The sequence below is a fragment of the Gobio gobio genome, assembly GCF_949357685.1.
Source record: "Gobio gobio genome assembly, chromosome: 9".
Lineage (NCBI taxonomy): Eukaryota > Metazoa > Chordata > Actinopteri > Cypriniformes > Gobionidae > Gobio > Gobio gobio.
In genome coordinates, this window is record NC_137115.1 from 26,234,979 (window position 1) to 26,379,157 (window position 144,179).

Below are 144,179 nucleotides of genomic sequence, written 5' to 3' on the forward strand. Positions count from 1 at the left end.
ATTAACCATACAGGTTTTTTCATATGGGCTACTCAGTTAGTATGGCTCAAATTATTGTAGTAACAACATCCATACATAGATTAATGCATGCAATGATTTCTACTGTTTAGGGCTGTCAATTGATTACAATAATAAATAATTTGCCGTTAATGTGAATGATCTGTATTTTGCCGAAATTGGGCTCAAAATGTATTACCATTCCAAATGTTCAATCAGCTCCTAAAAATATTACATAAAATATCTACAGTACTGTGCAAAAGCCTTAGGCATGTTAGTATTTTCACCAAAAAAAAAAAGGTTTTAAGACAGTTATTTTTATATTTTGCTGTAGTGAGTAAACTGAAATATTCCAAACATTCCTTTCGCCATTAATTGTAACAATCAAGTGAGATTTTTGTATGCACAAGGAGTCTGACTGCAGCCGGTATGCTCCACATGGAGATCTGATCTCACCATCATCGAGTCCAACTGGGATTACATGAAGAAACGGGAAAAAAAACTGAGACAGACTAATGCTGCCTTCACGTGCTATCAGAATTATCATAAATACTAGTTTCCTAGGTAAACAATTGGACATGAACGCCCTCTCAAGTCAAAATTTGAATGCGATGAGTTCATAATCACGACTTCAGAAGTGGGAAGTAGGACATTTCGATAGCACGCAAAGGCAGCATTAATCCAGAAGAACTGTGGCAACGTCTCCAAGACGCTTGAAAAGACCTACATATATAACTCCAGCCTTCCACTGGTGGCCTTCTTATTAACAGTTTTTCGTTCATGTATTACATTTCATTTGTCATATTTAATGAGATTCAGTGATAATTCTATCATACAACAAATGCAATTAATTTAACTTCTGTAAAATTTACTGGTGAGTTGTATAAAGCAAGCAATAATAAATATTTTTTTATACAAATAGAGTGAGTGATTTATATAAAATTTGTAGATTATTTGAGGACTATCTGAGGACTGGCATATAACAATGACAGACTTCAAATGATCTTTAATCATTGATCAGAAATTGTGTATGCAATATTTGAGGGTTTGTTTTGGGACCATTGATAATGTCCTGTATTTGGTGGATTTGTTAGATAACATAAGTAACCACTGCAATATTAATATGTTAATATTAGCTTATTTTTTTATTAAGACTAATGTGGAATCTTTCCCATCACATGTTGCTTTGTATTTTGTTCAGGCTTGAACAGAATGATATAACATTTTGGAGCAAATATACATAATAGTAAACCAAAGCTTGAGGCTGAAATGGCAAATATCTCCACAGCTACAGTAAATTTTCCTGGAGAACTGACATAAGCTGGAATAAATGTGATCCATACAGCACAGAATATGATCATACTGAATGTGATGAACTTGGCTTCATTGAAGTTATCTGGCAGCTTGCGTGCCAGAAATGCCAGAATGAAGCACAAGCCAGCCAGAAGGCCAATATAACCCAGTACAGCAGAGAAACCAATAGTAGAACCAAGACTGCACTCAAGAATGATCTTTTCCTTATAATATTTCATATTTTTGTAGGGAAATGGAGGAGATAATGTTAGCCAAAGTACACAGATAAGAACCTGTATAAGTGTAAAGGCAAGAACACTGAGTCGTTGTTGTAAAGGCCCAAACCATTTCATGATATTACTTCCTGGAAGTGTAGCCTTGAAGGCCATTAACACCACTATTGTTTTCCCCAGAACACATGAGATACAGAGGACAAAAGTGATCCCAAATGCTGTGTGACGCAACATACAGGACCACTCAGTGGGCCGACCAATGAAAGTAAGTGAACAGAGGAAACACAGAGTCAATGAGAAGAGTAGTAGGAAGCTCAGCTCTGAGTTATTGGCTTTTACTATGGGGGTGTCCTTCTTGCTGTAAAACAGGATGGCCATCAGCACAGTTAATCCTACTCCAAACAGTGAGAAAAAGACTAGCACTATACCCATAACTTCTGTGAATGACAGAAACTCTACAGTCTTTAACACACATTTATTTTTCTCAGCATTAGACCAGTATTCCCCTGGACACTGCTTGCAGTTATTTGAATCTGGAAAGGAAGTTGTGTTTACTATAGTTAGAGATAAGAAGAAAGTTGTTTTATTTATGAACTCCTTTGATAATAAACTGCATCCTGAAGAGTAGAAGAAGAACACAAAAATAGCAACTAACTAATTTTCTTTGAAAGTGTGATATGGGCTGAAGATTACCTCTCTCATTACTGATTTCTCCTTCTGCACATGGAATACAGTCATAACAGCAGATAGGTCTTCCTTTCTGTGCAGCCTTCCTTGTGCCTGGAGGACAGCTCTCACTGCACACAGATCTTGGCTTCTGCATTGAAAAGTACAATATTTTTTGTTTTTGTTTTTTTTACCATGCCACATTAGTTTCTTTCAATCCAACATATTACAATTTACCACCAGCTGTCCTCCAGCCCAGATTATGTTTTTAGTGTTAACCACAAAGCGCTGGTCAGGGGGCAATGACGCATCATAGTATCCCACTGGTTTAAATTGGATTGATCCATCGGAGTCCTGCTGCCAGTTCACAACTTCATATTGGGCTACTGTGGCACCAGTGCTGTCAAACCACACATTATCTCCAAACTTTACGGTAAAATTTACCTTTTTCAGAGCCTCAACTACCTAATAAAAATACATGAACAGTTAGGTATTTTAACACATTGTTAAAGATATATAGGATTACCCTCTTTCACACCAAATCGCTCTTCGTTTTTTTTTTTTTTTTTTTTTACCTGCTGTGGTTGTATTGTCAGACTTTTCTTACAACCTTCTTGTTCTTTGCACTTGAGTAGATTGTGTAGTGAATGTGCAACAGCATAAACTGCTTTGTAGACATTGCTTGCATATCTTTGCTCAGGCACATCTTCATTGTAATTTTTTAGCACAAGTAGATCCTTATATATGCTGCAATTTAAATTATCTTGAGGAGAATCCCCCCCAGTCTGTGAGCATGGAAAAGCTGTGTCCCAGAATGCTTTTATAACATAATCTGAAAACCCTTCCGTATTGATTTTCCTCACTGCAAACCCTAGTGACCCTCCCAGAACACGAAAACTGTTTGGAGTGATCAAACTCTTTGCAGTTGTCCATGCTTCCACACCAATTACTTGGAGGCCGGTAATGTTCTGAATGCTTAGTTGCTCAAGTAGATTAACCATCTCAACACGGGAAAGAAATGCAACAACCACTTTTGTGGTGCTTCTTTTCATAGTGTCTACAACTTTCTGGAGTTTTTCAGACTCTGTTCGGTAGAATTTCACAGAGTACTCCACACAAATCCCCACTTCCTGGGCTGTTTTAAGAAATATGGCCATTCCATTGTTTCCATAATCGTTGTCACTGTTCACAGCTCCCACCCAAGACCAACCAAAGTATTTGATTATGTATGCAAGAGCTCTGCTCTGGTGGTAATCACTAGCAATTGTCCTGAAGAATGAGGGGTAATCTTTTCTATTGCTAAGACATTCACATGTGGCTGAGTGACTTATCTGAAAAAAGCAGAGGAAACTTTGAAACAGTCATCAGTATGGCAATGATGTCAAGAATGTAATGTTTTTGCTCCTTACCACTGGAATTTTAAAAGGTCCTGTAGTTCTGGACAGAATCACTGTGGCAGAAGACTCAGTTTCTCCTATAATAGCATGTATAGGAGACTGTCCATGGCATCTGTCCCCTCCTGCAAACTCCTGACTATTCATCAGTGCCATAGTTGCACTCATAGAAGACAGTCTTGAACCACAGCTATCATATATTTTGTAACCAATAGAAACATTTGGGAGCAAACTTTTACTTCTGTTTATCTCCTCAATGGCAAATATCATGATTTGAGCCATCCGGAAATCTCTCAAATTCACACTGCCATAATGTTCCAGATTTGGTGGTTTGTGGTTATAAATTCAAAATACATGATTTTATATTCTACAATATATTTACATTAAAATTCTACTGATATTGAAAACTTATCTGCCATACTGAATTAATCTGCTATAATATTTCTCAAATAGTTGACAATGTTACAAACCTGGAGCATGATAGAAGCTGAGGTTTTTCTATAAAGTCAAATGAAGGTAATATTTCTATACTGCGGATTGAAAAAAGTCCTCCAATAGTTACGTCTCCATCCTTGAAAAGCAGTGCATACTTGGAGTCTCCCATATTTTGACAAAGAGTGTTTTCTGCCTTTGTATAAGGTTTATGACAAAGCAGGAGTGCGAAAAGAAAGACAAGCATCCTAGAGATGAACTCCACTGTGACTGCCAAATGCAAATGACTTGATACAGTATATGCACTTTTATAAACATAATTAATATGGATGAATGATTTAGAGAGTAACCAGGTCATTGGACAGAACAGGAGTCAGGCAAAGTAGGAGTGGAATACAGTGGAATAAGCTAATTTCATGGTCTGATGCAACTTTTTTTTTTCAATATTAAGATCATAGGTTAAATTTATTTATACAATATGTTTAAGAGACTATTAATAGATGCTTGACATTCTCTGCATCTCACCGTTTTAACGTTTTAACTTGTTGCTGCCTGTTACCTGTGTTTTGACAAAATGTTTAGTCAAACTTTATATTAGGTGACCATAAAGGGTCATTAATTGAGAAAAAAAAATGTCCTTGATCTTTTGACATATAAGAGGTCATTGTACTATAAAACATATTCTGTACTTTTCAGAACTCAAAAGTCCCGCGTTAGACCAAAAACAGCTTTTATTGCAACCAAGCTCAGAAAACCTTGAATCAGGGTCTCCGGCATGGAAGGCATGCACACTAACAAGTAAGCTAAAGACAGCAGCCCCTAGCACACCTCTTGAGGCCAGGGGAGTGAATTTACACGCACTGCTCTTACTGGCCTATTTTTTCATAACATATATTTTGTATTTTTAAATAAAACAGAAAAGTGGCAAATTAATAACACTGATTACAGCAGGTTTCATTTAATTTAAAACACAAAACTGCAAATGACAATGTATAGGCCTGTTATTCACATTATTGAATAGATTGAATTTTGAAAAGCCTATAAGAAAGACAGTGTGACAAACAAAGGCATATTCGTTCATAATTCTGTCATCCTTTGTCAACTATAACTGTGGTAACTGCTAGTACTTAAAATTGATTTGCCACAACCTAGACTTATAAAACATGTAATAAGCATAAATGTTTCACATTGTTGGCAAATGATTAACCCCATTCGGATCGCAGACAGAACCAGATTACTGTTGTTCAACATTCACTGCTCGTTAAAACATCACAGTCTTACTTTATCTGGACAAACTCAGTATCATTAGACAGATTAAAGACTCCAGCTTCGATATTTAACCACAGTTTATGATAAAACTGGGTTGCAGTGACATTCATTTCTTAATTTATGTCAGAAGTGCAAAATAATCGATCTGTAATGTAAGATATTTTGAATCGAATATCACATGAAAATAAATTCTCTCTCGTCTGCTGCGGTTCAGTTGTGTCCACACAGCTGCACTAAACAGCGTTCGCTATGGCTCTTAGTTCAAAAGTGTGCATATTTGGAGAAATATCACGTTTGCAAAATATTTCGTCATACATAATACCATTTCTATTCATTTCTAACTGAATTATCCAATCTGAAAACCTGAAACAGTGTTCAAAGCGAGCTCTGTCTCTCCTCTTCCTGATTTGATCAGATATGAGTCATCACACACTCATTCGTCATCTGGAACTGTCAATCATCTTACGTGACTCAATCCTGCCCTCTGCACGCTGTTCTGTCTCTGTGAAGAACAAACCAATTCTACATTTCTACGCGTGAACTAAGAAGCTAATAAACATGATAACTATGGCATAAAAGTCAGAGTCACAGCCAACGCCCACACAGACATTGTCACCAGATCTCCACGCCCCGCCCACTCGTTCACTCTCCCCAGAGTACTGATCACTTGCACCTGCATTTCATCATCACAGACACTACAAGTAGCACACTCTCCCTGCACATCACTGTCTTACCTAGACTCCTTACCTGTTACTCACCTGAGATTCCCGTCGACTCCTTCCAACGCCTTCCTTGTCTCCAGTTCCTTGTCTCCTCATGTTCTCCTTCATCCAACCAACCTTCAAGATATTCACAGAGCTAAGTGACTGTGCAGTGCTATTCCTCATCCTTTACCTGCCTCCCTCATTTTGCCTGTGTTCGTGTCTCTGTTTAAATAAATACCATTCACCTTACCTGTCTCTTTGCCTCCGTCTGTGTCCTGACAGAAGACCAGACCTCATGCAGAGCGCCATGGACACAGGTGGAGATTGCCCGCCGGATCCCTTCACCACCCTGGTCACGGCGATGCGATCTTCCCTGCCACCGTCCTCCACCAGCACTTATGGCACAGTCACTCCGGAGCTTGTGCACGCCATACGCACAGCACTCCAACTCCCAGCACCCACTGCTTCTTCTCCAGCTGCCTCTGTCAGTCCCATGGCCTGACCAGCGACATTCACTGGCGCGGCGGAGGATTGCGGTGGGTTTCTCCTACAGTGCTTGTTATATCTGGAAGCCCAATCACAGCTTTTCCACAACGAACATTCATTCTCATGTTTGCATTCCAGCTGAGGCCCTCATCGATTCCGGCTTGGCAGGGAATTTCATCAGCCCCCAAATTCTCCAACATACCATCCATGGAAAACCGCTGGGTTGTGGTCACATCCGGTATTGCTCCCCCACACTGACACTCTGCATTGGAAATTTACATTCCGAGGACATCTCGTTCATGGTGCTGGAAGGTTCCACCACAGACATCATCCTGGGACACCCCTGGCTCTCTCAGCACCAACCTACCATCCAGTGGAGCACTGGTGAGATTCTCAAATGGAGTGATAACTGATTGCTGACCTGTATATCTCCTATCAAGAAATCCTCTGTGAGTCTCCGTTCCTCCTCTCCCGACTCCGAGGTAATTCCTCTCCTCTCTACTTCCATAGAAAGTCCTGATACGAACCATCACATTGAGATTCCTCCAGAGTACTGGGCGTTCCAGGATGTGTTCAGCAAGCGGTTGGCAATGCAGCTACCACCACACCGGCCATGGGACTGCGCCATCGACCTGCTGCCTGGGGCTACCCTACCAAAGGGTAGGATCTACCCACTGTCCCTCCCAGAACAGAAGGCCATGGAGGAGTACGTACAAGAGGCACTCTCACAACGCTTAATTTGTCCATCGACATCCCCTGCCGCTTCGAGCTTCTTCTTCGTGGCCAAGAAGGATGGAGGCTTGAGACCGTGCATTGATTATCGTCATCTCAACTCCCAGATGGTGAAGTTCAGTTATCCCTTTCCTCTGGTCCCAGCAGCTCTGGAACAGCTGTGAGGAGCTCGTATCTTCTCCAAGCTGGACCTGCGGAGCTCGTACAACCTCATTCATATTCGCTGAGTGGAAGACTGCCTTTATCACACCATCAGGCCACTATGAATACCGCGCCATGCCATATGGCCTGTCCAACTCCCCCTCGATGTTCCAGAATTATATAAATGAGGTGTTCCGGGAGTACTTCCATCGATTCGTGGTCGTTTACATCGATGACATCCTCATCTTCTCCTGGAACCAGGCCGAACATCGCCAACATGTCTCCCAGGTCCTAGAGAAACTTTGACAACACCACCTGTACCTCAAGCTGGAGAAGTGTGAGTTTCATATCCGGGCAGCTCTTAGGATATGTCATCGACCAACACAGTATCCAGATGGACCAGAGGAGGGTGGAAGCCATCCAAGACTGGCCCTTACCCACGACGGTGAAGGAGCTCCAGTGTTTCCTGGGATTCGCTAACTTCTATCATCGCTTCGTGCTCAACAACAGTCTGCTCAGTGCACCCCTCACTTTACTCCTCAGAGGCAGGCCCAAGTCTCTGTTCGGACACCATCTGCCCGAGAAGCATTTCATCAGCTCCGAGAAGACTTCCAAACTGCCCCGATCCTCGTGCATCCTAACCCTGAGCTCCGATTCATCATCGAAGTGGACGCCTCGTCTACAGGAGTCGGGGCGGTATTATCTCAGCGGCAGGGTGATCCTCCACGACTCCATCCATGTGCCTTCTTCTCCAAAAAGCTGTCGCCGGCTGAGCAGAATTACGACATCGGGAACAGAGAATTGCTAGCCATCAAGTTTGCATTGGAGGAGTGGCGACACTGGCTGGAGGGAGCAAATCACCAGTTCGAGGTCATCACGGATCATCGCAACCTCGAATATCTCCGGAAGGCCAAGAGACTGAATCCCCGTAAAGCCCATTGGGCCCTGTTCTTCACCCGATTCCATTTCACGGTATCCTACTGACCCGGAACTAAGAACTGCAAGGCGGACGCCTTATCCTGGCTCCACCAGCCTAATCCTTAAAGCTCTGATCTGGAACCTGTCCTCCCTCCAGCCATGATTGTGAGTTCCATCCAGTGGTCCTTGAACCATCGCATCTCTCAAGACAACCACTCTGAACCTGCTCCACCTGGAGGTCCTGAGGGGCTCCTCTATGTTCCACCGACCCACCGTCAGCCCCTAATGGACTTAGCTCATACATCACCGGGCTCTGGACACCCAGGCAGTATACGAACCCTCTCGCTCCTGCAACAATGGTATTGGTGGCCCTCCATGCCTCAGGATGTCTCCCGGTATGTCAAGGGATGCTCAGTTTGTGCAGTTGCCAACACTCTTAGGAAGCTCCCCGAAGGTAAACTGGTCCCTCTATCCATTCCTCACCGTCTGTGGACCCACCTCTGGATCGACTTTATGACTGACTGAGGCGTAGCAAGCTTTTCAAAAGTGTGGGGGATGGATGTGGTTTGTTTGTTAACAATACAAACGATGAATACAATTACAGAAGGGTACAAAAGGTATAACATACAAGATATATAATATATATATTATACATACCTCTGATGGCTAGTCACATCAGTTTTTTGCTATTCTATTCTTAGGCGACGGGAACAGAAAGAGGTTAAGGAGAAAAAAAAATTCAATTTTTTTATTCTACTTAAAAGACTTGAAAAACCTTACTTAAACTTAAATCTTTACTTAAAAAAACCCCTTGTACACATTCCTAGTGTATAGTATAATATACAATAAATATATATCAAGATTTACACTGGCAGCTCAGAGCTGTACAGCAGCATTTAAGTATGAAATTGAATGAATAAATGTAAAAATAAAACACTACATAGACTTCACTATAAAATAAATTGATTCTTATTAAAGCTACTGTATTAATGTTTTTCAGTCAAGAACAGAGAGTGCTTTTCTATGTCTTTTGTAGTTTTATTAACATTAAAGTCCCCATAGTAAGAAATAATATGGAAGTCAACGGCTACCATCAGCTGTCTGTGTTCAACAGAAGAAATGAATACAGGTTTGGAACAATATTAGAGTGCAGGACTGGATGTGCTCGATGGCAGGTAGTGGAGTCCCTGTGATGCGCTGGGCAGTTTTCACCACCCGCTGCAGTGCCTTGCGCTCCGCAACAGAGCAGCTCCCATACCACACTGCCACACAGTTGGTCAGGATGCTTTCTATTGCACAGCGATAGAAGTTCACCAGGATAGCCGAGGAGAGCTGATTCTTCCTCAGTATCCTCAGGAAGAAGAGGCGCTGGTGAGCCTTCTTGACCAGGCTGGAGGTGTTGGTCGTCCACGACATGTCCGCCGAGATGTGGATCCCCAGGAACTTGAAACTGGAGACACGTTCAACAGCCATTCCATTGATGTGATGGTGTCGTGTGTGCCTCTTGACTCCTTCCTGAAGTCCACGATGAGCTCCTTCGTTTTGGTGGTGTTGAGGAGCAGGTTATTTTCGGTGCACCATGTGGCCAGGTGCTGGATCTCCTCCCTATAGGCAGTCTCATCAGTTGTTGCTGATGAGACCAATCACCATTGTGTCGTCCGCAAACTTGACGATAGAATTAGATCCATACACAGGCTTGCAGTCGGCGGTGAAGAGGGAGTAGAGAAACAGGCTTAGCACACAGCCCTGTGGTACACCAGTGTTAAGAGTGATGGATGTGGAGCAGGTGAATCCTGAACGAACATTCTGGGGTCTGTCAGTTAGGAAGTCCAAAATCCAGTTACACATTGAAGTGTTGATGCCCAGGTCTCCAAGTTTGGCTATTAACTTGGTTGGGATGACAGTGTTGAATGCTGAGCTGAAGTCAACAAACAGCATGCGTGCGTAAGTGTTTTTATTGTCCAGGTGAGGGAGCACAGAGTGCAGTGCCATGGAAACTGCATCCTCTGTGCTCCTATTGCTGCGGTAGGCAAACTGGTGTGAGTCCAATGTGGATGGTAGAGAGTCTTTTAGGTGTTTCAGGACCAGCCGCTCAAAGCACTTCATGACGATGGGTGTGAGTGCTACAGGGCGGTAGTCATTAGGGCACCTCGGGTTAGAGTGTTTTGGCACTGGCACAATGGAAGTGCGTTTAAAGCATGAAGGTACAGCTGCTTGGGCAAGAGACAGGTTGAAAATGTCTGTAAAAACCTCAGCGAGCTGCTCCGCACATGCCCTGAGAACACGACCAGGGATGTTGTCTGGTCCAGCAGCCTTGTGCGCGCTGATCCGGCTCAGTGACTTGCAGACATCTGTGGTGGAGAGTGTGATTGGTGGGTCAGCTGAGGGTTTGAGCTTGGTGGCAGTTTCTCTGTTGTCTCTTTCAAAGCGAGCATAAAAGTGATTTAGCTCGTTCAGGAAGTTGACATCAGTGGCTGCGGGGGTGGAGTGGGGGGGGGTTTGTAGTCGCATGCATAATTACCGCCCAAGCATAATTATATCTGTTATGAAGAAATTGTAAATGTAGCTGTGTATTAGATGTTCTGGATCTTTGATGTGGAATTTATTTTGAAATTCACTAAATGAATGTTCTGGGGCCTCATTTATAAAACTTTGCGTAGGATTTGCGTCAGAAGTGGCGTACGGATGAAACATAGGACGTGCGTACGCACAGAAATATTCGGATTTATAAAACCGTGCGCACGCACATCCTACGCAGTTTTCCCTTAATAAATCATAATCAATTCGAAATGTAGCGCAGCTTTTGCGGCTTCATGTCACGCCCATAGTTGCCCATAAATAGTCAGTGAAACGCCCACAAATTAATATTCATCGATTGCGAAATCATGGCAAACACAGAGAGGAAATCAAAGAAACGTAACTTCACTCAATGTGAGGTAGAAGTTATCGTTGGCGAGGTGGAAAAGAGGAGGAAAATGTTGTTTGGAGGGCACAGTGTGGTCATTACTAATGCCAAAAAGGCACTTGAGTGGCAAAAGGTTGTAAACGCTGTAAATGCTGTAGCCTCACAACCTCGGACCGTGGCCGAAATAAAAAAGAAATGGTCGGACATCAAAGTCGAGGGAAAAAAGCGTCTAGCGCTCCATCGCCAGAGTGTGTCTGCCACGGGTGGGGGAAAGGGGACACCGGAGCTGACCCCTCTTGATGAGAGACTGGCTGCAATTATTGGGGAATCCCTATTAAGTGGAGTGGTGACTGAAGTGGAGGGGGACACTGACGCGCCAGATGACACAGGTAAGTGAAATAAGTAAAATGAATGCAGTCAAGTCACATGTATGTAGGCTACACAATTACAGTTTATTCATATAGAACAATCTTTATTTCAGTCGTTGGGTGTTCCAGCGGGGCCGGTTACGATGCTGCAGCGGAGCAGCCGTCTGGACCCAGCGTCTCCACGGCACGCGGCTCTCAACCCTCCAGCAGCGGACGTGTCCTCACAGATGCGGTCCTAGAAATGCAGAGGGAAGTCATTGATTCAATTAGAGATGTGGCCAAGGAGTTGGGCGAAATCAAGACTGTCCTTAATGAAATAAACTCCACAATGAGGGAATTCTTGAATAAATAGTATATTTTTCCACACCTTTTGTTGTTCTTTACAAGCGACGCATCACTTCCAAACGCTGGCGCACAGCAGCAGCATTTGGCTCAAATGCCTGGGGATGGGGGTCAGGGTCGGGGCCAACACAGCAATCGCCGTCAGGGGGTAGAGGCACGTTTTTAAGCTGTGCCACATTGTGTAGCACAGCACATGCCAGTATGATTTGGCACACCTTTTCAGGAGTGTACAATAACCTCCATCCAGTGCAGTCGAGGCAGCACCATCTGCCCTTAAACAGGCCGATGGTGCGGTCCACTATAGCGCGAGCTCGGCTGTGGCACATGTTGTAGTGCCTTTCCTCTGCACTATGTGGGTTGAGGAAAGGCGTCAACAGCCACTGTTTGAGGGGATATCCACTGTCCCCTGCAAGGATAGTGAAAGGGTTAAGACATTGAAGTACAGTAAAATGTGAAATGTCTATAAATTAAACGTACCTATAAGCCAGCCATCACGCACAGCACCAGCCTCGAGTCTGCGTCCAACACTGCTGTGTCTTAAAATGAATGAGTCATGGGTCGACCCAGGCCACCGAGCAACTACATTAGTGAGCAACATGTCTGCATCACAAATAATTTGGACATTGATTGAATGGAAATGCTTTCGATTAATGAAAGCATTTTCATTTACATTCGGTGCCCTTATGGCAACATGAGTGCAGTCAATAGCACCGATTACGTTTGGGAAACCATACATAGCTGCAAATTAAGCTTTCTTGTTTTCCTGTTCACCCGCCGTGTATGGAAACTTTATGGAATCACGGGACAAAGCTATTATGCCTTTTAACACGTCTGGCATTAACCGGCTAAGGGTCGGCTGAGATATACCTGACCTGTCAGCCAATTCCCTCTGAACAGTGGCAGTCGCCAGGAATCCTAGTGTTGTTAGGACTTGAAGTGGGACTGGCACGGCGTGGTTCCTCCGAGTGCTCCTCTCTAACGCTGGGCCCAAAAGACCGCAGAGGTCCAACAGGACGGCTCGAGGAAGTCGGAACCGGCTCATAAGCCACTCGTCCTCGTTTGCCAGCAAGTCTTCTTGCTGTCTGAAGATGCGTTCACTCCGAATCCTTCCATTTGCCACATCTTCTAAGAGCGCAAGATCAGCCATTGTGCGTCATTACGCATTGTGATGGAGCATTTTATTTCCATCCATTTAATTGTATCTGACAAGCTACAGATGTCGGTTATCATCTACGTGGAAATGGGAAATAGTTCAGTGCAAATCGTCCCCTTGGAATTATAAGGTTCTATCTGACGTTTTTGTCAAAATTGAGTTATTCACATATTCTTATTCTGTGACAACTTATTTACATTATGTGATGTTTTTTTTTAAGTTGTGTACATTTTGGGACATTTTATTGAAAAAACAAAAAGGTTCTATCTACAAAGTCGAACTCTGACTTGGCTCTATAAGGTTCTACCTGCGTGAGCCAATCAGCACTTCGAATGCACAGAAGAGGACCAATCAGAATCAACTTTATAAGTCGTGTCGCCGGCTTTTTCCTTGACAGGATCGCAGACACAATATCTGTGAGGATTATGGCACGCAACGCGAAGTTTTTAAGAAACCTCAAGATCGACAATTTTATTGACGATCTTGTCAAGGACAGCAGCCCGAATTCCAGGCAAGTTCAGTGTTTTTTTTCGTTGTTGGTCTCGCTGAGGAGATTGTTTTCATAGTTAAGTTAGACACCACACTAGCCAGCAGCGCTAGCTTCATAGTTCCTGATATTAAGAGGCAAGCACTAAGAACCGGTAACACTTTAAAATATGGTTGTATTAGTTAATGCATTAGTTAACATGAACTAAGTTAACCATGAACAACACCTCTATTCAGCATTAGTTAATCTTCGTTAACGTTAGTTAAGAAAAATCCAGCTGTTCATGGTTTGTTTATGTTAGTTCATAGTGCATTAACTAATGTTAACAAGATTTTAATAATGTATTAGTAAATGTTGAAATTAACATTAACAAAGATAAATAAAAGTGCAGTTCATTATTAGTTCATGTTAACTAATGTAGTTAACTAATGTTAGCTAATGAACCTTATTGTAAAGTGTTACCAACGAACCTATTGTACTCAAAATAGTGTGGTTACAGTAAGTTATGATCGTTATGTGAAAATGTGAACATGTGACAGATTGTTAAAGCAGTTACCTCAGTATTAAAATGATTTCAGAATGATTGTAGCCTGTAGCTACTCAATGGTATACCATATATTTTTTTTGTCTATTTTTTGTAATGAACCTGACATATCCAGGAGGGGGGAAAGTAATGCTAAAAACAACAGCAGGAGAACGAGAAAGAGAGCACCAGGCAAAGAAAATATGAAAAAAGCATCATCAGAGAATGAGAGAGAAACTGAGGCAGAAGAGGGAAGGAGCAATGTTGTAAAGGAGCAATGTAAAATCAGACTTGTAGAGAGAGAGGGAGAAACAAGCAGTCCAGTAATACCAACACAGAGAACAACAGAGAGAGGAAAGGCAAGAATCAGTCAGTCAGTCAGTCAGTCAGAATTGGTTAGTTTAGAGCTACAGAGGTAGTGAGCTAATAATAAGAACATTTTCTGAATTTATTGCATTCCTATTTTTTACATTGTGTATTTAAATATTATGTTTAAATATGTATTTTTTCAAATATATTTTTTCTCCAGGCAGGTGACACGGTAGATGCAGCAGGGCCTAGGGTCCTACCAGACAATCCAGTGGAGCCAGTGACTGAGCCAGTGACTGCATCAGTGGAGCCAGTGACCGAGCCAGTGACTGAGCCAGTGACTGCACCTACCAGTTTACAAATTGAAGAGCTGGGGGTTACTCAGAAAAGAAGAAACAGGAGACGTGTTTCAAATCCTTCAACATGGAAAGCATGTACCCGCAAGAAACATTATCAGGAGGGCAAGGAACATGTCAACTCTGCAAATAAAAAGGCTTCTGCCAAACAAGTGAGAACTTTGAAGAACTGTATGTCATGTGAATACAAATGTGCAAAGAAAGTAACCCCAGATGAAAGGGAGAAATGCTTTACACAGTTCTACCAGTTGAGTCAAAACAGGAAATATGACTTTATAGCCATGACTACAGACTGCACAGAAAAAGAAAGACAAACCTGTGATGAACCACTCAGAAAGTGTAACTACTCATTTAAGGACTATCTAAACGTAGAGGGTGAAAAGGTGAGAGTCTGTAAGCAGTTTTATCTGGGCACACTTGCCATCAGCCAGAAACCTGTGTATAATACACACATGAAAAAAAATCAGACAACTAGCATGCCAAAATCAGATGCAAGGGGAAAGCATGCAAAAAAATGCATTGACGAAAATCAGAAAGAGAATGTAAAGGCACACATCAGTTCCTTTCCTGTTGTTGAGTCACATTACTGTCGTGCCAGCACAGAAAGACAGTACCTTGAACCAGTACTCAATGTTTCAAGGATGTATGATCTCTACAGACTTAAATGCAACGAGAATGGAAATACACCTGTGAAAGAATCTTATTACCGATTCATATTCAACACAGAGTTCAACCTTAGCTTTCACACCCGTAAAAAGGATCGTTGCGATCAGTGTGAAGCATATGAGACTGCCGTAAAGCAAAACATGGTAGGCCAAAGTGATGAATACCATCAAACAAAGCATATAGCTGACAAGACGGCAATGCGCCAAGAGCGCCAAAAAGACAGAGAGGATAAAGATACTCTAACAGTCTGTTTTGACCTACAGAATGTTATTTCGTGTCCACGTGCTGCAATTAGCTCTTTTTTCTACAAGCGGAAACTTAACTTGTATAATCTTACTGCTCACTGTTCGCAGACTAAAAAAGGCTACTGTGCTTTGTGGACAGAGGCAATGTCAGGTAGGGGAGGAAATGATGTTGCAAGTGCACTAATGAAAATATTAGAACGCGTTGTACGTGATCATCCACATGCCACTGAGTTGACTACATGGAGTGATAGTTGTGTGCCTCAGAACATAAATTCCATAATAGCCTTTGCTATAGGAGATTTCCTGACAAGGCATCCTCAAATTAAAAAGATAACAATGAAATACTCTACTCCAGGCCACTCCGCAGTGCAGGAGGTAGACAATATGCACATCCATATTGAAAAGGCAATGGCAGTGTCTGAATTCTATTCACCACTGTCTTTCTTGCGCATTTTACTGAAGGTGAACAGGAACAACCCATATGAAATCATACAGATGAAGAGTATAGATTTCTATGACTTTCAGGCATGTTCCAAGCTGTTTCAGTACAAACTGGTTCCATTTTTTGAAGTGTCACAGCTTGTGTTTGATCAGTGTCCATATACTCTTCATTATACAAAATCACAAGAGTTAAAGTAGACATAAGAGGACCAAGCAAACACACGAGAAGCCTGGCACCTACATCCATCTTACCCAAACCAAGGGTACTCTCCAAACAGAGCATCATCTCAGAGGCGAAGATGAGTGACATTAAGTCCATGTTTAAATTCATGCCACTAGCAGATAGAGAGTATTATAAGTCTGTTTTTAAAAAAATGAGTCACAGAGAGTATTATAGTTCTGTGTTTTAAAAAATGAGTCATAGAGAGTACAAGTCTGCTTTAAAAAATGAGTCATAGAGTATAAGTCTGTGTTTTAAAAAATGAGTCAGAGAGTATAAGTCTGTTTTTAAAAATGAGTCAGAGAGTATAAGTCTGTTTTAAAAAATGAGTCAGAGAGTATAAGTCTGTTTTAAAAAATGAGTCAGAGAGTATAAGTCTGTTTTAAAAAATGAGTCAGAGAGTATAAGTCTGTTTTAAAAAATGAGTCAGAGAGTATACGTCTGTGTTTTAAAAAATGAGTCATAGAGAGAGTATACGTCTGTGTTTTAAAAAATGAGTCAGAGAGTATAAGTCTGTTTTAAAAAATGAGTCAGAGAGTATAAGTCTGTTTTAAAAAATGAGTCAGAGAGTATAAGTCTGTTTTAAAAAATGAGTAAGAGAGTATAAGTCTTTTTTTAAAAATGAGTCATGGAGAGTATTATAGTTCTGCTTTAAAAAACGAGTCTGACATTTTTTGTGATAAGTCTGTGTTTTAAAAAATGAGTCACAGAGAGTATAGTTCTGTGTTTTAGAAAATGAGTCTGACATTTTTTGTGATTATATATAGTCAGTGAATCATTTTTCAATGATTATTAAACTTTATGAATTAATTTGCTGAAGCATGTCTGTTTTCTTGCAGTTTTTAAAGTCTTAAAATGTCTTAATTTTTACAATATTAAGCCTTAAAGGTCAAATAGTCAACAGTTTAATTGATGGGGTCTTAATTAAAACAATAAACGTTAGCATGTTATTTCAGCAATTTTACCTGGCCCACTTTAGGTGGAATAAAGTCCTGCTCAGATGTATTACTGTAGCTGCTTTCTGTCTAAACAAAAGAAAGATTAACAATTTCTGCAATAATGTGTTTAATTACCCACCAAATTGGTACCAAAAATTAACATCTGCACTGGACAAAATATTTAGACCTACCTTGCTTAATTTGAAATGTCCTAAATACTTGGAAGTGCTAAAAATATGAAATAAATGTCATAGAAAGGATACAATTTTACTTTCTAACACATGTTGAGACATTGTTACAACATTAATTTTATATTTAATGTTCAAATAATGTTTTGGCAGATAGAACCTTATAATTCTAAGCGAAAAATGTTTTTTTAGAATTAGAAGGTTGTATCTGCATTTGACCCATTCCAAAAATTCCCATTTACAATTTTAAGAAGATTTTGATATTGTATATTAAGAATGCATTTAGGGTCCCTGTTATTTTAATGTTTGAAAGAAACTTGCTCCCGATATAAATTTTCCTATATGTAATGCAAAAACTTTGAAGCTCAATATCTCAAAACTGCTCAGAATGCAGATAGAACCTTATAATTCCAAGGAGACGAAATGTAATTTCTTGCAGCTTTCTGAATGGTTGAGACATACGTCATATGTTATTTTATGGAAAATAAAACAAATTAAAGCTGCTAGCAGCGATGAAAGGGCCCTCGCACATGCACCGCCACCCGGTGGCCTCAGGAAAACAGTGAATAGTGGGCGACATGCATTCAAGCGGGTCAATATAGGAGAAATATGGCAAACTCACTTCAATGTGCCACACCTCCTTCTGCCAGCAGGTGGCGCTTCGACTATAATTGAATATTGCCATGTAGTCTTCAGGTCAGGACTATTATCAAACATGTGAAGTTTGAGGCAGATCAGACATTGTATAGCTGAGTTACAACAACTTCCTGTTTAATGCCGTGTATCACATACAGTAGCACGTATCCATGTGTTGCAAGATTTATTGTGTTTCTAGCATGTTTGGGATTTCATGGCATATTTAAAAGTGTTTCTGGGAGTGAATTATAGTATAAAGCATGCCATTTCCTGTTGCCAGCAGGTGGCGCTATGACTAACTGAATATTGGCATGTAGATGGGATTAGGTCAGGACTCTTATCAAACATGTGAAGTTTGGGGCAGATCGGACATTTGTATGTCCCAGTTAAAACAACTTCCTGTTTCATGGCAAAACATCAGATTTTGCGAGGCCGCCACGGACACGCCCTTCAGTGAAAACTCAAGATCTTCGCAATTTAACGTTGCAAAGGCCTTTAGATTAGACTGACCAAATATGATGTTGATCTGATTAAATCTCTATGCGGAGTTGATTAAAGTACAACATCTGGAAATGGGAAAATTTGCAACAATTTAGTAAAGAAAAATCAAAATATCTCACTTCCTGTTGGTTTTCAGATTTCGTACCAGGGAACTTTTTTGTAGGTATTGGGCTGTTACATGTGTCTACCAAATTTCATACCTGTACGTGAAACATAGCGGGAGGGGCACTTAGTTGAAATGTTGTAGGTGGCGCTATGGAGCCATTTTGCCATGCCTAATTCTGAAACTCATATGTAGATGTCTTCAGGCCAGGACTCTTATCAAACATATGAAGTTTGTGGCAGGTTGGACATTGTATGCCTGACTTACAACAACTTCCTGTTTCATGGCAAAACATCCGATTTTGTAAGGCCGCCACGGACACACCCTTCAGGGAAAACTCAAGATCTTCGCAATTTAACGTTGCAAAGGCCTTTAGATTAGTCTGACCAAATATGATGTTGATTTGATTAAATCTCTAGGCGGAGTTGATTAAAGTACAACATCTGGAAATGGGAAAATTTGCAACAATTTAGTAAAGAAAAATCAAAATATCTCACTTCCTGTTGGTTTTCAGATTTCGTACCAGGAGACTTTTTTGTAGGTATTGGGCTGTTACATATGTCTACCGACTTTCATACCTGTACGTGAATCGTAGCGGGAGGGGCACTTAGTTGAAATGTTGTAGGTGGCGCTATGGAGCCATTTTGCCACGCCTAATTCTGAAACTCATATGTAGATGTCTTCAGGCCAGGACTCTTATCAAACATGTGAAGTTTGTGGCAGGTTGGACATTGTATGCCTGACTTACAACAGCTTCCTGTGTCATGGCGAAACATCAGACTTTGTCAGGCCGCCACGGACACGCCCTTCAGTGAAAACTCAAGATCTTCACAATATAACATTACCAAGGCCTTTAGATTAGACTGACCAAATATGATTTTGATCTGGTTACATCTCAATGAGGAGTTAATCACAGTGTAAAACATGCCATTTCCTGTTGCCCACAGGTGGCGCTATGACTGTCACTGAATATTGGCATATTGATGTCTTCAGGCAAGGACTCTAATAAAACATGTGAAGTTTGGGGCAGATCAGACATTGTATGTCCGAGTTACAACAACTTCCTGTTTCATGGCGAAACATCAGATTTTGCAAGGCCGCCACGGACACACCCTTCAGGGAAAACTCAAGATCTTCACAATATAACATCACCAAGGCCTTTAGATTAGACTGACCAAATATGATGTTGATCTGATTAAATCTCAATGAGGAGTTAATCACAGCTTAAAACATGCCATTTCCTGTTGCCCACAGGTGGCGCTATGACTGTCACTGAATATTGGCATGTTGATGTCTTAGGCAAGGACTCTAATAAAACATGTGAAGTTTGGGGCAGATCAGACATTGTATGTCCGAGTTACAACAATGTCCTGTTTCATGGCGAAACAACTACATTTCTGAGGCCGCCACGGACACGCCCTTCAGTGAAAACTCAAGATCTTCGCAATTTAACGTTGCAAAGGCCTTTAGATTAGACTGACCAAATATGATGTTGATCTGATAAAATCTCTATGCGGAGTTGATTAAAGTACAACATCTGGAAATGGGAAAATTTGCAACAATTTAGTAAAGAAAAATAAAAATATCTCACTTCCTGTTGGTTTTCAGATTTCGTACCAGGAGACTTTTTTGTAGGTATTGGGCTGTTACATGTGTCTACCAAATTTCATACCTGTATGTGAAACATAGCGGGAGGGGCACTTAGTTGAAATGTTGTAGGTGGCGCTATGGAGCCATTTTGCCATGCCTAATTCTGAAACTTATATGTAGATGTCTTCAGGCCAGGACTCTTATCAAAAATATGAAGTTTGTGGCAGGTTGGACATTGTATGCCTGACTTACAACAACTTCCTGTTTCATGGCAAAACATCAGATTTTGCAAGGCCGCCACGGACACGCCCTTCAGTGAAAACTCAAGATCTTCGCAATTTAACGTTGCAAAGGCCTTAAGATTAGACTGACCAAATATGATGTTGATCTAATTAAATCTCTATGCGGAGTTGATTAAAGTACAACATCTGGAAATGGGAAAATTTGCAACAATTTAGTAAAGAAAAATCAAAATATCTCACTTCCTGTTGGTTTTCAGATTTTGTACCAAGAGACTTTTTTGTAGGTATTGGGCTGTTACATGTGTCTACCGAATTTCATACCTGTACGTGAAACGTAGCGGGAGGGGCACTTAGTTGAAATGTTGTAGGTGGCGCTATGGAGCCATTTTGCCACGCCTAATTCTGAAACTTATATGTAGATGTCTTCAGGCCAGGACTCTTATCAAACATGTGAAGTTTGGGGCAGATAGGACATTGTATGCCTGACTTACAACAGCTTCCTGTGTCATGACGAAACATCAGACTTTGTCAGGCCACCACGGACACGCCCTTCAGGGAAAACTCAAGATCTTCACAATATAACATCACCAAGGCCTTTAGATTAGACTGACCAAATATGATGTTGATCTGGTTACATCTCAATGAGGAGTTAATCACAGCGTAAAACATGCCATTTCCTGTTGCCCACAGGTGGCGCTATGACTGTCACTGAATATTGGCATATTGATGTCTTCAGGCAAGGACTCTAATAAAACATGTGAAGTTTGTGGCAGATCAGACATTGTATGTCCGAGTTACAACAACTTCCTTTTTCATGGCGAAACATCAGATTTGGCGAGACCGCCACGGACACGCCCTTCAGGGAAAACTCAAGATCTTCGCAATTTAATGTCGCAAAGGCCTTTAAATTAGACTGACCAAATATGATGTTGATCTGATTAAATCTCTAGAAGGAGTTCGTTAAAGTACAACGTCTGGAAATGGCACATTTTGCAACAAAAAATTAAAAATATCTGACTTCCTGTTGGTTTTCAGATTTTGCACGTAGAGACTTTTTAGTAGGTATTGGGCTGTTACATGTGTGTACCGAATTTCATAGCTCTACGTGAAATGTAGCGGGAGGGGCACTACGTTAGGTGGCGCTGTCGAGCCATTTTGCCACGCCTAATTCTGAATACCATAACAGACGTAAATTTTCGCCAATTTGGACGAGTTTTGAAAGTTTAATAATAATAATAATAATAATAATAATAATAATAATAATAATTAAAGCTGCGAGCAGCGATGACGGGCCCAAGCCGGTGGCACCGCCACGCCGGTGGCATCAGCTTAACTGTGCACGGCAGGCAATATGCATTTAAACAGGAGAATATTTTAGAATCGCTCGAATATGCCACATTTACCGCAGCAACTGGTGCCACTATCACCACAAGCCACACCCATGATGTAATTTAAATCTAGATAAATTTTAATGTCATAGGATAAAATAGATAAAAGTTATCTTTTCCTGCTCAAAATTTTGTAAGTCCAGAAGGCCAGTATTTAATTCAAGGTGTTTGTAGTTCTTTTTTACTAATTCACACTAAAGTGATAGTTTTTTGTGATAGTCTATGATACGAAAGGGTTAAATTATCATTCCCAGAGAGAAAGGCACACACACAAACTCACAGGGTGAGAGAGACACCCCCCCTCCCCCCCACACACACACGTGCGCGCACACACACTCAAACACATACACAGGGTGAGCCTGAGAGTGAGGGGGGAGGGGAAGGACTGAGAGAGAGGCAATCTGCACATTGAACAAGATTCACAAGATTTTAACAACAAAAAGAAATAAAATCTAAATGGTGGGAGAAAGTTTTTTTTATTTCACTCTCTGAAAAAATTATTTTGAATATATTTGAAATCAATATGTGTGGTCCAATATAAAAAATAAATGACAAAATTAATAAATGGAACCAAATCACAGAAACAGCAAAGATGATTTTAATATCAGTGTTAGGTAAGAGTAAGATGCGTGTCTACATTTTATGGAAGTTTATTTAAATAGCCACTTTTATAAAATCATGTGAAATTTATGTTTTAATACATTTATATTATATCAGTAAATAATTAATTTAAAGACATATGCATCATCCGTGATCTTGGCAAACACATCACATGACGTTTTTATTTCAAGTGAAAGTTATTTGTGATAGCCTATTTAAAAAGGGTTAAATTATCATCATCAAGAGAGAAAGTCACACACACACACACACACACACACACACCACACACACACACACACACACACACACACACACACACACACACACACACACACACACACACACACAGTGATAGAGTGAGGGAGAGGGGGAGGGGAAGGACTGAGAGAAAGGCACACACACAAACTCACAGGGTGAGAGTGAGGGGGAAGGGGAAAGACAGGCAGAGGGCATTCCATAGACTTAATGGTTTTTATTAGGGGTGTAACGATTCGTTTTAACAACGATACGATTCGTATCACGATTTGAGGTTGTCGATACGATTCAAGAACGATATTGGTTAATTTAGAACGATACGATCCGAAACGATTCAGTGACTTGAAATCGATTCAGTAACTTTTTAGCCAAAAATTGTGTGACTGAAATAAATATCTGGATACTGGTCAGTGCAGGTGAAATTTCCAAGATTCCTGTTGTTTCTTGTAAGGGAATCCGGTATATCAATTAATTATGGATATAAACAAACAAGTAAACAACAATTAATGGCAAATGCATTAAAATTTTATTTGAATAAAGTGCAACCAACAGTTTAGGATGAATTAACAGGAAGTTATCCTTTTCTGCTCTTATTTTCAATATTCAATACATATTCAATAAAAGCACAGTAAGTGCAACCAACATTTCAACAGTAGGTTAACCTGCTACTTCTGCTTTTGTTTTCCAACATAAAAATATTACAATATTAATATCAAAAATAAAGTGCAACTAACTTCTCTTCAGGTTTAATTAATAGTAAGTTTACCTGCTACTTTTGCTGTTGTTTTTCAACATTAAAATAATACAAATACAATATTAATATCAAAAATAAAGTGCAACCAACATTTCTTCAGGTTGAATAAACTGGCTGAACCTGCTACTACTCTCAGTTTAATAAACAAACAATATTTAACAAAAGATAAAATGTAACCAACTACTCTTCAATGACTCTACAGATTTCTTTTTCAAAAATATCACCATGATCTGACCTCAGAATACTTCTCTGTGCGTTCACTATGTCGCCAGCAGTATTAAAAACTCGCTCTGCTGGCACACTGGTGTCAGGAATGCACAGGTAACAAGCAAGGGTTGAAAGTACAGGTAGCGCTTTCTCCTGGTGGCTTGATAATTTCTCGCTCGTTGGCTTCTCCTCTGCCATGCGCCATGCTATGTTTTGTTTTCTCAAGCCCCGTTCACACCGCCAGCGACACGCAGCGACAAAGCGACACAATCCCATTCATTTCAATGAGCGCTGCTGCTGGTGCGTTGCGATGATGTCACAGATAGGCAGACTGAATCGAGTAACGTTTAACGCCTTTATCATTAAAAGTGCTAAGAAAAAACATCCATATAAAGTCTGACGTGCTTAAATCCAATGCGTTATTTCCTATGATCGATACAATCGATTGATTACCTTTTAAAGCGATGTTAGATCGATATATGTCGTCCGGAAGGCCAACTTGCCGAGCACAGATCGATGTAGTTAGATCATAGGAAAATAAATCGATACATCGATGTAGTAGATGAATCGTTACACCCCGTTTTTATACTGTACAAACTGTACATTCTATCCCCCTACACTACCCCTAAACCTACATATCACACACACACACACACACACACACACACACACACACACACACACACACACACACACACACACACACACACACACACACACACACACACACACAGGGCCGTTTGAAGAAATTTGGGGGCCCCAAGCAAAATGGACATAGAGACAGTGCAAATACTGTTGTTGCATATACTGTCCATAAAATTTGAAAACATTTGCAAAAAACACCACTGTATCATTAAAAAAAAATTTGTAAACCTTTAACCATTTTTAAAACATCTATAAACATTACATAGATAGACGGACCAGATATTCCTAACACTTTGGGAATACTTAAGGGTTACTAGTTGGTTTGTAAACTGTCTATAAACATTATCTAGATGGTTATTATAAAGTTGCAACAGATGACTATAATACCTTGATAAATAGTTAATAAACAGTACCAGTAAAACATGTGGGTTGTCCTGATACTGTACTTCAAAATGTAACAGTGTAAAAATTGCCACAGAATAAAGTATTTGTTCAAGATCCATTGGTAACTTATAAAAATAATGTCATATTTGCAAACTGTCACTACCGTATATATCCCGACACTAGCACACTAAGATAAGCTATGAAAAAAATAATGTTCCTCTGCCTCTTTCTGGTTAAATAATGTTTATAATAATTGTTAATATAGCATGCTATATTAACTATTCCAGTTATGCATAGCATAAATAATAGTTAGTATAGCATGCTATGCCACTTTCATCAAAACATATTACAAAGCTATAGCAATCTCATGTAATTTCGTCTGTTCGAAAAAAAAAGTTGCTCTAACTGTTCGTTACAAGCAGCATTTGCCGTCAGGCAGGTAACGATAGCTAACATAAACATATTTTTGCTAGCCTACCTGCTGCAAACTTACACCATTTTTGTACAAGACAAGTAGAGCTATTTTATCCAGTGTAATTTATCACATACCACTATCTTGTTTTTTTTCTTATCCTCCTCTTCCTTTCTCTATTTTCTTTTCTGGCTTCCTGAAGCATAAAATTCCGCTTCAAATCCGAGGATGTTTTGTATTTTGCCGCAGCAGAGATCGCGTGGTTGGCTGGCTGCTGTCAGCGACTACTGAGAGGGGGCCTTTTAAGGGGGATCCCGATAACAGTGTCATTGCACTTTACTGCATTGACTATCAATGGGGCGCTCACACAGTTTGTCGTTTCATTTTATTCTTAACCTGTCGCTGTCTTGGGGCCCCAGGCCAGCTCGGGGCCCCAAGCAATTGCTTGGTTTGCCTGCCTTGTCGCGACGGGCCTGGTGTGTGTGTGTGTGTGTGTCAGTGTCCCTTGATTAGCTGACATGAGACGCATCCACACAGACAGGACACTGACACACACACACACACACACACACACACACACACAGACAGGACACTGACACACACACACACACACACACACACACACAGACAGGACACTGGCATACAGCGCGCTCTCTTGTGTCTTGTCGCGCTTGGAAGAATTTACATGAATAGGAGCGTGGTGATCATGTAACGCTAAGCAAAAATGGATATAATAACGGACGCTGCGTTATTTGCGTTAAATATTTTTAATGCGTTAAGCTTCCGTTTCACGTTGACCGAGTTTGGTGGAGATTGAATAAATCGCCTACGAGGAGAACGTAAAAACTCAGACCCTGAATTATACAAATATTCACGTTCAAACAAAAACTTTCTGTGAAAAAAGACACTTATAAACAGACACTTGTAGAAAATAATGTGAATTTTGTTTTAAAATAAATTTTTACCTAGCCATCACAGGAGACTGTGCAGTTCACTTTCTGTGAAAAAAACCTTGTTCTGTGTGATTTATAAGCATTTTGAAAAGTGAGGACATGGGGAACGTCCTCATATTTCACCCTCTTTTTGTAATACCTATGTCATACCCATGTAATTATACACATTTGTGTCCTGATATTTCACAAAAACATGCCCACACACACACACACACACACACACACACACACACACACACACACACACACACACACACACACACACACACACACACACACACACACACAGACACACAAACCCCTTAAAGCTATTTCATTTATGGGACACAGGAAATATTCTCATAAACCATGTTTTCATTGTAATTTGTAGTATATTTTTAAAGCTACTTGGTTACATTTTAATAATACATTATATAGTATGTTTTTAAAGATATTTTTATTATGTGGACACATGAAATGTCCTCATTAACCACTACGTTGTAATAACAGTGTAATACCCATGTCATTATACAAATTTGTGTCCCTAATAAATCACATAAACAAGCACACACACACACACACACACACACACACGGAGAGAGAGAGTTTCAAAAATAACAACACTGCTACCTTTAAGTAAGGGGAGGGCAGACAGAGAATAAATATTCAGAAGAAATATATTAAATAAAATAAGATGAGATGAGATTCAAGTTTATTGTCATTACACATGTACAAGTACAATGCAACGAAATGAAGTTTGGAGCAAGCCTCCGAGCCGCAGCTATTTAAAGCGCCGCCACACGCTCTCCAGAAATAAAGAAATGCAGATTGCTAAGCATACATGCAAACATTACATACATAGTACACACAGTACACGTGGTCACGTGATGGTATTTTTTGTTGGGAATAGTAAGGGAGATAGGAAGGAGGAAAGGGGAGGCAGACGGTTGGATGGGGGGCAGGGATGGGGTGAGGTATGTATGATGCGAGTAAGAGTCTTGAAGCTTCCTGTGTTGTGTGAGAATGTTAGCCATAACTTAAGATGTTTTCAAAGTTCAGTTCTGTGGCTTGTCCTTGAAAGGAGATATGGCCGTGCACAGGGAACGAAAGCAAGATAGCAGGACCCAGCTGTCAAGCTGACCTCCCAACCGAGAGATAGGGACAGGCTGGACGATGGGATGAGGGAAAATATCTTAATCCATTTAGCTGATCTTCTGTAATTTTCCAGACCATAATCAATCAATCCGTTCTGATCCTCAGCGTCAGCGGCGAGCGTCCGGTTCATGAATGGACCTGGACATTTCATCCAATTTCATGGTCAGACCAGACATACTGCGTAGCAGTTCACTAGCCTGACCCCCGATGGAGCCCACTCTTCCCTGCGTCTCCGCAGTCCGGGCTGAGATGTTACGATACAGCTCCTCAATCAATGTCACTCTTTGATCTAATACCTTCAGTCGGTCACACACATCCACAAAGCACTCTTTAATTTCCACAGACAGCGGCTGGGTGAATTTACTGGCAGCTGTCTTACCCATTTTTCGATAGGTCAGGGCAATCCCAAGGCCGAGAAATAGGAACCCCACTATCATAATGCCAATTATGAATAAATCCTCAATATCCTCCACGGACAGGACTTCCAGGCACAGGACTTGCCAGTTGTTCCAGGCGTCCCGCGTGTAGCCCGCGGGGAAGGTCCCGTCCGGGCAGGTGGGTTCTCCCGGAGTACCCTTCCTCAGTGAGAAAATCTTGTCAATCGCGCTGAGAGACCAGTTAATTAATTCCATTTCAGTATTTTCAGGAGTCCAGCAAGCAGGGAGTCAAGAAAAAAAAGACAAAAAGATCAGCGCCAAAGCAGAGCGGGGAGCAGATAGAAGGCACGTCTGCTCTGTATGAGATCAGGAAGTGGAAGAAATAAATATATTGATCTGAAAAATAGTATGATTATTTTAAAGCTATTTGGTTACATTTTAATAAAACATTGTTTTAGTATGTTTTTAAACACACACACATACACGTTGTAATACCAGTGTAATACCCATGTCATTATACAAATTTGTGTCCTCATAAATCACAAACAAGAGAGAGAGAGAGAGAGAGAGAGAGAGAAACAAGTTTTTTTTTATCCTGCTTCAAAACTAATACAATGCTGCCATCTTGTGTTCATTGAGGGGAGAGCAGCAGACACAGAGAATTTCTGTTCCCCTTTTTTGTCCTTATTTAATCCCTTGCCATGGAAACACCGTTTGAGATATCCAATATCCGTTCACATTTTAGCATCTTCAGTATCTTTGTTTCATGTTGACCGAGTTTGGTGGAGATTGAATAAATCGCCTACGAGGAGAACGTAAAAACTCAGACCCCGATTTAACCAAAAATTCACCTTCAAACCAAAATATCTGACTTCCTGTTGGTCGGAGCTAATGACTGTAAATTAGAAATTTGTCCGGCTCGATGAGGTCAATATATATACTGAGTTTGGTGATTGTAGATGAAACGAAGCCCTTCACTTTTGTCAAAAGGTGGCGCTAGAGAGCCCCTCATCCCCGCCCGTTTCTGAGGCTTTGCCCATGTGTACTGACTGACATCTCTGATGTGTGTGTTGAGTTTCAAGCAGTTTCAAGCAATTTCAAGCATGCTAAGAGCCTCAGAACAGCCAAAAGATTATTAAACTTTGACACGTTGCCATGGCAACAGTATTTGAAATTTCAAGAATCCATTTCATACGTCTCTATCTGTCATGTTTTCACATTATACTGATGAAGTTTGAAATAAATCTGGTGAAAATAAGATGGTGATTCAAAGCATTTTTGAAAGTGACACACTTCCTGCTGCCAGTTGGTGGCGCTATAACTTTGACTCACAAAAGTCATATCCATGTGATCGGCCTCTTACAACGAACACACAGCTGAAGTTTCATCCAAACCAGTCAATGTTTGCACAAGTTAAAACACACTTCCTGTTTCCCTTTTCTCGCCATAAATTCGTTGCATCGCCACGGCCAGACTTTTTGAGATATCAAAAATCCGCTCGCAATTTAGCATCCTGAATATGTTCACTTAATGCTGACCGAGTTTGGCAATGATCGAAACAATGGCCTCGGAGGAGTATATTAAATTCCAGAGCATGCGTTTTCCGAACAACCCATAATAGCTCACTTCCTGTTGGGCTGACACATAACTATGAGCACGAAAGTTGTTTGGCCCGATGAGATCTAAATGTGTACCAAGTTTCATACATGTACGTGCAAGTGTGTTTGATATATGGACCAAGTTTTCAGACCCCACTTAAGGGGGCGCTGTCGAGCCCCCCTGCCACGCCCGGGTACCAGCTTCAGCCCGGCTCTGATGGCCGCGCATTCCGACGCCTGTGCGAAGTTTCAAGAGTTTTCGAGCATGTTAAGTGCCCCAAAAGTACCCGAGAAGTCAAAAAAAAAAAAAAAAAAAAAAAAGAATTAAAGCTGCGAGCAGCGATGACGGGCCCAAGCCGGTGGCACCGCCACGCCGGTGGCATCAGCTTAACTGTGCACGGCAGGCAATAGGCATTTAAAATGGAAAAACATAAAAGGACTATGTCCAAGTCATCTGTATTCACCACATTAACTGCAGCAGTTGGTGCTGCTATGACCACAAACCACAACAGTCACATCTATGAGATCAATTCAATTTATATGAATTTCATGTCAGATTATGTCAAAGGTCAAATTGGAATGAGTTCAGAATACCATTCGAATGCTGATGTTGTTTTATTCTAACACTTCTCTTCATGTGTTTTTGAGCTACCTTAGCTACCGTTTGTGCACCAATCTTATGCACAATAAAGCATGCTTTCATTTCAATATGGGTGGTCCAATAAAAAAATGTTAATAAAAAAATGTATAAATGGAGCCAAATCACAGAAACTGCAAAGATGATTTTAATATCAGTGTCAGGTAAGAGTAAGATGCGTGTCTACATTTTATGGAAGTTTATTATAAATAGCCACTTTTATAAAATCATGTGAAATTTATGTTTTAATACATTTATATTATATCAGTAAATAATTAATTTAAAGACATGTGCATCATACGTGATCTTGGCAAACACATCACATGACTTTTTATTTCAAGTGATAGTTATTTGTGATAGCCTATATGAAAGGGTTAAATTATCATCATCAAGAGAGAAAGTCACACACACACACACACACACACACACACACACACACACACACACACACACACACACACACACACACACACACACACACACAATGATAGAGTGAGAGTGAGGGGGGAGGGGAAGGACTGAGAGAAAGAAACACACACAAACTCACAGGGCGAGAGAGAGACCCCCCCCCCCACACACACACACACACACACACAGAGTGATAGAGAGGGGGAAGGGGAAAGACAGGCAGAGGGCATTCCATAGACTTAATGGTTTTTATACTGTACAAACTGTACATTCTATCCCCCTACACTACCCCTAAGCCTACATATCGCACACACAAAAAAAGCTATTTTGATTTACGGGGACACATGAAATGTCTTCATAAACCATGATTATGTTGTAATAAACACCCCTCCAACACACCCATTTCTGAGGCTTTGCCCATTTCCACTGGCTGACATCTCTGATGTTTGTGTTGAGTTTCAAGCAATTTCAAGCATGCTAAGAGCCTCAAAAACAGCCAAAAGATGATTAAACTTTGACACACTGCCATGGCAACAGTATTTAAAATATCAGGAATCCATTCGTATGTCTACATCTGCCATGTTTTGTCATTATACTGATGAAGTTTGAAGTAAATCGGGTGAAAACAAGACAGTGATTTAGCATTTTTGAAAGTGGCACACTTCCTGCTGCCAGTTGGTGGACACACAAACACACACACACACACACACACACACACACACACACACACACACACACACACACACACACACACACACACACACACACACACACACACACACACACACACACCTCTTAAAGCTATTTAATTTATGGGACAGGAAATATTCTCATAAACCATGTTTACATTGTAATTTGTAGTATTCACGGCTCTGAATCAAGTTTGATTTTTGGCCCTTCATAGGAAAAAGTTTGGTCACCCCTGCCTTAGAGAGAAAGAGAGAATGGATTTTTTTATCCTGTTTCAAAACTAACACAATGCTGCATATATATATTCATCTGAAAAATAGTATAGTCATTCCGTTTCATGTTGACCGAGTTTGGTGGTACTTTAGTTGAGTATTTGTGCACATTTATGTGTGTGCGTGTGTGGTCAAACTGCAAACACAAAACAATTCACAATTATTATCTAGTAATGTTCACATCACCAAATACGTTTCTAAAACATTTTAACATCAGCTTTGTGTACTAAGCATTAAACTTTGTTTAACTAAATGCAACATATTTTATAGGCAATACAAACTGTAAATGTCTAAAACAAAACAAATATATAACATATAGGCGTTTAGGCGCTAATCGCAAATAGCGATCTTCATAGTGATACACAAACCATCACAACACTTAAACAACATAACACTACTCACCACGCTGGGAATATAATGTAAGATAATAGTTTTAGCTGGAATTATTAAATGTTCAAATCTTCATTTGAGATCAACATGGCTTTCTCACTCAGTTCTCTAAGTTCAGTTTGTTTTTCCCTGCACTTCTTCCTGCACGATCACATCACTTGCGCTCACCGGAACAACGTCCTTAAAGGGGCAGCACCCAACATCAGGGATTACCAGTCCCCACACACACACACACACACACACACACACACACACACACACACACACACACACACACACACACACACACACACACACACACACACACACACACACACACACACATACACGTCTATATTACCAACAGGGGACCATCACTCCACACTGACCAAGAGGGGACCTGTGTTTCTAGTCATTTTGAAGAAACAAAACTTAGATACAAAATTTTGTTTTAAGGTCTTTTTTCATAATATAACTTCAAATAAGCATTTATTTTTTTATTTTTAAACATGCCAAGAGGGGACCTGACCGATGTCTACCTATCCAACAGGGGACCTCCATAGCCTGCAATGGAGCTGTGTGTGTGAAAGGGAAGAGAGCTGGCAGTCAAGTCTGTCTTCATTATTTAATATATATATATATAATTATAATTATATAATGTTCACACAGGCATCAGGGAACACAATGAGCACACAACGGAGAAAAAGCCATGTTGTGGACATTACAGAAAAGAATTTAAGAAATAAAAAAATTCTTAAAATTAAGAGTTATCTTTAAGAAATTCATTCTCTGTTGTGTCTTCATACTTACAGTATATGATCCGTCCACATCTCTCATTTAAGCTTATTTTCAAGAACACCAACACTGTAAAAAAAAAAATCAGGTCTCCAATTGAAAATTTTCTAGTGACCGATCACATCTAAATTTTTTAGTTGGCCAAATTGAATTTCTTGAATTTTAATTGAATTAAAGTGCATCAATTTACAGAAAATTTTCAATTGGAGACCCACATTTTTTTTACAGTAAAGGTATTTCAATGTGTGACTTATTTTTGAATAAAACATAGTTTCTGCTCTCTAAAATCCCAAATAATGTCCTTTGTTTTTGAGATTTTTAGAGTGAGATTTGATTTCTTGCACCAATAAAAAAATATATATATATATAGGACTGGACAAGCAGAAATTGTTCTTTAAGGTAATAATCACAGGTCATCACTTTATATAGTAAATAATGATTATGTTAAACACAATGACTCGGTCCCCTGTTAGATAGTAAATCACGACACCAGTGTGTTTAATTTTTCATTTCTTGCCATAAACACACTGTAGATATTTAGAGTTTTTATAGCAATAACTGAGTTTTAAGAGTTAAATCAAGCAGAAATATTTCTCTAATGTATTAATTGCAGATCATCTTTGAATAATGATTATGTTAAACACAATGACTCGGTCCCCTGTTAGATAGTAAATCACGACACCAGTGTGTTTGCGTTGTCATTTCTTGCCATAAACACACTGTGGAGATTTAGAGTTTTTATAGCAATAACTGAGTTTTAAGAGTTAAATCAAGCAGAAATATTTCTCTAATGTATTAATTGCAGATCCTCTTTGAATAATGATTATGTTAAACACAATGACTCGGTCCCCTGTTAGATAGTAAATCACGACACCAGTGTGTTTGCGTTGTCATTTCTTGCCATCATAAACACACTGTGGAGATTTAGAGTTTTTATAGAAATAACTGAGTTTTAAGAGTTAAATCAAGCAGAAATAGTTATCTAATGTATTAATTGCAGATCATCTTTGAATAATGATTATGTTAAACACAATGACTCTGTCCCCTGTTAGATAGTAAATCACGACACCAGTGTGTTTGCTTTGTCATTTCTTGCCATCATAAACACACTGTGGAGATTTAGAGTTTTTATAGCAATAACTGAGTTTTAAGAGTTAAATCAAGCAGAAATATTTCTCTAATGTATTAATTGCAGATCCTCTTTGAATAATGATTATGTTAAACACAATGACTCGGTCCCCTGTTAGATAGTAAATCACGACACCAGTGTGTTTAATTTGTCATTTCTTGCCATAAACACACTGTGGAGATTTAGAGTTTTTATAGCAATAACTGAGTTTTAAGAGTTAAATCAAGCAGAAATATTTCTCTAATGTATTAATTGCAGATCATCTTTGAATAATGATTATGTTAAACACAATGACTCGGTCCCCTGTTAGATAGTAAATCACGACACCAGTGTGTTTGCGTTGTCATTTCTTCATCTCAAACACACTGTGGAGATTTAGAGTTTTTATAGCAATAACTGAGTTTTAAGAGTTAAATCAAGCAGAAATAGTTCTCTAATGTATTAATTGCAGATCATCTTTGAATAATGATTATGTTAAACACAATGACTCTGTCCCCTGTTAGATAGTAAATCACGACACCAGTGTGTTTGCGTTGTCATTTCTTGCCATCATAAACACACTGTGGAGATTTAGAGTTTTTATAGCAATAACTGAGTTTTAAGAGTTAAATCAAGCAGAAATATTTCTCTAATGTATTAATTGCAGATCCTCTTTGAATAATGATTATGTTAAACACAATGACTCGGTCCCCTGTTAGATAGTAAATCACGACACCAGTGTGTTTGCGTTGTCATTTCTTCATCTCAAACACACTGTGGAGATTTAGAGTTTTTATAGCAATAACTGAGTTTTAAGAGTTAAATCAAGCAGAAATAGTTCTCTAATGTATTAATTGCAGATCATCTTTGAATAATGATTATGTTAAACACAATGACTCTGTCCCCTGTTAGATAGTAAATCACGACACCAGTGTGTTTGCTTTGTCATTTCTTGCCATCATAAACACACTGTGGAGATTTAGAGTTTTTATAGCAATAACTGAGTTTTAAGAGTTAAATCAAGCAGAAATATTTCTCTAATGTATTAATTGCAGATCATCTTTGAATAATGATTATGTTAAACACAATGACTCGGTCCCCTGTTAGATAGTAAATCACGACACCAGTGTGTTTGCGTTGTCATTTCTTCATCTCAAACACACTGTAGAGATTTAGAGTTTTTATAGCAATAACTGAGTTTTAAGAGTTAAATCAAGCAGAAATATTTCTCTAATGTATTAATTGCAGATCCTCTTTGAATAATGATTATGTTAAACACAATGACTCGGTCCCCTGTTAGATAGTAAATCACGACACCAGTGTGTTTAATTTGTCATTTCTTGCCATCATAAACACACTGTAGAGATTTAGAGTTTTTATAGCAATAACTGAGTTTTAAGAGTTAAATCAAGCAGAAATATTTCTCTAATGTATTAATTGCAGATCCTCTTTGAATAATGATTATGTTAAACACAATGACTCGGTCCCCTGTTAGATAGTAAATCACGACACCAGTGTGTTTAATTTGTCATTTCTTGCCATCATAAACACACTGTAGAGATTTAGAGTTTTTATAGCAATAACTGAGTTTTAAGAGTTAAATCAAGCAGAAATATTTCTCTAATGTATTAATTGCAGATCCTCTTTGAATAATGATTATGTTAAACACAATGACTCGGTCCCCTGTTAGATAGTAAATCACGACACCAGTGTGTTTAATTTGTCATTTCTTCATCTCAAACACACTGTAGATATTCACTGTATATATTGAGATAACTCAATTTTATGGTGACTTGCATTAAAATGTTTATCCGTCTCAATTAAATTATGTGAACTGAATGACTTTTAACATTGACACTTTAGTTATTTAACCAACTGATGATTTTCAAGTCAGCAATCAACACACAACTGAGTTTTGACCTCCAAAATCTTATTATAGTGTATTTTTATGGTAAGTATTGGTGTTTTATGTTTTAAATCAAGCAGAAATCACTCTTTAAGGAAACAATTGCAGGTCACACTTTATACAGTGAACATGATTTCCTTAAATTGACTTAAGTCCCCTGTTGGATGGTAAAACACGACACCTGTTTGATTGCTTTGCCATTTCTTGCCATCACAAACACACTGTAGAGATTTTGAAGGTCAGAACTAAATTTTTTGGTGACTTGCATGAAAATCTTCATCCGTCTCAATTAAATTATGTGAACTGAATGTCTTTTAACATTGACACTTTAGTCGAAGATTTTCAACTCAACAATCAACACACAACTGAGTTTTGACCTCCAAAATCATTATACAGTGTATATTAAATTTAAATAAAAAATAAAAATTTCCTTACAAAACAGTTTGACTCAAGTTTGACTCTCTACTGCTTATTCATTATTGTTTATGTTACATGGTCCATGTTTACATTACAGTATAAAATTGTTCCTAAGTTTTCCCCTTTTATATAGATGGTAATGACTAAATATCCTCGCACACCGAAATTTTCACACGTTAAAAAAAAGATCAAGCACGTTTACACACAGCCTCTGAAACTTTCCTTCCTTCATCATAAAAAAAAATCTGATCAGGTTCAGTTTTCTGCATTTTTCGCATCCATAGCAAGCATTTAAAGAGGGGTTTCAAATTTCTGTGTTATTCATTTTTGTGTTAAAATTTTGAACATAAGTTGAACAGTTTAAAAAAGAAAGTGTGAACCTTCAAATTAGCCATTATAGTTCATAAAGTTTTGCTGGTGTTTGTATCTAATTGAGAAAAGAATGAATGTAAATTGAAAGATGTCGTCATTGAACGCATTTTGTGCCAAAGCAAATAAATGATCCACAGTTTAGCCACATAGGCTGATGTGATCCCTGAGTGAAGAGTTTTGAAAAAGTGATGAGTATTCAGAAATGTGTCCTAGCAGATGTTTAAAAAACCCTGTAATATCACTATTAGTAAGGGATCACTGTATAATATCAGTCTTTAAATGTGAGATATTTAAAGTGAACCTAAAGTATACTTGCAATAGTGTGATTTTAGCACAATTAAATATACTTAATGGATGTTTCGCAAAAGCGTTGTTTAGTGATATTGCGTCCTTGTGTTTCTGCTGTACGTCATCAGCAACTGTCTAAGTTCAATTACAATACTCAAGAACACATGTACAGAGGATGCACAAAAGTACCCGGATGTTATAAGATATATGAGTATAAATAACTCCATACAGATCTATTGTTTTACAAAAATAATCTATTGTTTACAAAAGGAGAAAACGTGTGTACTTTAATGAAAACTTGGACCATGTGACATAAACTGAAGTTAACAGCAAAAAAATATACTATAATGCTGACTGTTGTTAGTGTTTTTTGTTGTATGAGTTAAAAGTGTATATGTTGGGTGAATCCTCATTGTGTTCTGGAAGAATGAGTTGATTTAAGACATCAATGAAGTGTTTTGGTAGTTTTAGCACATTTTGAACGTGAAATTAACTGCTTTGCTTTGAAAGGTGTCCTAGCGATTGTAGCTGAGAGATAGACGTCAAACAGACTCAAACAAAGACCCAGAATTCTGTGGTGTTACAGCACTGTGGCTGCTGTAAATGGCTGCTGTACGGTTTCTTTATGAAATAACAGGCACAATGGCAAAGATATTTCTGCAAAAACTCCAAAGTAATGTTCGGTTGCAGTGAGAAAGTCACAAGAGACAACTAAAAAAACTCATGCGTGTATTTAGCCAAGTGTAGATCTGTTTGCTTACACATCCCCCAAACTCCATTTACATATGAATACAGGAAAGGCCAAAGCCATTGTCTCACAGGTGAGGAACAGGCCTTACAGAGCTGTTACACCCATGTCACAGACACAAACTTCTCATCCAAACTAGAGAAAACGCTGGGATTTACCTGGGAAAATTAAATCAATGTACACTTTTTCCAATCCCTACGACACATTTTTCAATACTTGGGTCACTTTTTTAAAACTCTTCACACACTTTTTCACACAAATTCACACAACTGAATTTCAGCTTGGCACAGCAGTTATTTTAGTGTTCAAAATGCACTAAAACTACCAAAAAGGACCCAACAAACACACTTTTTCAATCATAAAACACAGACCTAAAACACATGATCATTACACAATGTTTTCTTCTGTAAAATTTTCTTTTCAAAAAAAGACTTACACTATAATTCACTGCAGTTTATGTTACATGGTCCTTGGTCCAGTACAGTATAACATTATTCCTAAATTTTTCCCTTTTGAATGGATGGCAATGCAATTTAAAAACTAACACCAGCTAAAGCAGGAATTATACTGAAATATAAAATCTTAAAATCCAAAGGGACCCACTTTATATTAGGTGGCCTTAACTACTATGTACTAACATTTTAATTATCCATTTGATACAATGCACTTATTGTGTACATACATGTCTTTACATTGTACTTACATTTTTAAATATACCTGCATGTAATTACATCTGTAATTAATTTATGTAGTTACATTTGTAATTACACTGTTGACACTTCCCTTACATCTAACCCTACCTTTAAACTTACCAATACAACCACACCTGACCCTACCCGTATCCCACCTCAATATCAGCAAAAGTGTTTTGCAATACAATATGAACACAATAAGTACATTGTACCTATTTAAGTACATAGTAGTTAAGGCCCCCTAATATAAAGTGGGGCCATCTAAAGTCATAATTTATCATTGATTTGGCATAAAATACATTCAATGGCGACATCTTTCGATTTATAAGAATTATTTTCTTACTTCAACACAAACACCACCAAAACATTATGAACTGTATAGGCCAATTTGAAAAAATTTTGATTCTCTTTTCAAAACTCCCTAACTTATGTTCAAAACTTAACTAAAATTAATTAAAAAAAACAAAACAATTTGCTACATTTAGGCAGTATTACCATATTGAAATATTGGGTGATTCTTTTGAATCCTCAGAATCCTTTTTGGTAGTTTTAGTGCATTTTGAACACTAAAATAACTGCTGTGCCAAGCTGAAATTCAGTTGTGTGAATTTGTGTGAAAAAGTGTGAGAAGAGTTTTAAAAAAGTGACCCAAGTATTGAAAAATGTGTCGTAGGGATTGGAAAAAGTGTACATTGATTTAATTTTCCCAGGTAAATCCCAGCGTTTTCTCTAGTTTGGATGAGAAGTTTGTGTCTGTGACATGGGTGTAACAGCTCTGTTAGGCCTGTTCCTCACCTGTGAGACAATGGCTTTGGCCTTTCCTGTATTCATATGTAAATGGAGTTTGGGGGATGTGTAAGCAAACAGATCTACACTAGGCTAAATACACGCATGAGTTTTTTTAGTTGTCTCTTGTGACTTTCTCACTGCAACCGAACATTACTTTGGAGTTTTTGCAGAAATATCTTTGCCATTGTGCCTGTTATTTCATAAAGAAACCGTACAGCAGCCATTTACAGCAGCCACAGTGCTGTAACACCACAGAATTCTGGGTCTTTGTTTGAGTCTGTTTGACGTCTATCTCTCAGCTACAATCGCTAGGACACCTTTCAAAGCAAAGCAGTTAATTTCACGTTCAAAATGTGCTAAAACTACCAAAACACTTCATTGATGTCTTAAATCAACTCATTCTTCCAGAACACAATGAGGATTCACCCAACATATACACTTTTAACTCATACAACAAAAAACACTAACAACAGTCAGCATTATAGTATATTTTTTTGCTGTTAACTTCAGTTTATGTCACATGGTCCAAGTTTTCATTAAAGTACACACGTTTTCTCCTTTTGTAAACAATAGATTATTTTTGTAAAACAATAGATCTGTATGGAGTTATTTATACTCATATATCTTATAACATCCGGGTACTTTTGTGCATCCTCTGTACATGTGTTCTTGAGTATTGTAATTGAACTTAGACAGTTGCTGATGACGTACAGCAGAAACACAAGGACGCAATATCACTAAACAACGCTTTTGCGAAACATCCATTAAGTATATTTAATTGTGCTAAAATCACACTATTGCAAGTATACTTTAGGTTCACTTTAAATATCTCACATTTAAAGACTGATATTATACAGTGATCCCTTACTAATAGTGATATTACAGGGTTTTTTAAACATCTGCTAGGACACATTTCTGAATACTCATCACTTTTTCAAAACTCTTCACTCAGGGATCACATCAGCCTATGTGGCTAAACTGTGGATCATTTATTTGCTTTGGCACAAAATGCGTTCAATGACGACATCTTTCAATTTACATTCATTCTTTTCTCAATTAGATACAAACGCCAGCAAAACTTTATGAACTATAATGGCTAATTTGAAGGTTCACACTTTCTTTTTTAAACTGTTCAACTTATGTTCAAAATTTTAACACAAAAATGAATAACACAGAAATTTGAAACCCCTCTTTAAATGCTTGCTATGGATGCGAAAAATGCAGAAAACTGAACCTGATCAGATTTTTTTATGATGAAGGAAGGAAAGTTTCAGAGGCTGTGTGTAAACGTGCTTGATCTTTTTTTTAACGTGTGAAAATTTCGGTGTGCGAGGATATTTAGTCATTACCATCTATATAAAAGGGGAAAACTTAGGAACAATTTTATACTGTAATGTAAACATGGACCATGTAACATAAACAATAATGAATAAGCAGTAGAGAGTCAAACTTGAGTCAAACTGTTTTGTAAGGAATTTTTTTATTTTTATTTAAATTTAATATACACTGTATAATGATTTTGGAGGTCAAAACTCAGTTGTGTGTTGATTGTTGAGTTGAAAATCTTCGACTAAAGTGTCAATGTTAAAAGACATTCAGTTCACATAATTTAATTGAGACGGATGAAGATTTTCATGCAAGTCACCAAAAAATTTAGTTCTGACCTTCAAAATCTCTACAGTGTGTTTGTGATGGCAAGAAATGGCAAAGCAATCAAACAGGTGTCGTGTTTTACCATCCAACAGGGGACTTAAGTCAATTTAAGGAAATCATGTTCACTGTATAAAGTGTGACCTGCAATTGTTTCCTTAAAGAGTGATTTCTGCTTGATTTAAAACATAAAACACCAATACTTACCATAAAAATACACTATAATAAGATTTTGGAGGTCAAAACTCAGTTGTGTGTTGATTGCTGACTTGAAAATCATCAGTTGGTTAAATAACTAAAGTGTCAATGTTAAAAGTCATTCAGTTCACATAATTTAATTGAGACGGATAAACATTTTAATGCAAGTCACCATAAAATTGAGTTATCTCAATATATACAGTGAATATCTACAGTGTGTTTGAGATGAAGAAATGACAAATTAAACACACTGGTGTCGTGATTTACTATCTAACAGGGGACCGAGTCATTGTGTTTAACATAATCATTATTCAAAGAGGATCTGCAATTAATACATTAGAGAAATATTTCTGCTTGATTTAACTCTTAAAACTCAGTTATTGCTATAAAAACTCTAAATCTCTACAGTGTGTTTATGGCAAGAAATGACAACGCAAACACACTGGTGTCGTGATTTACTATCTAACAGGGGACCGAGTCATTGTGTTTAACATAATCATTATTCAAAGAGGATCTGCAATTAATACATTAGAGAAATATTTCTGCTTGATTTAACTCTTAAAACTCAGTTATTGCTATAAAAACTCTAAATCTCCACAGTGTGTTTATGATGGCAAGAAATGACAAAGCAAACACACTGGTGTCGTGATTTACTATCTAACAGGGGACCGAGTCATTGTGTTTAACATAATCATTATTCAAAGATGATCTGCAATTAATACATTAGAGAACTATTTCTGCTTGATTTAACTCTTAAAACTCAGTTATTGCTATAAAAACTCTAAATCTCCACAGTGTGTTTGAGATGAAGAAATGACAACGCAAACACACTGGTGTCGTGATTTACTATCTAACAGGGGACCGAGTCATTGTGTTTAACATAATCATTATTCAAAGAGGATCTGCAATTAATACATTATAGAAATATTTCTGCTTGATTTAACTCTTAAAACTCAGTTATTGCTATAAAAACTCTAAATCTCTACAGTGTGTTTATGGCAAGAAATGACAATGCAAACACACTGGTGTCGTGATTTACTATCTAACAGGGGACCGAGTCATTGTGTTTAACATAATCATTATTCAAAGAGGATCTGAAATTTATACATTAGAGAACTATTTCTGCTTGATTTAACTCTTAAAACTCAGTTATTGCTATAAAAACTCTAAATCTCCACAGTGTGTTTATGGCAAGAAATGACAACGCAAACACACTGGTGTCGTGATTTACTATCTAACAGGGGACCGAGTCATTGTGTTTAACATAATCATTATTCAAAGATGATCTGCAATTAATACATTAGAGAAATATTTCTGCTTGATTTAACTCTTAAAACTCAGTTATTGCTATAAAAACTCTAAATCTCTACAGTGTGTTTATGGCAAGAAATGACAACGCAAACACACTGGTGTCGTGATTTACTATCTAACAGGGGACCGAGTCATTGTGTTTAACATAATCATTATTCAAAGAGGATCTGAAATTTATACATTAGAGAACTATTTCTGCTTGATTTAACTCTTAAAACTCAGTTATTGCTATAAAAACTCTAAATCTCTACAGTGTGTTTATGATGGCAAGAAATGACAACGCAAACACACTGGTGTCGTGATTTACTATCTAACAGGGGACCGAGTCATTGTGTAAATCATAAATAAATCAAAAGTGGTTTGTTTAAAAAAACTCATAAATGTATAAGGTGGTAAGGTGGGCCTTTTACACCCCATTTTACATGGGGCAAAAGTCACACATTATTTATACAAATACTTGAGCTAAAATGTTTTTTTTTTAATAATGTCTTAACACTTGTTTAAAAGAATAGTAAAGTTTGTACTATTTTCTGTTTATTTTGATTAAATACAATAATATTCAATGAATATAGGCTACTGTCATTAAAATATGTTAAAATAAAAAATACAAAAACAAAACTTCTAATTACATTCTGGTTGTTTAGATTTTTAAATCCTTTTTTCTTGGATTCTGTGTAGAATTTAATTGTAATGTAATGCAAAGTTTGAAACTAGTCAAGGTATCTAGTAAAGAGATGTAATGCTTGTTCCTTTAGTAAGCAGCCTGTTAAACAGCAGAGTCTCTCTGGGACAGCAGGCCATTCAAACAATAGAGGAGTGTGTGTGAACGACGTGTGTTTAAGAGCCCTTACAGTTCCTGCTCCAGCCTACAGGGGAGCTGCTGAGTATGACCTTAAACACACACACACACTTAGGTCCCCACTTGGTCATAAGTTTTAAAAAAATTACCAGAGTGTTTTTACTTAATTTTCACATGATTTAAACACACACACTTGTAGGTCCCCACTTGGTCAAAAGTAAAAAAAATCACCAGAGTGTTTTTTTAGTGTTTTTACTTGATTTTAACATGATTTAAAGCATGACCAACAGGGGACCTGAAAAATGTCCCCTCTTGGCTCAGAGGTCCCCTGTTAGTGAGTGTGTTACGACACCAAGGTCCCCTGTTAGATAGGTAGACAAGTACACACACACACACACACACAGACAAATCCCTGAAGAGATGGAATGTTTTTTTTTTATCCTGTTTCAAAACTAACACAATGCTGCCATCTTGTGTTCATTGAGGGGAGGGCACACACAGGCACAATACATTACAAAGAAATATTTATAATATATATATATATATATTCATCTGAAAAATAGTATAGTCATTTAAAATTAATCTAAGTTCAATTGCCAAACATACAATCTTAATTTAATTGAAATCAAAATATGATTTTACAAGATATGAGACAATTTCTGTTCCCCTTTTTTGTCCTTATTTAATCCCTCGCCATGGCAACACCGTTTGAGATATCCAAAATCCGTTCACATTTTAGCATCTTCCGTATCTTTGTTTCATGTTGACCGAGTTTGGTGGAGATTGAATAAATCGCCTACGAGGAGAACGTGTGACACTGTCACATAAGAGACATGTTTTATCCGCTCTATTTAATTAAATGATATGTATAATAGAGTTTTAATAGGTTTACATGTTTTCTAAGTCCATTTTATTCCTCTTACCTCTTAAGTGTGTATATGTCTTTAAGTAGTTAAGGGTTGGCCTTTTATGTGACCAGTCACATGACAGGAAGGAGGAAATGCATTGGTATAAAGAGAGCAGCATGAGAAACAAACAAGGGGGAAAAAAAGATCACTAACAGACACTAAATAGTACTTTCTGGATTGTGGAGTTTCCAACCTGTGGACTCACCTTTTCAGACACAACTGCACACGTTTGGATTATCTTTTTCTTGGGTTGTGTATATACACTGGAGGATACTCACATTGGGACGTGACAGCACACTAGGATGCTTGGACTGTTTTAGGGTATGGTACATTGGACTCTATGCTTTTAGCAGCCTTAGTTTTCCTGGTTTTACTGTGTTGTTTTAAAGTCTCAGGTGAGCTTTGTAAATACACCATTTCTAATTAATCTCATCTCTGGTCCATGTATCATTCTTTTAACACCTAAATATATCTCACACAGTAAAATCTGACCCCATTTCAAATATTGTAACCTACCCACTTGGGCTGAACGTTACATATGGTGGCCCGTACGGGGAACGTTTGAGATTATAAAGGCTGTGTTGAGAAGAAGTGTTAAAGATGACGACTCAGTTGGATAATGATGATGCTGCTGCATTTAAAACATCTGTGGATTTTAAGGATGAATGGATGTTACCCCAGTGTAATTGTGAACAGCTTCGCTCTGAAGTACTTTCTCTTAAAAACCTTGTTTTAAAACTGGAGAAGGATTTTAAAGACTCGGTTGGAAGCCATTTGAATCGTGAAGTATATTTTAGAGAGGCTGTGAATGTGAAGTTCAGTAAGATGGAGGAATATGTGAAAAAGGCTGTGGTGGAATTAGAGAAAGAGGTTGTTGAGTGCTTTCGGAGGAGAGATAAACAGTGGGTGAAACAAAGAAAGGAAATTAAATCCCAGGAAGCCACTGTCCCACCTCCTACAGAAACCGCCAAACCTCTGCCTTCTACCATCAGCTCCTCTACTCCTCAAACTGACTGTTCCACAATCTCAGCAACTTCACTGACCAACAGCCGAGCAAAGGAAGGAACTACCTTCGCCAAGACCTCATCAGGACCAGATGTCAACTACATCTTCTCTGTCCTTCCCTTTTCCAGTGAGGAAGTCAACAGTGCACAGCAGGATGATGTCACACTTCCCATCTCCCCTTCCACACACCAGACTGACGGGATCACAATGATAAACCACCAGGGCTTGCTGTACCGACGGATCCAGGAGGAGGATGGCCAGCACCGTTTGCAGCTCATCGTTCCGAAGGCCTTGATCCAACGAACGCTACAAAGCATACACCAAAGGACCACGGAGAGACATCACGGACGGCTAAAAACTCTCCTCAGCATCCTAGAGGTAGCCTGGTGGTCCACGATTCGGAGGGATGTCTGGCGATATGTGGGAGACTGCGAAAGGTGTACCTTCATCAACAAGAACAAAGAACCATCTCGTCACCCTGCATCAACACTAACACCCACATCAACCATCAAGTCAGGAAGGAGGAATTTACAGGGGGAACGGCGTGCCGGCAAAGCTGGGTATAGAAAGCACCAGGGAGGAATCGCGCAACCTATCCAGGGTTACCCAGGCTGGTATCGACTTCCACCATTCTGTAATGGTTCTCCAATCCCTTCCAGCCAACTAGTGCCTGCATGGGAGTGCCTAGTTTTAGCTAATTTATTTCAAAGATATTTCAAGACACACTTTGAAGAGGATACCCATTTTATGGACAATGGATGACAGTACTCGGGAGAGGCTGGTTTCTTGCCCGTGGTGCCGTAGGCAAAGGGGGGAGACTATGTGACACTGTCACATAAGAGACATGTTTTATCCGCTCTATTTAATTCAATGATATGTATAATAGAGTTTTAATAGGTTTACATGTTTTCTAAGTCCATTTTATTCCTCTTACCTCTTAAGTGTGTATATGTCTTTAAGTAGTTAAGGGTTGGCCTTTTATGTGACCAGTCACATGACAGGAAGGAGGAAATGCATTGGTATAAAGAGAGCAGCATGAGAAACAAACAAGGGGGAAAAAAAGATCACTAACAGACACTAAATAGTACTTTCTGGATTGTGGAGTTTCCAACCTGTGGACTCACCTTTTCAGACACAACTGCACACGTTTGGATTATCTTTTTCTTGGGTTGTGTATATACACTGGAGGATACTCACATTGGGACGTGACAGCACACTAGGATGCTTGGACTGTTTTAGGGTATGGTACATTGGACTCTATGCTTTTAGCAGCCTTAGTTTTCCTGGTTTTACTGTGTTGTTTTAAAGTCTCAGGTGAGCTTTGTAAATACACCATTTCTAATTAATCTCATCTCTGGTCCATGTCTCATTCTTTTAACACCTAAATATATCTCACACAGTAAAATCTGACCCCATTTCAAATATTGTAACCTACCCACTTGGGCTGAACGTTACAAACGTAAAAACTCAGACCCCGATTTAACCAAAAATTCACCTTAAAACCAAAATATCTGACTTCCTGTTGGTCGGAGCTAATGACTGTAAATTAGAAAGTTGTCCGGCTCGAAGAGAACAATATATGTACCGAGTTTGGTGACTGAAGATAAAACTAACCCCCCCACTTTTGTCAAAAGGTGGCGCTAAAGAGCCCCTCATCCCCACCCGTTTCTGAGGCTTTGCCTATGTGTACTGACTAACATCTCTGATGTGTGTGTTGAGTTTCAAGCAGTTTCAAGCAATTTCAAGCATGCTAAGAGCCTCAAAACAGCCAAAAGATTATTAAACTTTGACACGTTGCCATGGCAACAGTATTTGAAATTTCAGGAATCCATTTCATACGTCTCTATCTGTCATGTTTTCACATTATACTGATGAAGTTTGAAGTAAATGGGGTGAAAATAAGATGGTGATTCAAAGCATTTTTGAAAGTGACACACTTCCTGCAGCCAGTTGGTGGCGCTATAACTTTGACTCACAAAAGTCATATCCATGTGATCGGCCTCTTACAACGAACACACAGCTGAAGTTTCATCCAAATCAGTCAATGTTTGCTGACGTTATAACACACTTCCTGTTTCCCTTTTCTCGCCATAAATTCGTTGCTTCGCCACGGCCAAACCATTTGAGATATCAAAAATCCGCTCGCAATTTAGCATCCTGGATATGTTCACTTCATGCTGACCGAGTTTGGCGATGATCGAAACAATGGCCTCGGAGGAGTATATTAAATTCCAGAGCATGGGTTTTCCGAACAACCGATTATAGCTCACTTCCTGTTGGGTTGACGCATAACTATGAGCACGAAAGTTGTTTGGCCCGATGAGGTCTATATGTGTACCGAGTTTCATACATGTACGTGCAAGTGTGTTTGATATATGGACCAAGTTTTCAGACCCCACTTAAGGGGGCGCTGTCGAGCCCCCCTGCCACGCCCGGGTACCAGCTTCAGCCCGGCTCTGATGGCCGCGCATTCCGACGCCTGTGCGAAGTTTCAAGAGTTTTCGAGCATGTTAAGTGCCCCAAAAGTACCCGAGAAGTCAAAAAAAAAACAAAAAAAAAAAAACAAAGAATAATCTGAGGAAGAACAATAGGGCTCTGCGCCCTTTGGGCTTGGGCCCTAATAATCTGAGGAAGAACAATAGGGCTCTGCGCCCTTTCAGGGCTTGGGCCCTAATAATAAACTTTCGAAATCCAATAGGGTCCTCACACCATCGGTGCTCGGGCCCTAATTAAAGCTGCTAGCAGCGATGAAAGGGCCCTCGCACATGCACCACCACCCGGTGGCCTCAGGAATACAGTGAATAGTGGGCATTTAAGCGGGTCAATATAGGAGAAATATGGCAAACTCACTTCAATGTGCCACACTTCCTTCTGCCTGCAGGTCGCGCTTCGACTATAATTGAATATTGCCATGTAGTCTTCAGGTCAGGACTATTATCAAACGTGAAGTTTGAGGCAGATCGGACATTGTATACCTGAGTTACAACAACTTCCTGTTTAATGGCGTAAATCAAATACAGTAGCACGTATCCACGTGTTGCACGATTTATTGTGTTTCTAGCATTTTTTGGATTTCGTGGCATATTTAAAAGTGTTTCTGGGAGTGAATTATAGTATAAAGCATGCCATTTCCTGTTGCCAGCATGTGGCGCTATGACTAACTGAATATTGTCATGTAGATGGGTTTAGGTCAGGACTCTTATCAAACATGTGAAGTTTGGGGCAGTTCGGACATTGTATGCCTGACTTACAACAGCTTCCTGTGTCATGGCGAAACATCAGACTTTGTCAGGCCGCCACGGACACGCCCTTCAGGGAAAACTCAAGATCTTCACAATATAATATCACCAATGCCTTTAGATTAGACTGACCAAATAGGATGTTGATCTGATTACATCTCAATGAGGAGTTAATCACAGCGTAAAACATGCCATTTCCTGTTGCCCACAGGTGGCGCTATGACTGTCACTGAATATTGGCATGTTGATATCTTCAGGCAAGGACTCTAATAAAACATGTGAAGTTTGGGGCAGATCAGACATTGTATGTCCGAGTTACAACAATGTCCTGTTTCATGGCGAAACAACAAAATTTCTGAGGCCGCCACGGACACGCCCTTCAGTGAAAACTCAAGATCTTCACAATTTAACATTGCAAAGGGCTTTAGATTAGACTGACCAAATATGATGTTGATCTGATAAAATCTCTATGCGGAGTTGATTAAAGTACAACATCTGGAAATGGGAAAATTTGCAACAATTTAGTAAAGAAAAATCAAAATATCTCACTTCCTGTTGGTTTTCAGATTTCGTACCAGGAGACTTTTTTGTAGGTCCTGGGCTGTTACATGTGTGTACCGAATTTCATACCTGTACGTGAAACGTAGCGGGAGGGGCACTTAGTTGAAATGTTGTAGGTGGCGCTATGGAGCCATTTTGCCACGCCTAATTCTGAAACTTATATGTAGATGTCTTCAGGCCAGGACTCTTATCAAACATATGAAGTTTGCGGCAGGTTGGACATTGTATGCCTGACTTACAACAACTTCCTGTTTCATGGCAAAACATCAGATTTTGTGAGGCCGCCACGGACACGCCCTTCAGTGAAAACTCAAGAGCTTCGCAATTTAACGTTGCAAAGGCCTTTAGATTAGACTGACCAAATATGATGTTGATCTGATAAAATCTCTATGCGGAGTTGATTAAAGTACAACATCTGGAAATGGGAAAATTTGCAACAATTTAGTAAAGAAAAATCAAAATATCTCACTTCCTGTTGGTTTTCAGATTTTGTACCAAGAGACTTTTTTGTAGGTATTGGGCTGATAAATGTGTCTACCAAATTTCATACCTGTACGTGAAACGTAGCGGGAGGGGCACTTAGTTGAAATGTTGTAGGTGGCGCTATGGAGCCATTTTGCCATGCCTAATTCTGAAACTTATATGTAGATGTCTTCAGGCCAGGACTCTTATCAAACATGTGAAGTTTGGGGCAGATAGGACATTGTATGCCTGACTTACAACAGCTTCTTGTGTCATGGCGAAACATCAGACTTTGTCAGGCCGCCACGGACACGCCCTTCAGGGAAAACTCAAGATCTTCACAATATAACATTACCAAGGCCTTCAGATTAGACTGACCAAATATGATGTTGATCTGGTTACATCTCAATGAGGAGTTAATCACAGCGTAAAACATGCCATTTCCTGTTGCCCACAGGTGGCGCTATGACTGTCACTGAATATTGGCATGTTGATGTCTTCAGGCAAGGACTCTAATAAAACATGTGAAGTTTGTGGCAGATCAGACATTGTATGTCCGAGTTACAACAACTTCCTTTTTCATGGCGAAACATCAGATTTTGCGAGGCCGCCACGGACACGCCCTTCAGTGAAAACTCAAGATCTTTGCAATTTAACGTCGCAAAGGCCTTTAGATTAGACTGACCAAATATGATGTTGATCTGATTAAATCTCTAGGAGGAGTTCGTTAAAGTACAACGTCTGGAAATGGCACATTTTGCAACAAAAAATAAAAAATATCTGACTTCCTGTTGGTTTTCAGATTTTGCACGTAGAGACTTTTTTGTAGGTATTGGGCTGTTACATGTGTATACCGAATTTCATAGCTGTACGTAAAACGTAGCGGGAGGGGCACTACGTTAGGTGGCGCTGTCGAGCCATTTTGCCACGCCTAATTCTGAATACCATAACAGACGTAAATTTTCGCCAATTTGGACGAGTTTTGAAAGTTTTGTGAGTTTTCGAGCGTGTTTAGGCCCCCAAAAAAGCGATTCATTCGGGAGAAGAAGAAGAAGAAGAATAATTAAAGCTGCGAGCAGCGATGACGGGCCCAAGCCGGTGGCACCGCCACCCCGGTGGCATCAGTTTAACTGTGCACGGCAGGCAATAGGCATTTAAAATGGGAAAACATAAAAGGACTATGTCAAAGTCATCTGAATTCACCACATTAACTGCAGCAGTTGGTGCTGCTATGACCACAAACCACAACAGCCACATCTATGAGATCAATTAAATTTAAATTAATTTCATGTCAGATGATGTCAAAGGTCAAATTGGAATGAGTTCACAATACCATTCAAATGCTGATGTTGTATTATCCTAACATTTCTCTTCATGTGTTTTTGACCTACCTTAGCTACCGTTTGTGCACCAATCTTATGCACCATAAAGCGTGCTTTCATTTCAATATGGGTGGTCCAATAAATTTTTTTTTATAAAAAAATGTATAAATTGAGCCAAATCACAGTAAAATGCAAAGATGATTTTAATATCAGTGTCAGGTAAGAGTAAGATGCGTGTCTACATTTAATGGAAGTTTATTATAAATAGCCACTTTTATAAAATCATGTGAAATTTATGTTTTAATACATTTATATTATATCAGTAAATAATTAATTTAAAGACATGTGCATCATACGTGATCTTGGCAAACACATCACATGACGTTTTTATTTCAAGTGATAGTTATTTGTGATAGCCTATATGAAAGGGTTAAATTATGATCAAGAGAGAAAGTCACACACACACACACACACACACACATACACACACACACACAATGATAGAGTGAGGGGGAGGGGAAGGACTGAGAGAAAGGCACACACACAAACTCACAGGGTGAGAGAGAGACCCCCCCCCCACACACACACACACAGATAGAGAGGGGGAAGGGGAAAGACAGGCAGATGGCATTCCATAGACTTAATGGTTTGTATACTGTACAAACTGTACATTCTATCCCCCTACACTACCCCTAAGCCTACATATCGCACACGCACACACACACACACACACACCATAGCTGTCAACCCTCCCGTTTTTTCCGGGTTTCTCACGTATTTTAGCTCTTTTCCCGCTGTCTTCCCGTTTTAGTATTTTCCCGTAAAATATCCCGTATTTTTTACGTTCTGATTGTGTTAACTCAGAACACGCAACTATCTGGTTTAGTGCCAGAAGACGCGAATGAGAAGTCGCGCGCACTGTGAGAAAATTTTCCGTGCACTCATCCGAGAGCGCGCACACGTCTCTCAGCGCTCAAATATTGAGTTCTCTTTCAAGTCTTGCTCTTGAACGGACAAACTCACGCAAAAAGTATGTCAACATATTGATGAGTATTCTAGCAGACATAGTCTGTATATGGCTTAAGTAAGCTTTATACAGTCCAGAAAAGACGACGCATATCCGAGGTCTTAAAGGGGCAGTAGCCTTTACTGCTGTCTGTTTAATGTCAAACAAAAGACAAGGGCATCACTCACTGCTCTTGATTGAATAACTTTTGTAAGTTTAATAGGATTAATCTTTAATTTATACAGTCATATTTGCAATGTTATTTTACATTTGATCAATTTCTGTACCTGAAAACTAATGTTAGACGTACCTGAAAAACCTGAAAAGCATAGTTTATTTTATTAGTATCTTTGCTCGATAGTATTTATTTTTACTCTATGAAATTTACTCTTTATTAACGTTAGTATTTACTCTATGAAACATTAATGACGTTACATTACAGTATAACTGAAAGCTCCCAATTTCAACATTTATTAGGCTTTAAAAAACAACTTTTAATTTAAGTGAACTTAAAAAAATCTTTACATAAACCCAAAATAATAAATGTTATATTTACCCATGGCCTTCCTTGTTATACAGAAATGTAATAGTTATCAAACCTTCCTTAACTGCATAAATAATAAATGAAATATAGATGAATCATCATTAAAGCTACAATTTTCTCTGTTCCCGTTGTTCTTTGATGAACATTAATGACAGGCATCATCAGTGCTCCTGTCACTTTAAGAACAACCGCGGATCTCACGCGCGGTCCCGCGCATCTCATTTCCTCACAACTCTTTAAAGTTCATTTAAGACGTTATTTAACTAATTTAAGACTCTAATATGAGAATACTCAAAATCCTCTGTGTTATTGTTTGTTCAAGAGCAAAAGAGAACTCGATGTGAGCAGGAAACTGACGCGAGTCTATCTATGCATCGAGTGTGTGTGTGTGTGTGTGTGTGTGTGTGTGTGTGTGTCAGTGTCCCTTGATTAGCTGACATGAGACGCATCCACACAGACAGGACACTGACACACACACACACACACACACACAGACAGGACACACACACACACACACACACACACAGACAAGACACTGACACACACACACACACACACAGACAGGACACTGGCATACAGCGCGCTCTCTTGTGTCTTGTCGCGCTTGCAAGCATTTACATGAATAGGAGCGTGATCATGTAACGCTAAGCAAAAATGGATATAAAAACGGACGCTGCGTTATTTGCGTTAAATATTTTTAATGCGTTAAGCTTCCGTTTCACGTTGACCGAGTTTGGTGGAGATTGAATAAATCACCTACGAGGAGAACGTAAAAACTCAGACCCTGAATTATACAAATATTCACGTTCAAACAAAAACTTTCTGTGAAAAAAAGACACTTATAAACAGACACTTGTAGAAAATAATGTGATTTTTTTTTTAAAATAAATTTGAACTATGTCAGTAAATAATGAATTTAAAGACAAATGTGTCAAAAGTGATCTTTGCAAACACAGCACATGACCTTCTGTAAAGCACATGTATAGAAAACACACTCACACTCCTCTGTTTTAAAAAAAGAGTTCTGTCTGAATGAGTACATGAAATCACGGCTGTCAGGTGATAAGAATTGTAACTCAAATGTAATTTAGAAAATGAGTCCTGTAGTGATATAGTGTCATAGTTCATGTCCACATTAACCACTACGTTGTAATACCAGTGTAATACCCATGTCATCATCGGAAACCGCTGCCACCAAATGTTGAGGGTAGATGTGACTGAGGCGTTGTGAGCAGATGTAAGCACTCAGGAGAAGTTGGATGAGTTTTAACAGATGGGATCTTTTTATTTACCCCAATTAAGGCCAAAGAAAGGCAATCAAAATTAAGAAAAGAGAAAAAAATATATATACAAGAAAAAAAAAATACTATTTAGTAAATAAAATAAATGGACATGAGAGTCCAAAACAAAGAAAAACAATCATAATTTTACAGCTGCTTAGAAATTGACCTTTACACAAGTCACTATACTTAGGGTATCAACAGACTTATGTCTTCTCACTTCCCCCTCCCCTAGAGATTGAAACTACTAGTCTTTTATACACATGAAGGCACCCTTGGAATTGGCACATACCAATTCAATAATACAATGCAGGGGTGGCTCAGGTAAACAAACCATAAATGCTTAAAAACAGCTGAAATGCTACATCTATAAAATTAGAAAAATACAGAATATAATTTCTATGATTTCAGCTAACATTTGGCAAAGCCACAAGTCATATTAACAGCTAAACAAAAATAACTCAAAACTCCGGGTCACTTCCTATTGACCCGGAAGTCATAGCGTTATTTAAACCCCACCATTGCAACAAAAATTCCTTTACACAAACAAACAGGAGACGCTGGTCAGACTTAAAGATGGTATGTCAAAGCTATGTTCCTTTTAAACTAAATAAACAAATACATAATTAACAAAAACATGTGTTGCGTGGTTATTGTAACAAATTATGATTGTGAAGTAATGGCATGGTTTTAAACAGTCAGATATGTATTGAAAGTAATAGCTATAGCCGTAGTTTTAGATGTTAAAAGTGTGCACACGAAAGCTACGGGATTACTATGGTGTTTTGATGAAAGGCTAGATTAACCGCTGATTTAAAACAGTATGAGGATTAACAGAACACATTAACACGCTATACAAACAAATACAAGCAACATTTGCACTCAGTCTTTGTGAACGGGAATAGGTAGCGCATCGCTACCGAGACAGTAGCTATGCGCCCTGTCACAGGACACATGAAATGTCCTCATTAACCACTACGTTGTAATAACAGTGTAATACCCATGTCATTATACAAATTTGTGTCCCTAATAAATCACATAAACAAGCACACACACACACACACACACACACACACACACACATACACACACACACACACACACACACACACACACACACACACACACACACACGGAGAGAGAGAGTTTCAAAAATAACAACACTGCTACCTTTTAGTGAGGGGAGGGCAGACAGAGAATAAATATTCAGAAGAAATATATTAAATAAAATAAATATATTGATCTGAAAAATAGTATGATTATTTTAAAGCTATTTGGTTACATTTTAATAAAACATTGTTTTAGTATGTTTTTAAACACACACACATACACGTTGTAATACCAGTGTAATACCCATGTCATTATACAAATTTGTGTCCTCATAAATCACAAACAAGAGAGAGAGAGAGAGAGAGAGAGAAACAAGTTTTTTTTTATCCTGCTTCAAAACTAATACAATGCTGCCATCTTGTGTTCATTGAGGGGAGAGCAGCACACACACACAGAGAATTTCTGTTCCCCTTTTTTGTCCTTATTTAATCCCTCGCCATGGCAACACCGTTTGAGATATCCAATATCCGTTCACATTTTAGCATCTTCAGTATCTTTGTTTCATGTTGACCGAGTTTGGTGGAGATTGAATAAATCGCCTACGAGGAGAACGTAAAAACTCAGACCCCGATTTAACCAAAAATTCACCTTCAAACCAAAATATCTGACTTCCTGTTGGTCGGAGCTAATGACTGTAAATTAGAAAGTTGTCCGGCTCGATGAGGTCAATATATATACTGAGTTTGGTGATTGTAGATGAAACGAAGCCCTTCACTTTTGTCAAAAGGTGGCGCTAGAGAGCCCCTCATCCCCGCCCGTTTCTGAGGCTTTGCCCATGTGTACTGACTGACATCTCTGATGTGTGTGTTGAGTTTCAAGCAATTTCAAGCAATTTCAAGCATGCTAAGAGCCTCAGAACAGCCAAAAGATTATTAAACTTTGACACGTTGCCATGGCAACAGTATTTGAAATTTCAGGAATCCATTTCATACGTCTCTATCTGTCATGTTTTCACATTATACTGATGAAGTTTGAAATAAATCGGGTCAAAATAAGATGGTGATTCAAAGCATTTTTGAAAGTGACACACTTCCTGCTGCCAGTTGGTGGCGCTATAACTTTGACTCACAAAAGTCATATCCATGTGATCGGCCTCTTACAACGAACACACAGCTGAAGTTTCATCCAAATCAGTCAATGTTTGCACAAGTTAAAACACACTTCCTGTTTCCCTTTTCTCGCCATAAATTCGTTGCTTCGCCACGGCCAGACTTTTCGAGATATCAAAAATCCGCTCGCAATTTAGCATCCTGAATATGTTCACTTAATGCTGACCGAGTTTGGCAATGATCGAAACAATGGCCTCGGAGGAGTATATTAAATTCCAGAGCATGCGTTTTCCGAACAACCCATAATAGCTCACTTCCTGTTGGGCTGACACATAACTATGAGCACGAAAGTTGTTCGGCCCGATGAGATCTATATGTGTACCGAGTTTCATACATGTACGTGCAAGTGTGTTTGATATATAGACCAAGTTTTCAGACCCCACCTTAGGGGGCGCTGTCGAGCCCCCCTGCCACGCCCGGGTACCAGCTTCAGCCCGGCTCTGATGGCCGCGCATTCTGACGTGTGTGCGAAGTTTCAAGAGTTTTCGAGCATGTTAAGTGCCCCAAAAGTACCCGAGAAGTCGAAAAAATAAATAAAATTAAAGCTGCGAGCAGCGATGACGGGCCCAAGCCGGTGGCACCGCCACCCCGGTGGCATCAGTTTAACTGTGCACGGCAGGCAATAGGCATTTAAAATGGGAAAACATAAAAGGACTATGTCAAAGTCATCTGAATTCACCACATTAACTGCAGCAGTTGGTGCTGCTATGACCACAAACCACAACAGCCACATCTATGAGATCAATTAAATTTATAAGAATTTCATGTCAGATTATGTCAAAGGTCAAATTGGAATGAGTTCAGAATACCATTCGAATGCTGATGTTGTTTTATTCTAACACTTCTCTTCATGTGTTTTTGAGCTACCTTAGCTACCGTTTGTGCACCAATCTTATGCACCATAAAACATGCTTTCATTTCAATATGGGTGGTCCAATAAATTTTTTTTAATAAAAAATTTATAAATGGAGCCAAATCACAGAAACTGCAAAGATGATTTTAATATCAGTGTCAGGTAAGAGTAAGATGCGTGTCTACATTTTATGGAAGTTTATTATAAATAGCCACTTTTATAAAATCATGTGAAATTTATGTTTAAATACATTTATATTATATCAGTAAATAATTAATTTAAAGACATGTGCATCATACGTGATCTTGGCAAACACATCACATGACGTTTTTATTTCAAGTGATAGCCTATATGAAAGGGTTAAATTATGATCAAGAGAGAAAGTCACACACACACACACACACACACACACACACACACACACACACACACACACACACACAATGATAGAGTGAGAGTGAGGGGGAGGGGAAGGACTGAGAGAAAGGCACACACACAAACTCACAGGGTGCGAGAGAGACCCCCCCCCCCCCCACACACACACACACACAGATAGAGAGGGGGAAGGGGAAAGACAGGCAGATGGCATTCCATAGACTTAATGGTTTGTATACTGTACAAACTGTACATTCTATCCCCCTACACTACCCCTAAGCCTACATATCGCACACACACACACACACACCATAGCTGTCAACCCTCCCGTTTTTTCCGGGTTTCTCACGTATTTTAGCTCTTTTCCCGCTGTCTTCCCGTTTTAGTATTTTCCCGTAAAATATCCCGTATTTTTATGTTCTGATTGTGTTAACTCAGAACACGCAACTATCTGGTTTAGTGCCAGAAGACGCGAATGAGAAGTCGCGCGCACTGTGAGAAAATTTTCCGTGCACTCATCCGAGAGCGCGCACACGTCTCTCAGCGCGCAAATATTGAGTTCTCTTTCAAGTCTTGCTCTTGAACGGACAAACTCACGCAAAAAGTATGTCAACATATTGATGAGTATTCTAGCAGACATAGTCTGTATATGGCTTAAGTAAGCTTTATACAGTCCAGAAAAGACGACGCATATCCGAGGTCTTAAAGGGGCAGTAGCCTTTACTGCTGTCTGTTTAATGTCAAACAAAAGACAAGGGCATCACTCACTGCTCTTGATTGAATAACTTTTGTAAGTTTAATAGGATTAATCTTTAATTTATACAGTCATATATGCAATGTTATTTTACATTTGATCAATTTCTGTACCTGAAAACTAATGTTAGACGTACCTGAAAAACCTGAAAAGCATAGTTTATTTTATTAGTATCTTTGCTCGATAGTATTTATTTTTACTCTATGAAATTTACTCTTTATTAACGTTAGTATTTACTCTATGAAACATTAATGACGTTACATTACAGTATAACTGAAAGCTCCCAATTTCAACATTTATTAGGCTTTAAAAAACAACTTTTAATTTAAGTGAACTTAAAAAAATCTTTACATAAACCCAAAATAATAAATGTTATATTTACCCATGGCCTTCCTTGTTATACAGAAATGTAATAGTTATCAAACCTTCCTTAACTGCATAAATAATAAATGAAATATAGATGAATCATCATTAAAGCTACAATTTTCTCTGTTCCCGTTGTTCTTTGATGAACATTAATGACAGGCATCATCAGTGCTCCTGTCACTTTAAGAACAACCGCGGATCTCACGCGCGGTCCCGCGCATCTCATTTCCTCACAACTCTTTAAAGTTCATTTAAGACGTTATTTAACTAATTTAAGACTCTAATATGAGAATACTCAAAATCCTCTGTGTTATTGTTTGTTCAAGAGCAAAAGAGAACTCAATGTGAGCAGGAAACTGACGCGAGTCTATCTATGCATCGAGTGTGTGTGTGTGTGTGTGTGTGTGTGTGTGTGTGTGTGTGTCAGTGTCCCTTGATTAGCTGACATGAGACGCATCCACACAGACAGGACACTGACACACACACATACACACACACACACACAGACAGGACACACACACACACACACACAGACAGGACACTGGCATACAGCGCGCTCTCTTGTGTCTTGTCGCGCTTGGAAGCATTTACATGAATAGGAGCGTGATCATGTAACGCTAAGCAAAAATGGATATAAAAACGGATGCTGCGTTATTTGCGTTAAATATTTTTAATGCGTTAAGCTTCCGTTTCACGTTGACCGAGTTTGGTGGAGATTGAATAAATCACCTACGAGGAGAACGTAAAAACTCAGACCCTGAATTATACAAATATTCACGTTCAAACAAAAACTTTCTGTGAAAAAAAGACACTTATAAACAGACACTTGTAGAAAATAATGTGAATTTTTTTTAAAAATAAATTTGAACTATGTCAGTAAATAATGAATTTAAAGACAAATGTGTCAAAAGTGATCTTTGCAAACACAGCACATGACCTTCTGTAAAGCACATGTATAGAAAACACACTCACACTCCTCTGTTTTAAAAAAAGAGTTCTGTCTGAATAAGTACATGAAATCACGGCTGTCAGATGATAAGAATTGTAACTCAAATGTCATTTAGAAAATGAGTCCTGTAGTGATATAGTGTCATAGTTCATGTCCACATTAACCACTACGTTGTAATACCAGTGTAATACCCATGTCATCATACACATTTGTGTCCTCATAAATCACAAAAACAAGCACAGAGAGAGAGAGAGAGAAAGGGAGTTTCAAAAATAATACAACACTGCCACCTTTTGGTGATAGAGGGGAGGGCACACAAACAGCCAAAAACATTATTAAACTTTGACATGTTGCCATGGCAGCATTATTTGAAATATCAGGAATTCATTCATATGTCTCTATCTGTCATGTTTTCACATTATACTGATGAAGTTTGAAGTCAATCTGGTGAAAATAAGATGGTGATTCAAAGCATTTTTGAAAGTGACACACTTCCTGCTGCCAGTTGGTGGCGCTATAACTTTGACTCACAAAAGTCATATCCACGTGATCGGCCTCTTACAACGAACACACATCTGAAGTTTCATCCAAATCAGTCAATGTTTGCACAAGTTATTACACACTTCCTGTTTACCTTTTCTCGCCATAAATTTGTTGCTTCGCCACGGCCAAACCGTTTAAGATATCAAAAATCCGTTCGCAATTTAGCATCCTCTGTGTCTTGACTTCATGCTGACCGAGTTTGGCACTGATTGAAACAATGGCCTCGGAGGAGTATATTAAATTCCAGAGCATGTGTTTTCAGAACAACCCATATTAGCTCACTTCCTGTTGGGCTGACACGTAACTTAGAGCACGAAAGTTGTTTGGCCCGATGAGGTCTATATGTGTACCGAGTTTCATACATGTACGTGCAAGTGTGTTTGATATATAGACCAAGTTTTCAGACACCACTTTAGGGGGCGCTGTCGAGCCCCCCTGCCACGCCCGGGTACCAGCTTCAGCCTGGCTCTGATGGCCGCGCATTCCGATGTGTGTGCTAAGTTTCAAGAGTTTTTGAGCATGGTAAGGGCCCCAAAAGTGCCCGAGAAGTCGATAAAATAATAATAATAATTAAAGCTGCGAGCAGCGATGACGGGCCCAAGCCGGTGGCACCGCCACGCCGGTGGCATCAGCATAACTGTGCACGGCAGGCAATATGCATTTAAACAGGATAATTTTTTTAAATCGCTCGAATATGTCACATTTACCGCAGCAGCTGGTGCCACTATCACCACAAGCCACACCCATGATGTCATTTAAATGTAGATGATTTTTAATGTCATGGGATGAAATAGATCTCTTTCAAATATGTGAAAAGTTATCTTTTCCTGCTCAAAATGTTATAAGTCCAGAAGGCCAGTATTTAATTCAAGGTATTTGTATAGTTCTTTTTTTACTTATTCACAAGTGATAGTTATTTGTGATAGTCTATGATATGAAAGGGGTAAATTATCATCATCAAGAGAGAAAGGCACACACACAAACTCACAGGGTGAGAGAGAGACCCCACACACACACACACCCAGGGTGAGCCTGAGAGTGAGGGGGGAGGGGAAGGACTGAGAGAGAGGCACTCTGCACATTGAACAAGATTCACAAGATTTTAACAACAAAAATAAATAAAATCTAAATGGTGGGAGAAAGTTTTTTTTACTTCAATCTCTGAAAACATTATTTTGAATATATTTGAAATCACAGATGTTGGGTGATGAGAATTGTAACTCAAATATAATTTAGAAAACTAGTCCTGTCTGAATAGTGATATGTCAGTGAGATCAGCTCGGGCGCGCACACCGTCTATGGGTGATGTCACGTATTTTGCGAAATGCGCAGTTAGGTGATGTGTCGCCCTCCACACGTTGCGAAACAGACTCCGAAATGGGGAAATGTAAATTTGCGGACTCCTGGTTGGAGTAGGATGAGTTTAAACAATGACCGCAGGGTTTTTCTATGGTTTTTCCTGCATAGCGGCCGCCTCCGTCACATTTCGTGCCACCTCCGTCTGTCGACAAAACTCAAGACAGGCAGTCACTTGCTCAGATTAGGCATGTCGTGGTAATTAAATAATCATCAGAAATATATATTGTCACATGATCTTTCAGCAATCTTTATTAGTATTTTATGATTTGCTAGTACAAAGTCATCTAAAGCCATTCCATAGCTGAATGTCTTTCCTCCGCTGTAGCTGTCCATCATTCTCCGTTCAGCATTCAAACTGCGCGTCGTGTTTGGTTACAGTCAGTCAGCTGCTCGGTAAAGCTCACTCCAAGATGATATATTCCCGTTATAATACTTGATATGCAGATAAAATAATTTATCTTCCTGGAGTTTATCTAGCGGTTTCTGAACGATATTGTGCTCCCTACCCGGGTGACAACACAAGGCATCACACGCACAATAACCGGAATTTAAAACTGTGAAGAAACCGACCGATATACATAGTAGACTAGGATTTGTGCGCTCAACGCTCATCGTTTCTTTATGCCGTGAACTTTTTAATGTGCACTCGCGCTGCACTGCGCCCTCTGACTCCATGTTGCTTTAAGCGCATCATTCTGCACCCGGGATGCGCATAAGCGCATTGTGCCACGCTTTCATATATTTTCATAGTTTTGTGCACTTAAAGATGATTAAAAAAAATCTTGTTCTCACGTATCTATCATATATTTGTTGCCCCTTTACAGAGCTGCACATTACGTTTACAATAAACTATAAATCTTGAAATGTTATATTATTTGTGTAGGCCCATATAATTATTTACATTCATATATAAATTAAATATAAATTGTTTTTTTTTTAATAAATGTATTTAATAAGAACACAAAGTAATTTGTACCTTTTCATTAACATTTTTAGATTTTATAAAATTAGTCCAGAGATGTTTTTTCAAGAATTACTTTTTGTAATTGCAAATTTTTTTAACTATCCACTCACCTAATTTAATATATATTTTTGTTATAGCTTATGATTATATATTTTTATTTTATTGCTCAACAGTAGTTCTCATCGCCGATGAGGTCTTTAAATATTTTGAGACGGTCTTAAAAAAGTATAGTATAGTCATTCCGTTTCATGTTGACCGAGTTTGGTGGTACTTTAGTTGAGTATTTGTGCACATTTATGTGTGTGCGTGTGTGGTCAAACTGCAAACACAAAACAATTCACAATTATTATCTAGTAATGTTCACATCACCAAATACGTTTCTAAAACATTGTAACATCAGCTTTGTGTACTAAGCATTAAACTTTGTTTAACTAAATGCAACATATTTTACAGGCAATACAAACTGTAAATGTCTAAAACAAAACAAATATATAACATATAGGCGTTTAGGCGCTAATCGCAAATAGCGATCTTCATAGTGATACACAAACCATCACAACACTTAAACAACATAACACTACTCACCACGCTGGGAATATAATGTAAGATAATAGTTTTAGCTGGAATTATTAAATGTTCAAATCTTCATTTGAGATCAACATGGCTTTCTCACTCAGTTCTCTAAGTTCAGTTTGTTTTTCCCTGCACTTCTTCCTGCACGATCACATCACTTGCGCTCACCGGAACAACGTCCTTAAAGGGGCAGCACCCAACATCAGGGATTACCAGTCCCCACCCCCACACACACACACACACACAACACACACACACACACACACACACACACACACACACACACACAAATCCCTGTAGAGATGGAATGTTTTTTTTTTATCCTGTTTCAAAACTAACACAATGCTGCCATCTTGTGTTCATTGAGGGGAGGGCACACACAGGCACAATACATTATACAAATAAATATTTATAAAATATATATATATATTCATCTGAAAAATAGTATAGTCATTTAAAATTAATCTAAGTTCAATTGCCAAACATACAATCTTAATTTAATTGAAATCAAAATATGATTTTACAAGATATGAGACAATTTCTGTTCCCCTTTTTTGTCCTTATTTAATCCCTCGCCATGGCAACACTGTTTGAGATATCCAAAATCCGTTCACATTTTAGCATCTTCCGTATCTTTGTTTCATGTTGACCGAGTTTGGTGGAGATTGAATAAATCGCCTACGAGGAGAACGTAAAAACTCAGACCCCGATTTAACCAAAAATTCACCTTAAAACCAAAATATCTGACTTCCTGTTGGTCGGAGCTAATGACTGTAAATTAGAAAGTTGTCCGGCTCGAAGAGAACAATATATGTACCGAGTTTGGTGACTGAAGATAAAACTAACCCCCCCACTTTTGTCAAAAGGTGGCGCTAGAGAGGCCCTCATCCCCGCCCATTTCTGATGCTTTGCCAATGTGTACTGACTGACATCTCTGATGTGTGTGTTGAGTTTCAAGCAGTTTCAAGCAATTTCAAGCATGCTAAGAGCCTCAAAACAGCCAAAAGATTATTAAACTTTGACACATTGCCATGGCAACAGTATTTGAAATTTCAGGAATCCATTTCATTTGTCTCTATCTGTCATGTTTTCACATTATACTGATGAAGTTTGAAGTAAATGGGGTGAAAATAAGATGGTGATTCAAAGCATTTTTGAAAGTGACACACTTCCTGCTGCCAGTTGGTGGCGCTATATCTTTGACTCACAAAAGTCATATCCATGTGATCGGCCTCTTACAACGAACACACAGCTGAAGTTTCATCCAAATCAGTCAATGTTTGCTGACGTTATAACACACTTCCTGTTTCCCTTTTCTCGCCATAAATTCGTTGCTTCGCCACGGCCAAACCATTTGAGATATCAAAAATCCGCTCGCAATTTAGCATCCTGGATATGTTCTCTTCATGCTGACCGAGTTTGGCGATGATCGAAACAATGGCCTCGGAGGAGTATATTAAATTCCAGAGCATGGGTTTTCCGAACAACCGATTATAGCTCACTTCCTGTTGGGCTGACGCATAACTATGAGCACGAAAGTTGTTTGGCCCGATGAGGTCTATATGTGTACCGAGTTTCATACATGTACGTGCAAGTGTGTTTGATATATGGACCAAGTTTTCAGACCCCACTTAAGGGGGCGCTGTCGAGCCCCCCTGCCACGCCCGGGTACCAGCTTCAGCCCGGCTCTGATGGCCGCGCATTCCGACGCCTGTGCGAAGTTTCAAGAGTTTTCGAGCATGTTAAGTGCCCCAAAAGTACCCGAGAAGTCGAAAAAAAAAAAAAAAAAAAAAGTATAATCTGAGGAAGAACAATAGGGCTCTGCGCCCTTTGGGCTTGGGCCCTAATAATAAGAAACAGAGGAAGAACAATAGGGCTCTGCGCCCTTTCAGGGCTTGGGCCCTAATTAAAGCTGCGAGCAGCGATGACGGGCCCAAGCCGGTGGCACCGCCACGCCGGTGGCATCAGCTTAATTGTGCACAGCAGGCAATAGGCATTTAAAATTGGAAAAACTAAAAGGACTATGTCAAAGTCATCTGAATTCACCACATTAACTGCAGCAGTTGGTGCTGCTATGACAACGAACCACAACAGCCACATCTATGAGATCAATTAAATTTAAATTAATTTCATGTCAGATGATGTCAAAGGTCAAATTGGAATGAGTTCACAATACCATTCAAATGCTGATGTTGTATTATCCTAACATTTCTCTTCATGTGTTTTTGACCTACCTTAGCTACCGTTTGTGCACCAATCTTATGCACCATAAAGCGTGCTTTCATTTCAATATGGGTGGTCCAATAAATTTTTATAAATTGAGCCAAATCACAGTAAAATGCAAAGATGATTTTAATATCAGTGTCAGGTAAGAGTAAGATACGTGTCTACATTTTATGGAAGTTTATTATAAACAGCCACTTTTAGAAAACCATGTGAAATTTACTTTTAATACATTTAAATTATATCAGTAAATTATTCATTAAAAGACATCTGCATCATATGTGATCTTGGCAAACACAGCACATGACGTTTTTATTTCAAGTGATAGTTATTTGTGAAAGCCTAAGAGAGAGTGGCAGAAAGAAAGACATGGAATGTTTTTTATATCCTGTTTCAAAACTAACACAATGCTGCCATCTTTTGTTCATTGAGAGAAGGGCAGCACACACAGGCACAATAGATTATTCAAAGAAATATTTATAATATATATATTAGTGCTGGGCATCGTTAACAAAAAAATTAACTAATTAATCACATTTTTTTCTGTAATTAATCGCGATTAATCGCAAGTTTTTAATATTTTAAGTTTTTAATATTTTGATATTGTAATAATTTCAGTTACTCTCCAAATTAATTTAGAAACAATTTAAAGACAGCATATTGTAAATATGTGTTGTATTGTCATTTTTTATGAATGAAGGCCAGTATCACTGATACTAAAGTCTCTATGAAACATTAATGACGTTACATTACAGTATAACTGAAAGCTCCCAATTTCAACATTTATTAGGCTTTAAAAAACAACTTTTAATTTAAGTGAACTTAAAACAATCTTTACATAAACCCAAAATAATAAATGTTATATTTACCCATGGCCTTACCTGTTATACAGAAATGTAATAGTTATCAAACCTTCCTTAACTGCATAAATAATAAATCAAATATAGATGAATCATCATTAAAGCTACAATTTTCTCTGTTCCTGTTGTTCTGTGATGAACATTAATGACAGGCATCATCAGTGCTACTGTCACTTTAAGAACAGCCGCGGGTCTCACGCGCTGTCCCGCGCATCTCATTTCCTCACAACTCTTTAAGTTCATTTAAGACGTTATTTAACTAATTTAAGACTCTAATTTGAGAATACTCAAAATCCTCTGTGTTATTGGTTGTTCAAGAGCAAAAGAGAACTCGATGTGAGCAGGAAACTAACGCGTGTCTATCTATGCGTCGAGTGTGTGTGTGTGTGTGTGTGTGTGTGTGTGTGTGTGTGTGTGTGTGTGTGTGTGTGTGTGTGTGTCAGTGTCCCTTGATTAGCTGACATGAGACGCATCCACACAGACAGGACACTGACACACACACACACACACACACACACAGACAGGACACACACACACACACACACACACACACACAGACAGGACACTGGCACACACACACACACACACACAGACAGGACACTGACACACACACACACACACACACACACACACACACACAGACAGGACATTGGCATACAGCGCGCTCTCTTGTGTCTTGTCGCGCTTGGAAGCATTTACATGAATAGGAGCGTGATCATGTAACGCTAAGCAAAAATGGATATAAAAACGGACGCTGCGTTATTTGCGTTAAATATTTTTAATGCGTTAAGCTTCCGTTTCACGTTGACCGAGTTTGGTGGAGATTGAATAAATCGCCTACGAGGAGAACGTAAAAACTCAGACCCTGAATTATACAAATATTCACGTTCAAACAAAAACTTTCTGTGAAAAAAAGACACTTATAAACAGACACTTGTAGAAAACAATGTGAATTTTGTTTTAAAATAAATTTGAACTATGCCAGTAAATAATGAATTTAAAGACAAATGTGTCAAAAGTGATCTTTGCAAACACAGCACATGACCTTAAAGCACATGTATAGAAAACACACTCACACTCCTCTGTTTTAAAAAAGAGTTCTGTCTGAATGAGTACATGGAATCACGGCTGTCAGGTGATAAGATAATTAGTCCAGAGATGTTTTTTCAAGAATTACTTTTTGTAATTGCAATTTTTTTTAACTATCCACTCACCTAATTTAATATATATTTTTGTTATAGCTTATGATTATATATTTTTATTTTATTGCTCAACTGTAGTTCTCATCGCCGATGAGGTCTTTAAATATTTTGAGAAGGTCTTAAAAAAGTCTTAAAAAGGTATTAAAATTTACTTCAGGATTCCTGCATATACCCTGCATATGCATCATACGTGATCTTGGCAAACACAGCACATGACGTTTTTATTTAAAATTTAGAAAGTTTTAAATTAGTTAAATTAGATTAGTTAAATTAGAAAGTTGTCCGGCTCGAAGAGAACAATATATGTACGGGGACACATGAAATGTCTACAAATGTATGTCCTCAGAAATCACAGAAGCACACACACACACACACACACACACACACACACACACACACACACACACACACACACACACACACACACACACACACACACACACACACACACACACACACACACAGAGAGAGAGAGAGAGAGAGAGAGAGAGAGAGAGAGAGAGAGAGAGAGAGAGAGAGAGAGAGAGAGAGAGAGAGAAACAAGTTTTTTTTTTATCCTGCTTCAAAACTAACACAATGCTGCCATCTTGTGTTCATTGAGGGAAGGGCAGCACACACGGGCACAATACATTATACAAAGAAATATTTATAAAATATATATATATATTCATCTGAAAAATTGTACAGTCATTTTAAATTAATCTAAGTTCAATTACCAAACATACAATCTTAATTTAATTTAAATCAAAATATTATTTTACAAGATATGAGACAATTTCTGTTCCCCTTTTTTTGTCCTTATTTAATCCCTCCCCATGGCAACACCGTTTGAGATATCCAATATTCGTTCGCATTTTAGCATCTTCAGTATCTTTGTTTCATGTTGACCGAGTTTGGTGGAGATTGAATAAATCGCCTACGAGGAGAACGTAAAAACTCAGACCCTGAATTACATAAATATTCACCTTCAAACCAAAATATCTGACTTCCTGTTGGTCGGAGCTAATGACTGTAAATTTGAAAGTTGTCCGGCTCGAAGAGAACAATATATGTACCGAGTTTGGTGACTGAAGATAAAACTAACCCCCCCACTTTTTTCAAAAGGTGGCGCTAGAGAGCCCCTCATCCCCGCCCGTTTCTGAGGCTTTGTCCATGTGTACTGACTGACATCTCTGATGTGTGTGTTGAGTTTCAAGCAGTTTCAAGCAATTTCAAGCATGCTAAGAGCCTCAGAACAGCCAAAAGATTATTAAACTTTGACACGTTGCCATGGCAACAGTATTTGAAATTTCAGGAATCCATTTCATACGTCTCTATCTGTCATGTTTTCACATTATACTGATGAAGTTTGAAATAAATCGGGTCAAAATAAGATGGTGATTCAAAGCATTTTTGAAAGTGACACACTTCCTGCTGCCAGTTGGTGGCGCTATAACTTTGACTCACAAAAGTCATATCCATGTGATCGGCTTCTTACAACAAACACACAGCTGAAGTTTCATCCAAACCAGTCAATGTTTGCACAAGTTATAACACACTTCCTGTTTCCCTTTTCTCGCCATAAATTCGTTGCTTCGCCACGGCCAAACCATTTGAGATATCAAAAATCCGCTCGCAATTTAGTATCCTGGATATGTTCTCTTCATGCTGACCGAGTTTGGCAATGATCGAAACAATGGCCTCGGAGGAGTATATTAAATTCCAGAGCATGCGTTTTCCGAACAACCCATAATAGCTCACTTCCTGTAGGGCTGACGCATAACTTAGAGCACGAAAGTTGTTCGGCCTGAAGAGATCTATATGTGTACCGAGTTTCATACATGTACGTGCAAGTGTGTTTGATATATGGACCAAGTTTTCAGACCCCACTTTAGGGGGCGCTGTCGAGCCCCCCTGCCACGCCCGGGTACCAGCTTCAGCCCGGCTCTGATGGCCGCGCATTCCGACGCCCGTGCGAAGTTTCAAGAGTTTTCGAGCATGTTAAGTGCCCCAAAAGTACCCGAGAAGTCAAAAAAAAAAAAAAAAAAAAAAAAAAAAAGAATTAAAGCTGCGAGCAGCGATGACGGGCTCAAGCCGGTGGCACCGCCACGCCGGTGGCATCAGCTTAACTGTGCACGGCAGGCAATAGGCATTTAAAATGGGAAAACATAAAAGGACTATGTCAAATTCATCTGAATTCACCACATTAACTGCAGCAGTTGGTGCTGCTATGACCACAACAGCCACATCTATGAGATCAAATAAATTTAAATTAATTTCATGTCAGATGATGTCAAAGGTCAAATTGGAATGAGTTCACAATACCATTCAAATGCTGATGTTGTATTATTGTAACACTTCTCTTCATATGCATATCAGGGTGTCCGCGGGGTCTTGAAAAGTATTAAAAGTTGATAAATTCATTTTTGGAAAATGAAGGCCCTTAAAAGGTATTAAAAAGTCTTAATCACGATTTTATGAGGTATTACATTTTGTTCAAGCTTTGTCAAAAGAGTTTGACTCCAAAAAGTATTCATGAATATATTTATTTTCATCCCCATAACTATATAAAAAAAAAACCGGTTTGCTCGGTCAGTGAGATCAGCTCGGGGCGCGCGCACCGTCTACGGGTGACGTCACATATTTTGCGAAATGTGCGGTTAGGTGATGTGTCGCCCTCCACACATTGCGAAACAGACTCCGAAATGGGGAAATGTAAATTTGCGGACTCCTGGTTGGAGAAGGATGAGTTTAAACAATGGCCGCAGGGTTTTTCTATGGTTTTTCCTGCATAGCGGCCGCATCCGTCAAATTTCGTGCCACCGCTGTCTGTCGACAAAACTCAAGACAGGCAGTCCCTTGCTCAGATTAGGCATGTCGTGATAATTAAATAATCATCAGAAATATATATTGTCACATGATCTTTCAGCAATCATTATTATTATTTTATGATTTGCTAGTACAAAGTCATCTAAAGCCATTCCATAGCTGTCTGAATGTCTTTCCTCCGCTGTAGCTGTCCATCATTCTCCGTTCAGAATTCAAACTGCGCGTCGCGTTTGGTTACAGTCAGTCAGCTGTTCGGTAAAGCTCACTCCAAGATGATATATTCCCGTTATAATACTTGATATGTAGATAAAATAATTTATCTTCCTGGAGTTTATCTAGCGGTTTCTGAACGATGTTGTGCTCGCCACCCGGGTGACAACACAAGGCATCACACACACAATAACCGGAATTTAAAACTGTGAAGAAACGAATAATCAGTGACCTTTTGGACCGATATACATAGTAGACTAGGATTTGTGCGCTCAACGCTCATCGTCTCTTTATGCCGTGAACTTTTCAATGTGCACTCGCGCTGCACTGCGCCCTCTGACTCCATGTTGCTTTAAGCGCATCATTTTGCACCCGGGATGCGCATAAGCACATTGTGCCGCGCTTTCATATATTTTCATAGTTTTGATTCTTGTTCTCACGTATCTATCATATATTTGTTGTCCCTTTACAGAGCTACACATTATGTTTACAATAAACTATAAATCTTGAAATGTTATATTATTTGTGTAGGCCCATATAATTATTTACATTCATATATAAATTAAATATAAATAGTTTTTTTTATAAATGTATTTAATAAGAACACAAAGTAATTTGTACCTTTTCATTAACATGTTTAGATTTTATAAAAATTAGTCCAGAGATGTTTTTTCAAGAATTACTTTTTGTAATTGCAATTTCTTTTAACTATCCACTCACCTAATTTAATATATATTTTTGTCATAGCTTATGATTATATATTTTTATTTTATTGCTCAACAGTAGTTCTCATCGCCGATGAGGTCTTTACATATTTTGAGAAGGTCTTAAAAAAGTCTTAAAAAGGTATTAAAATTTACTTCAGGATTCCTGCATATACCCTGCATATGCATCATACGTGATCTTGGCAAACACAGCACATGACATTTTTATTTCAAGTGATAGTTATTTGTGAAAGCCTATATGAAAGGGTTAAATTATCACACTCACACACAGAGAGAGAAAGTCACACACACACACAGAGAGAGAGAGAGAGATAGAGAGAGAGAGAGAGAGAGAGAGAGAGAGAGAGAGAGAGAGAGAAAGAGAGAGAGAGTGTGAGAGAGAGAGTGAGGGGGAGGGGAGGAGAGGGGAAGGACAGAGAGAGTGAGATTCTGATTGAATAAAAACATTTAAAAAAAAAACATCTAAACAGTGGGAGAGAGTTGGTATTTCATTGTCTGAAACTTTATTTTACTATAGGAATAAGTTTTATCTTCAAAATAGATTCTGCATTTACATTTTTAATAAAACATTGTTTAGTCTGGTTTTTTTTGGACACATGAAATGTCATAAACCATGTAATACTAACACAAAACTAACACAATGCTGCCATCTTGTGTACATTGAGTTCATATATATATATATATATATATATATATATATATATATATATATATATATATATATATATATATATATATATATATATATATATATATATATTCATCTGAAAAATAGTATAGTCATTCCGTTTCATGTTGACCGAGTTTGGTGGAGATTGAATAAATCGCCTACGAGGAGAACGTAAAAACTCAGACCCTGAATTATACAAATATTCACCTTCAAACCAAAATATCTGACTTCCTGTTGGTCGGAGCTAATGACTGTAAATTATAAAGTTGTCCGGCTCGAAGAGAACAATATATGTACGGGTACACATGAAATGTCTACAAATGTAGGTCCTCAGAAATCACAGAAGCACACAGTAGCTGTGTCCCAATTCAAGGGCTGCATCCTTCAAAGGCCGCATTTGAAGGCCGATTGCGTCACTGCAGCGCGACGAAGGCTGTCCCAATTCGAAGAGGCCTTCAAATGCAGCCTGCCGTTCGTGTTGCCAAGTCCGCATCTTTTCAGCCGAATTAGGCTACTTTTAAGTTGTTTCCGCGGGTGAAAAATTATTTGCGCGGGTTTGTTTCTACCCCATAAGTACGATTTCGCCGCTCCAACACCCCCAAACGTACAACTCCAGTGGAGAATTTGGCCGCTCGATGGAGAAAATCGCATTGGCAGTTTTGGACTACTTTTGTTGCAGAGACTTGGCAACCCTACCCACCGTCCTTCTCCCCGGCCGCGAAGGATAGAACCAACCAGAACAAGTGGATCCTTCGCAGTGTATTCCTCTGCCCATCCCGCGGCCGAGGAATACACTTATAAATGTAAGTATTGTGTTTTTTCATTTACTCAAATAACCAATGAAACGTTTTAAAAGCCGGTGGTCTTTATTTCTGTGTTACCACTGCACGGCTTTATTCGTTACGTGATCTGATGTAATATTTCGTTTTGTTTTATGGATGAAGTTTTATGGATGACAGCTTTATTAAAATGAGGGCAGCAAATGAGTATTTATTTACCGGGCCGAAAAACTCGGCCAGTGTGGATTGGAATACGACCCATTTGTAGTATTTCCATAGGTTCTTGTGTAGGTAGGCTATAGGGAGGCTTTATCCTATACAAACCCCACAAAAAAAAGAATATAGAGTTTGAGTATCTATAAATATGATTTCTGGAGTATTTTGTATGTTTGTAGGCTACTGATGCATCATATTTTTTAATTTTCTTAAGATTGCACCCCTGCCTTGCAGGTTAAAAAAAAAAATTACAACTTAAAAACAAACAAAGTATGCAAGTTAACAGACACATCTTTACTGAAATGTATTGTGCTGTTGTGTTTGTTATTGAGTGACATGTTTATTTCCTCTGCCTTAGTATTGAAAGTGTCCTGGGACAGGTGAGGAATTGGGAAACTTGGCCATGGTTTGTCTTCATGAATGAGGTGTTGGGACAACCCCACTGTCCTCATTGCCTCCATCCCTGAGGACACACCAGGGCCAAGTTCAGCAGAGGATGACCAAGATGAGGAGCAACTCCACCAAGAGGAAACGCGGTTTGAGCTGTTTTTGAGCAGAGGATGAGCTGATGGAGATACTGAGGGAGGACATGAAGAGACAGACAGAGGAGAGCAGGGAGAGAATGGACTGATTGTTTTCTCTTCTTGAGAGATTGTTGAGAACTAAAATTTTGGTTTTGTAAATTAAAATGTGTAAATTAAATATTATCGTTCTACATATTATTTTTGTAATGCAAGTTATAATTTGTAAATGAAATAAATAATTCTGTACATTTATGTCAATTCATTTGTAAATGAAACAATAAATTGTTCTATACATTTTTATTTACAGTACTTTTTACAACTATTTACATAAGTTACGTTTAAGATTAGAAAAACAAAATACATTTTAAAATTAACAGTACATAAAACAGATGGAAGAAAATGTTTTTATGTAGTCTTTTATTGAGCTGGGCTTTATTGACCCTGGTGAAGCCTCTGTCAGCGGGACATCATCTGGATCAGTGCATTTTCCACTGTCTGCCAACAGGTTTGCAGTGCTGACTTATTCGACGGCTGCCATGTAGCTAATATGTTTTCAGAAAGAGGGAAGAATAAATTAAATTACCTCACATCCTCAAATCAAACCATAAAATATTTTAACATGCATAACTGTTCTATGAGCTGAACTCTGACTGCAGAACAGCGGCCCTCCAAGACCAACGGTGCCTATCCCTCATCTAGAAGACATATTTATTTAAGACAGTGTATTTTATTTTTAGATTCTTTTTTAAACGATAACTAATAACGAAATCTAATAATCATGTGTAAAAAGTCAGTTTTTCATAAAACCACAATATTTGCCTCTGAGATGAAATTGAATACAAATCTGAGGTACTTCACAATTATACTCAAATACAGAGTAAATGCATTTCGTTACATTATTAGTAATATTTAGCAACTGTTGACAGCTGCTGTTGAAGAGAACTGAAATTAACATTTATACTGGACTTTAAAGTTATATTCAACTGCCTAAAAACAAAACCACTAAATATGTAGTAAACTATATAAAATCGTATGTTGGTAACATATTTAGTCAACATTTTATTTTTATCAGTACATACATTAGATTACTGGAGTAAATTGAAACACAATACTAGCATTTAAAAGTGTAATCTGGCAATTTCTCTTCAAAAATGTGACGTCGCGGCGCGCAATGAATTCTGGGGTAGGCAAGGCTGCGAAGCATCCATCCAACTATCCTTCATTTCATGGGAAAAGAAGGACGCATTTGCAGGCCGTATTTTGAAGGATCCTTCGAAGGACCTACGAATTGGGACAGCCTTCGTCGCGCCGCGGTGACGCAATCCGCTATACCTTCCACTGTAAACGAGTCTCGGTGCGTCCTTTGGAGGCCGCGTCGGCCGCGCACTTCAAAGGACACGGCCTTCAAAGGATGCAGCCCTTGAATTGGGACACAGCTACAGAGAGAGAGAGAGAGAGAGAGAGAGAGAGAAACAAGGCTTTTTTTAATCCTGCTTCAAAACTAACACAATGCTGCCATCTTGTGTTCATTGAGGGAAGGGCAGCACAGACAGGCCCAATAGATTCAAAGAAATATTTATAAAATATATATATATTCATCTGAAAAATAGTACAGTCATTTTAAATTAATCTAAGTTCAATTACCAAACATACAATCTTAATTTAATTGAAATCAAAATATGATTTTACAAGATATGAGACAATTTCTGTTCCCCTTATTTTGTCCTTATTTAATCCCTCGCCATGGCAACACCGTTTGAGATATCCAATATTCGTTCGCATTTTAGCATCTTCCATATCTTTGTTTCATGTTGACCGAGTTTGGTGGAGATTGAATAAATCGCCTACGAGGAGAACGTAAAAACTCAGACCCTGAATTATATAAATTTTCACCTTCAAACCAAAATATCTGACTTCCTGTTGGTCGGAGCTAATGACTGTAAATTAGAAAGTTGTCCGGCTCGAAGAGAACAATATATGTACCGAGTTTGGTGACTGAAGATAAAACTAACCCCCCACTTTTGTCAAAAGGTGGCGCTATAGAGCCCCTCATCCCCACCCGTTTCTGAGGCTTTGCCCATGTGTACTGACTAACATCTCTGATGTGTGTGTTAAGTTTCATGCAATTTCAAGCATGCTAAGAGTCTCAAAAACAGCCAAAGACATTATTAAACTTTGACACATTGCCATGGCAACGGTATTGGAAATTTCAGAAATCCATTCATATGTCTATATCTGCCATGTTTTCACATTATACTGATGAAGTTTGAAGTCAATCGGGTCAAAATAAGACAGTGATTTAAAGCATTTTAAAAAAAAAGTGACACACTTCCTGCTGCCAGTTGGTGGCGCTATAACTTTGACTCACAAACGTCATATCCTTGCGATCGGCTTCCTACAAAAAACACACAGCTGAAGTTTCATCCAAATCAGTCAATGTTTGCACAAGTTATAACACACTTCCTGTTTCCCTTTTCTCGCCATAAATTCGTTGCTTCGCCACGGCCAAACCGATTGAGATATCAAAAATCCGCTCGAAATTTAGCATCCTGAATATCTTGTCTTAATGCTGACCGAGTTTGGCAATGATCGAAACAATTGCCTCGGAGGAGTATATTAAATTCCAGAGCATGCGTTTTCCGAACAACCCAAAATAGCTCACTTCCTGTTGGGCGAAGTTTATGACTATGAGTGCGGAAGTTGTTCGCCCCGATGAGATCTATATGTGTACCGAGTTTCATACATATACGTGCAAGTGTGTTTGATATATAGACCAAATTTTAATAGGGGGCGCTGTTGAGCTCCCCTACCACGCCCGGGTATCAGCTTCAGCCCGGCTCTGATGGCCGCAGATTCCGATGTATCTGCAAAGTTTCAAGAGTTTTCGAGCATGGTAAGGGCCCCAAAAGTGCCCGAATAGTCGATAAGAAAAATAATAATAATAATCCTAAGGAAAACAATAGGGCTCTGCGCCCTTTCAGGCTTGAGCCCTAATAATCTGAGGAAGAACAATAGGGCTCTGCGCCCTTTGGGCTTGGGCCCTAATAAAAAAAAAACAAAGAATAATCCTTAGGGGAACAATAGGGCTCTGCGCCCTTTGGGCTTGGGCCCTAATTAAAGCTGCTAGCAGCGATGAAAGGGCCCTCGCACATGCACCGCCACCCGGTGGCCTAAGGAATACAGTGAATAGTGGGCGACATGCATTTAAGCGGGTCAATATAGGAGAAATATGGCAAACTCACTTCAATGTGCCACACTTCCTTCTGCCTGCAGGTTGCGCTTCGACTATAACTGAATATTGCCATGTAGTCTTCAGGTCAGGACTATTATCAAACGTGAAGTTTGAGGCAGATCGGACATTGTATACCTGAGTTACAACAACTTCCTGTTTAATGGCGTAAATCACATACAGTAGCACGTATCCACGTGTTGCAAGATTTATTGTGTTTCTAGCATTTTTGGGATTTCATGGCATATTTAAAAGTGTTTCTGGGAGTGAATTATAGTATAAAGCATGCCATTTCCTGTTGCCAGCAGGTGGCGCTATGACTAACTGAATATTGTCATGTAGATGGGTTTAGGTCAGGACTCTTATCAAACATGTGAAGTTTGGGGCAGTTCGGACATTGTATGCCTGACTTACAACAGCTTCCTGTGTCATGGCAAAACATCAGACTTTGTCAGGCCGCCACGGACACACCCTTCAGGGAAAACTCAAGATCTTCACAATATAACATTACCAAGGCCTTTAGATTAGACTGACCAAATAGGATGTTGATCTGATTACATCTCAATGAGGAGTTAATCACAGCGTAAAACATGCCATTTCCTGTTGCCCACAGATGGCGCCATGACTGTCACAGAATATTGGCATGTTGATATCTTCAGGCAAGGACTCTAATAAAACATGTGAAGTTTGGGGCAGATCAGACATTGTATGTCCGAGTTACAACAATGTCCTGTTTCATGGCGAATCAACGAAATTTCTGAGGCCGCCACGGACACGCCCTTCAGTGAAAACTCAAGATCTTCGCAATTTAACGTTGCAAAGGGCTTTAGATTAGACTGACCAAATATGATGTTGATCTGATAAAATCTCAATGCGGAGTTGATTAAAGTACAACATCTGGAAATGGGAAAATTTGCAACAATTTAGTAAAGAAAAATCAAAATATCTCACTTCCTGTTGGTTTTCAGATTTCGTACCAGGAGACTTTTTTGTAGGTATTGGGCTGTTACATGTGTCTACCAAATTTCATACCTGTACGTGAAACGTAGCGGGAGGGGCACTTAGTTGAAATGTTGTAGGTGGCGCTATGGAGCCATTTTGCCACGCCTAATTCTGAAACTTATATGTAGATGTCTTCAGGCCAGGACTCTTATCAAACATATGAAGTTTGTGGCAGGTTGGACATTGTATGCCTGACTTACAACAACTTCCTGTTTCATGGCAAAACATCAGATTTTGCGAGGCCGCCACGGACACGCCCTTCAGTGAAAACTCAAGATCTTCGCAATTTAACGTTGCAAAGGCCTTAAGATTAGACTGACCAAATATGATGTTGATCTGATCAAATCTCTATGCGGAGTTGATTAAAGTACAACATCTGGAAATGGGAAAATTTGCAACAACTTAGTAAAGAAAAATCAAAATATCTCACTTCCTGTTGGTTTTCAGATTTCGTACCAAGAGACTTTTTTGTAGGTATTGGGCTGTTACATGTGTCTACCGAATTTCATACCTGTACGTGAAACGTAGCGGGAGGGGCACTTAGTTGAAATGTTGTAGGTGGCGCTATGGAGCCATTTTGCCACGCCTAATTCTGAAACTTATATGTAGATGTCTTCAGGCCAAGGCTCTTATCAAACATGTGAAGTTTGGGGCAGATCGGACATTCTATGCCTGACTTACAACAGCTTCCTGTGTCATGGCGAAACATCAGACTTTGTCAGGCCACCACGGACACGCCCTTCAGGGAAAACTCAAGATCTTCACAATATAACATCACCAAGGCCTTTAGATTAGACTGACCAAATATGATGTTGATCTGGTTACATCTCAATGAGGAGTTAATCACAGCGTAAAACATGCCATTTCCTGTTGCCCACAGGTGGCGCTATGACTGTCACTGAATATTGGCATGTTGATGTTTTCAGGCAAGGACTCTAATAAAACATGTGAAGTTTGTGGCAGATCAGACATTGTATGTCCGAGTTACAACAACTTGATCTGATTAAATCTCTAGGAGGAGTTCGTTAAAGTACAACGTCTGGAAATGGCACATTTTGCAACAAAAAATTTAAAATATCTGACTTCCTGTTGGTTTTCAGATTTTGCACGTAGAGACTTTTTTGTAGGTATTGGGCTGTTACATGTGTATACCGAATTTCATAGCTCTACGTGAAACGTAGCGGGAGGGGCACTACGTTAGGTGGCGCTGTCGAGCCATTTTGCCACGCCTAATTCTGAATACCATAACAGACGTAAATTTTCGCCAATTTGGACGAGTTTTGAAAGTTTTGTGAGTTTTCGAGCGTGTTTAGGCCCCCAAAAAAGCGATTCATTCGGGAGAATAATAATAATAATAATAATAATAATAATAATAATAAACTTTCGAAATCCAATAGGGTCCTCACACCATCGGTGCTCGGGCCCTAAAAACTTTCGAAATCCAATAGGGTCCTCACACCATCGGTGCTCGGGCCCTAATTAAAGCTGCTAGCAGCGATGAAAGGGCCCTCGCACATGCACCGCCACCCGGTGGCCTCAGGAAAACAGTGAATAGTGGGCGACATGCATTTAAGCGGGTCAATATAGGAGAAATATGGCAAACTCACTTCAATGTGCTACACTTCCATCTGCCAGCAGGTGGCGCTTCGACTATAACTGAATATTGCCATATATAGTCTTCAGGTCAGGACTATTATCAAACATGTGAAGTTTGAGGCAGATCGGACATTGTATACCTGAGTTACAACAACTTCCTGTTTAATGGCGTAAATCACATACAGTAACAAGTATCCACGTGTTGCAAGACTTATTATGTTTCTAGCATGTTTGGGATATCATGGCATATTTAAACGTTTTTCTGGGAGTGAATTATAGTATAAAGCATCTCATTTCCTGTTGCCAGCAGGTGGCCCTATGACTAACTGAATATTGGCATGTAGATGGGTTTAGGTCAGGACTCTTATCAAACATGTGAAGTTTGGGGCAGATCGGACATTGTATGCCTGACTTACTACAGCTTTCTGTGTCATGGCGAAACATCATAATTTGTCAGGCCACCACGGACACGCCCTTCAGGGAAAACTCAAGATCTTCACAATATAACATCACCAAGGCCTTTAGATTAGACTGACCAAATAGGATGTTGTTTTGGTTACATCTCAATGAGGAGTTCATCACAGTGTTAAACATGTAATTTCCTGTTGCCCACAGGTGGCGCTATGACTGTCACTGAATATTGGCATGTTGATGTCTTTAGGCAAGGACTCTTATAAAACATGTGAAGTTTGGGGAAGATCGGACATTTGTATGTCCCAGTTAAAACAACTTCCAGTTTCATGGCAAAACATCAGATTTTGCGAGGCCGCCACGGACACGCCCTTCAGTGAAAACTCAAGATCTTCGCAATTTAACGTTGCAAAGGCCTTTAGATTAGACTGACCAAATATGATGTTGATCTGATTAAATCTCTATGCGGAGTTGATTAAAGTACAACATCTGGAAATGGGAAAATTTGCAACAATTTAGTAAAGAAAAATCTAAATATCTCACTTCCTGTTGGTTTTCAGATTTCGTACCAGGAGACTTTTTTGTAGGTATTGGGCTGTTACATATGTCTACCGACTTTCATACATGTACGTGAAACATAGCGGGAGGGGCACTTAGTTGAAATGTTGTAGGTGGCGCTATGGAGCCATTTTGCCATGCCTAATTCTGAAACTTATATGTAGATGTCTTCAGGCCAGGACTCTTATCAAAAATATGAAGTTTGTGGCAGGTTGGACATTGTATGCCTGACTTACAACAACTTCCTGTTTCATGGCAAAACATCAGATTTTGCGAGGCCGCCACGGACACGCCCTTCAGTGAAAACTCAAGATCTTCGCAATTTAACGTTGCAAAGGCCTTAAGATTAGACTGACCAAATATGATGTTGATCTGATTAAATCTCTATGCGGAGTTGATTAAAGTACAACATCTGGAAATGGGAAAATTTGCAACAATTTAGTAAAGAAAAATCAAAATATCTCACTTCTTGTTGGTTTTCAGATTTCGTCCCAAGAGACTTTTTTGTAGGTATTGGGCTGTTACATGCGTCTACCGAATTTCATACCTGTACGTGAAACGTAGCGGGAGGGGCACTTAGTTGAAATGTAGTAGGTGGCGCTATGGAGCCATTTTGCCACGCCTAAATCTGAAACTTATATGTAGATGTCTTCAAGCCAGGACTCTTATCAAACATGTGAAGTTTGGGGCAGATCGGACATTGTATGCCTGACTTACAACAGCTTCCTGTGTCATGGCGAAACATCAGACTTTGTCAGGCCACCACGGACACGCCCTTCAGGGAAAACTCAAGATCTTCACAATATAACATCACCAAGGCCTTTAGATTAGACTGACCAAATATGATCTTGATCTGGTTACATCTCAATGAGGAGTTAATCACAGCGTAAAACATGCCATTTCCTGTTGCCCACAGGTGGCGCTATGACTGTCACTGAATATTGGCATGTTGATGTTTTCAGGCAAGGACTCTAATAAAACATGTGAAGTTTGTGGCAGATCAGACATTGTATGTCCGAGTTACAACAACTTCCTTTTTCATGGCGAAACATCAGATTTGGCGAAACCGCCACGGACACGCCCTTCAGGGAAAACTCAAGATCTTCGCAATTTAACGTCGCAAAGGCCTTTAGATTAGACTGACCAAATATGATGTTGATCTGATTAAATCTCTAGGAGGAGTTCGTTAAAGTACAACGTCTGGAAATGGCACATTTTGCAACAAAAAATAAAAAATATCTGACTTCCTGTTGGTTTTCAGATTTTGCACGTAGAGACTTTTTTGTAGGTATTGGGCTGTTACATGTGTATACCGAATTTCATAGCTCTACGTGAAACGTAGCGGGAGGGGCACTACGTTAGGTGGCGCTGTCGAGCCATTTTGCCACGCCTAATTCTGAATACCATAACAGACGTAAATTTTCGCCAATTTGGACGAGTTTTGAAAGTTTTGTGAGTTTTCGAGCATGTTTAGGCCCCCAAAAAAGCGATTCATTTGGGAGAAGAAGAAGAAGAAGAAGAATTAAAGCTGCGAGCAGCGATGACGGGCTCAAGCCGGTGGCACCGCCACGCCGGTGGCATCAGCTTAACTGTGCATGGCAGGCAATATGCATTTAAACAGGAGAGCATTTTAAAAATCACTCGAATATGCCACATTTACTGCAGCAGCTGGTGCCATTTTGACCATAAGCCACACCCATGATGTAATTTAAATCTAGATTAATTTTAATGTCATAGGATAAAATAGATAAAAGTTATCTTTTCCTGCTCAAAATTTTGTAAGTCCAGAAGGCCAGTATTTAATTAAAGGTGTTTGTAGTTCTTTTTTACTAATTCACACTAAAGTGATAGTTTTTTGTGATAGTCTATGATACGAAAGGGTTAAATTATCATTCCCAGAGAGAAAGGCACACACACAAACTCACAGGGTGAGAGAGACAATACACACACACACGTGCGCGCACACACACACACACTCAAACACACACACAGGGTGAGCCTGAGAGTGAGGGGGGAGGGGAAGGACTGAGAGAGAGTCAATCTGCACATTGAACAAGATTTTAACAACAAAAAGAAATAAAATCTAAATGGTGGGAGAAAGTTTTTTTTATTTCACTCTCTGAAAAAATTATTTTGAATATATTTGAAATCAATATGTGTGGTCCAATATAAAAAATAAATGACAAAATTAATAAATGGAACCAAATCACAGAAACAGCAAAGATGATTTTAATATCAGTGTTAGGTAAGAGTAAGATGCGTGTCTACATTTTATGGAAGTTTATTATAAATAGCCACTTTTATAAAATCATGTGAAATTTATGTCTTAATACATTTATATTATATCAGTAAATAATTAATTTAAAGACATAGCATCATCCGTGATCTTGGCAAACACATCACATGACGTTTTTATTTCAAGTGAAAGTTATTTGTGATAGCCTATATAAAAAGGGTTAAATTATCATCATCAAGAGAGAAAGTCACACACACACACACACACACACACACACACACACACACACACACACACACACACACACACACACACACACACACACACACACACACACACACACACACACACACACACACACACACACACACACACACACACACAGTGATAGAGTGAGAGTGAGGGAGAGGGGGAGGGGAAGGACTGAGAGAAAGGCACACACACAAACTCACAGGGTGAGAGTGAGGGGGAAGGGGAAAGACAGGCAGAGGGCATTCCATAGACTTAATGGTTTTTTTTATACTGTACAAACTGTACATTCTATCCCCCTACACTACCCCTAAACCTACATATCACACACACACACACACACACACACACACACACACACACACACACACACACACACACACACACACACACACACACACACACACGGAGAGAGAGAGTTTCAAAAATAACAACACTGCTACCTTTTAGTGAGGGGAGGGCAGACAGAGAATAAATATTCAGAAGAAATATATTAAATAAAATAAATATATTGATCTGAAAAATAGTATGATTATTTTAAAGCTATTTGATTACATTTGAATAAAACATTGTTTTAGTATGTTTTTAAACACACACACATACACGTTGTAATACCAGTTTAATACCCATGTCATTATACAAATTTGTGTCCTCATAAATCACAAACAAGAGAGAGAGAGAGAAAGAGAGAGAGAGAGAAACAAGTTTTTTTTTATCCTGCTTCAAAACTAATACAATGCTGCCATCTTGTGTTCATTGAGGGGAGAGCAGCAGACACAGAGAATTTCTGTTCCCCTTTTTTGTCCTTATTTAATTCCTTGCCATGGAAACACCGTTTGAGATATCCAATATACGTTCACATTTTAGCATCTTCAGTATCTTTGTTTCATGTTGACCGAGTTTGGTGGAGATTGAATAAATCGCCTACGAGGAGAACGTAAAAACTCAGACCCCGATTTAATCAAAAATTCACCTTCAAACCAAAATATCTGACTTCCTGTTGGTCGGAGCTAATGACTGTAAATTAGAAAGTTGTCCGGCTCGATGAGGTCAATATATATACTGAGTTTGGTGATTGTAGATGAAACGAAGCCCTTCACTTTTGTCAAAAGGTGGCGCTAGAGAGCCCCTCATCCCCGCCCGTTTCTGAGGCTTTGCCATTGTGTACTGACTGATATCTCTGATGTGTGTGTTGAGTTTCAAGCAGTTTCAAGCAATTTCAAGCATGCTAAGAGCCTCAGAACAGCCAAAAGATTATTAAACTTTGACACGTTGCCATGGCAACAGTATTTGAAATTTCAGGAATCCATTTCATAAGTCTCTATCTGTCATGTTTTCACATTATACTGATGAAGTTTGAAATAAATCGGGTCAAAATAAGATGGTGAGTCAAAGCATTTTTGAAAGTGACACACTTCCTGCTGCCAGTTGGTGGCGCTATAACTTTGACTCACAAAAGTCATATCCATGTGATCGGCTTCTTACAACGAACACACAGCTGAAGTTTCATCCAAATCAATCAATGTTTGCACAAGTTATAACACACTTCCTGTTTCCCTTTTCTCGCCATAAATTCGTTGCTTCGCCACGGCCAAACCATTTGAGATATCAAAAATCCGCTCGCAATTTAGCATCCTGAATATGTTCACTTGATGCTGACCGAGTTTGGCAATGATCGAAACAATGGCCTCGGAGGAGTATATTAAATTCCAGAGCATGCGTTTTCCGAACAACCCATTATAGCTCACTTCCTGTAGGGCTGACACAGAACTATGAGCATGAAAGTTGTTCGGCCAGATGAGATCTAAATGTGTACCAAGTTTCATACATGTACGTGCAAGTGTGTTTGATATATGGACCAAGTTTTCAGACCCCACTTTAGGGGGCGCTGTCGAGTCCCCCTGCCACGCCCGGGTACCAGCTTCAGCCCGGCTCTGATGGCCGCGCATTCCGACGCCTGTGCGAAGTTTCAAGAGTTTTCGAGCATGTTAAGTGCCCCAAAAGTACCCGAGAAGTCAAAAAAAAAAAAAAAAAAACAACAAAGAATTAAAGCTGCGAGCAGCGATGACGGGCCCAAGCCGGTGGCACCGCCACCCCGGTGGCATCAGTTTAACTGTGCACGGCAGGCAATAGGCATTTAAAATGGGAAAACATAAAAGGACTATGTCAAAGTCATCTGAATTCACCACATTAACTGCAGCAGTTGGTGCTGCTATGACCACAAACCACAACAGCCACATCTATGAGATCAATTAAATTTATAAGAATTTCATGTCAGATTATGTCAAAGGTCAAATTGGAATGAGTTCAGAATACCATTCGAATGCTGATGTTGTTTTATTCTAACACTTCTCTTCATGTGTTTTTGAGCTACCTTAGCTACCGTTTGTGCACCAATCTTATGCACCATAAAACATGCTTTCATTTCAATATGGGTGGTCCAATAAATTTTTTTTAATAAAAAATGTATAAATGGAGCCAAATCACAGAAACTGCAAAGATGATTTTAATATCAGTGTCAGGTAAGAGTAAGATGCGTGTCTACATTTTATGGAAGTTTATTATAAATAGCCACTTTTATAAAATCATGTGAAATTTATGTTTTAATACATTTATATTATATCAGTAAATAATTAATTTAAAGACATGTGCATCATACGTGATCTTGGCAAACACATCACATGACGTTTTTATTTCAAGTGATAGTTATTTGTGATAGCCTATATGAAAGGGTTAAATTATGATCAAGAGAGAAAGTCACACACACACACACACACACACAATGATAGAGTGAGAGTGAGGGGGAGGGGAAGGACTGAGAGAAAGGCACACACACAAACTCACAGGGTGAGAGAGACCCCCCCCCACACACACACACACACACACACACAGATAGAGAGGGGGAAGGGGAAAGACAGGCAGATGGCATTCCATAGACTTAATGGTTTGTATACTGTACAAACTGTACATTCTATCCCCCTACACTACCCCTAAGCCTACATATCGCACACACACACACACACACCATAGCTGTCAACCCTCCCGTTTTTTCCGGGTTTCTCACGTATTTTAGCTCTTTTCCCGCTGTCTTCCCGTTTTAGTATTTTCCCGTAAAATATCCCGTATTTTTACGTTCTGATTGTGTTAACTCAGAACACGCAACTATCTGGTTTAGTGCCAGAAGACGCGAATGAGAAGTCGCGCGCACTGTGAGAAAATTTTCCGTGCACTCATCCGAGAGCGCGCACACGTCTCTCAGCGCGCAAATATTGAGTTCTCTTTCAAGTCTTGCTCTTGAATGGACAAACTCACGCAAAAAGTATGTCAACATATTGATGAGTATTCTAGCAGACATAGTCTGTATATGGCTTAAGTAAGCTTTATACAGTCCAGAAAAGACGACGCTAACCGAGGTCTTAAAGGGGCAGTAGCCTTTACTGCTGTCTGTTTAATGTCAAACAAAAGACAAGGGCATCACTCACTGCTCTTGATTGAATAACGTTTGTAAGTTTAATAGGATTAATCTTTAATTTATACAGTCATATATGCAATGTTATTTTACATTTGATCAATTTCTGTACCTGAAAACTAATGTTAGACGTACCTGAAAAACCTGAAAAGCATAGTTTATTTTATTAGTATCTTTGCTCAATAGTATTTATTTGTGCTGCTGCTTGTATTTAAATGATTTGTTCTTATTATTTTCTTTTGTTTTATTTGACAGTAGTCCTTTTTTCCCTGAACATAGCAAATACTGAACCGTACCGAAACGGTGAACCTTAAACCGTGATACAAACCGAACCGTGAGCAATCTGTACCGTTACACCCCTAGCGTAACGTATGATAAAATGACTGAAAAAAGGTTGGGAAACACTGGCTTAGGCTACTATCGAAGAAGAAGAAGACAGTTGCAGCCGCGGTTGGGAGGAAGAGGGAAAAAGTAGCGGGAAGTAAACTTCAAGGAGAGTATAGTAATAATAAATGATAATAAATGGAATAAATAAATAATAAATGAAAATAATAAATGTTATATTTACCCATGGCCTTCCCTGTTATACAGAAATGTAATAGTTATCAAACCTTCCTTAACTGTATAAATAATAAATGAAATATAGATGAATCATCATTAAAGCTACAATTTTCTCTGTTCCCGTTGTCCTTTGATGAACATTAATGACAGACTGACTCCACAAAATGACTCTAATTTGCCTCTTTGAAAAATAATTCTCTAATTTAACCTTATTACTATACTAATTGTAATATAAATAATACAAATATTAGAAGAAAAATATTTTAAGTGGTCATTATTGACAATAAATATTGCACAACTAGTATTTAGTACCAAAAGATCTCCTCAAAATATTAAATAAATATTATTGAACTAAAATATAGAACATTTATTTAATTGAAAAATAGTTAAGGTGTATGGTCACATTTGACCATCAATTAGTATGAGTATGACCAATTAGTATGGAATACCTGAAGGCTAAGTACAATAAAAAACATTAACATTAATGTTAACATTGTTGCATTACTCTCCATTATAAAACGATCCTGTATGGTTGATGTAATAATCAATGCACACTATGCTGTACTGTTTACCAAAACTTGCTGCAAACCCCTGTAAAGTGGAGCTGTTGTGTATCAAGCCATTCAAATGTATTGACACAGCGCTAGAAGTATTGAGATTTCTGTGAAGCACGACTGCGCGCGCCGCCGGGAGATGATAGAGCATGTCGCAACTCCGTATGGTTTTTCAACACTCTGGCTTTAACTGTTATGCCATATTAGCGCCAAAACGCTATTTATTGTTTGAATTTCGCATTAAAACTTTAAAAAATGTAAAAGCTTAGACATTGTTTAATATCAAAAGCAGGTTTGGCAATTTGGCGTGAGATTAAGTTGGGCAGCGTGAGAGCGTGAGACAGAGCCTGAAAGCGTGAGTGTCACGCCAAATGCGTGAGAGTTGGCAACCCTAGGCAAAAGAGAACTCGATGTGAGCAGGAAACTGACGCGAGTCTATCTATGCATCGAGTGTGTGTGTGTGTGTGTGTGTGTGTGTGTGTGTGTGTGTGTGTGTGTGTGTGTGTGTGTGTGTGTGTGTGTGTGTGTGTCAGTGTCCCTTGAATAGCTGACATGAGACGCATCCACACAGACAGGACACTGACACACACACATACACATACACACACACACAGACAGGACACACACACACACACACAGACAGGACACTAACACACACACAGACAGGACACTGGCATACAGCGCGCTCTCTTGTGTCTTGTCGCGCTTGGAAGCATGTACATGAATAGGAGCGTGATCATGTAACGCTAAGCAAAAATGGATATAAAAACGGACGCTGTGTTATTTGCGTTAAATATTTTTAATGCGTTAAGCTTCCGTTTCACGTTGACCGAGTTTGGTGGAGATTGAATAAATCACCTACGAGGAGAACGTAAAAACTCAGACCCTGAATTATACAAATATTCACGTTCAAACAAAAACTTTCTGTGAAAAAAAGACACTTATAAACAGACACTTGTAGAAAATAATGTGAATTTTTTTAAAAAATAAATTTGAACTATGTCAGTAAATAATGAATTTAAAGACAAATGTGTCAAAAGTGATCTTTGCAAACACAGCACATGACCTTCTGTAAAGCACATGTATAGAAAACACACTCACACTCCTCTGTTTAAAAAAAAGAGTTCTGTCTGAATGAGTACATGAAATCACGGCTGTCAGATGATAAGAATTGTAACTCAAATGTGATTTAGAAAATGAGTTCTGTAGTGATATAGTGTCATAGTTCATGTCCACATTAACCACTACGTTGTAATACCAATACCCATGTCATCATACACATTTGTGTCCTCATAAATCACATAAGCAAGCACAGAGAGAGAGAGAGAGAGAAAGGGAGTTTCAAAAATAATACAACACTGCCCCCTTTTGGTGATAGAGGGGAGGGCACACAAACAGCCAAAAACATTATTAAACTTTGACATGTTGCCATGGCAGCATTATTTGAAATATCAGGAATTCATTCATATGTCTCTATCTGTCATGTTTTCACATTATACTGATGAAGTTTGAAGTCAATCGTGTGAAAATAAGATGGTGATTCAAAGCATTTTTGAAAGTGACACACTTCCTGCTGCCAGTTGGTGGCGCTATAACTTTGACTCACAAAAGTCATATCCATGTGATCGGCCTCTTAGAACGAACACACAGCTGAAGTTTCATCCAAATCAGTCAATGTTTGCACAAGTTATTACACACTTCCTGTTTACCTTTTCTCGCCATAAATTCGTTGCTTCGCCACGGCCAAACCGTTTAAGATATCAAAAATCCGTTCGCAATTTAGCATCCTCTGTGTCTTGACTTCATGCTGACCGAGTTTGGCACTGATTGAAACAATGGCCTCGGAGGAGTATATTAAATTCCAGAGCATGTGTTTTCAGAACAACCCATATTAGCTCACTTCCTGTTGGGCTGACACGTAACTTAGAGCACGAAAGTTGTTTGGCCCGATGAGGTCTATATGTGTACCGAGTTTCATACATGTACGTGCAAGTGTGTTTGATATATAGACCAAGTTTTCAGACCCCACTTTAGGGGGCGCTGTCGAGCCCCCCTGCCACGCCCGGGTACCAGCTTCAGCCCGGCTCTGATGGCCGCGCATTCCGATGTGTGTGCAAAGTTTCAAGAGTTTTTGAGCATGGTAAGGGCCCCAAAAGTGCCCGAGAAGTCGATAAAATAATAATAATAATTAAAGCTGCGAGCAGCGATGACGGGCCCAAGCCGGTGGCACCGCCACGCCGGTGGCATCAGCTTAACTGTGCACGGCAGGCAATATGCATTTAAACAGGAGAATATTTTAGAATCGCTCGAATATGCCACATTTACTGCAGCAACTGGTGCCACTATCACCACAAGCCACACCCATGATGTAATTTAAATCTAGATTAATTTTAATGTCATAGGATAAAATAAATAAAAGTTATATTTTCCTGCTCAAAATTTTGCAAGTCCAGAAGGCCAGTATTTAATTCAAGGTGTTTGTAGTTCTTTTTTACTTATTCACACTAAAGTGATAGTTTTTTGTGATAGTCTATGATACGAAAGGGGTAAATTATCATTCCGAGAGAGAAAGGCACACACACAAACTCACAGGGTGAGAGAGACACCCCCCCCCCCCCCCCCCCCACACACACACACACACGTGCGCGCACACAATCAAACACACACACACCCAGGGTGAGCCTGAGAGTGAGGGGGGAGGGGAAGGACTGAGAGAGAGGCAATCTGCACATTGAACAAGGTTCACAAGATTTTAACAACAAAAAGAAATAAAATCTAAATGGTGGGAGAAAGTTTTTTTTATTTCACTCTCTGAAAAAAATATGTTGAATATATTTGAAATCAATATGTGTGGTCCAATATAAAAAATAAATAGAGAAAGTCACACACACACACACACACACACACACACACACACACACACACACACACACACACACACACACACACACACACAATGATAGAGGGAGAGTGAGGGGGAGGGGAAGGACTGAGAGAAAGGCACACACACATACTCACAGGGTGAGAGAGAGAGCCCCCCCCCCCCCCCTCCACACACACACACACACACACACACACACACACACACACACACACACACACACACACAGAGAGAGTGATAGAGAGGGGGAAGGGGAAAGACAGGCGGAGGGCATTCCATAGACTTAATGGTTTTTATACTGTACAAACTGTAAATTCTATCCCCCTACACTACCCCTAAGCCTACATATCGCACACACACACACACACACACACACACACTACCCCTAAACCTACCATCACAGAAAACATTCTGCATTTTTACATTTTTATTAAAACATTGTTTAGTATGCTTTTAAAGCTATTTTGATTTACGGGGACACATGAAATGTCTTCATAAACCATGATTATGTTGTAATAAACACCCCTCCAACACACCCATTTCTGAGGCATTGCCCATTTCCACTGACTGACATCTCTGATGTGTGTGTTGAGTTTCAAGCAATTTCAAGCATGCTAAGAGCCTCAAAAACAGCCAAAAGATGATTAAACTTTGACACACTGCCATGGCAACAGTATGTAAAATATCAGGAATCCATTCGTATGTCTACATCTGCCATGTTTTGTCATTATACTGATGAAGTTTGAAGTAAATCGGGTGAAAACAAGACAGTGATTTAGCATTTTTGAAAGTGACACACTTCCTGCTGCCAGTTGGTGGACACACACACACACACACACACACACACACACACACACACACACACACACACACACACACACACACACACACACACACACACACACACACACACACACGTTTGTTTTTGTGAAATGTGAGGACATTCCATAGGCGTAATGGTTTTTATACCGTACAAACCGTATTTTCTATCCCCTTACACTGCCCCTAAACCTACCCATCACAGGAGACTGTGCAGTTCACTTTCTGTGAAAAAAACCTTGTTCTGTGTGATTTATAAGCATTTTGAAAAGTGAGGACATGGGGAACGTCCTCATATTTCACCCTCTTTTTGTAATACCTATGTCATACCCATGTCATTATACACATTTGTGTCCTGATATTTCACAAAAACATGCCCACACACACACACACACACACACACACACACACACACACACACACACACACACACACATACACACACACACACACACGGAGAGAGAGAGTTTCAAAAATAACAACACTGCTACCTTTTAGTGAGGGGAGGGCAGACAGAGAATAAATATTCAGAAGAAATATATTAAATAAAATAAATATATTGATCTGAAAAATAGTATGATTATTTTAAAGCTATTTGGTTACATTTTAATAAAACATTGTTTTAGTATGTTTTTAAACACACACACATACACGTTGTAATACCAGTGTAATACCCATGTCATTATACAAATTTGTGTCCTCATAAATCACAAACAAGAGAGAGAGAGAGAGAGAGAGAGAAACAAGTTTTTTTTTATCCTGCTTCAAAACTAATACAATGCTGCCATCTTGTGTTCATTGAGGGGAGAGCAGCAGACACAGAGAATTTCTGTTCCCCTTTTTTGTCCTTATTTAATTCCTTGCCATGGAAACACCGTTTGAGATATCCAATATCCGTTCACATTTTAGCATCTTCAGTATCTTTGTTTCATGTTGACCGAGTTTGGTGGAGATTGAATAAATCGCCTACGAGGAGAACGTAAAAACTCAGACCCCGATTTAACCAAAAATTCACCTTCAAACCAAAATATCTGACTTCCTGTTGGTCGGAGCTAATGACTGTAAATTAGAAAGTTGTCCGGCTCGATGAGGTCAATATATATACTGAGTTTGGTGATTGTAGATGAAACGAAGCCCTTCACTTTTGTCAAAAGGTGGCGCTAGAGAGCCCCTCATCCCCGCCCGTTTCTGAGGCTTTGCCCATGTGTACTGACTAACATCTCTGATGTGTGTGTTGAGTTTCAAGCAGTTTCAAGCAATTTCAAGCATGCTAAGAGCCTCAGAACAGCCAAAAGATTATTAAACTTTGACACGTTGCCATGGCAACAGTATTTGAAATTTCAGGAATCCATTTCATACGTCTCTATCTGTCATGTTTTCACATTATACTGATGAAGTTTGAAATAAATCTGGTGAAAATAAGATGGTGATTCAAAGCATTTTTGAAAGTGACACACTTCCTGCTGCCAGTTGGTGGCGCTATAACTTTGACTCACAAAAGTCATATCCATGTGATCGGCCTCTTACAACGAACACACAGCTGAAGTTTCATCCAAACCAGTCAATGTTTGCACAAGTTAAAACACACTTCCTGTTTCCCTTTTCTCGCCAAAAATTCGTTGCATCGCCACGGCCAGACTTTTCGAGATATCAAAAATCCGCTCGCAATTTAGCATCCTGGATATGTTCACTTAATGCTGACCGAGTTTGGCAATGATCGAAACAATGGCCTCGGAGGAGTATATTAAATTCCAGAGCATGCGTTTTCCGAACAACCCATAATAGCTCACTTCCTGTAGGGCTGACGCATAACTTAGAGCACGAAAGTTGTTCGGCCCGAAGAGATCTATATGTGTACCGAGTTTCATACATGTACGTGCAAGTGTGTTTGATATATGGACCAAGTTTTCAGACCCCACTTTAGGGGGCGCTGTCGAGCCCCCCTGCCACGCCCGGGTACCAGCTTCAGCCCGGCTCTGATGGCCGCGCATTCCGACGCCCGTGCAAAGTTTCAAGAGTTTTTGAGCATGTTAAGTGCCCCAAAAGTACCCGAGAAGTCGAAAAAAACAAAAAACAAAAAAAATTAAAGCTGCAAGCAGCGATGACGGGCCCAAGCCGGTGGCACCGCCACGCCGGTGGCATCAGCTTAACTGTGCACGGCAGGCAATATGCATTGAGAATATTTTAGAATCGCTCGAATATGCCACATTTACCGCAGCAACTGGTGCCACTATCACCACAAGCCACATCCATGATGTAATTTAAATCTAGATTCATTTTAATGTCATAGGATAAAATAAATAAAAGTTATATTTTCCTGCTCAAAATTTTGTAAGTCTAGAAGGCCATAATAAATCTGACCCGATTTATTTCAAACTTCATCAGTATAATGTGAAAACATGACAGATAGAGACAAATGAAATGGATTCCTGAAATTTCAAATACTGTTGCCATGGCAACGTGTCAAAGTTTAATAATCTTTTGGCTGTTCTGAGGCTCTTAGCATGCTTGAAATTGCTTGAAACTGCTTGAAACTCAACACACACATCAGAGATGTCAGTCAGTACACATGGACAAAGCCTCAGAAACGGGCGGGGATGAGGGGCTCTCTAGCGCCACCTTTTGACAAAAGTGGGGGGGTTAGTTTTATCTTCAGTCACCAAACTCGGTACATATATTGTTCTCTTCGAGCCGGACAACTTTCTAATTTACAGTCATTAGCTCCGACCAACAGGAAGTCAGATATTTTGGTTTGAAGGTGAATATTTATGTAATTCAGGGTCTGAGTTTTTATGTTCTCCTCGTAGGCGATTTATTCAATCTCCACCAAACTCGGTCAACATGAAACAAAGATACGGAAGATGCTAAAATGCGAACGAATATTGGATTCAAGATTCAAGATTCAAGAGTTTTATTTGTCACATACACAGTTATATACACAATATACAACTGGCAGTGAAATGTAAACAGGTCCGCTCCATGGACAGTGCAAATAACAGTTACAAGAAATTAAAATAGAAATAGAATAAAATTACAATAAAAAGTATTAACATAAGTAGAATTATAAATAAATCAAGTAAAAGATAAAAATAGGAAATAAGATAAAAATAAAAATATAAAAATTTAAATATAAAAATATAAAAAAATATGTGGATATGATAAGTGAGATAAACTGTAGACTTAGAAATAAGTGGTTAACATAAATATATATATATGTATATATAAAGAAGTATAATGTGCAAGGTTTATTACAGGTTGTTACACAGTAACAATAGGAAAGTAAAGTGCAGTGCAATGGCAGTATGTGGATGTTAATGTTTAAACTGGATGTTTATGTGTGTGCGGGGGTGAAGTGAAGTCACGTGACTGAGTTCAGGAGTCTGATGGCCTGGGGGAAGAAACTCCTCCTGAGTCTTTCAGTCTTTGCCATCAGGCTACGGAAGCGCTTACCAGATGGCAGCAGGGTGAAGTGAGAGTTTGCAGGGTGATTAATGTCTCTGATGATTTTAGTAGCTCTACCTCTGCAGCGTTTGGTGTAGATGTCCTGCAGAGACGGGAGAGCTGAGCCTGAGATGCGCTCGGATAAGCGCACCACTCTTTGCAGGGCTTTGGAATCGTGACTGGTGCTGTTCCCGTACCACGCTGTGATGCACTGAGTCAGGACACTTTCTATCGCCCCTCGATAGAAAGTTTTCAGGATGGCTGGTGAAACCCTGAATTTCCTCAGCTGGCGCAGGTGGTACAGTCTTTGCCAGGCTTTTTTCACCTGTGTCTGGATGTGTGTAGTCCAGGTCAGATCCTCGGAGATGTTCACACCCAGGTATTTGAAGCTGCTCACTCTCTCTACCGGTGTCCCGCTGATCATGAGAGGGGAGTATGACCGATGCTGTCTCTTCCTGAAGTCCACAATCAGTTCTTTGGTCTTGTTAACATTCAGAGAGAGACAGTTGTCCTGGCACCATGATGTCAGTTGCTCCACTTCGTCCAAGTATGCCGTCTCATTGTTGTTGGAGATGAGACCCAGGACAACAGTATCATCAGCAAACTTGATGATAGAGGTGGAGCGGTGTGTGGACAAACAGTCATGGGTGTAGAGAGAGTAGAGCAGGGGACTCAGCACACAGCCCTGTGGAGCTCCCACACTCAGGGTGATGGAGGTGGAGGTGAACTGGCCTACTCTCACCGCCTGGGGTCTGCCAGTGAGGAAATCTTCAATCCAGAGGCAGAGAGAAGAATTCAGGCCTAGATCCAGGAGTTTGTGTGTTAGCTTAATGGGAACTATGGTGTTAAAGGCTGAGCTATAGTCAATAAATAGCAGCCTGACATAGTTCCCACTTTTGCTGTCGATGTGAGTGAGGCAGGAGTGAAGGACGTGAGAGATGGCATCTTCAGTCGATCTATTGGGACGATAGGCAAACTGAAGAGGGTCCAAAGTGTCAGGAATGGAGGAGCAAATGTTGTTTTTAATGAGTCTCTCAAAGACCTTCATGACTAAAGATGTGAGAGCCACTGGACGATAGTCATTTAGGCAAGAGGGTTTACTGATCTTAGGTACAGGGATGATAGAGGATCGTTTGAAGGAGGTGGGGACAACAGATGTAGCAAGGGACTCGTTAAATATGGATGTAAAGAGCCCTGCGAGCTGATCAGCACAGGACCGCAGAACACGACCTGAAATACCATCCGGCCCAGCAGCTTTCCTGACATCCACACGTTTGAGTGCCCTCCGAACCTTGTCCTCCGAGACAGAGATCACGTGACCGTTGCTGCTCTGAGGGACTCTCTCTGACGCGTCACTCGCCGGAGTCGCGCTGCCGCGATTACCATCAAAGCGAGCGTAGAAAGAGTTTAGCTCGTTCACCAGCAACGGATCAGCTCTCACCTCTGCAGAGGATTTAGTTCCAAAAGCACAGATGGTCCTCAAAACGGTGTATTAAAATTTAATAATACCATGGCGTGTTGCCATGGCGAGGGATTAAATAAGGACAAAAAAAGGGGAACAGAAATTGTCTCATATCTTGTAAAATAATATTTTGATTTAAATTAAATTAAGATTGTATGTTTGGTAATTGAACTTAGATTAATTTAAAATGACTGTACTATTTTTCAGATGAATATATATATATTTTATAAATATTTCTTTGTATAATGTATTGTGCCCGTGTGTGCTGCCCTTCCCTCAATGAACACAAGATGGCAGCATTGTGTTAGTTTTGAAGCAGGATAAAAAAAAAACTTTTTTCTCTCTCTCTCTCTCTCTCTCTCTCTCTCTCTCTCTCTCTCTCTCTCTCTCTCTCTCTCTCTCTCTGTGTGTGTGTGTGTGTGTGTGTGTGTGTGTGTGTGTGCTTCTGTGATTTCTGAGGACATACATTTGTAGACATTTCATGTGTCCCCGTACATATATTGTTCTCTTCGAGCCGGACAACTTTCTAATTTAACTAATCTAATTTAACTAATTTAAAACTTTCTAATTTTAAATAAAAACGTCATGTGCTGTGTTTGCCAAGATCACGTATGATGCATATGCAGGGTATATGCAGGAATCCTGAAGTAAATTTTAATACCTTTTTAAGACTTTTTTAAGACCTTCTCAAAATATTTAAAGACCTCATCGGCGATGAGAACTACTGTTGAGCAATAGAATAAAAATATATAATCATAAGCTATAACAAAAATATATATTAAATTAGGTGAGTGGATAGTTAAAAAAAATTGCAATTACAAAAAGTAATTCTTGAAAAAACATCTCTGGACTAATTATCTTATCACCTGACAGCCGTGATTCCATGTACTCATTCAGACAGAACTCTTTTTTAAAACAGAGGAGTGTGAGTGTGTTTTCTATACATGTGCTTTAAGGTCATGTGCTGTGTTTGCAAAGATCACTTTTGACACATTTGTCTTTAAATTCATTATTTACTGGCATAGTTCAAATTTATTTTAAAACAAAATTCACATTGTTTTCTACAAGTGTCTGTTTATAAGTGTCTTTTTTTCACAGAAAGTTTTTGTTTGAACGTGAATATTTGTATAATTCAGGGTCTGAGTTTTTACGTTCTCCTCGTAGGCGATTTATTCAATCTCCACCAAACTCGGTCAACGTGAAACGGAAGCTTAACGCATTAAAAATATTTAACGCAAATAACGCAGCGTCCGTTTTTATATCCATTTTTGCTTAGCGTTACATGATCACGCTCCTATTCATGTAAATGCTTCCAAGCGCGACAAGACACAAGAGAGCGCGCTGTATGCCAATGTCCTGTCTCTGTGTGTGTGTGTGTGTGTGTGTGTGTGTGTGTGTGTGTCAGTGTCCTGTCTGTGTGTGTGTGTGTGTGTGCCAGTGTCCTGTCTGTGTGTGTGTCAGTGTCCTGTCTGTGTGTGTGTGTGTGTGTGTGTGTGTGTGTGTGTGTGTGTCGGTGTCCTGTCTGTGTGGATGCGTCTCATGTCAGCTAATCAAGGGACACTGACACACACACACACACACACACACACACACACACACACACACACACACACACACACACTCGACGCATAGATAGACACGCGTTAGTTTCCTGCTCACATCGAGTTCTCTTTTGCTCTTGAACAACCAATAACACAGAGGATTTTGAGTATTCTCATATTAGAGTCTTAAATTAGTTAAATAACGTCTTAAATGAACTTAAAGAGTTGTGAGGAAATGAGATGCGCGGGACAGCGCGTGAGACCCGCGGCTGTTCTTAAAGTGACAGTAGCACTGATGATGCCTGTCATTAATGTTCATCAAAGAACAACGGGAACAGAGAAAATTGTAGCTTTAATGATGATTCATCTATATTTGATTTATTATTTATGCAGTTAAGGAAGGTTTGATAACTATTACATTTCTGTATAACAGGTAAGGCCATGGGTAAATATAACATTTATTATTTTGGGTTTATGTAAAGATTGTTTTAAGTTCACTTAAATTAAAAGTTGTTTTTTAAAGCCTAATAAATGTTGAAATTGGGAGCTTTCAGTTATACTGTAATGTAACGTCATTAATGTTTCATAGAGACTTTAGTATCAGTGATACTGGCCTTCATTCATAAAAAATGACAACACAACACATATTTACAATATGCTGTCTTTAAATTGTTTCTAAATTAATTTGGAGAGTAACTGAAATTATTACAATATCAAAATATTAAAAACTTAAAATATTAAAAACTTGCGATTAATCGCGATTAATTACAGAAAAAAATGTGATTAATTAGTTAATTTTTTTGTTAACGATGCCCAGCACTAATATATATATTATAAATATTTCTTTGAATAATCTATTGTGCCTGTGTGTGCTGCCCTTCTCTCAATGAACAAAAGATGGCAGCATTGTGTTAGTTTTGAAACAGGATATAAAAAACATTCCATGTCTTTCTTTCTGCCACTCTCTCTTAGGCTTTCACAAATAACTATCACTTGAAATAAAAACGTCATGTGCTGTGTTTGCCAAGATCACATATGATGCAGATGTCTTTTAATGAATAATTTACTGATATAATTTAAATGTATTAAAAGTAAATTTCACATGGTTTTCTAAAAGTGGCTGTTTATAATAAACTTCCATAAAATGTAGACACGTATCTTACTCTTACCTGACACTGATATTAAAATCATCTTTGCATTTTACTGTGATTTGGCTCAATTTATAAAAATGTATTGGACCACCCATATTGAAATGAAAGCACGCTTTATGGTGCATAAGATTGGTGCACAAACGGTAGCTAAGGTAGGTCAAAAACACATGAAGAGAAATGTTAGGATAATACAACATCAGCATTTGAATGGTATTGTGAACTCATTCCAATTTGACCTTTGACATCATCTGACATGAAATTAATTTAAATTTAATTGATCTCATAGATGTGGCTGTTGTGGTTCGTTGTCATAGCAGCACCAACTGCTGCAGTTAATGTGGTGAATTCAGATGACTTTGACATAGTCCTTTTAGTTTTTCCAATTTTAAATGCCTATTGCCTGCTGTGCACAGTTAAGCTGATGCCACCGGCGTGGCGGTGCCACCGGCTTGGGCCCGTCATCGCTGCTCGCAGCTTTAATTATTCTTCTTCTTCTTCTTCTTCTCCCAAATGAATCGCTTTTTTGGGGGCCTAAACATGCTCGAAAACTCACAAAACTTTCAAAACTCGTCCAAATTGGCGAAAATTTACGTCTGTTATGGTATTCAGAATTAGGCGTGGCAAAATGGCTCGACAGCGCCACCTAACGTAGTGCCCCTCCCGCTAAGTTTCACGTACAGCTATGAAATTCGGTATACACATGTAACAGCCCAATACCTACAAAAAAGTCTCTACGTGCAAAATCTGAAAACCAACAGGAAGTCAGATATTTTTAATTTTTTGTTGCAAAATGTGCCATTTCCAGACGTTGTACTTTAACGAACTCCTCCTAGAGATTTAATCAGATCAACATCATATTTGGTCAGTCTAATCTAAAGGCCTTTGCGACGTTAAATTGCGAAGATCTTGAGTTTTCCCTGAAGGGCGTGTCCGTGGCGGCCTCGCAAAATCTGATGTTTCGCCATGAAAAAGGAAGTTGTTGTAACTCGGACATACAATGTCCGATCTGCCCCAAACTTCACATGTTTTATTAGAGTCTTTGCCTGAAGACATCAACATGCCAATATTTAGTGACAGTCATAGCGCCACCTGTGGGCAACAGGAAATGGCATGTTTTACGCTGTGATTAACTCCTCCTAGAGATTTAATCAGATCAACATCATATTTGGTCAGTCTAATCTAAAGGCCTTGGTGATGTTATATTGTGAAGATCTTGAGTTTTCCCTGAAGGGCGTGTCCTTGGAGGCCTGTCAAAGTCTGATGTTTCGCCATGACAGAGGAAGCTGTTGTAAGTCAGGCATACAATGTCCGATCTGCCCCAAACTTCACAAGGTTTGATAAGAGTCCTGGCCTGAAGACATCTACATATAAGTTTCAGAATTAGGCGTGGCAAAATGGCTCCATAGCGCCACCTACAACATTTCAACTAAGTGCCCCTCCCGCTACGTTTCACGTACAGGTATGAAATTCGGTAGACACATGTAACAGCCCAATACCTACAAGAAAGTCTCTTGGTACGAAATCTGAAAACCAACAGGAAGTGAGATATTTAGATTTTTCTTTACTAAATTGTTGCAAATTTTCCCATTTCCAGATGTTGTACTTTAATCAACTCTGCATAGAGATTTAATCAGATCAACATCATATTTGGTCAGTCTAATTTAAAGGCCTTTGCAACATTAAATTGCGAAGCTCTTGAGTTTTCACTGAAGGGCGTGTCCGTGGCGGCCTCGCAAAATCTGATGTTTTGCCATGAAACAGGAAGTTGTTGTAAGTCAGGCATACAATGTCCAACCTGCCAAAAACTTCATATGTTTGATAAGAGTCCTGGCCTGAAGACATCTACATATAAGTTTCAGAATTAGGCATGGCAAAATGGCTCCATAGCGCCACCTACAACATTTCAACTAAGTGCCACTCCCGCTACGTTTCACGTACAGGTATGAAATTTGGTAGACACATGTAACAGCCCAATGCCTACAAAAATGTTCCCTGGTACGAAATCTGAAAACCAACAGGAAGTGAGATATTTTGATTTTTCTTTACTAAATTGTTGCAAATTTTCCCATTTCCAGATGTTGTACTTTAATCAACTCCGCATAGAGATTTTATCAGATCAACATCATATTTGGTCAGTCTAATCTAAAGCCCTTTGCAACGTTAAATTGCGAAGATCTTGAGTTTTCACTGAAGGGCGTGTCCGTGGCGGCCTCAGAAATTTTGTTGTTTCGCCATGAAACAGGACATTGTTGTAACTCGGACATACAATGTCTGATCTGCCCCAAACTTCACATGTTTTATTAGAGTCCTTGCCTGAAGACATCAACATGCCAGTATTCAGTGACAGTCATAGCGCCAACTGTGGGCAACAGGAAATGGCAAGTTTTACGCTGTGATTAACTCCTCATTGAGATGTAACCAGATCAACATCATATTTGGTCAGTCTAATCTAAAGGCCTTGGTAATGTTATATTGTGAAGATCTTGAGTTTTCCCTGAAGGGCGTGTCCGTGGCGGCCTGACAAAGTCTGAAGTTTCGCCATGACACAGGAACCTGTTGTAAGTCAGGCATACAATGTCCAACCTGCCACAAACTTCAAATGTTTGATAAGAGTCCTGGCCTGAAGACATATACATGCCAATATTCAGTTAGTCATAGTGCCACCTGCTGGCAACAGGAAATGGCATGCTTTATACTAAAATTAACTCCTAGAAACACTTTTAAATATGCCATGAAATCCCAAAAATGCTAGAAACACAATAAATCTTGCAACACGTGGATACGTGCTACTGTATGTGATTTACACCATTAAACAGGAAGTTGTTGTAAGTCATGTAACTCATGTCCGATCTGCCTCAAACTTCACATGTTTGATAATAGTCCTGACCTGAAGACTCTACATGGCAATATTCAGTTATAGTCGAAGCGCGACCTGCTGGCAGAAAGAAGTGTGGCACATTGAAGTGAGTTTGCCATATTTCTCCTATATTGACCCGCTTAAATGCATGTCGCCCACTATTCACTGTTTTCCTGAGGCCACCGGGTGGCGGTGCATGTGCGAGGGCCCTTTCATCGCTGCTAGCAGCTTTAATTATTATTATTATTATTATTATTCTCCCAAATGAATCGCTTTTTTGGGGGCCTAAACACTCTCGAAAACTCACAAAACTTGCAAAACTCGTCCAAATTGGCGAAAATTTACGTCTGTTATGGTATTCAGAATTAGGCGTGGCAAAATGGCTCGACAGCGCCACCTAACGTAGTGCCCCTCCCGCTACGTTTCACGTAGAGCTATGAAATTCGGTATACACATGTAACAGCCCAATACCTACAAAAAAGTCTCTACGTGCAAAATCTGAAAACCAACAGGAAGTCAGATATTTTTAATTTTTTGTTGCAAAATGTGCCATTTCCAGACGTTGTACTTTAACGAACTCCTCCTAGAGATTTAATCAGATCAACATCATATTTGGTCAGTCTAATCTAAAGGCCTTTGCGACGTTAAATTGCGAAGATCTTGAGTTTTCCCTGAAGGGCGTGTCCGTGGCGGTCTCGCCAAATCTGATGTTTCGCCATGAAAAAGGAAGTTGTTGTAACTCGGACATACAATGTCTGATATGCCACAAACTTCACATGTTTTATTAGAGTCCTTGCCTGAAAACATCAACATGCCAATATTCAGTGACAGTCATAGCGCCACCTGTGGGCAACAGGAAATGGCATGTTTTACGCTGTGATTAACTCCTCATTGAGATTTAATCAGATAAACATCATATTTGGTCAGTCTAATCTATAGGCCTTGGTGATGTTATATTGTGAAGATCTTGAGTTTTCCCTGGAGGGCTTGTCCGTGGCGGCCTGACAAAGTCTGATGTTTCGCCATGACACAGGAAGCTGTTGTAAGTCAGGCATACAATGTCCGAACTGCCCCAAACTTCACATGTTTGATAAGAGTCCTGACCTAAACACATCTACATGCCAATATTCAGTTAGTCATAGCGCCTCCTGCTGGCATCAGGAAATGGCATGCTTTATACTATAATTCATTCCCAGAAACACTTTTAAATATGCCATGAAATCCCAAACATGCTAGAAACACAATAAATCTTGCAACACGTGGATACGTGCTACTGTATGTGATTTACGCCATTAAACAGGAAGTTGTTGTAACTCAGGTATACAATGTCCGATCTGCCTCAAACTTCACGTTTGATAATCGTCCTGACCTGAAGACTCTACATGGCAATATTCAGTTATAGTCGAAGCGCGACCTGCTGGCAGAAAGAAGTGTGGCACATTGAAGTGAGTTTGCCATATTTCTCCTATATTGACCCGCTTAAATGCATGTCGCCCACTATTCACTGTTTTCCTGAGGCCACCGGGTGGCGGTGCATGTGCGAGGGCCCTTTCATCGCTGCTAGCAGCTTTAATTGCATCTATATCTGCTCCGCCAGACGGACACATTGACGAGAACATCAGTTTTGTACATTATTTCGTTCTGTTTACCATATTATTAATGAGGATGAATTGCATAACATGCCAATATTGTTGCAGAACATATTTAACTTTTTTTTTTTTTTTTTTTTTTGCATTTCTGTTGTAATTTTCATTTGATTTTGTTTGTTTTACACTGCAGATCGATCAAACGGGTGTTCGTGTAGGCTGTTAATTGTAATACTTGCTTTGTGAAGTCTTCAAGTTATTTATGAGAGGCAGTATTGCCATTTTTTTTACACAACGGTCTACAGTTTCACACACTTTCACGTGTTTCTTCCATCTGCCGACGGTGTTGCCATTTCTCATTTCACCCGTTTTTGCGCGTACGCCTGGGTCAGAGCTTGCGTGAAGGACCGCACATTTTCCCGTCAAGTTTGCTTTTTATAAATACCAATTATTGCGTAGAGAGCGGCGTACGCAACATTTATAAATGAGGCCCCTGGTCTGTGATCAGGCCAGGTTTTTTTTTTTTTGTCTTTCTTGTTTCTATTTTTTCTTCCTTCTTCTCTCTTTTCTTCTTTCTTGATTCTTGGAAACGTGACACCCGAGCGATCTTCTGTGACACCCTGTGAACTTCCTGTTGGATGGCGAGCCAAGCAAACCTTTAGCAGAGTAGAAGTAAATACGTCATGGAGAGGACGACGATATCCTTTCTTTGAGTTTTCCAGTTATCGTGAAGCAAGACAAATTTCGATCTAAAGAACTCTTAAGGGTGTATGCTCATCCATAGACCAGATCAAGAGACATTGTAACCGTATGAGAACACTTGAGGTCTTTTGAGAGAGACACTATACTTTCTCTTTGTGTATTATTTTATTTTTAATTTATTAATTTTTTTAAACTATTTTTGATGTACTGAATTGACCGGTCTGTGCATATATTTAAGGGAAAAACCGAGTGCACAGTTTTATTGTTTGTCCATGTGATCTTGTAATTTACTTTATTTTATTTGATTAACTTTCTATATTTTCTTTAAAAGTGAAATCAATTATATTTCTATTTCAAATTTAATCTTGTGTCTGTCTGTTGTTTCTCAGTACAACCAGCTACCTCCTTAGCGATCCTTAAATCTTCTGACAAGTTCAAATCCAAACTGTATTATACAATAAGCAATCCATTAAACTATTGCTCATTCTTAGACAAGTGCTACATAAACTTTGGCGAGCCAGCCAGGAGGTGGCACTGTTGCTGAGAACTAACAGCTACACATTTAATTTTTCCCTTGTTTTTTGCTCTTAAGCAAGTGACGATAATGGAGATTATTGAAGCAGAAGGCATTGTCATCCCAAACTCCGTAATAGTCAGTGGTTTAACCGACACCGAGAGCGATGATGAATTGTTTGATGCTCTGAAACGACACGGGTCGTTTGCCAAAACCGTGTGCATCGACGACAAAGAGTCAGAGTTCTACCAAAACATAATCGTTGAGTACAACAGTGATCAAGCATTGCGATCACTAGGACCCAAATTGCCGTATACTCACCAGCTGTCAAGCGAACCTGGTGTTAAGTGCCATGTGAGAGCGTTAGCCAGTGTGTTTACACAGCAACTGGGTAGTAGCATAACAAAGTCCTACCTGGACAGATTAAAAGAAATAGCGGAACTGAGCGGAAACAACTTTGAGTCTATACTGAGTGAAATGCTGTCGCAAATGAGTGCTGACCTCCGACCAGAACCTGCTGTTCCTGGTAGTACTGGTGAAAACACCTGTGAGAAGCCATACTGGGCATCTCCTGATGGGAATTTCGACCCAATTCGTAATCCACCGAGTCAGATAGATGACGTGCCGTCCCAACCTACTCCTATCAATTTGATTGAGCCGACCCTTCGCACGTCATCCAAATTCCTCAACCCGCCCGAGGTCCAAAGATTAGTAGTTGAGCATGTTGTGCGGAGCAGTGAAGTGGCTGCTCAAGTGCAGGTACAGCCCAGGCTCAGAGCATTTTCAGGAAGATGCCCCAGGCCTGGCAATGAGGTATATTACGACAATTGGAGGTCTAGTGTCGAATTCATTTTGAAGGATCCTTCTTTGTCCGATTTACATGTCTCTTGCCGCCTGCGGCGGATGTAATAAAGCATCTGAATCCTGAATCTCCTCCTTCCACTCTGCTTTTGGGGCTGTGGAGGACGGGGATGAATTGTTAGCGAAATTTATGAACACGTTGCAGGATGCGGGTGAAAGGCCGTCCACTTATCTGTATAGGCTGCAGTCAGTTTTAAGTGCAACCGTCAAAAGAGATGGTATTATCCCAGCAGAAGCAGATAGGCATCTCCTAAAGCAGTTTTGCAGGGGCTGCTGGGATAATGACTTAATTGCCGAACTTCGACTAGAGCAACAGCGAAACAATCCTCCTTCCTTCGCACAGCTTCTGCTTATGCTTCGTACTGAGGAGGATAAACATACTGCGAAAGCAACTCGAATGAAGCAACATCTTGGGTCTTCTAAACAGAAAGCGTTTATGCGATTGTGGTGGGAAGGCCCTTTACCTTCCCTTACAATCTTCCCTTATAATTATATGTGGATCGTAAGCCAATTGGCTGTCACTATGGGGGTATAAAATGCGATAGACCTGTGCTTGAGGTCAACGTCATTTGCCGACGTCACTGACGCGCGCCGCAAACACTTTACTGTGGCTGCTTCCGGCATCAGGTGTGGACATGAGAGAGTAAGCTCTTGATTGCTTGATTGCCATTTCCTCTCGTAAAGTACGAGCCAGCTGTTCCGTTTCTCATGCGGGTCTCGCACTACTGCTGTGACTGCCGTTATTAGGTGTGTGCGCTCCTGATTATGCACGCATCATTCGTCATCGGTGCTCTCCTAAAACGTTGGAGAGCGTAAGCTGATTGCGTGATCGCCATTCCCTCTCGTATGGTTCAAATCAACGGATTTGTTTCTCCTGCAGATATCACGCTGTTGTGATTTGCTAGTTGGGCGCGTTTCACGTCCTGCCCACGGATAACGTTCTTTTTTGTTTAAATCGTCTTTATTTACATTTACATAGGAGTGATAATCTTTGCCTTTGCATATTTAGTGTGTTTTCTATTATTTGGTTTTCTATTTTTCAAAGAGTTTTCTTTTTTTGAAGTTTGTTTTGCAGTGCATTTATTTTGTGTGGCTTATTGATTTGGCTTATGCTATTTTTGCACAAAAGTCACGTTTATGCTTGCAACTTCATGAAACTTTCTCCGATCGTTAAACATGGCACAACATTATTTACAGAAGATTCCAACGATTAAAAAGAGACCAAGGACATCATAATCCGTCACTCGGATCAGAAAATATGGCTCATGGAATTATTACACATTAAAACCTAACAGGCGCACATACTCTTAAATAAGCTATTGTTGCACTAACATCGCGTTTATCATTGTAACTTCGTGAAACGTTCTCTGATTGTTGAAAATGGCACATCATTATTTACAGCAGATTCTCACGATTAAAAAAAGACCAAGAACACCACAATCCGTCTCTCGAATCAGAAAATATCACTCATTGAATTATTACACATTATAGCCTGACAGGAGCACATACGCTAATAAACAGTAGCTTTAAAGTCGCGTTTACGCTTGTAGCTTCATGAAACTTTCTCCGATCGTTAAACATGGCACAACCTTCTTTGCAGGAGATTTCCACGATTAAAAAGAGACCAAGGACACCATAATCCATTGCGTCGATCACGAGATATTCCTCACAGATGATGTGTTGATCAGTGCAGGTTGGCAGAACATGGCCATTTACGTTATATAGCAGAGGGCGCCCGGGGGCGGTACACTCCGGTTTAGATGAATAACTCAGCGCTCGTCAAGAGCATATACAAAAAAAGGTTGGTTTAATTAAAAAACTGAGATTCTAAGCTTTAAAATGATACCCATTATGTGTTATTATATAATATATATAATATAATATACATAATATTGTAATAATATAATGTTTTATCAGCAGTTTCTCAGCATTAGATTGTCCAAATGTAATAATAATTTATATTTTCTAAAAATATTAAAAGTGTTTTAACAAATAATACATACTTTTTGACTCTCCTTGCTATAATTTGAGTTATGAGTCTTTAAATTTGTGTATTTCTCTCAGAAAACAACAGTTTTGTAAATGTCAAGGACTGAACAAAAAGGCTACCTTTGTTCTAAAGAATTTTTCTGCTGCCCTATTTCCTTCCTGAGTTATTGAATGTTAAATAAGACATATTTGTAAAATTATTAAAAATATATATTAAAAAAATGCCTTTTATCAGCAGTTTCTCAGCAATATATTGTCCAAATATAATAAAATTTATATTTTCCAAAAATATAAAATGTTTGCTAACAAATGATACCTACCATTTGACTCTCCTTACTATAGTTTTGGAGTTATGAGTCTTTAAAGTTGTATATGTCACTCAGACAAAAAAACTCAAAAAATACCTTCAGGGCTTAAGGGGTTAAGAGAGAAACGGTTACAGTGGGAGTCACAGAATCCCCCGGCTAGCTCTGATTTAAACTAGAGGCAGTTCCTGTCGTGGGACATACAGGAGCTGAGTTTAAATTGAGTGGTCCCGTTGAAAACCGTGTCTTCAAGAAATGCCAAACTCCTAGGAAACAGAGTGCAAACTTACCTAAGGGCTTAGTTGGTGCTAGATGTGTCGCCGAAGTCAGCATAGCTGGTAAGAAATGTCATTGCCTACTAGACACTGGATCACAGGTCACAACTGTGCCTAAGTCTTTTTATGAACAACACCTCTCAGGGCATCCGATTAACCCTCTTGACGATATATTGGAAGTAGAAAGCGGCAACGGTCTTTCCGTTCCGTATGAAGGTTACGTAAAGGCAGACATTACTTTCCCTGAAGAGTTTTTGGGTGCGACTGTTGAAGTAGCCACAGTAGCCTTGGTCGTTCCAGATGTAAAGTCGCGCACTCAGCCGTTGATCTTAATAGGTACAAACACTCTCGACATTCTTTATGAGCAGTTACTAGCAAAATCCCCAAAGCACCAGCCTTCCCTGTTTGGATATAGGGTGGTTTTGAAAACACTTGAAACAAGGCGGAAGCAGAACTCGAGTGGCGTCCTGGGTCAAGTGAGATTAAGAGGCAACGTACCTGAGGTCATGTCCGCTGGTCAAACTGTCGTTGTGAAAGGCTCTGTTGCGATACCTGGTGGAGTAGATAAGTGTGTAGTGGTAGAACACCCGTCTGATTCATCCTTACCTGGTGGTGTGTTTGTGAAGCGCAGCTTACTTACCCCTTCTAGTGGTCAGTCTGTCTGGTTACCTGTGGTACTAAATAACGAGACAGAGCACGATAGGTGGGTCCCCGTTGCCACAAGAATGGCGGGACCGCATTTCAGCAAAACTCAGAGAAATGCCTGACGTTTTCAGTCAACATGATCTAGATTTTGGGCATACGCAAAAGGTGAAACATCGTATACAACTGCACGACGAAACTCCCTTTATACATAGGGCGCGACCGATCCATCCGCAAGATCTGGAAGCTGTCCGCCGACATCTGCGTGATCTACTTGCAAGCAACGTCATTCGCGAGTCTGAGTCCCCTTTCTCTTCGCCTATCGTTGTGGTGCGGAAGAAAAACGGAGACGTGCGGTTGTGCATAGACTACAGAAAGTTAAATCTTCAGACCGTGAAAGACGCCAATGCATACCTAAGACCGCTTTTGTCTGTCCCCTGGGGTTTTGGGAGTTTAATCGCATGCCTCAGGGGGTCACTAACGCTCCAAGTACTTTTCAGAGATTGATGGAGAAGTGTATGGAGGATATCAATCTCAGAGAAGTACTTGTCTTCCTGGACGATCTGATCATATTTTCTGAAACCTTGGAAGAGCATGAAAGACGGCTGTTAAAAGTTCTTTCTCGGCTCAGAGAGTATGGGTTAAAACTCGCTCTTGAGAAGTGCAAATTCTTTCAGACGTCCGTTCGTTATTTAGGGCACATCGTGTCAGAGCGTGGAGTAGAGACCGATCCACAGAAAGTACAAACCTTAAAAACCTGGCCGAGTCCCACAAACCTTAAAGAGTTAAGGTCGTTTTTGGGCTTTTCGGGGTATTACCGCCAATTTATTAAAGATTACTCTAGGGTCGTGAAACCACTCACTGACTTGACCGTAGGGTATCCGCCGACTAGGAAAAGTGGTAAACGGAGCGAGAGTAAGGGTCCATACCATAATCCTAAAGAGTCGTTCGGGGACCGTTGGACACCACTTTGTGAGGAAGCGTTTCGGTCCGTTATAGACAGACTAACTACTGCGCCTGTGTTGGGCTTTGCAAACCCTAAACTTACCTACTTCCTACATACGGATGCCAGCACCAAGGGTTTAGGAGCAGCCCTGTATCAGGAACAGGAACGGCAGATGCGAGTCATTGCATATGCAAGTAGAGGGTTGTCCCGCAGTGAGACCCATTACCCGGCGCATAAGCTTGAGTTTCTTGCTCTTAAATGGGCAGTAACTGAAAAGTTTAGGGACTATCTGTATGGTAGCCAATTCACCGTCATTGCAGACAGCAACCCTTTGACTTACGTACTAACTACTAAGCCTCCACCAACAGTCAGGAAGGAACTCCCAGATCTTCCTTTCTTTCTGAGAGAATGGAACCGCCTTGAGTTAAAAGATGGGGTACTTTATCGGAAACGGCAGATAGAGGAATTAGTTACTTACCAACTCGTGCTACCTGAGAAACTGAGGCCTTCTGTATTAAGCAGTTTGCATGACAGTATAGGTCACATGGGGGTAGAGAGAACTCTAGATTTGGTAAGGTCTCGTTTCTATTGGCCGAAGATGGCTGCAGACATAGAGCAAAAGATCAGGACATGCGGTCGCTGTGTGAGGAGGAAATCATTGCCTCAAAAAGCTACACCGTTGGTTAATATCCAAGCCACAAGACCTTTAGAGCTGGTGTGTATGGATTTTCTCTCACTAGAGCCAGACAAAAGTAATACGAGAGACATCTTGGTAATCACGACTTTTTTACCAAATATGCTGTTGCAGTCCCCACACCCAACCAAAAGGCAAGAACGGTAGCGAAATGTCCCTGGAAAAATGTTGTGGTTCACTATGGGTTCCCTGAGTGTCTTCATAGCGATCAGGGCCCAGACTTTGAATCAAGAACCATCAAAGAACTCTGTGAAATGGCAGGTGTTAAGAAAACCCGTACAACCCTTACCATCCCAGGGGAAATCCTGTCGAACGCTTTAATAGGACCCTGCTCAGTATGTTAGGTACCTTAGAAGAAAAAGACAAGGTTCGTTGGAGAGATTTTGTAAAACCATTAGCTCATGTGTACAACTGCACGAAACATGAGGTCACTGGGTTCACTCCCTACGAATTGATGTTTGGATGTCAACCTAGGTTACCCGTCAACCTTGCTTTTGGATTGCCGTGTCAAGATGGTCCGCGACAGTCTCATTCGGAGTATGTCAAGCATCTCAAAACCAATCTGAAAGAGAGTTATTCGCTTGCATCACGTGGTATATCAAAAAGTGCAGAAAGAAACAAAGCTAGGTTTGACAAATCTGTAACTCATTGCTCTTTGGAAATTGGTGATCGAGTGTTGGTGAGGAACGTAAGGTTACACGGAAGGCATAAGTTAGCAGACAAGTGGGAGTCTGAGGTGTATGTTGTGGTGAGTCAGGCAGCTGAATTGCCAGTTTACACTGTTCGTCCAGAGAGAACGGACGGTCCTCTGCGTACTCTGCACAGAGATCTGTTGCTTCCGCGTGGGTTTTTACCATCTCAAGAAGTTGAACCACCCTCCCTAAATGAATCCATCTCAAAACATCTCATTGATTATAAAATCTTAGTTCTAACTTTTAGAGCACTACAAGGTCAGACCCCCAATATATCACAGACTTGCTGTCACCATACTCTTCCTCTCGTACTCTTCGTTCTTCATGTCAAAATCTCCTGAGTGTCCCCAAAACCCGTCTTAAAACACGGGGAGACCTGTCCTTTCAAGCAGCTGCCCCTAAATTATGGAATGCTCTCCCCCCCGCTTTGCGTGTGGCAGAATCTGTTGACTCATTTAAAAAGCAGCTGAAGACAATTTTATTTAGACAAGCTTTTAGTTAATTCTCGGGCTTTCATGTTTTGTTTTGTTTTTGTTCTGATGTGTTAAATTGTATATACATTGTAAAGCACTTTGTGATCTTTATCTGTGATAAGTGCTATATAAATACATTTTACTTACTTACTTACTTACTTAAAACCTTGAACGCGACAGAATCCTAAGGTTCCATTAATTGATGACACTTCTCTCTCTGATTCCGAAGAAGGCAATTCGTATTGCGAGTACAGTCATTCTCCAAATATAGAGACAGTGCATTTCTCTACAGTTCATGATATCTGTACAGACAGGGAGATGTTGAAGGCTGATTCTGCTAATAACTTAGCCGAACAAACTTTTCCAACCGGCGAAACTCTGCAGGGCGACCAGAATCATAATTTACCCGGTGAACACTTACCTGTTAATGTTCCTGGTGCCCTTGAACAAAGTAACTTACCTGATAAGGGCCAAGTCGAAGCTGTAATGGGTAGTTCTGTTGATGAAGTTGAAGTAGCCAGTGTTGTTGAAAGTGCAGATGTTCCTGGAAAAGAAGCAGAGCAACAATCAGAAGATGAGATGGGAACCACAGACACTCTATTGAGGCGTTCTGTTAGACTGAGAGGAGAACCAGAGCGACTTACTTATTTTCAGCCAGGAAACCCATTAATATATGTCGTCCAATCTTTGTTCCAAGGTCTGAATTCGGCTTTTGTTAATATTAATAATAAATTATAAATAATAAAGTACTCCAAATAAAGTTTAATTATAGTATTTACATCAGTAAGTCTCAAGTGATATGTCTGTAAATACAGTGCATCCGGAAAATATTCACATCGCTTGTTATGTTACAGCCTTATTCCAAAATGGATTAAATTCATTATTTGACAACATGAAATAAGTTTGTTTGAAATTTTTTACAAATGTATTAAAAATAAAAATCGCAAAAAATCACATGTACATAAGTATTCACAGCCTTTGCTCGATACTTTGTTGAAGCACCTTTGGCACCACTTATAGTCTCAAGCCTTTTTGAGTATGATGCTACAAGCTTAGCACGCCTATTTTTGGGCAGTTTCTCCCATTCTTCTTTGCAGGACCTCTCAAGCTTCATCAGGTGGATGGGGAGCGTCGGTGCACAGCCATTTTCAGATCTCTCCAGAGATGTTCAATCGGGTTCAAGTCTGGGCTATGGCTGGGCTACTCAAGGACATTCACAGAGGACATTCCCGTAGCCACTCCTTTGTTATCTTGTCTATGTGCTTAGGGCCGTTGTCCTGTTGGACAACACCAGGCGGCCCTTTACTGAGGAGTGGCTTCCGTCTGGCAACTCTACCATACAGGCCTGATTGTTGGAGTGCTGCAGAGACGGTTGTTCTTCTAGAAGGTTCTCCTCTCTCCACAGAGAAATGCTGGAGCTCTGTCAGAGTGACCATCGGGTTCTTGGTCACCTGCCTGACTAAGGCCCTTCTCACCCGATCGCTCAGTTTGGCCGGACGGCCAGCTCTAGGAAGAGTCCTGGTTAGGGGTGTTATCGTTAAACGATATATCGCAACTTGCTGCAGTAGGCCAATTTATAAGGTATAATTCATCCAAACACAAATTTACATTGTCATCATGTACTCACCATCATGTCGTTTTTTGTTTAAATTCCAAACACAAATGAAGATATTCTTTATGAAACCTGAGGGATTTCTGTCCCTCCATTTAAAGTCCATTCCTCTCAAACTTAAAAGATCCAATAAATGTCATAAAGGCATCGTAAAAGAACAAATTGTGTGGTCTAATCCAAATCCAAGTCTTCTGAAGAGAAGCAATGGCTTTATATGATGAATATATTTAACACAACGCGCATACTGTAGTAAACATGGACGTTCAAATGATTGCATACGTGATGCGCGAAAACAACACGAGAGTGAGTAAAAGCAGAATTAAAATTCTTGGATGAGCTAAACATTTACAGTTTGAGAGTGGTCAATTTGACATGTTTTCTTGCAATTAGAACTATGATTGATTGCATTGATCCTCTGAAGTGCACACACTGCCGGAACGGCACTCTTCAAAGTCAAAGCGCAAACATCATTTAAAGCGGCACTCCTTAGTAAAAACGCAAACATAATTTAAATCACCAGATCATATTTAGTTTTAATAGTATGACTATTCAAAGCATTTTAGATGGTTCATTCTTATATGTATAGTGCATTAATAGCGGGAGAGGCAGGACATAGCAAGCACTGGGAGAGAATGCTGCCTGCATTGAAAGCGCGAGTAATGCGTGAGGGAAAATATTAAAGTTTACGGAGTTTCAGTGACCTTATTACATTAAACGACTATATATAATGTCGAATATAATGTATAATAGTGCAATGGGGGAATATTTGTGGGTCCTGATAATACACTAATAATAATATTATTTTAATAATAATAAAAAAGTAAAAATAAAAAAACCCTCTTCTTTATTTTGGCTTAAAATATCGGGATGCATATCATATCGTGAGTTCAGTATCGCGATTCATATCGAATCGTGACATGAGTGTATCGTTACACCCCTAGTCCTGGTGGTTCCAAACTTCTTCCATTTACGGATGATAGAGGCCACTGTGCTCATTGGGACCTTCAATGCTGCAGAAATGTTTCTGTACACTTCCCCAGATCTGTGCCTCGATACAATCCTGTCTTGGTGGTCTACAGACAATTCCTTGGTTTGGTTTTTGTTTGTGCTCTGACATGGTCTGTGGTACCTTATATAGACATGTGTGTGCCTTTCCAAATCATGTCCAATCAACTGAATTTACCACAGGTGGACTCCAATCAAGTTGTAGAAACATCTCAAGGATGATCAGTGGAAACAGGATGCACCTGAGCTCAATTTTGAGTGTCATGGCAAAGGCTTTGAATACTTATGTATATATTTTCATTTTTTATTTTTAATAAATTTATTTCAAACAAACTTCTTTCACGTTGTCATTATGGGGTTTTGTTTGTAGAATTTAGAAAAAGAATAAATAAATAAATAATTAAATCCATTTTGGAATAAGGCTATAACATAACAAAATGTGGAAAAAGTAAAGCACTGTGAATTCTTTCCGGATGCACTGTATGTTATTGGATTTGTAGTATCCATATTATGAAATAAATGTATTGTAAATACATTTTTGTATAGTTTTTTCACTAGGGTGGTCTTGTTGAAGTTTCAGTGTTCTTTGTTGACTGAAAACATGGCTCAGAACAACAATGGCACAAGTAAGACTTAACAATATTGCTGTGTGCCATGTCCACCAGAAATCTCGTTCCAGGATCGGGGCCTTTAGGGAAGCTCCTTATATGCCCTCCTGGGCCCCCTGTACATAGCCCCCCTTCTCAATCTATGTATTTTGAGTTAGGATTTGATGTTGAAGGCGAGGCAGTTCAGCGGTGTAAAAATACAAGAAATGCGAAGGCCTCAATTTTAGGACATTTAGACATGTCATACATGCAGTATATTTTGCATATTAATATGTTTTACTTAAGCCCAGATTATATAAAAAGTGACATGAAAATATATTTTTGCTGATAATGTTCCACTCTTGCCTGTTTAAACATTTAAGCAGCAATTACCCAATGAAAAGTATCACAGAGACTCTGGGCCCTCAATTACTATTCAGATTTTTCATGAATAGTAATAGGGTACAACACACCTATAGGTGCACTGGGATAAAAGACAGGTTTGATTAGTTTATTTCCTCTAAACCACTAGTTGACAAAAAAGCACACTGAAGTAATTTTCTAAACATCTATGTTTCACTATGCCAGTATTTTCAATCATTTTAATTAAACAGTTTAATAATATTTTAAGTACAGATTTTCTGTACTTTTAAACAGGACATTGAAGTTATGCAAGTGCCGTGCTCTGGTGGTAATCACTAGCCGTAGTCCTGAAGAATGAAGGGTAATCTTTTCTATTACTGAGACATTCACATGAAGCAGAGTGACTTATCTGAAAAAGAAAGCACAGAAAAATGAAATACTGAACTAAATACTAAATACTGAAATAGTATTTACAGATTGTGTCAAACATTGTTATTGTTCTTTACCACTGGAATTTTAAAAGGTCCTGTAGTTCTGGACAGAATCACTGTGGCAGAAGACTCTGAATCTCCTATGATAGCATGTATAGGTGACCGTCCATTCCATCTGTCTCCTGCTCCACACTCTTGACCATTCATCAGTCCCATAATTGCACTCATGGTAGACAGTCTTGAACCACATGTATCATAGATTCGATAACCAATAGAAACATTTGGGAGCAAAGTCTCACTGCTGTTAATTTCTTCAATGGCAAAGATCATGATTTGCGCCAGTCGAAAATCTCTCAAATTCACACTGTGAAATTAAATGTTAAAGTAGGCTAAAGAGTAACAACATTTTTTCATTTCACATATTCATGCTTGACACATCGTAATATTGTGATATTTTCTGTTATAAAACAAATGTATGATTATAATCCATTATTTATTTTTAAATTAAAGATCCATTTTAATTTTACTTAAAAAATGCATATTCTGCTCTAATAACAAACCTGGAGCATGATAGAGGCTGAGGTTTTTTGGTAAATTCAAATGAAGGTAATGTCTCTGTGCTGTGGACAGGAAAAAGTGCTCCAATTGTTATGTCTCCATTCTTGGAAATCAGTGGATAATTAGGGTCTCCCATCATTCGGCATAGAGTGTTTCCAGCCTTTGTATGAAGCTGATGTAAAAGCAGGAGTGCGTAAAGAAAGACAAGCATCCCAAAGATTGAGCTCCACTGTCACCATCAAATGCAAATTACATGATAGTGTATTTGCCATTTTATAGAAAAAATTATTCAAATGAATATGGATGAATGGTTGAGAATGTGATCTCATAGGGCAGAACGTGAGCCAGATCAAGTAGGAGTGGAAATAAGTCATGCTAATTTGATAATCTGATATTGTAAAACTTATATTGATATTAAATTGCAAAATTCTGCAAAATCTGAATATTCAGTTTTATTTGAGCATTAGGCTATGATTTATACATACTCAAATATGTGTTTGCATTGTGCTTTTGTTGTACAGTACCCGTCAAAAGATTGGAAACTACAATTTGTAGTTTTTGTTTTTGAAAAGTAATCAGTTTGTTTAACGAACGAGCAGTACAATCTTTTATCAACTCTCACAAAGTTTATTCTTTCTACCACATCTTCGGGAAGGTTATCCTTCTGGCCACAAATAATAAACTTTCCAAACTATTAGGGTATTACTTAAAGCATTCAAAGATACTTATAAAAGCTTGTAGTTAGATCTGAACATTAAAGTGACTCTTTAAAGCGACTTGGCAACAATGACAATCAAACATGGATATAATGGTTTTAATAATTACTACAAATACATACGACTAAATAAAGGATTACATGTAAATACAGAATAACGAAAAGTAACAAAAGAGGGTGAGAAGAAAAGAAAGAAAGAAGAGAAAGGGAGAAGGGTAGAGAAGGGTCCGGAATGGCAATTTCACAAAACATAACCATAACGAGCCAGCAAAGAACATTATCAACTTAAACAGTGGTACAAATCTTGAGTGCATTAATTAGAGTATAAATGGGCACAGACCCTTTTGAATCCGGTTTGAAACAAAGAGCCATAAATCTCCACAGGAGATTTTCCCCGCTTGGAAATCCCAACAATCTCATTGGTCAAGTCTACTTCAGGAGGTGGTGACCTCCTGCAGACTTCTTAAGGAGCAAGGCACTCGTCCCTCCTCCCTCTTCTCCTGCTAACACGAACGCGACATGCTGTGTCTGGGGGGGGGGGGGGGGTTGTGAACTTCTTTAAGTTTCTTGAAGTAGAGACCAGGAGAACTTGGATAGGTTTTTTTCAGCAGGATTCTTTATTGAGAAAAACGTGCTGTCTTTCCACTGAGGTCATCAAAGCCGCGTTTCCACCGAAATTACCCGGAACTATTTGTACCAGGAACTTTTTCCCAGGAACTTTTTCTCCCCCAGACCTGCTACTTTCTGCGTTTCCACCGCGGTCTAAAGTACCGGGAAGATTAGGCAAATTAGCCCGGTGACGTGAGAATGCGCGCGGCTGCTCCTCCCAGTCACCGACGGACATGAATCACTTTTGCGCGATACTGTCTGCAACAATAACAAGTGGAGAAGATGCAAGCAGCGCTGCTTTTGCATACACATTACCAACACTGCTTATTTAAACGTGCACTTTCACCTGGTTTGACCATTTTAATGCAAAATGGGATGATGGGCAATCCAAAATCTGAATGTGTTGCAATAGCTCAATTCCAAAATATTTTCTATAAAAGGATAATGAGGTCAGTCATTCATGACAGATGTGTGAAAAGTTAATTGAATGAAAACAATAGACTGAATTAAGCGGTTGAAAGATTAGGTACTAGACTGCAAGTATTTATTTATCACTATAACATCTCTTAGCATTCACTAAAAAAAAAAAAAAAATCACATGACTAGTATTACAATATGCTTCATTAAATGCATAATTTTAGAGACTTCTTCCTCAAATTTGAAATGAAGCAGGACCACACGTATGGCTTCACTTAAGTTGTGGTTATAAGTTATTATACTACATTCACATAGTTATACATTTCTAGATATGTTTATGTGCATATTCAGAAAGACTTGCGAGCAGCAGCCCTTTTATTTGCTTCCAACACTACAATTAGAAAGTGGTTATATAGAATGTGGAAATTAAAAAGACAGTGACATTTTACACATTTGACTTTATTTTAGACAGATTAGTTCTTACAAAATTAAAATAAGTGTGCAAAGACAAATAAATTACTAGAATAAAATGAAATTATAAAATGTGAAAACAACAATATAAAAAAGTGTATTTTTCAGTAACCTGTCCAAGAGCTGTGCCAACACGTACAATATATAAAGTACAAATGTGGTAGTGCAAATGTTTCATTCAAGTGGCAGGTCATTGTGGCTACTTCTTGAACGACTGGACAAACTGTCCAAGAACAGACCGAAACCCGGTCTGAAAGTCCCTCTGCTGCCGTCTGCTTTCTTCTGCTTCTGACTGGTGGAATGCCAGCTCTTGCCTCCTCATCTCTCCTCGGCCTGGCTCTCCAGTAACAGCTGCATATATTGGTCTCGCTGTTCTTGTCCATGCTGCAGGACGGCCCGGTTAGCATCCTCCATGTCCCTCAGTGCATCAAGAAAAGTCAGTCCCTTTTCCTTTTCCCTTTGTAGAAAAATTGCACAGAAACACATGGAAATTAATACACAAGGCAACCATGAAACAATAGAAACCATCAATTAATTATTTGTGTTCATGCGACGAACAACCGTATTAGTCCAAAAAAACAAAAATTGAGATAACCATGTGACTTGAATGTATGTGTGCCACTTTGTATACAGAATCACTCTGAGGGGTGTTCGCGCGACCAAAACTCTGTATTTTAAAATTTAAAATAGTCTCACGCGGAAAAACCGTTTATGTCCACTAACAAAAAATGGAGACGCCGGCTGCTTTCATGTCCGCTGCGGACATTAATAGGCAAAACCTCGGCAAAAAAAGGAGAGCGAACGTGAATGAATGGAAGGACAGAGCAAGGAAGTATTTGAGGAATGCTGGGAAACCCTATGTGAACCGGAGAGGAGAGCAAAAACAAGGAAAAAGTCCACCAAAAGAGGTGAGTGAAAACCCGTATACAAAGTATCTAACGTTACCTAAAGTTAGCGGTTACAGTCAGAGGGGCGTGTAGGCTCTGTCTACTACAGTTCATATAGCTCACTCTGTTTAAGGATCATTTCATGAATGGGTCGAAATGAAAGCTGAGAAAATTAGGATTCAGGGGACGTTTTAAACATGTCTGTACTCCTTATAACCACGGAGAAATGAATCGAAACGCTTTTGGTGCGTCTCTAACACCAGCTCAGCTGCGTCATTCATAGATTGTGTTATACGTAACGTTACTGCTGGCAGAATTGTATACATAAACAAACATAATATGTAAATATTATTATGTAAATTCATCCCCAATCTTTAAGATGTTTAGAGTAGAATTTGATTGCTTTATGTCTTCACTGAAATTGGTAAAAAAAATTAAATAAAAAGTCATTGACGTGTTTAAAATATTTTGATATAGGCTAATTTTTGTATCCCGTTAACGTTACCATTTAATGCAACATGTTGTTTAGTAATATTGTATGCTATGTTATGTTTGTTACTTGTTATTTAATAAATAATAAAAATAAATTAAAAAAAGGTAATAATAAAAAAAAAAAATGCATTGATTGTGTAAGCTGATATTCTAGCAAGTAACCTTAATAGCTGCTAATAGCTCTAGTTTTTATAGATAAAAAAAAAAAAAAAAAAACGCTAATGTGACTTTGTTTCTGTTAAGGGCAAGGTGTGCAAGGAGACGTGTCCCAGGCAGTGTTCAAGCCTAACAGATGAAAGAAAACTCCAGCTCTTCACAGAGTTTTATGCTGTCTCTTATGAGAGGCAGCAGGCTATCATTCTCTCTGGTTTGGAGCAGGTAGGCTAACTTAAGCAATTCATGACCATATCATGTCAACAGTATGCAATGCATTACAATGTAGGCCCATGAAATAACCAGTGAATTGAATACTACTGTATGCCTTCAATTCACTAAGACTGCACATGTGCTTGATCACTGTAAATGTTACATTTTGTGAGGATGGATGAAGGATGACCCGCATCAAGTAGGCCACCAAGTGCATTAAAGACCACAGCGCTTTGATGCCCTAAAAGGCACACACATGGCTTATTCATTCTCCTAACCAAAGCCTACTCACATACTTAATGACCTTAACTTGACAGCATACGACGGCTAGCCTGCTACGCTATGTTAAATTTATTTTTTTTTCTTTTTACTTCTAGCACAAGGTGAGTCGCAGACGACCACGTGGGCCTGACACTGAGAATACTAAGAGGAAGTACACCTTCAAGTACAATGTGCAACAAGGAGGCCAAAGACTTGCTGTTTGTAAGCTTACATTTATGTCCGTCTTTCAACTGACCAACAGTCGCCTACAGGCAAGTTTTCTATAGCCTAGCGTTTTCCGTTTAACTTTTCATTACATGCATGATTTTAATTAGATACATTGTCCATAACATATTTATTTAAAGTTACATATCTTTGAAAAGGTTATTCAAGAAAAGTTAGGCAGTCAGTCTGAGGGAACAGAGCAGGTAGCTAAAGTCAGGTCTCCATTAGAGGACTTCAGAGGAAAACATAAGAAAAGGTAAGTAAAAAGAAACAAAAAAAACTTCACCTCAGGAAAGATTAATGTGTATTTAAAATGGGTCATTTATGTAGTAGAAATGTAAAATTATTTTTTAATTTGGAGCCTTCTAGACTGAGAAAAGTCAGAAAATTAATGTTTTATTTATGGGGATGAAAGACAACAACTCCCAGAATGCACTGGGACACAGAGACGCACTGGTCTCGTAGGCTATCTCTCACGGAGGAGAATGCACATCAACTGATCACTTGGTTAGCGTTCATGTAAACACTACATTCAGATTCACAAATCGTAATAAATTCAGTTAGATTTGAACAAAAGATGTGCATGTAAACAATGACGATTTTTGCGTCATCGCAGGATTTTTTCCAGACAAAAAATACATACATCTCTCGTCTCAGGGGGACATGAGGGAGGAAAGCACGGTAATTCGAAAATACTACAGGTTTTCTACTGATACAAAGCTTAATGCTAAATCCTGAAGTATCCCTTTAATGACTGTATGTGAAAAACAAAATCCTATAATTTAATGTCAAAGAAACAATGCAATTTTGCAAAACAGACCAGCATAGTTTATTATATTTCCCGTGTTCATGAGTTGTGTTGTTTATTTTTTAGGCCTCATAGCATTCATCCTGCAGTGAGAGAGGGGATAAGAGAGCATATCCTGAGCTTCCCACGCCAACCGAACCACTACTCACGGTTGAAGGGAGATGTGGAGAGGGAGTACCTGAGGCCTGATTTAAACCTGCTCCGCATGTTCCGCCTGTACAAGGAAAACAATCCAGCATCCACTGCAAAGTTCTGGCTCTATAGGGACATCTTCAAGCAGCAGAACCTCAGTTTTGGGCAGCCAAGAAGTGACACTTGTGCGAAATGTGACGCCCTGTTCTCAAAATTAACAGCTGCTACAACAGATGGAGAAAGGTTGAAGATCGCAGCCGAGAGTGAGCTTCACCACCGGAAAGCTGAAAAAGCGTACACCCAGTTGCAGGCTGACACAGATTGGGCCAAAGCCAATGATGACTGCCATGTCATTTGTATCGACATGCAGGGGGTAGTGTTCACGCCAAACCTGACACACTCCAACGTGTACTATCAACGGCAGCTGGCCAACTACAACCTCTGTATCCAGGAGATGGGCACTGACGATCCTCCTACAATGTGCCTCTGGCATGAGGGCATCGCTCACAGAGGTTCCATCGAGGTGGCAAGCTGTCTTTTGAAGTGGGCAGAAACATCTTTCGCTCCCCTAGTCCAGGCAAAGGAACGGAAGCTCATCATCTATAGTGACCGATGCTGTGGGCAGAACAACAACTGGCGAGTCCTAAACCTCATGGCCCTGCTCGTATCTAGAAGGTACTTCAGTCAGATAGAGCAGAAGTTCATGGTGTCTGGTCACTCCTTCCTTCCCTGTGACCGTTCATTTGCCACGCTGGACAAGAGGCGTAAGGTGTCCACACTCCACACCCCCAGCGATGTTGCCGAGATGATCCGTGGAGCCAGGCAGCAGCATCCATTTAAAGTAACTGAGATGAAATGTGCGGACTTCAGGCAGCTTCCTGATGCAACATTAAAGCGTCCACCTGGCCTCCTAATCACATCCATGATGTGGTTGAAAGTGACAGGTAAAAAAACGAAGAACTAAACTAAAACTAAACTGGTTTTCTGAGATTAACAGTGTTAGGGATATGTGCGTGAAGGAAGAATCTTTATTGAATTTCTTGTTGAATCTTGATTTCAGCTGCTGATCCATGGTGTGTCCACACAAAAGGGAGCCACAGCCTTTACGAGGGATGGAAGACCTGGCTGATCACCAAACAGAGGAAGAATCAACCACCTCCAGCTCCCTTGTTCTCCACCACGTATGCTCGTGCTTACGAGGACCCTCTGCCCGTCAAGAAGGAGAAGCACCGTGACCTTATGAAAATGCTATCCTATATGCCAGCGGAGGCCCAAGCATTTTATGGGACATTAGAATGTGAAGAGTAGCCTGGTAGGTCATGTGCAGGGTAAGGTGGGGTATATTGTGTATATTGTGTAAAAGTAATCATAAAAGTAGTTGTAGCTTATCTTGTATGCCTTATCTTATGTTGTATAATAGGAATATATAGGTATTTATTTATTTAGTAAATGAATGAATGGGGTGATTATTTATGAAATGTATTATAAAAGTTAAAGGAACAAAAAAGGAAGATGTATATGTAAACTAGCATATGGAACTATAGCATGGAATGATGATGATGTATGTATTGTAAATATGTATTGTTTACTGTTATTACTGTTGTTTATTGTTTGTATGTATTGTTTATTGTATGTACGGTTTATTGTTTGTACTGATGTTTATTTTTTGTACTATAAGTAGGCCTATGTATTGTTCATTGTTCGTACCGTATTGTCCGTGTTTTTGTTCTGTGATTTACGTTGGCAAAAAAATAAAAGAAATTGAAAGAAAGAAATGCTTAATATTTTCTTTAAGGTTCTGTTACTGTATTAAAACTAAGATAAAGCAATCAAATCTCCAGTGGCTTAAAATGATAGGATGAATTGGACTTATACTGTTATTCCACATTAACTGGACATATACTGTTCTTCCACATTCCAGAAATGTAAATTACTCTAACTTTTTATTTTTAATATTGATACTAAAAAATATTATCTCATTAGAATTGGGAAGCTTTTGTTGTCTATCTTCAAGTAAAAAAAAAAAAAATACATATAATATTCAGAATTCAAATAAAAAAAATGTATTATTCAAAATTTGCAAATATGGACTTATATGGTTCTTCGTCTCAAGCCCTCATTTAGTGTTTTCACTACAAATAATGAACAATTGCTTGCCCAGCTTGAACAATGCCCAGTGTGCAATTTCTATCATTGGCAATTTAAGTTTACAATTAAAAACAACAAAACTACTCAAAACCATTATGGATTACACATCAGTTTTTAAATATATACACATTTTGTCAGCTTTATACCTCTGGCATGTGTGTGTTTCGGCAGGAGACACGGGACGAGGGCTAACGTACTGGTGACCGCGGGGGAAAACACGCTGGTCTCCATTGCCTGCAATTCATCAGGGCCACCCGTTACGTCTGGAAAAGCACGTTGAAAAAAGTTACTGCAACGTTACACTGCAACGAGTTTAATAGATGATACCAAGATGAGATATTTACCTTCAACCCACTCGGATTCCGGGATGGTTTCCAACAACGCACTAGCCGAGTCTTTCGTTACCGCTGCACCAGAAAATGACAGTCTGTGTTCCAACAACGCGTCCAGGCGGTCATACCACTTGTTGATACGCCGGTTGTTATGATCCTTTAATTTCTTGTAATCTTGTCTTAATTTCTTTAACTTCTCTCTGCACTGTTTTCCAGTGTGACTGGAACCGAGTCGATATCTTCAGGTAACGTTATACCTTTTCATTGCGGGTCGCCGTTTCCAGTTCCCGCTGGATGTCCTCCTCCGCATATATGCTCAAAGCCTGAACCTCGTCGTCGGTCGAATTTTTTTGTTGAACTCCATTGTTGCAAAGAAAATATTTACTGAACGCAGAACCCACCTCGCAAAAAACTTGTAAAAATGGCGGTGGGGAAAAAAATGCTGGGAGAGCTCAACCAATCAGCATGTTCAGCGCCCAAGTCCCACCCCCGAAAGTTCCCGACCTTTTCAAAAGTACCACCTCGCAAGCAGGGCCGTTTGGAGGGGGAAATATTTACCCGGAACTTCATTTAGACCCTAGTTCCTGCGGTCGAAACACACGAGTTCCCCCCCAAAGTTCCTGGTTCCGGGGGAAAGTTCCTGCGGTGGAAACGCGGCTCAAGTCTAACTAAAGGAGTTGAACCTTGTAATTTATCTACATTTCAGGGGGAGGGATTATACAGCAGGGGAAGAGACACTCTGAACAATACAATGCAAATGTTGTATAGGTAAAAGGACACACCCTACATAACTGTGTCACTCGTCCAGATTCAATCAGCATAACAGTGTCATTCAAATGCATAGATGCTAATCCAATCACTCAAGGGCTCCAAGAGCCATTAAAGACAAATGGTGCTCATTTTACTTACAATGAAGAGAACAGGAACTGGCCTGGAAGATTTGCATAGCAGACTAATTCATCTGATATCATCATTTTTACCTTAAATGCTAAATGCAATGTACTTTCTTAAATGTGTAATCCCACAATCCCCCCTTTGAGAGTTCTAATAACTCTCACATAATACAAATTTAAACCTTCATCAGTCCATTCTGTAGCTTATGTTTGTTAACATAAACCCCATCTTCTAGTCATGTAACTTGGAAAAAGTTACAGGCACAAATCACTTTCTCTGTGTTGATTGTCTGTAGTGACGAATTACATGTTGACACAGAAACAAACATGCCACTAGGGTCCGTGTAGTTCATTCGGGTAATATTCTTTTGTGGTTGGAACAGTCCTTGTGAGTCATTTGTTGACCTAACAGGTTTCCGAACCATGAAGAATTATCTTCAGTCATTTGATGTAAGTTTGCTGAAAGATCAAGAATGTCTTGTTGGATTTTGTTCAAGAGTACTTGACCACCATGTTTGTGCATAAGTGAGTCCTTGAATGCAGCCATCTTCTTTGTTGGTGGTAGGAGCTGAATTATGTAGCAACCAGGGTGCATCTGCCATTGAATTGGCTGAGCAGGATGTTATATACCATATAGTTCCTCCCATCATGTGCCACCCATGGGATTCCTGCTCCTACTAAAGGCAGGTGTGGCATGCAAACGTTCTTTCCAGCAAACAAGGTGTTTCTTGACATATTCATCAGCTCTAAGAATATGTTGTTTCTGGAGTCTACACTTTGTGTGATGTCCATGATGAGTAGTAGCAAGGCAATCTTGATCATGTTGATGGAGGTTGTGGCTTCATACGCAGGTGAGGATCGGTGCATATGGGTCTAGTTGTCCTTCAGAGGTTGTGGCTTCATACGCAGGTGAGAAAGTGCGTGCGTATGGGTCTGGGGACAGCCTTCAAGTGGTATCTGCACAGATTAAGAACAAAAACAAAAGACAACAGAGCAGTATTTGTTCTAAAAGACAGCAAAACATCAGGGTTGTCTCATCTGTTCAATCTGAGTCTGCTATTGTTGTTTCTTCTTTCCCTTTTTCTCAATTCCTGCGACACCTAAAGAACAGTGAGGAAAGGATGGACTAGTGGATGGGGAAAGGCCTATAAGGAAGTCTTCACCGCAGGGTTGGCCCCAAAATGCCTGTTGCATTCGGTTCTTTCCTGGGCTCCTCACTGGTCTGTGTCCTATCCTATACCTGTTCTTTTGTGCTCTTAGAAGAGCCTGAGCAAGCTGTCCTAAAGTTTCAGTGTACCCTGGCTGAAATACTTCAGGGTTGCAGGCGGGCTGAGATGGAAAAGAATTATGCATCAACTTCTTCCTACAATCTTTCTCCCAGTGCCCTGATTTTTCACAGTAGTTACATTTGCCTTCTCTCTTAGGCCATCTGTTTTCTGGATTCCTTGTGCTAAACGTAGCTGCTGCTACTCTCACTTTTGCCTTAACATCAGCATCTCTTCTAAATTCAAAAAAATATGTACGTGCTGCCTAGCAATTTGGCAGTTTGAACTTGGACAACAGAATTAGCAGGAATACTTTCAATTACCTTAATTCCTGACCTTCTCCTAGCGCCACATACTTTGACTGAATCAACAGGCACATCAGATACTGATTGAATGGCTACATCTGTTTCAAAGAAAGCTTGCAAGTCAGGATAAATGTTATCAGGCTGACTAACTTCATTCACATCAGTTTTCTCTGCAGCTTTGTTGAGGTTCAATTTCTTAGTCAAAGAAGCTATTCCAGCACAGAGTTCTTTGTTCTGTTTCTCTAGCTCTGAGATATGCTGAGATTGTTGTCTAGCTAGCGCTAAACCAAATTCTCTGTGACAACAAATAATGCCTTTCACATTGTTAATTTCTTTGTTACCACACACTCACAAACACTGACTTCTCTGATCAACAACTTGTTAACACAGCTCAACTATTGTTAACTTTCTTTGGCAAAACAGAGGACAACACAAATATAAACTAAATGCTAATCTTCCCTGCCTAAAACAGAAGCAAAACAATTATTAGCACGTTATGCTAACCTTCTCTATGAAGAGGCAAAACAATTATTAGCACGTAATGCTAACCTTCTCTATGAAGAGGCAAACAACTTCCCTGCTTGAAAACAGAGGATAACTCATCTCTAAAACAAACTTTTTTAGAGGGTATTTTAGCTAACCAAACCCTACAGCTGTCTGATAACTCTTCTCTGGCAGCGCAGAGGAAAACAAATTTGTACTGGTCTTTAAGGTTCTTTTGGATTAGAGAGCAGCACTCATCACAACCCTTGGTTGAGAGAAACATTCGGTCTGGAAATTTTTGTTCAGCTGGAAGTTTCGCTCTGGATTCCAGTCTGGAACGTAGGCAGATCTTTATCTTTGAGCTTGAACTTTCAATCTGGATTTCAGGTGAGGAAGCTGGAACTCTATCCGGGTCACAGCACCATCTGTTGTGAAATTCTTTAAGTTTCTTGAAGTAGAGACCAGGAGAACTTGGGTAGGTTTTTTTCAGCAGGATTCTTTATTGAGAAAAACATGCTGTCTTTCCGCTGAGGTCATCAAGTCTAACTAAAGGAGTTGTACCTTGTAATTTATCTACATTTCAGGGGGAGGGATTATACAGCAGGGGAGGAGACACTCTGAAAAATGCAATGCAAATGTTGTACAGGTAAAAGGACACACCCTACATAACTGTGTCACTCGTCCAGATTCAATCAGCATAACAGTGTCATTCAAATGCATAGATGCTAATCCAATCACTCAAGGGCTCCAAGAGCCATTAAAGACAAGTGGTGCTCACTTTACTTAAAATGAAGAGAACAGGAACTGGCCTGGAAGATTTGCATAGCAGACTAATTCATCTGATATCATCATTTTTACCTTAAATGCTAAATGCAATGTACTTTCTTAAATTTGTAATCCCACAGGGGGCTCTCAGCCAGCAGGGTGCCCACATGCCAGGCCTCAACACACACCGAGCCAAAGGCCTCACAAGGCCATGGACCAGAATGCCCAGACTCTGCACGCCATGTGCAATTTTCTCATCCTCTACGGATTCGAAGCAACCACGCAAGCTCATCATTTCTTCTTCATCCAATGCAGAAGAACTTGACAGCCACGTCAAAGCCATCGGACGGAACCCACAAACTTTCTCCTGCGATTTCACCTCGGACGGTCTTCTACAGCTCAGGCTAAATGCAAGTAAAGTACGAAACAGAAATCGCTGTGTAGTTAGTAAAACTGTAAACTCTTTGTTCAGACAAAGAAGTTTATTAATGATGGTTCTTCACAAAGGTTCTAGATTTTCTGCATAACTTCATCCCACTGTTCTTAACCTTTTCCCTCCAACCACATTAACCTTACCTCTTATCATGTATGTATCATGTTATGTATCTATTATGTCCGTATGTTTAAGGTTAGCTTTAGTCTTGTTCCGTGATTTAGTTACCGTAAAACTTCAAATAATAGCCCGGGCTTCTATTTACCCAAATCACAGAGGAGGTTACCACATTATATTACGTTTTATTTATAATTAATTTGAATGTGTTTAACAAATCATTTAATGTAAGAAATTAGGGTTGTGCCGATGGAGCGCCACCATCGTGATGCCACGCCCCGTTGCGAGGCTGTTGTGAGTGCGACGCACACTAATTCTCTTCTATAGTTATAGTTAAACTAAAAACTTAGCAGGGATTGCTCTGTAAATTAATTTGAGAATGTAAATAATGCCAATATGCTATTTTAAATACTGTAGTCTATGCCAGATATATGTATAGCCTACATTTTGAAATCATTTGAGGCTGAAACATCCATAAGCATGCGTGTTTATTTTAGCACTTCAACACAGCCTAATCAACATTTAAACGATTTTCAGTAAATAATGGTTACCTAAAGAATATAAGAAAATTAAATATTAGTTAGAAAAATATTTGATTCATACTATTTCCTCGCAAAGACGTACTCTGCGCTTTGAGAGGAATGGGACAAAAGCTGGATAGACACCTTTCAAATATATCTTCGTATTTTCTCCTGATGTTGCAAGGCAACACTTGTTGTAAAAGGTCTGAAGAGCGGATTTTATCTTCCACAAGGTCAAGACATTTAGGCAATGTTTGATTATTCACAGCCAGAGAAAACGAAACTAAAATCACCGCGGCGTGTGTGTGAAATGCGCTATTCAAATAAACCAAACTTGACGCGCATTACCAAGTTTAATAACAAGAACAAACTGTGTTAAATAAAGTTTGAAGTAAAAAGGTATTCGTCCCACAGTTTTTTATTGTACTTTACCACAGTAAAGGATGTGAATAGTTATAATAGACTTAATTATAAGCAAACGAAAGGAAGAAACGTTTATAACGTTAATCCCCTGCGAAAATGGCGACGTCCCCCCCGCTTCCATCAGAAGCTACTGTCAGGCCACATACCTAAGGATAACATCCCGAAGTTAATGAAATATATCTCCTCCTTCTCCCTCGCACACACAAACACACGCGCACGTCTGCGCGCAAGCATTAAAGGAATTTTTCAGCCGCTCCGTATCCAGCTTTACCCACGCTTGAAATTTGACAACTGTCAGCTTAAATGTCAAATTATACTTTTCTCCATGGTGGTATTGAGAGAATTAAGAAAAGCTGAAGACTGAAAGTTCGTTAACCTTGTTATATTGCCATAGTGATGAGTCGTTCATTAACGGTTCCGTCTGTCACGTGAAATCTGATCAAAACATAGAACAGACGATCTGACGGGTTTGAGAAGATCAAATACAGCCCGATACTAAAAAACAGACCAGGCCTCTATTTGAGACCGGCCTTTATTTACCCAAACCTGTCGTCACACCAGGCGTTTAAAAGAGACAGGCGTCTATTTGGGACTCGGCTGTTATTTGAAGTTTTACGTTATTAAAGTTTGTGCACAATATATGTTTGGTCCTGACTTCCTGACTGCAAACAAATTGCTAATGCGCTCTAAGCGCTTGGGTTAATTCAAATAAATAAAAAAAATGTATGGCCATGAAAAATATCCTTTCCTAAGAATTTAATTAATAATCAATACTGAGCGTCCTTAGGATGAACTGATTGAATGATTGTAATGTAAATGTAGCTAAATCAAGTTAATTTAATTAACTGATTAAAATATTCATAATTAATCATAATTGTGGCGGAGGGGGCGTGGTTTCGCGAGGTCTGCAGCGGGAGAGAGAGGGCGGAACCGAGCACTGAGTAAGTAGGTCAAGTGCAGATCACAAACACCTGTGTCTCATTGCAGTAATTGGCGTGGAGAGACCGCATAAAAGCCGCTGCGGGACGAGAGAGAGGCAGAGAGAGACCGGACTGGGACTGTGCACAATGTGCTGGACAAAGAGAAACTGGAAACGAAGCCTGAGAGGCAGTTAAAGACAAGAGTTCTGAGTGTTTGAGACAGAGACGCCACCGTGCGTGTTTTGTGTTATACGAAGTTTGAGTATTAATAAAAGAAACAGTCCCAGTCACGCCGACCCCGTCTTCTTCCTTCCCACACCCACATGAACCTCTACTACACTGGTGCCGAAACCCGGGAAGGGAGAAGATCGTCGCCGCCATGCAGACCCCGCCAAAGACTCCACTTGCGGACCTCGTCAGCTCGCTCACCGGTCTTCACCAAGAGCAACATCAGGATCTGCTGGGCGTGAGGGAGGAGCAACAAAAGCACTTTGAAGCCCTCGTTCGGGCCCAGCATGAAGATCGGGAGCTGCTCCGGAGCTGGTTTAGCCAGGGGATTCCGGCCATCCTCCAACCCACCAGCGACTTGGCAGCCGCCCTGCACCTCTCAAAGATGGGCCCGGAGGACGATCCGGAGGCGTTCATCGACCTCTTCGAGAGGTCCGCCGAGTCCCGGGGATGGCCCAAAGCAGACTGGCCGATGCGGCTCCTGCCACTACTGTCTGGGGAGGCGCAGGTAACCGCCCACCAACTGCCAGTCCAGAATCTCCTGGCTTACGACGACCTCAAGCGCGCGATTTTACAGCGGGTCGGCCAGAGCCCCGAACAGCATCAGCAGCGGTTCCGTACCCTGACCCTGGATGAGTCTGGCCGGCCCGTCGCCTTTGCGCACCAGCTCCGGGACTCCTGCCGCAAGTGGCTGATGGCCGACGGAAGCGACGTCGAGGTCATCATCGATCGTGTCGTACCGGAGCAGTTCGTCGCGCGTCTTCCCAGAAAGACCGCGCAGTGGGTCCAGTGCCACCGCCCGACGTCGCTGAGCCAGGCCATCCAGTTGGCGGAGGATCAGATGGTGGCGTGCCACGGGGTTGGCGAACCCCTTCCTTCTGCCTCTCTCTCTCTCTCTCTCTCTACCCTCTTCTCTCCCCATTCCTCTGTCTCCAGACCTGTCCCCTTTCCCAGGACCCGCGGCGGCTCAGCACCCAGGCCGGCCCCGCGATGGAGGATGGGCGGAGCCAGTGACCAGCCGGCACCTCCCCGGCCGGCGCCGAGGGGAGGCGCTACACCGCTGGATCCATACCCCTCTTCCTCCACCCCGCGCTCTCTCCACGCCATTCTGCCGACCTACTTCCGGCCACTAGGGCAGCGGGAAGGTCTGGGCTGGCTTGTTGGCGCTGCGGGGATCCGGGCCATTTTATTGACCGCTGTCCGGTCATGGAGGTCGGGACGCTGGTCCGGGTTCCCGACGCTCCGCAAGCCGCCCCTGATCAAGCTGGACTGTACCTTATACATGTGAGTATTGTAACACCTCAATTTGTTTTAGATGTTACTCTGAGGGGTTCAACAGAATTTCGACATGTACTGATAAATAAACCTCTTCACAAACCAAATGATCTTTTAAACTCATTTTATTTGCTCCACCAGTGCAATATCCCTGTGCCAAACACTCAATGTATACTGGAAATCAACCCCAAAGGTCCTTGTCTCTTAATTGAGTCAAATGGATGAAGTAAACTTATCATTTGAATGTCCAGTCTTTTGATGAGATGAAGTTTGTTGTGATGATGAAAAGAGTGTAAAATCCTCACTGTTACTGGAGTGCGATGACAAGGATTATAATCCACAACGTGTGAAGTAATGGTTGTATGTGTAGACCTCAGCGTTGGGTTGGTTAAGATCACATGCCGTAGCCTCGTTGCACTTGAATTCAATACCTCCAATATCCAGCAGATGATTTAATCTGAACGGTGCTCATATGGGAAATACGTGATAAAGAACATGAAGACATTAAAAAGTCCTTTCTAGAAAGAAGGCAAACAGATAACGTCAGTAACCTTAGTTCAAACACAACATCCAACATACAAGTCAGTTCATACTCACAGTTGAGCAGAAACTCAAAGAGTTCTCAACAAAGGACTTTGCAAGAGCCAGAAGGTTGTACGAGTTCACCATGTGATTTCCCTCTACCAAACAAACTGACTTACTCTATGGTAGTTGTGCTTATATGTCCTGTTACCTCCAGGCAGTAGCGCCCCCAAGCTGCTCCTATTGGTACTAGATGTATCCCAAACAATCACACTAAGGAATCAACTATTACAATTATAACAAAAAAAACAAGTAACATTTTGTCTGTTACAGTATCAAGGGGGGTACTTATCAGGCCTTGGTGGATTCAGGTTGCAACCAGACCTCTATCCACCAAAGCCTGATTCAGCCTAAGGCGTTGGGTAACAGCTGTGTGGTTACGGTGCGGTGTGTGCACGGGGAAGTGGTGAACTATCCGTTAGTGCCCGTCACTATTCAATTTAGGGGACAAACGCATAGTGTCGAGGTTGCAGTTAACCCGCACCTCCGGCATCCGCTAATTCTGGGAACCAATTGGCCAGCTTTTAACAAATTATTGGGGCATTTGTGCGCGGATGCTTCTTGGGGAAAACGCTCGGTAGTGAAGATGGCGGATGCTCAGTTGGGGGAGGCGGAACCGGGACCTCTGGTGGCGGTTTCATGGGAAACGAGCGAGTTGGGGACACCGGTGCTCACAGAGCATGATGACTTTCCCCTGGAACAGTCCCAGAATGACACGCTTAATAAATGCGTTTAATCAGGTCCGTTCCATCGACGGCCACCTCCTCCATCCTGATCAACCACTCTCCTTTCCCTATTTTGCGATTATAAAAGATAGGTTGTATCGGGTGACCCAAGACGCCCACTCAAAGCAGGATACAACCCAGTTGTTCATTCCTAAAAGCCACCGGGAAATGCTTTTCCAGGCGGCTCATTCTAACCCAATGGCCGGGCATTTAGGTCACACAGCAACGTTAAACCGTTTCATGGCCCGGTTCTTCTGGCCGGGCATTCGCGAGAATGTACGCAAGTGGTGTGCGTCGTGTCGTGAATGTCAGTTGGTAAATCCACTGGCCACCCCAAAAGCACCATTGTGCCCACTTCTTCTGATGCAGGTCCCCTTCGAGCGAATTGGTATGGACGGGCCATTGGTATGGACGGGCCTCATCGGGCCATTAGAACAGTCAGCACGGGGGCATCGCTTTGCATTAGTCCTGGTGGATTATGCAATGCGATACCCGGAAGCAGTTCCACTCCGCACTATTTCGGCGAAAAGTGTTGCGAGTGCACTGTTTTCATTAATCTCCCGGGTGGGAATCCCGAAAGAGATTCTCACCGATCAAGGCACGGCGTTCATGTCACGGACAATCCGCGAACTGTACGAATTATTGGGCATTAAATCCGTTCGCACCAGCGTCTATCACCCACAAACAGACGGTCTGGTGGAACGTTTTAATCGCACGTTGAAAACAATGATTCGGAAGTTCGTTCACGAGGACGCCAAAAATTGGGATAAATGGCTAGAACCTCTCTTGTTTGCTGTTCGCGAGGTCCCGCAAGCCTCCGCGGGGTTTTCCCCCTTATGCTGCGTTCACACCAAATGCGAATAAAGCGTCAAAATCGCGTCTACCGCGTCTAGTTTCACGCGCGAACATTTTGAATGCATTTGCATATTCGCGTAGAAATCGAGCGTTTGAAGCGGAATTGACGCGCGTTCAAGGCCCTCCTGGAGAAATATGTCATAAAACACCACTCTGACTCTTTTCATTTTCATAAAAAATATATTTTAAGCATTAATAGCCACACAAATGTGGTCCAGGCAACTCCTACATTATCTTCACTACATGTATATTTAAATATCCTTAAAATATAAAGTTATGAAACTTTATCTTAATCTTTGCCCTCAGTCAAAACAATTTGGCAGACAACAAATTATAGATTCATGAGAGCAAAGATCGGCCGTTAGATCTACACAAGATGCACCACTACAGGACATCAGAGCCAGCGGCAAACGTCAGAAGGACTAGCCGAGGAAAGGCTGCCCTCGCCGGGGTTATGAGCGGTGATTGCCCGGTGATCGCCTGGATCTCACAACTCCAAAAACACAAGATTATTTTTTTTTAAATCTCTTTATAAATAAACCACAGATATGAGCTTTAAACAACTACACTATCACCTGAAAAAGTCATAAAACTACATTTGTGACACAAAAGTTGTATTTTTAAATTATGCAGGGTTTCTCATCACGTCACTTTACCACGTGACCACAGTGAGCAGGCTCCTGATTGGTTAACGCGGCGCGAATTGACGCCAAAGTTCAAATTTTTCAACTCGGGTGTCAGACGCGAATTCGCTTCAAACGCGTGAATGCACAAAAGCACCATTCGCGTGTAACGCGCGTATCGCGCAAGACACACAATTCGCGTTTGCGCGAAACACCCCTTCCGCGCCGCGGGACCTCCAGACGCGCGTCAACGCGCCTTTCCATTGACTTAACATTGAAATCACTCGCGCCAGACGCTCTATTCGCGTTTGATGTGAACGCAGCATTAGAGCTTCTCTTTGGGCGCCAGCCTCGGGGGGTGCTGGATGTCCTTAGGGAGACTTGGGAGGACAGACCGTCCGCGAGTAAAAACGAAATTCAGTATGTCCTGGACCTGAGAACAAAACTCCACACTTTGGGACGGCTATCAATGGAGAATTTGTTACAGGCCCAGGACAGACAAAAACAGTTGTACAACAGAGGGGCTAGGTTACGTCAATATGTACAGGGAGATAAAGTGCTTGTGTTACTCCCTACCTCTAGCTCTAAATTGCTCGCAAAGTGGCAAGGGCCCTTCGTGGTCACACAGTGAATTGGGGACCTCAATTATGAGGTTGTGCGTTCAGATAGGGATGGGGCACGTCAAATTTACCACCTCAACCTGTTAAAAAAGTGGTCAGAGGTGGAGTCAGTGATGTTGGCGACGGTGATGGTAATGGTAATGGTAATGGACTGCATTTATATAGCGCTTTTAACAGACCTACGGCCATCCAAAGCGCTTTACATTTTTGCCTCACATTCACCCATTCACACACTCATTCATACACCGACGGCGGTGTCAGCCATGCAAGGCGCCATCCAGCTCGTCGGGAGCTGCTGGGGTTAGGTGTCTTGCTCATGGACACCTCGACACTTGGTCAGGTGGAACCGGGGATCGAACCACCAACCTTTCGGTTTGTAGACAACCTACATGAACCACTGAGCCACTGCCGCCCACGGTGGTGAGACGGTGGTGAGCGGAGAGGAGGATCTCGGGCCAGAGGCGGTTCAAAAATCCCAATCTTTCGCTCTGGCCCCGGGCGGGGATCACCTCTCGCCGTCCCAGCTCACTGACATAAAAACTTTACAGGCGGAGTTTGCCGACGTGTTTTCGCCCCAACCTGGCCGCACCGACCTCATTCAACACCACGTTGAGAACGAGCCGGGCGTGGTGGTTCGCAGTCGGCCCTACCGGTTACCTGAACACAAAAAAAAGAAGTTCAGACTGAATTAGAGGCCATGCTAGAGATGGGAGTAATAGAAGAGTCCAGCAGTGACTGGGCGAGCCCGATAGTTTTGGTTCCAAAACCAAAACCAAGGGTTGACGAACTGCTTGATTGGTTAGGGACCGCTCTGAGGATCTTTTTCCCGGACCTCCGCGGCCACCATGTCCTGATACGCTCGGGGGGGGTTTGTCATCAGGGGGGTTTGAGGTTGCGCGCTCTTTGCAGACTGGTGCATCAAATCCTCCTGTGGTCCCAGGGAAAACTGTCGTCTCTCAGAGTGATGTATGTCCCCGGGGACCAAAACCAGGGAGCAGACGTCCTGTTGAGGCAGGGGCTTAGGCCCGGGGAGTGGCGACTCCACCCAGAGGTGGTGGAGGCCATGTGCGAGAGATTCGGCCCAGTGGAAGTGGACTTGTTCGCGTCTCGAGAGACGTCCCACTGTCCACTGTGGTTCCGTTAGGGCTGGACGCCATGATGCAGACGTGGCCGAGGTTGCGTCTGTATGCATTTCCCCCGATCGCTCTGCTCCCGGGAGTTCTGGAGCGGGTCCGCCGGGAGGGCATCAGCCTTCTCCTAGTAGCACCCCGGTGGCCCACTCAAGTATGGTTCTCGGACATCGTAGCTCTGCTAGACGGCTCTCCCTCTGAGGAGGGATCTGCTCTCGCAGGCAGGGGGCACAATATTTCACCCCGGCCGGAGTTATGGAGCCTCTGGGTCTGGCCCATGAGGGGGCTCGGTACCTAGAGGCGGGCCTGTCAGCAGAGGTGGTCGAGACTTTACTCAGCTCCAGGGCTCCTTCCACCAGGAGACTGTACAGCCTCAAGTAGAACGTGTTTCTCCACTTGGTGTAGAGAGCGTGAGGTGGACCCAGTTAACTGCCCAGTGGCTTCAGTGCTGGAGTTCCTCCAAGATCGCTTCTCCTCTGGTCTTACCCCATCCACCCTGAAGGTGTACGTGGCTGCCCTTGGGGCTTTCCACGCACCTCTAGGTGATGGACCCTTGGGGAAGCACCATTTGGTTGTACAGTTCCTCCGTGGGGCTCGGAGGATGAGGCCTGCGGCTCGCTCCAGAGTCCCAACCTGGGACCTGGCGGTGGTACTTGAAGGGTTGGCTGAGGCCCCCTTCGAGCCACTGGAGTCGGCTGAGCCGAAGAACCTGACCCTTAAGGTGGCCTTTCTCCTCGCCATTACCTCTCTCAGGAGAGTGGGAGATCTCCAGGCCTTGGCGGTCACGCCGACTTGCCTGGAGTTTGCCCCTGGCGGAGTTAGGGCCATCTTACACCCTAGACCGGGCTATATACCCAAGGTGCCATCTCAGGGGGCACGGTCTCTGGTTCTTCAGGTTTTCCATCCTCCTCCCCACCTGACGGCGGAAGAGGGGAGAATTCACCTGCTCTGCCCTGTCAGGGCCTTAAGGGTTTATCTGGAGAAGTCTTCCCAGTGGAGAAGGTCAGACCAATAGTTGGTGTGCTTTGGCTCACCCAAAAAAGGGCTGCCTGCATCGACTCAGACGATCAGTAACTGGATTGTCCAGGCTATACAGGCTCATAGGGTGCGCAATTTGCCTTCACCCATGGCCGTGAGTGCCCATTCCACTAGGAGCATGGCCTCCTCGGTGGCCCTCCTTTCTGGCGTCTCGCTTCAGGAGGTTTGCGAGGCGACCAGGTGGGCCACCCCGCACACCTTCATAAGATTTTACAGTCTGCACCTCCCAGTGACGCCTGGTGCTAGAGTGCTCGCGTCCTAGTGTGCCTGGACTCCAGCTTCACACTAGGACAGGGGGGATGTTGGTGTGGCCTAGTGGGTATTAATGTTCCCAGAGTGTTGTCACTCGATGACGCAGTGCGAGTTCCCTCGAAGGGGAACGTCTCGGGTTACGACTGTAACCCTTGTTCCCCGAGAAGGGATCGAGACACTGCGTCTCGTCGCCACACCCATCACGATCAGAGCGCCCGCTTCATCGCAAGTGCTGTTGTGTGTTTGGGCCAAGCTAACAGAACAAAACATTAATGCAACACAAATGCAGCTTATTGAAATGAAAATCACTCTTACCATTTTTCTCGAAAACTGTATGGCTACTAAACTGCAACATGGGATCTATTTACATAATCCATCCATCAAAGTTTAGGCTAATCCAGGTTATTATGCAGAAAAAGGATTGCATCAACTGTGGATGGCTTCAAGGCTGTCCTCTGCTCGATGGTCCTGCCAGCAGCGCTGAAGTTGCGCTGCCAGCCACATGTAGCCTAATAATATGTGATATGCACGCACGTGTTGCGCAATGTCACAGCTACATAAACAAATTTCTTCGTACAGGAAGACGGATGTTAGGGTAATATTTTTAATTTATTTTAATCACAAAAACATCAAGTTAAAAAGGCCCATTGGCTACCTACATAATAAGCTGTTTTAAATTTCAAATGTTCAATGCCTTATCGCGCTGACGTGACCGAGCCCGACCCGAACCCGAACATTATTTCTAAATATCTGTCCGAACCCGGCCCGGCCCGTCGGGCTCGGGTCGGGTATCCATCCTCTAATTGGAATAAGTCTGTGTCCAGGCCACTCTGGTAGCGTGGTAAGTCAAGTCAAGTCAACTTTATTTATATAGCGCTTTTAACAATGCAGATTGTTTCAAAGCAGCTTCACAGTGTTAAACAGGAAAATAATGCAACAGAACTTTATTCAGCCGTATAGCCGTTCTGGAGAAAACGGTGATGTCATCAGTTCATTTCAATTATCATACAGTGACAATGTGGGCTTTATATCAATAATTAGATCAGTAATTTAGTTTATATGGTTAATTTAGTTTAATAATTAAATTTATTTGGATATTTAGTTGAAAAATTTTGTGTCCCCAACTAAGCAAGCCAAGCCAGAGGCAACAGTGGCAAGGAAACCAAAACCCCATCAGGTGACCTAATGGAGAAAAATAAACAACGTATGATTAAAAACAAAAACAAACAGCGTATGATTATTATTCTGACAACTTTACAGGTCAGAAGTCATAATAGATCGGAATATTCGAAATATCGGAGTTATCACGCCGGAGACGGGTTTATTGAGGATGCCGTATTGATGAAACAATTATTAAAGTACAAAATTAGAACAATCGGAGTCATCACGACGGAGATGGGTTTATTGAGGATGCCGTGTCAATGAGGCAATTCCAGGGGGCGTCTAATTGACACGGTCTCTGCAGACACTTCAGGGTCATGCATTGGTCTTGTCTGGGCGCAGGTCCACCATCTGATCTGGATACGGCCCGGATCCGGCTGACTGCAGTAGACCTCGGGATAAAACAGAGAGACTAACATTAGCGTAGATGCCATTCTTCTGATGATGTAACGAGTACATCAGGTGTTATGGGAAGTGTTCCCAGTTCCGGCTGACCTAGTTAATGCAGCCTAACAATCATTTAATTGAAAAAGTGTTTTATGTGTATGCCATAGTAAAGAGATGTGTTTTTAGTCTAGATTTAAACTGACAGAGCGTGTCTGCTTCCCGAACAATGCTAGGAAGACTGTTCCAGAGTTTAGGTGCTAAATAGGAAAAGGATTGACCGCCTGCCGTTGATTTCTATATTCTCTGTATTATTAACCCTCTGGAGTCTGAGCTCTTTTGGGGCCCTTTAGAATTTTTGACATGCTCTGACATATGTGTTTTTTTCAGTTGCTTATAAACACATTAATGGCAAAAGTGTAATTACACTGTATTCAGAACAAACTGGGCTACCAGAATATGTGAGCAACATGTATGTACATGCTTGTATTTTTGAGAGAAAAATGTTTATGCACGGATTTTGAAAAAACAAAAAAAATTGTTTTAAAATTAAGGCCTCAAAACACACAATAGATATGTGTTCACAAAACTTTTGACTCCATCTTGTTTTTCCATAGAGTTTTGCATCGTAGGCGGAAAATGCGAAGAGTTTAGCTTGGAGTCGATCAAGAAGAAAAAGGGTAAGATTTATTATATTAGATCCGTTTTTTGTCAATGTGAGTATTTTTCAGGTTGCTTATTGTCTTTATGGATTGTATTACAGTTGCTGGAAGCGAGAGTGTGCTGGCTGGCTGAGGATGAGGTGGACATTTGGAAGTCCGCGACCATTGAACTCATATCTGATGAGGAAGACGGCATTGTTGACGGGGTGTCTGGATGGATTGTGCGACCACGCCCTCTCGCAGCCTGGAGCTCTCCAAACTCTGTGCCACTTTGCAATCCAGATTAGAGGCGATACCGAAATACAGGGCAACTCACCATATACGCCTGTGTTTCCCAAATGTGTTGGGCACTTCTTTTTGACGTTTTTGGAGGACAATATAAGATACATTACTGCTGCACTGTACATAGTTGTGTGTTTAACAATAAAGCTCTTTCTTTGAATAAACAGCTGTGTGTTTATAAATGAAGCTCTTTCTTTGAATAAACGGCACGGTCCGGGCAAATTTTCCCATATTTTCCTTGATGGTATGAATAGTGTAGTTCATAGCACAATAACATTAATATAAAACATAAATTATTACAACATAAATTATATATTTATTATTATTACTATTATTATTGGGGTTTACATTTATAATGAGCCAGGGTGACCAATAATGATTGGTTTGCAGTGATCTGCCAACCAATCACGAGGGATTTTTCTTGTTTAAAAGTAGTGGCTTCAGCCAATACTGAGTGAGTAAATTTAAGTCAGGCCGTTGACTCTCTGGTTTTGCTGCTATTCATATGCTAATTAGAGGTGTCGTACCTCGGATGCTAGAGGTCACTAATGCCTACATAATTTTCGAGTCTATTCAAAAGAATGTTGTGGTCGATGGTATCGAATGCAGCGCTAAGATTGAGTAACACTAATAGAGAGATATTGCCACGATCGGATGATAAGAGTAAATAATTTGTAACTCTGATGAGAGCAGTCTCAGTACTATGATACGGTCTAAATCCTGACTGGAAATCCTCACAGATACCATTTCTTTCTAAAAAAGGAACATAATTGTGAAGACACTGCCTTTTCAAGTATTTTTGACAGAAAGGGTAGATTTGAGATTGGCCTGTAATTGACTAATTCTGTAGGATCAAGTTGCGGTTTTTTAATAAGTGGTTTAATAATAGCCAACTTAAATGTTTTCGGTACATATCCTAATGACAAAGATGAATTAATGATATTAAGAAGAGGATCTATGACCTCTGGTAGTATCTCTTTTAATAGCCTAGTCGGTACAGAGTTGAGCATACATGTTGTTGATTTTGATGATTTAACGAGTTTAGCCAATTCTTCTTCTCCTATAGCAGTGAATGAGTGTAATTTTTCCTTAGTGACACTACAATGCTCTGTCTGATGTGATACTGTAGTAGACGGCTGCATGGTTAAAATTTTCTTCCTAATATTATCAATCTTACATGCAAAGAAGTTCATAAAGTCATTACTGCTGTGTTGTTTGCAAACATCAGAGGTTGAAGCTTTTTTGGTTAATTTAGCCACTGTATCGAATAAATACCTAGGGTTGTGTTTGTTTTCTTCCAAGAGAGTCGAGAAATAAGCAGATCTAGCAGTTTTTACGGCCTTTCTGTATGCGATCATGCACTCTTTCCACAAATTACGAAAGACCTCTAGTTTTGTTTTCTTCCAGCTACACTCCATTTTTCTGGCTAAATTAAGTATACATTATACTAGGTAATGATCTGAGAGGTCATCGCTCTGCTGCAGAATTTCAACGGTATCAACATTTATTCCATGTGACAATATTAGGTCTAAAGTATGATTATGGCGATGAGTGGGTCCTGACACATGTTGCTTAACTTCAACAGAGTTTAGAATGTCTTTAAATGCTAATCCCAATGCGTCTTTTTCGTTGTCTACATGGATATTAAAATCACCAACAATTAGTACTTTATCTACGGCCAGAACTAACTCTGATAGAAAATCAGCAAATTCTTTGATAAAGTCTGTATTGTGCCCTGGTGGCCTGTATACAGTAGCTAACACAAATGTTAAACGGGTTTTATCATGTACACTACATAACGTTACATAAAGCACCAAAACTTCAAAGGAATTATATTTGAAACAAGACTTCTGAGTAATACTGAAGATATTATTATAAATTACAGCAACCCCTACCCCTTTGCCTTTCAGACTCGGCTTGTGTTTATAACAATAATTTTGGGGGGTGGACTCATTTAAAGTAATGTAGTCGTCAGGTTTTAGCCAGATTTCGGTCAAAAATACAGCACATCTAAATTATTATCTGTAATGATATCATTAACAATAAGCGCTTTTGGGGAAAGGGATCGAATATTCAGCAACCCAAGCTTTATCAATTGTTCATCTGTATTATATCTGTTGTTTATTTGTTGGACATCAATTACATTTTTACTGTTGAATGGTTTTTATGTTTTTTTGTATTTACTAATTCGGGGAACAGACACAGCCTCCATATGAAAATATCTAGGTGAAAGTGTCTCTATGTGCTGGGATTTATCTGACTCCGGTGACCTATAAGAGAGACTCCAGATGCTACAGTGACGGAATTAACCCTCGATCCCGATTTTCGGTCCCCCCACCTTACGGGACCCCGCCCCCAGTCCCGCGAACCCAATATTTGTCCGCTTACCTAAAAAAAAGTTTACAAAAAACTTGGCTTCATGGTCACCGACGCCCCCTACAGACCGTTTTACGACATCCAATGCAAAGTCGCTCCGATCGACCTCCGCTCTTGCTGGGGCATTACAGGGGGCCCCTCGAAACCCCCTGTTGAATTTGGGCCCCCTAGCGCCTTTTTTAAAAAATCCCATGGCCTATTTATATGAATGGGCTCACCCTAGTGGTTTCGTGTACACCGCTTCGAAAGGGCCAATCGACTTGGGGCCGCCATTTTTCTTCTTCTAACGGGCCCCTGGAGTGGGCGGAAAAGTCTTGTGGCCCTACGGCCTTGTTTAGGGGTCAAAAGGTCAAAAAAGCTACAGCGTGTACATCAAAGCGGTACGTGAGTAAATGAAGTGTGGGAGGGCCCCCGTATGGAGACGGAAGGTCGTGGTACTTTAAGATTTGATATTCTGACTCTCCAGGGGCCCCCGACTCACGGCCCCGACACATGAAACTCTAGGACCTTTTTGAAAAAAGTTGCTGTCTTATATCAAAAAATCACTCAAAAGCCTCTGTCTGTGTAAGAGTGAAAGAGGCCTGAGTGAGAATTAGGGTCAAAGGCTGAATTTTTTTTGCCTGCGCCCTAGAGCCCGCCACTCTCGGTATGTCGCCCGGGGGCCCCACAGGAGCCACTGTGCAAAATTCGGGGCCCCTGGGGCCTTCGTAGAAAAATCCAACGGCCTATTTATATGAATGGGCTCACCCTAGTGGTTTCATGTACACCGTTTCGAAAGGTCCGATCGACTTGGGGCCACCATTTTTCTTCTCGTCACGGGCCCCTGGAGTGGGCGGAAAAGTCTTGTGGTCCTACAGCCTTGTTTAGGGGTCAAAAGGTCAAAAAAGCTACAGCGTGTACATCAAAGCAGTACGTGAGTAAATGGAGCGTGGGAGGGCCCCCGTACAGAGACGGAAGGTCGTGGTACTTTACACTGCATGAAATTTCATGGGATTTTCTGCATTCCCTGCATGGGATTTTCGACCCTGTAAACGCCTGTATACTCCCGGAAATCTCCCTAATTTTCGGCAGTTTTCGACAATTTAGAGGCAGCGAACGTCGCGTTCGTCTGTGCCACAAATTGTCGTAAACGAACCATGACGTAGGTGGCGAGCCCCCCGCTGAGACCGCGCGGAGGTGCGACGCCTCTAATTAGCATATGAATAGCAGCGAAACCAGAGAGTCAACGGCCAGACTTGAATTTATTCACTCACTATTGGCTGAAGCCACTACATTTAACCCTTAATCGTCCCTTGGGGTCCAGCTGACCCCACTGGACTTTTCCTCCATTTTTTAAAAGTGTTCCCTTCATCTCAGGGCCATGAGACTCGGTGACTTTTCCTAAATAATCTATCTAAACATGCACAAAAAATATGGGCTTGATTTGGTTGTTCTAAAGGTGTGTAAAAAAAAAATTACCGTTTAAGTCCCTCTGGGTCAGAATGACCCCACATTGAAAATGAATGGGAAAGTGTAAAAAATATTTTTTTTCACTTTTTTTGTCAATTTTTTTTTACTAAATCCAGTATAAATCTGGATGTTCACTCACACACACACAAACACAAACACAGGTGTCTGGAGCATTTTTTTGGATTTTGGCAATGAATGGGAAAATGTAAAAAATGCTTTTTTTTTCACTTTGTTTGTAAAAAAAAATCAACTAAATCCAGTATAAATCTGAAAATGTCTACATTTATATCAATATCTGGTCCTAGAGCATAAACACAAAGTGGAACGAACTTTCTGTCTCATACACACACGCGCACACACACACACAAATACACACATGTGTGTGACTGCAACAGAGAGCATTTTTATAGAAACTGGCAAATAAAATCAACAAAACTGGCATAAATCTGAAAAAATTCCATACATAAATGAAGGACAAATACTAGAGCACAAATGCAAAATGGAACAATCATGAGAAAGAGAGGGAAAAGGGCAAATAAAAGAAAGATGAAAGGCAGCTTAACTTTTGCATAACTTCCCTATGGACCTCTATTGGATAATGTGGTCATTGCACTCTCTTTCTCTTTAACTATAATTCCTAAAGTTTTTCCACAAATCTACAGATGGCGGTATTCTATCCCTAACACATAGAGCAATGTCCAAAAACTATTTATATTTATTTAAGATCATCATTCAAGTGATTTTTTCATAAAAAAATAATTTTTAATGAGCCAATTTATGACATAGTTAAGTATTTGTGTAGTAAATAGGTAAAAAACTACCAAATACCCACAAAAACACAGCATAAATGTATAGTTGAGAAGTAAATAAAAAAAATTATATATAGTTTTCCATGTAAAAAAATTATATTTCCTTATGCAATCGCTCTGTAAAAGTTTGGGGTCTATCTGACCCCAAGGGACTCAAACGTAAACCCTACTTGAGGGACGATTAAGGGTTAAAAAAGAAAAATCCCTCGTGATTGGTTGGCAGATCACTGCAAACCAATCATTATTGGTCCTCCTGGCTCATTATAAATGTAAACCCCAATAATAATAATAAATATATAATTTATGTTGTAATAATTTGTTTTATATTAATGTTATTGTGCTATGAAGTATTCATACCATCAAGGAATATATGGGAAAATTATACGGACCGTGCCGTTTATTCAAAGAAAGAGCTTCATTTATAAGCATACAGCTGTTCATTCAAAGAAAGGGCTTCATTTATAAAACACAGCTGTTTATTCAAAGAAAGAGCTTTATTGTTAAACACACAACTATGTACAGTGCAGCAGTAATGTCTCGTAATGTAATGTAAAGTTCTGCAGGAAAGACTCGGGAGAATTATATCGACAATAGTGCATTTAATAATAGCTCAGCAAGCTAATAATATACAAAGTCAATTTGGCGTAGGCCCCGTCCGTAGGCTTAATCCGAGGGTATCGGATCTGCAATTCCTGCCTGAAGACGAGGGCAGGGGCGCAGCCGACCCCCCGGGAGGTATGGACAGGACCATCCTGGTGGTGGTGGGGAGGATGGGGGTAATCGTCGCTTCAGATCAGCGTAATCGTCGCTTCAGTATCTGCGAACTCAAACATGTGTAAGTACCGGGCTTTTATACGGTGAGCATGGGAATATAATTGGGTTAGAATGAAGGCAATGAGTGACGTAGTAATTGAGTCTTCCCAGCAGAACTTATGCTAGAGCTTTCATTTCTGCAGGAAAGACTCGGGAGAATTATATCGACAATAGTGCATTTAATAATAGCTCAGCAAGCTAATAATATACAAAGTCAATTTGGCGTAGGCCGTAGGCATAATCCGAGGGTATCGGATCTGCAATTCCTGCCTGAAGACGAGGGCAGGGGCGCAGCCGACCCCCAAAAGTAGGTGGAGTATGAATACACCGGGACGGGGCCCGCCAACCCCAAAAAGTTGGTAACTGAGTATACCCACCGGTCTAGAATCCTGGGGTTCCTGAAAAATAGAGAAGGAAGTTACCATGTGGTAGAATTAAGATGTGAAGAGATACGGCATGCCTATAGCTTAATGAAAAGACAATTTATTTATTTGTATTATTATTATTATATATTTATCATATATATATATATATATATATAC

The 144,179-nt window shown here is 40.1% G+C and overlaps 2 protein-coding genes across 2 annotated transcripts; one reads left to right on the plus strand and one right to left on the minus strand.

The window, feature by feature from the left end:
* Positions 1-1,151: 1,151 nt before the first annotated feature.
* LOC307131984 (extracellular calcium-sensing receptor-like) lies at positions 1,152-114,596 on the minus strand (the record flags this gene model as incomplete). The annotated part of the gene is made up of 7 exons (XM_079826119.1): positions 1,152-2,056; positions 2,217-2,340; positions 2,430-2,654; positions 2,765-3,433; positions 113,719-113,805; positions 113,903-114,191; positions 114,388-114,596. 7 exons carry the CDS (start codon positions 114,594-114,596, stop codon positions 1,152-1,154), a joined length of 2,508 nt encoding a protein of 835 aa, XP_079682245.1.
* Positions 114,597-117,325: 2,729 nt separating this feature from the next.
* On the plus strand, positions 117,326-121,076 carry LOC307131985 (uncharacterized protein; the record flags this gene model as incomplete). Its single annotated transcript, XM_079826120.1, has 6 exons — positions 117,326-117,505; positions 118,220-118,354; positions 118,720-118,875; positions 118,987-119,084; positions 119,703-120,712; positions 120,829-121,076. 6 exons carry the CDS (start codon positions 117,326-117,328, stop codon positions 121,074-121,076), a joined length of 1,827 nt encoding a protein of 608 aa, XP_079682246.1.
* Between the last annotated feature and the right edge of the window lie 23,103 nt (positions 121,077-144,179).